Genomic DNA, 121,896 nt, shown 5'->3' on the forward strand with positions numbered 1-121,896 from the left:
ATCTCCAGATGGGGAATACTTTGGGAGGAGATCCTTCCTTTGGTGCGGTCGAGTGTGACCTGTGCAGGTCCTCCCGCAGTGCTGGTGGTACAGCTGGGCGAGAATGTTTGCTGTCTTCCTCCAGCATAAGTTTGCATTCCTGCATGCAAGAGGGCTTGGATTGAGTTGGTGGCAGCTCTCCCTGGACTCAAAATAATTTAAGGCATTGGTTCAAGGTGGTATGGAGGGGGGGTTGGAGCACCTGTCCCCTCCAATGCGCAAAGATGTTCCATTAAGGGAATTCAAGGATTCACCATGCTTTTGTCGACCCCTTTCGAGGGGTAGGGCCATGCCAGAGTCCTTGGGAGCATTTGGGGTGAGCTTGAGTCTGATCCTGGTTCATTGCTCCCCCATGCTATTTACTGGAACTGACGATATGGTGGGGCCCAGTCGTCAGTGCTGCCCTGCTGAGGTCAGGTGCAGCTAGTCTGGAACCAATGCCTAGACAAACTACCACCGAGCAGGCCAGGAATCATGTTAATAAGGCGGTGGATAATAGAATAAAATAAATAAAGTAAATAAAATAACAAATAAAATAAAATAGGTCCTTGCTTTAGGTGGTTCTGTAATATTGCACCCTGCTAATTTTCTTCAAGGCTGTTGCCCTCTTTAGGGCAGATGGGGTGCATCTTTCCCCTATGGGGAGCGACACCTGGCGGGATGTGATTGTTTTGGGATTCATTCCTCCCCCACAATGTTTGCTGGTACTGACGATATGGTGGGGCCCAGTCGTCAGTGCTGCCCTGCTGAGGTCAGGTGCAGCTAGTCTGGAACCTATGCCTAGACAAACTACCACCGAGAAGGCCGGAAAGCGTGTTAATAAGGCAGTGGAAATAAAATGCAGGTCGTTGGAAATCGAATGCATTCAAAGGTTATGTTCGTTAACATTATTGGTGTCTTACAAATTTTGCTTGTTTTATCTTAGGTTTAGCAGCTGTCCGCATCTGGATGGTGGGGGACAGCATCATCCACTGGGCTGGTGTAGCAGCACGACAGTCACAGTCGGAAAAGGGTCCAGGTCTTGGCCTTCCTCCACATATTCAGTTGTCTTGGCTGTCCAGACGGGGAATGCGCTGGCCGGAGCTCCTGCCTCGGATCCGGAGGCAGTTGCTAAGGGAAGGACCCCCATCGGCCATTGTGGTGCAGCTGGGTGAGAACGACCTGGTTTCTACGGACTGTTTTTCCCTGCGTGCTGCAATTTTGTCGGACTTGGAGGCGCTGCGGGCAATGGTGCCAACAGCGAAAATATTTTGGTCAAGGCTGCTACAAAGGCGTGCTTGGAGGGGCAGTCGTTGCCCAGCCGCCACTGAGAGAGCCAGAAAACGCATCAACTCCGCAATGTCAAAAAAAAGATCTTGGAGCTGGGCGGAGATGTGATTTTTCATCCTGAGATTTCCTCTCAGAGGCCATCATTCTTTCGAGATGATGGCGTGCACCTTTCTGCTTCGGGTAATGAGGCTTGGTTAGGTGCAGTGGTGGCCAAGCTGAGGTCTTGGCTGGGGCTGTGAGTGGTTTGGCGGTGAGCTGTGGGCTCCATGGCGGTTAGGCATTGGTTAAATTGGTGCTTGGAGGGGTAAGGTGCCTATCCCTCCAAATGATGCGAATGGGAATTCCGTTAAAGGAATCCAGGGGCTTGCCATCCTTTCGTCCTTGTCCGTGGAGCCGGACTTGGGCCGGGCAAGACCCCACCGGAACATGAGGGTGAGAGGTGTTGGACTGCATTTACCCAGCCTCATTTCTCCCCAATACTTGTTTCCCACGCTGGCTTCCGGTGGTGTCTGGAAGTGCCAGCACTGTCCTTGGGGGGGCAAGGACAGATAGTCATAACCAATGCCTAAGCAACCACTCACATTTTCTGTATTTAAATAAAGTTGTGGCCAAAATTATGCCAAAAACCTTAAACAAAAATTAACGTGTGCTGTGTGAATTTTTTTGGGGGTGGCACTGCGGAACTCAACACGCAAAGCGTGTTCTCACTAGCAGAGAGCACGTGTTGCGGTTGGGGAGCAGGCCACCATCATGACTAGGCAAATTTGGGAACCCAAGATGAAAAAGGGTTAATTGGGTCGCTGGGGAATTTTGGGTGTTGCAAAATTGGAGGAGGGGTTTAGAGTCTATAAATTGAGGAGCTAGACTAGGGGACTTCCTCTTGGCCGTTTTGCATCGGATCACCCGCCCCCCCTCCCTTTTATAGGATGGTTCTTGGGTTCATTTGACCTTGCTATGCCTGTCATGGGGTCGTTCGCCTTTGAGCGGGGGCCTGGTAGGAATTTTGCCATTTGGCTGATTGGCTCTTGCCACTTGGTTTTTGCCTACTGCGTAGCAAATCGTCACAACTTGTAAGGTTGGCGGTTAGGCATTGGTTAAATTGGTGCTTGGAGGGGTAAGGTGCCTATCCCTCCAAATGATGCGAATGGGAATTCCGTTAAAGGAATCCAGGGGCTTGCCATCCTTTCGTCCTTGTCCGTGGAGCCGGACTTGGGCCGGGCAAGACCCCACCGGAACATGAGGGTGAGAGGTGTTGGACTGCATTTACCCAGCCTCATTTCTCCCCAATACTTGTTTCCCACGCTGGCTTCCGGTGGTGTCTGGAAGTGCCAGCACTGTCCTTGGGGGGGCAAGGACAGATAGTCATAACCAATGCCTAAGCAACCACTCACATTTTCTGTATTTAAATAAAGTTGTGGCCAAAATTATGCCAAAAACCTTAAACAAAAATTAACGTGTGCTGTGTGAATTTTTTGGGGGGTGGCACTGCGGAACTCAACACGCAAGCACAGGATAGAGTCCTGGGAGAAAAGTATGTTTCGTTTTCAGCCAGAGGCCTTAAAGCGCTGTTGCCTGGTTTATAATTTTGAAAACAACCCCTGTATTGCTCCTTAAATATTACAAATGTATCGCATTTTTTTCCTATGCTACAGTAATAAAAATCATATTTAAATAAGTGTGGGGAAAGCCAAGCTAAAAGTCAGTCTACGGTTCATCCATATTAGCACCCAGAAGCTAGCTCAACTAAGGCATTTGTAGTGCAAAAACGTACTTTTTCTCAGTCATTGGTGCTCAGTCTCACAGGACCAGCACTTCCATGAGACAGTGAGGCGGGGGGGGGGGGGTGCTCCACAGACATACCACCACCAGAGAAGCAAGGATTAGTGGCCGTATTCCTGTGAGATTTCCCAAGAACCCCACAAAATCTTGTGAGAGCACCTTGCTTACCTGGGTCTTGTGAGGGTCATACGAGAGTTCTGGAAGATTCCATGCGCTCTTGCAGAACTCTTGCATGCTCTCACAGGGCTCTTGTGAGATCTCACCAGAACCTGGAAGCCACAGCTGCACGATCCTGGTGAGTGAGGCTTTGGCGGGGGTGACAGGGGGGGGCACATGCCAGAACCCCGGCCCAGTATACCTGAAGGAGCATCTCCACCCCCATCGTTCTGCCCGGACGCTGAGGTCCAGCGCCGAGGGCCTTTTGGCTGTTCCCTCACTGCGAGAAGCAAAGCTACAGGGAACCAGGCAGAGGGCCTTCTCGGTGGTGGCACCCACCCTGTGGAACTCCCTCCCATCAGATGTCAAAGACATAAACAACTACCTGACATTTAGAAGACATCTTAAGGCAGCCCTGTTCAGGGAAGTTTTTAATGTGTGACATTTTGATGTATTTTTAATCTTTGTTGGAAGCTGCCCAGAGTGGGCGGGGTACAAATAATAAATTATTCTTATTCTTATTCTTATTTCACTTCAGCTGCAGGAGCAGGAGGATTCTCAACGGATTGCTTTCAGTATTGATGGATTCTACATCCTTCTGTCCACAAAGGGTGGGTGTGGTTGCCTGTTAGCCATTTGTTGAAAGGTGGGCATACTTGTAGAGATTCTTCTTAGGGACAGCTTAGAAATTTGATCTTTGTTAATATTGATATGAACAAAATAATTGCAACTTCATTATCCACCCACTTCCACATGTCCTGAATGTTCCAATGCAGTTACAAGTTGTGATGTATCCTATCCAGTGCCGAATTTACGTATAAGCTAAACAAGCTCTAGCTCAGGGCCCCACTCTCTTGGGGGCTTCCAAAAAATTTAAAGGAAAAAAAGAACTGGATGTAAATTTCCAAAATATAAGTTAAAACACAAATAAAATAAAACCTACATACAGCAACAGTGTTTTGTGTTGTATAGGCTCCTGTGATGTAAGTCATGGGCCCCACCTGCTAGTCTGCTCCCTAAAATATCACTGGTTTGCTCCTTTCTATATATAGGGTGCCTACATTCTGTATGTGCAAATGGCTTTAGATACCTATTAGGTCCATAAATGACCATATAGCATATGTTCAACAGCGATAATTTGTTGTTGACAAAGGACGGCTGGACATATAAAGGGCCCAGTGGCGTAGCGTGGGTTGTCACCACCCGGGGCAAGGCAAGTAATTTGCGCCCCCTAACCCTAACCCCCAGATGTTGTGCCCGGTGCGGCCGGCTCCCCCTGCACCCCCCACGCTACGCCGCTGCCCATTCCGCCAGTGGTGTGGCGTGGGTTGTCAGCACCCGGGGCAAGTAATTTGCGCCCCCTAACCCGTGGATTTGCACCCCCTAACCCTAGCCCCCAGATGTTGCGCCCGGTGCGGCAGGCCCCCCCTGCACCGCCCACACTACGCCACTGAAAGGGCCCCAATACCTTCAGTAGCTGAGGGCCTCATCAAACCTGACTCTGACCCTGATACTATCCCAAGGGCTCAGGGAAGACTTTAGCATAGCTATAAAGCACAATTGATTAAAAGTTTATTGAATTAAGACCTGATTTTCCCATGATGATTTAGCACTGCTGGTGCAGGCCCTTATTGTACGCTGCTTGCAAGTGCGTTTTAGAAAAAGTCTCACAAGATCTTTGCAGGCAGGAAGTATTTATCAGCATAATGCAAAGATAAGCTCTCATACAATGGCAGAATCATGGCAAAGCCCCCAGTCAATAATGTATTAGGATCAATAATTACAATACATTAACTAAAATAACTACAGTAATTCTATTCTGAAGCCCCTTTCCCCCATTTTCCTGGCTAGCTGTCCTTCTTTGTTTGAGAGAAACAATGAGACAAAGGAGTATTCACCTCTTATCTCCTAACTTGAACTTACACAGGATGCGAAATTTGCACTAAATGCAAAAGGGTTTGGTGTTTACTTAGGCTTTACGCATACAATATTTTATTCTAGAATCGATGGAGAAGGAGTATTTGGTTCCCCGCCCCATATAGTTCATCCACAATCTAGGTTTGCTGCATATTTTTTGTAGTAGTAATAAAATAATAATAATAATAATAATAATAATAATAATAATAATAATAATAATAATAATAATAATAATTTATTTATTTATACCCCGCCCATCTGGCTGGGTTTCCCCAGCCGCTCTGGGCAGCTTCCAACAAAAGATTAAAAATACATTAAAACACCAGTCATTAAAAACTTCCCTAAACAGGGCTGCCTTCAGCATATGTCCTTGAAAAGTACTTCTTTAGGAACTGGTTTCAATCTACATTTTATTGTAGACCAAGTCTACATTACACCGCAGTGTGACTATTTGAAAACAGATGAAAACTGATGTAGGTGATCCCAAAAATGGGCAAGTATATCCACACCTGACCAACAGCATTGTGGTTGGGCATATACAATGGTACCTCGGTTTACGAACTTAATCCGTTCTGGAAGTCCGTTCTTAAACCAAAACCATTCTTCAACCAAGGCGCGCTTTCCCTAATAAGGCCTCCCGCTGCTGGTGCCCTTCCACCGTTCAGCTTCCGTTCATAGACAGAGGTAAAGTTTGCAAACGGAACACTACTTCCGGATTTGCGGAGTTCGTAAACCAAATAGTTCATTAACAGGACAGTTTGTAAACTGAGATACCACAGTATCGCAATCACCACCGCCTTTTTCATTCACCTGGAGCATGTGCAGAAAGGAAAGGGCAAGGCAGTCTGAAGTGGAATAGTTCAGAATCCTATTTTCTTTGTCGATCCCTCTGTAGATCCCTCCACATGCATTTCAATCTCTTCTGCCCACTGGTACAATTTATTCTGGCAGTAAGCAGAGTGACCAGAGTTGTTAGGAGATCCCTATTTGCTAAATGGAGCTACAGTTCTCTGAGTGGTTAAACAGTCAAGTTCCTCTTCCAATGGAACTCTGAGAGGGATAGGGGTCTCCAAACATCTCTCAGCACCCTTAAGGAGAACCCAGGATTCTTTGGGGGAAGCCATGACTGATAACGTGATATGGTACTGCTTTAAATTTGGGTGCAGGTGTGGTCTTAGATCATTTGCAGAAAAGTGTTTTGTTTTGGTTTTTTGGACACAGCAGCGCTCTAAAACCTGATGTCACCAACTTGGAGCCTGAAGTGGTACAGACCGCTTCATCTCCATTACAATGTGTTTAGACAATGTGTTTAGACTAAGTGAGAATCAGGGCCGTCTTTGCTCAGGGGTGCAAAGGGTGCAGGGCACCCGGGCGCTGAATTCGGGGGGGGGGGGGGCGCCAGGCTGAAGCCGCCTAAGCTCTTAACTATCTACCTGTTATGTAATAATAAATAATTTTGATCAAGCTAGAAAAACAAAATACAGTGGTACCTCGGGTTAAGTACTTAATTCGTTCTGGAGGTCCGTACTTAACCTGAAACTGTTCTTAACCTGAAGCACCACTTTAGCTAATGGGGCCTCCTGCTGCCGCCGCGCCGCCGGAGCACGATTTCTGTTCTCATCCTGAAGCAAAGTTCTTAACCTGAAGCACTATTTCTGGGTTAGCGGAGTCTGTAACCTGAAGCGTATGTAACCCGAGGTACCACTGTACATATATACCTAGGTATTACCGAAATGTATACCTATGTTTCACTAAATGACTTTCGACTTTGTGCACTCAATTACCAAAGATGCGCCACGCCAGCGGCAGCGCTTGTCATTCACAATGGCGCCGTGCACTCGAAATTAACTCTTACATCAAAATATTACGTTATGTATTGTATTGAGCTGCTATGAGGCAGTGGGGTCAGTGGCACCTTTGACACGACTGATGTTTCTCCTATGCAGGTGCCTAAACAATACTTATAGGTTTAAGTGTGGTGGTGTTGTATTCTTAAGTATAAGTGTATTGTAAATAAATGAGCAAATAAAAGAGTTTGTTTCTTTTTCCTCCCTTCTTTCGTAAACAAGAGATAAGGCGTAAACGAGGTGTCTGACATAAGCGTAATAAAAGTTAATTTGGGTGCTAAACTAAATTTGGAGGCGCTGGGTGGATCTTTGCACCCCGGCGGCACATATGCTACAGAGAATCATCTTACAAGATGCACCATTACTTTCAAATACCCGCCTGCTCATTCCAAAAGCAGTTTCAGCCACCCAACCTCTACATAATTGGCATTCCCACACGTTGACTGTTTTTAAGTAATCATGAATGCAGCTCCAGGATCGCAAGATCTGAAGAAGCGTTTATGATCTATGACATTGCCAGGCACAAACAAGATGCTTTGAACAGACAAGTGTTATTTATTATGTCTGTACAGCTAAAGTAATCGGGGGCCCGGTAAATGTGGGAGGTGCCACTCAGAACAAGAGCAGTGTTCTCTGCAAATCTCTAAATGTTTATTTTTTTAAAGGCCTTGGTTGCATCAATTGCAAAAGGTGTGCCCAGGCAACAAAGGTGGGGGGGGGAGGGAAAGGTAACAATGCTTCTTTAGCTTTTCCAGGCTTCCCTTTTAATAACTGAGATTCTTCAGAGACAGTCTGTCCAAATGGCATCTGCAAGTACCTGCTTTCATTCCCCCCTCCTGCCACAGTCCCCCCGATCTGGCGCCAGGATATCACAGCTGTCAAGAAATCTAGTTTAGTATAGTAATAGGCTAAACCCCCCCTCAATAACCCACCTATTCACTGTTCCTTGTCCTTATCTTGTTTTTTCTTATTTTTGATCTGAGCAGACATTACTGGACATATGTGTCATTTTTTTATTATTATCACCTTGCTTACAGTCACCTTGAAAATGCAAGGTGTTCCTTAAGCATGTACTTCCTCTTCTCTTTCTCTCTCTCGGTCGATGCAAGAGAGGGGCTCCCCACCCTCGCCACAACAGTAGAGCCAAGACAAAGGAGCTTCTTTTGTAAAAAAAAGAAAAGAAAAGTATGTGAAGAATTTGGAAAGTTTGCTTTTGCTCCTTGAGCTACAAATGCTTTCTGTACAAGAAAATTAGGCTGAGTGCATGCACACAAGCTCACATGAAATGTGAAAGGTGAGAACACCAGTGTTGTTCATTTTGGGGTGGGGTCTATAAATTCATTTCAGCAGAGCTGTTAACTTACTGCCTTGGCTAGGATAAAACACCGCCTTCTTGCTGCCTACACCACTTCTCTAAATCTTACATTTTTGCCATTAGGCAGGCTCAGTGGCGTAGCGTGGGGGGTGCAGGGGGGGCTGGCCACACCGGGCGCAACATCTGGGGGTTAGGGTTAGGGGGCGCAAATCCACGGGTTAGGGGGCACAAATCCACGGGTTAGGGGGCGCAAATTACTTGCCTTGCCCCGGGTGCTGACAACCCACGCTACGCCACTGGGCAGGCTTGCAAGGCTCTTCCACTGAGCTGCTGAAGCCCATTGTCACTTGTCTGGGGAGATCTCCATCTCTTGCTGAACCTGCTTCCTGCTACATGACCTTGCAGCCTGCTTATGTCCAAATCCTTCCAAGTTTTCACCCAAAACCTAAGCCCCAAGTGTATTTCTGGATGCAGAGCATTGGGATTTAATGTTGGCAGGCCCGAGCCTCCTACAGCGTCATCAGCTTTCCCTTTAGCATGGCTCTGATACGGACTTCTGCACTCTTATTGTGGCACATTATGCAAAACAAACATCATAGCTGGCCTGGATGAGATTCTGCCAACGCTCTGACACCAGCAGCAATCGGAGTCAGAAAGGTGGTCACACGGGGCTGCAGAAAGGCACAACCTGAAAGACTCTTGCCTAGGTAAGAACAGAAGAACACATCTGACTGATGTCAAAGGCCAATTTAGTCTGACATTTTCTTTCTCACCCAGTGTCCAAGCCTATAGGCATCTCCCACTGCTGTTTGCCAGCAACTGATTTTGCTGCCTCTGAAGCTGTACTGGCCACAGGTAGTTTGATCCTCCGTAAGTTTGTCTAATCCCCCTTTAAAGTTTACTTTTATTGTATTGGATCGTACTTGTTGTTTTACTGGAGCATTTACACCTGAAAACTAAGGGGAGCTTACAGCATATACAATCTAATCTGATGGCCATCGTCATAAACTTGCGGCAGAAACCTTTGCCATTACACTGTGGGAAAGTTTCTATGCCTTTAGTGGGTTATGGGGTGGGGCTTAGCCAAATTGGGTCCTCCCTTAAAGAGGTCACGTATTGCGGTGAGACCTGGAAACCGACACCCTGTGTTGTGGGTGGGTATGACTGGACAGCCACAACACCCAATTGGTAGGTCCCTCGAAGCTGGGTGCAATCTGGCCAATGGGACACAGTCCAAATGGTTCAAGGGACCTATTTATGCCCATGCCCATGACCCAGAGCTTCCTCTTTCGTCGCGTTCATCAGAACACCCACCCACCTCTCCCTACTTTTAGGGCTTTGCGCTTGACCTTGCTGTGCCGTCGTATGTCGTCTGTCGTTGGGACAGGGGCACGGCAGGAATTTTCCCCACTTGGCTGATTGGCTGTTGCCATTTGGGTTTCGCCTGCCGTGTAGCAAATTGTCACAACTTGTAAGGTTGTGGATAGGCTCTGGTAATAGGGATGGGAGAATTAAAGGAATCCAGGGACTCGATGGTTTGGTCAACTCCCGAGAGGGGGTTGTGCCCGTGCCTGAGTCCAGGGGGCATTTGGGTGGCAGAGATAGCCTGTTCCCGGCTTTCCGCTTATCCAGGTGTTCACCCTTGGCTGACCTATGCTGGTGCCCTGGGTCAGCGCTACCTGCTATGGTGCAGGGAGCTAGTCAAACCAGAGCCTATGCAACCAGTCACTTTCTGTAATCAACAAAGTTGTGGCCTAAATTCTGCCAAAAACCAAACCTAAATTTTAGTCAAGTGTGAATTTATTTAAGGGGGAGGTTTCTGGGTCTGAACACGCGAAATCTAAGTAACCTCTATAACAGAGTCATTCTGTTTAAAACGGGGGGGGGGGAGAGAGAGAGAGATTTACATTTGCAGATTAGAAACTTCAAAAGAAATGTAAAAGAAGAACAACTTGCTCAAAGAGTACAGAATATTTTTTCTCTCTGTGTGTGTAAGCAGTTGCATGCTGCCTTTAAGGCTCAGGTGTACTGTGACATTTTGGGAATTGGGAGTTAAAAATTTGTCAAGGAACAGCCTGCACAGAGACAACTCCCAGGCTGATGCTGGCAAACATCGCAGAAAAGCTTTCTTTTCTCCCCGAGGCAGGAAGACACACCCTAACTTCCTGCCAGAGTCACTTCCTGAGCTTTCAGGTCCATCCCCTATGAACGAGCCACACCTTTGGGGAGCTGTCTGTTTTCGTGCCAGGACATATCAGTCAGCCAACATTATTAACTGTGTCAGTGCCTTTTAATTCAGAGTTGTCCCCCTCCCCCACCTCAAACATATAGACTCTTTTTCCTTTTCAAAGCCTTGACATTTCTGGAAGAAAAAATTTTTCCAGAAAGGAATATTTCTTAAACCAGTCTACTACTTGATTTAAAGCGTAAAAGAAAATCATTGAAATGCGCCCCACAAAACACTGCACTAGATCTTTTAATTTAATTTCAAAGGAAGAGTAGAGGGTGCACTATATCTGCTAAGGGAATGTAAGATGAAGTGTGTGTTTGTGTTGTTGTTGTTGCTGTTGTTGTGGTGTGTATTTATGCACACCACCCCAATCTCTGAGGATTGCAGGATTCCAGGGATTTCAGACTCTTACCCAGGGTTCAGTTTCCTCAGAATGAAGGACAGCAGCGTCTTAAGGATATATGGTTTATTTACACATATATACAACCTGCACCCATGAGGGAGGGGCTTATAGCATTAACACCCCAATAAACTCTTGCTTCTCTCATAGCCACACCCCTGGCTCCCAGCAGAGATCAGGCATGGCTCTGTCACTCAGCTGCCCAGCCTGCTTCTAGCTCCTACACACAACTTTGTCTTTTGTCTTTCCAACAAACAGTAAATTGAGAGAGGGGGACCCGTCCATTTGCCCTCTCGCGCAGAGACACTTCCTTTGTTACCTTAAAAAACCCATACTTAGGCCGTTACCAAGAAACATGCCTGGCTATTCCAGCATTTGAATCCTTTTTGGATTCATGAATTAGAAGGATTCTTACCCCCTTAACTGTTTTTTTTAATTTTTTAATTTATATATAATTTATTTGTTTTAATTTTTATATTGGTAGGTATACATCCAACCCCAGAACCTTACTTTGTTTATGATGGCGATGGTGCTACTGCTACTAATAAAATATGGTTTCACAATGGAGCCAAATATCCGAAGACACTGTACAACACAATGCAAATCTCTCATGAACAACTTATCTCTCCTGAGCCAACAGTCCCCTCCAGGGCTGCCAAGTTGAATAAAATATTGGGGGGACCCAGGCTCCTATGGACACCCCCCTGCTCTCACTACTTTGCCTCTTTCTCTCTATAACTAATCCAGAATGCGGTAGCTAGACTGGTGACTGGGAGCAGCTGCTGAGACCACATAACACCGGTCTTGAAAGACCTACATTGGCTCCCAGTACATTTCTGAGTACAATTCAAAGTGTTGGTTCTGACCTTTAAAGCCCTAAACGGCCTCGGCCCAGTATACCTGAATAAGCGTCTCCACCCCCACCCCCATCGTTCTGCCTGGACACTTCGAGGGCCTTCTGGAGTTCCTTCACTGCAAGAAGAGAAGTTACAGGGAACCAGGCAGAGGGCCTTCTTGGTAGTGGCACCCACCCTGTGGAACTCCCTCCCACCAGATGTCAAAGAGAAAAACAACTACCAGACTTTTGAGAACATCTGAAGGCAGCTCTGTTTAGGGAAGCTTTTAATGTTTGATGAATTACTGTATTTTAATATTTTGTTGGAAGCTGCAGAGAGTGGCTGGGGAAACCCAGCCAGATGGGCGGGGTATAAATAATAAATTATTATTATTATTAAACCTCAGATCATCTTCTTCTTCTTCTTTGGCGATCACTCATAGCCGAGTAAGATTGTCTTCCATGAACACTGTTTTAACAGTGGGCCCATAAGTGACTGTGGAGGCCAGTTCTGGATCCACACCTCCTTCCACAGTGGGGACATAGGTTTCTGGGATGGTGTTCATCACAGCGTGGATTTGCCAAGCGTGCCTTCCTCTTAGCACGTTTCTCCCTTTCATCCTCAGTTCAAGTGTCTTCAAAGCCCATGACACCTTTGGTCAAAGCTGTTCTCCAATTGGAGCACCCGCAGGCCAGTGTTTCCTAGTTGTCAGTGTTTATACTACTTTTTTTAAAGATTTGCCTTGAGAGAGTCTTTAAACCGCTTTTGTTGACCACCAGAATTACACTTTCCATTTTAAAGTTCGGAATAGGGTAGTTGCTTTGGAAGATGATAATCAGGCATCCGCACAACATGACCTGTCCAACAAAGTTGATGTTGAAGAATCATTTCTTTGACACTGTTGAAGAATCATTTCTTTGCTTCTTCCAGTACATTGGTATTAGTTCACCTGTCTTCCCAAGTGATGTGTAAAATTTTTGGGAGACACCATGGATGGAATCATTCGAGGAGTTGGAGACTGCATTTATGAGTGGTCCATGTTTCACAAGCACACAGTAAAGTTGATAGTAGCTCCTATGGTCCCCTCCCTTCTCTCACCACTTTCCCTCATTTTCTTCATCCTCACATACCATTCATCTCATTCTGGAGCTCCCACATCTGTAGCCTATAAATGTGTTCTGCACACATGAAATGGCTTTCCTTGTGGAGTTCTAATATGGTGTTCCTGCCTCCTGGTTTCCATATCAGTGCCCAAAGAAAAGTGCTGTGGCCATTCTGGAGCTATCCAGAGCTAAACCCGGAAGGATTTGAGATTGTGGTCACATTTGCACAATACACTTAAAGTGCTATGCCACCACAAACAGCCATGGTTTCCCCCAAAGAATTATGGGAACTGTAGTTTGTTAAGGGTACTGAAAATCATTAGGAGACCCCTATTCCCCTGCCAGAACTATGATTTGCGGAGTTCCCTGCAGAGAGGGATTGGTTGTTAAACCACACTGTGAATTGTGAGGGGAATAGGGGTCTCCTAACAACTCCCACCACCCTTAACAAAATACAATGCCTTGGGGGGAGGCGTGCCTGTTTAAAGTGGTATCATAGTGCTTTAAATGGGTGGTGTGAATGTGGCCTATGACATATGAGCAATGCTAGTAAAGAATTAGCACAGTTCTGAATGGAAAACGTTTGCCATTCAGCTATCACTAACAGGCTCTGCCGTGCTCTCGGGACATTCTTTCCCATCAGCGAGCACCTTTGAGCTTGACTGAAGGAAGGCTCAATTCCTTCCTTGTGCTCTTCAAAATTACAAAAATGTTCCCCAGAGGGCATCTGAGATCATCGCGCTCCGGTTAATGAAAATCAAGCACATCAAGTTTCCGCCGAACAATTTGGGAGAGAGCTCATAGAAAAAGCAGGAACCTGTCTATTACAGCAGCTTTTGTGTTGGGGTTTTGCAACGGTGGACTTGCGAGAAAGCAGCTTCCTTGCTGGCAGCAGATTGATGGAAATAAGGAAATACAATGACATTGCTCTCAACTCATGGCACGTACCTGGGCGTAGGACATATTTCATACTGTGGGGCTTACTTATGAGTAAACATGTGTAGGATTGCACTGTTAGAACGCAAAGGCTCCGTTTGCACTAAACATTTAAATCCGCATCATACTGCTTTAAACTGTAATGGCTTTCCCCAAAGGAGCCTGGGAGCTGTAGTTTGTGAAGGTGTTGAGAATTGTTAGGAAACTCCTATTCCACTGCCAGAGCTACGGTTCCCAGAGTTTCCTGTGAAGAGGGGTCGATTGCTAAAGCAATCTGGGAACTGTAGTTCTGCAAGGGGAACAGGAGTGTTCTAGCAAGTCACAGCACCCTTAATGAACTACAGTTCCCAAAATTCTTCAGAGGAAGCTGTTGTATCACAGTGCATTAACTATATGGAGTGAAGCAGCCTTAGGAGTCCTTTAGCCTGACATTCAGCAGTCCTTTTCTGAATGAACATTGTCACAAATGAGAAACTTGGTGAGAAATACTAAAACTGCAAATCTGCAGAGCACTGGCTCACTCACTCACTCCAGAAAAGCTGGAGAGAAACCCATATTTTGGAAATCAACTTAAAACACACACAACCTTCTTAATTGCTTGCATTCTGCTTAAATCTTCACTTTCCTGTGACTCACTTAACCATGTGCACAGAATAAAGACAGTCGCCTCTAAAAGCTAGCGCTAATGTTTGTTAATCTTGTAAGGCCCTCATATTAAAGGTATGTAAAACTGGGTTGACCTGTGATGAAAAGCAAGCTGTAAGTATGCCAAATATTGTTAGACCACTTTATCTGCAGGTTTGTATAGGGAAGGGGAAAAAACCACAAGTCTCCTTATGGCTAGGGGAAGCAGGTTTGTTTTTTTAAAAGATGATTAATTGTTTGAGCTTCATTGAACAGTTTCAGAATACATTCCTTTTTTTAAAAAAAAGATGAGCATCTGCACATCAATGATTACAAGAAGGGGGAAAGAAGTCTAAACGTGTGCAGCATTCCTGCATGTAATCGTAAAGCCACACTGAACATTATCAATTTTCTGGATTAACTACTATGCTAAAACTGCTATAGAAGAAGGAAGGAAGGCCTGGTCCAAGCAGGTGCCTTTGCTGCAGGGTAATTTTGAACAAAGTTTGTACTGAACTGGGACGCGGGTGGCACTGTGGGTTAAACCACAAAGCCTAGGACTTGCCGATCAGAAGGTTGGCAGTTCGAATCCCCGCGACGGGGTGAGCTCCCGTTGCTCGGTCCCTGCTCCTGCCAACCTAGCAGTTCGAAAGCATGTCAAAGTGCAAGTAGATAAATAGGTACCACTCTGGTGGGAAGGTAAACGGCATTTCCGTGCGCTGCTGTGGTTCGCCAGAAGCGGCTTAGTCCTGCTGGCCACATGACCCGGAAGCTGTACGCTGGCTCCCTCGGCCAATAAAGCGAGATGAGCGCCGCAACCCCAGAGTCATTCACAACTGGACCTAATGGTCAAGGGTCTCTTTACCTTTACCTTTGTACTGAACTGCAGCTCACTCAGTGGTAGAACACATCCTTTGAGAGCTGTAGTCTAGCTATACCTGGAAGGCAACGGCTTCTCCAATCCTTCACTACAGCCAACTGCTTCAAAGCTGCACTATTCTGCTAGCAATTCTTGACTTTCACCTATGTCCTGTGGTGCCAACCTTGTCACGGTCCAGTTCACGGGCAATCGAAGTCCTGGCTGGGGACGTGGGGACCGGGGGCAAGATGGCAGGGTGGGGGCAGGAACGGTGGTCCAGAAGCCAGGAGTCAGGAAACCAAGAGTCCGAGGGTCAGGAAGCCAAGAGTCCGAGGATCAAGAAGCAAGGAGTCACGAAGTCAAGGGTCCGAGGATCAAGAAGCAAGGAGTCACAAAGTCAAGGGTCCGAGGATCAAGAAGCAAGGAGTCACGAAGTCAAGGGCCCAAGGATCAAGAAGCAAGGAGTCACAAAGTCAAGGGTCCGAGGATCAAGAAGCAAGGAGTCACAAAGTCAAGGGTCCATGGATCAAGAAGCAAGGAGTCACGAAGTCAGGGGTTCGGGGGTCAGGAAGCAAGGAGTCAAGAAGTCAGGGGTCTGAGGATCAAGAAGCAAAGAGTTACAAAGTCAAGGGTCCGAGGGTCAGGAAGCAAGGAGTCACGAAGTCAGGGGTTCAGGGGTCAGGAAGCAAGGAGTCAAGAAGTCAGGGGTCCGAGGATCAAGAAGCAAAGAGTTACAAAGTCAAGGGTCCGAGGGTCAGGAAGCAAGGAGTCAAGGGGCCAAACATAGCAAAGCAGGGAGCGTGTTGCTGTGGCAAAGAGCCAAAGGGAAAATGCTGACCTTATATCCCTTCCCAGCTCTTGCCACCAATCGGCCTCACCTGTGCAGCTGCACCTTGCCTCTTCAGAACAAACTTAGGAAGGCCCCAGTCCTGCAAAGTCCTACTGGTCACAAAATCCAGCTTTTACCCAACACCTAAAGGTGCAAGAGGCCTGTCCTGTCCTGTCCTGTATGTCGCTGCCCTAAGCAAGGGAAGGAAAAGACGGGAGACTATTCCTTATGTCTGGAATTTCCCAGACATAGCCAGGAATCGACTGTAGGAAACAGTGTCCGGGCAGCAATCGCTGAAATGTCCGGGGAAATCCAGATGTATGGCGAGCCAAAAACTTCAATATTTTTTGAGATTTTGCACGCACACACACACACACGCACACACACACGCTCATCAACTTTGGGCAAAACTAAAAAAAAAGTTCAACAACTCCCCCGCACCAGCTCAAATTTTCTGTCCGAATTTTCACTTTTTGGAAGACAGCATTCAAGCCTAGGATCCATGCCACTGCAGATAAACCCCAACAACTTCGGAAATGTCTGCTTTATTCACAGCAGTACTGGTGGGCACCCTGTTATGGGTCTGTTAACATTTTAGCATGTTGACATTTACTTGCATAAGGCATTTACATCCATAAACATCGAGTCCAAGGCAGTTTATGCACCCCAACTCTAATGAGCAACATTGCATTGCGTATTTAGCATTTCCCAGTTTTCCCTGTGACTTAGGTTCTTAATTTCCAGATGACAAAATGCAACAGACAGATTCGGTTAGCCCGCATTTGGTATTGTGCTGCAAACTGGAGCATGAATGTCAGCCCAAACCTGTTCTTTTTGTAAGCAATCTATTGGGTAAACTTGCCAAAATGAAATTGCATCCTCTTTGGAGTCTGTTAGCTATCTTAAAATGCCTGAGTGCCCTCTACTGGATATTAGCATCCACTCACCCTAACAATATTGTTTACTTCAAGGAATCTGCAAAGGAACCCAAATATCAAACACTACTAGGTCACAGCTCTGCTTTACTTAAAGGTTTAATATTAGATTTAAATATTATAATGGACAATGGATGTAGTTAAACGCAGACACACACTAGCGCCCCAGTCTTAACAGATGTGAGAAGGTGAAAGCAAGCATCTATGCAGGATTTCAACTTTTATTTTTAAAACTTTGATGACTACAGTCATTTTTAAATAACAGCTAATGAGTGAAAAAAGCATGGCAACCATTTTATGTTGACTTGGAAATAATGGCCTTGATTTCTTCATCACAGTTAACTCCGTGTTGTGTTCTGGCCGCTAATTAAAGAGCTTTCTGTGCCTTCACCAATTTCATGTAAGATTGTTATATATTATGATCATCATCACTATCTCAATATCTATGACATCTTCACTATCTTGTACTCAATATCTATGACATCTTGTCATTAATACCAATCCAATTTATAAATTGGGATCAGCACTGACCAAACAACACATGCTAATTTCCCACAAGAGGTAGCAGCCATTGCTCTCACACTGATCCTACTTTTACTCCCAAGTGGGGGCATCATAAATAAATAAAACACCTGCCAGTCTGCTGGACTTTCTTGGCCTTGTTCCCATCCTTTTCTGCGGCACAATGCACTATTCCCTTATGTTTCAAGGATATACACAATATTTGCCACAAGCTACAATTAAAGAAAGACTTGCTTTTTGTCCCCAAATATCGCAACCGGGCCATGAACATAAATATTCAGATAAGACCCCGAACAACTCCTTACCTTGCCATCCTGGAAAGAAGGCCTTCTCTTCTCTGTAGTGTGGCTCAGTGGGCTTCAGAGCTTGGGAGAAAGGCTGGCTGGCTTCTTGCTGCTAACCTCAGGTGGTGCCTATCTCTTTGCAAATTATCATTTATTCAGATTGGATGCAGCTGCCTCCCCCAAGACTGCCTTCTCCATTCAATATACCCACTGCAGGGCAAAATTAAAATCTTGCCTGCAGCACAGAAGGGCAGGCTGCTGCATATAGCCCTTCAGGTTTTTTAAAGAGATAGGTGTGTTCAGATTGACAGCTATCAACACCACCTGAAGCCTGTTTTCAGATTGATAAGCTGTCAAGCTCACCTGGACAACACACACCGTTCAACTGTCATCAACCCACTATGACTGAAGATTAAAGCTATAAATATATACAGAACCATGAACTACTTTGTTTTTTTGGAAGGTGAATCCTTCAGAGGCTTTGCTTGTATAAATGGATTTTGTGTGCCTCTGTGTTCAGAGCATTGTTATTTATTTCTGTGCAGAAATCTTGTGGGGGGGATGAAAATTCAGTGTTAAAGTTTACTTGGCTTTACTGCACTCAATAGCTCCAGAGAAATATATATATATATATATATATATATATATATATATATATATATATATATATATATGAAATGAATCTTCCCTGTTTATTGCATATCAACTATTCTTTATACCTGAAAGAAACCCCTTTGTGAAAGAAGATAACTAATAAATGTCCTTGCCATAGAAAAATATTCAGTCCTCTCTGTATGCGTGCCCAGATCCTGTGTTAATTCAATATGTTACTACAAGGCTTCAACACACAAAACAGCCCCAAAATATATCTTACCCCTAAGACCCACAAAACACAGCAAGACTTGTTGTTGTTTAGTTGTTTAGTCGTGTTCGACTCTTCGTGACCCCATGGACCAGAGCACGCCAGGCACTCCTGTCTTGCACTGCCTCCCACAGTTTGGTCAAACTCATGCTGGTAGCTTTGAGAACACTGTCCAACCATCTCGTCCTCTGTCATCCCCTTCTCCTTGTGCCCTCCATCTTTCCCAACATCTGGGTCTTTTCCAATGAGTCTTCGCTTCTCATGAGTTGGCCAAAGTATTGGAGCCTCAGCTTTACGATCTGTCCTTCCAGTGAGCACTCAGGGCTGATTTCCTTAAGAATGGATAGATTTGATCTTCTTGCAGTCCATGGGACTCTCAAGAGTCTCCTCCAGCACCATAATTCAAAAGCATCAATTCTTCGGCGATCACCCTTCTTTATGGTCCAGCTCTCACTTCCATGCATCACTACTGGGAAATCAAAATCAAAGTTGTATAGGAGTGCTTTAAATGACATGGATGGGGCAGGTGGGGTTTTTTTTAGGCAAGCTTCCTCCAAAATTTTAAATCTACACTCTGAACACAGTTTTGCTTGGCGCAGATTCCTGGGACACTCAAAAAAGCCTGCAAATGGGTTTGATCAGGAAGCTATACAATCTCATAAATTATTTCTGTGTATGGTTTTTGGAGTGGGAATAAAAGTGTTTCACCGCTAGAGGGCAACCTATTTTCCTCCATAAAATAGGATTTCCCTGAGTCATTGGAATGTAGGCTCTGGATGAATTTAAATCCATTTCCAGGTAAGGATGTGCACATGTGCAACCTCATCTGCAATCATTAGATGCACTTGGAAACGTTAAGGAACACTGCCAGAATTTATTTATTTTTAATGGCCTAAGAGTACAGTGAGCACAGCCCTGTCCCTGCCACAGAATGACTACCACCTTTGTTTCTTAGACGTGCTTTTATGCAGCGGACAGAAATTCAAGATGCAAATGCTCTCACTGTCTCCATGCAGGGGAATGAATCCTTTCTTGGGTTTTACCCCTGTCATCATAGAGCAGTTAGAGAAACAAAGCCCTTTGGGCAGAAATGCTAATACAGAATAATATCTCACAGGCTTCCTGCACAGATACATCCCCATTAACAAGTGCCCTGGTTTTCTTTAATGGGGATGTTGCTGGACTCCAACTACAGCTGATCTTAAAAGGCAGTGTGCTTTAACCACTGCAAAATCAGAGAAAGAAAGAAAGAAAGAAAGAAAGAAAGAAAGAAAGAAAGAAAGAAAATCCACTATCCAGATGTGTATTCTGGTTTTTTAAAAAACAAAAATGCTGGTTTTGTTTGCAAATTATTGATAATTACTTTATACACACCGCTCAGAGCTTTTTATATATTCTTCTAAAAAGATAAATTTTGCAACTTTTCTTCATGCTACTATTTCCACAGCTGCTGCTAACAGATGCAAAGCTGACTTATTAGATCAAACATTCAAAAAACATTTGCTTCACTGTCATGAGTGAATAAAAGTTGAATCCTTGATTCACCATCCACATAAAGATGATGATGATGATGATTAAAGATTGTTTTGATTAAGAATGGAAAGAAGGGGAATTGTGGTGGTGACGGGTTGGGTTTAATTAAAGAGGAGCATTTATGCTCACGCATTAGCTCCATTCACATGTAGCGCTCAGGATGCTTTCAGACACGGGGTTTATTGTATTAGTTTTCCTGGTTATAACGCTAGCGTTTGGTGGCCTCATTCCTCATCCTCCTTTCACATTGCATTAGCTGCTGTGTAATGGCGCTGTGGCTTTTTGACAGATATGCTATATTTCAACCACACTGGTAGCTTTGATGTGACACTACAGTGGTAAAGGGATGTGGGTAGCGCTGTGGTGTAAACCACTGAAGCTCTTGGCCTTGCTGGTCAAAAGGTCAGCGGTTCGAATCTCCATGATGGAGTGAGCTCCCGTTGCTTTGTCCCAGCTCCTGCCAACCTAACAGTTCGAAACAACACTGGCACAAGTAGATAAACAGGTACCACTCCCGCGGGAAGGTAAACAATGTTTCTGGTTTCCGTCACGGTGTCCCGTTGTGCCAGAAGCGGTTTAGTCCTGCTGGCCACATGACCTGGAAAGCTGTCTGTGGACAAACGCCAGCTCCCTCAGCCTGAAAGCGAGATGAGCGCCTCCCCCCATAGTTGCCTTTGACTGGACTTAACAGTCCAGGGGTCCTTTACCTTTTTTTTTTTTTTACTACAGTGGACATATTTGGATGTGGTGTCATGCTTCTGTTCCCCGATAGTTCTCTCATGAAAATTGCACGAAAGAACTGTATGCCCACACCGTCACATGGTTGTGTGAACCAGACGACTGCATGTGAGTCCTTTGCTAAAACTGCAAAGAACTTTGAAGAAAATTCAGCAAAAAATTCTCACTGGCTGCATCTAGGCTGTTCCATGACGTATGTAACTCCATCCCTTACTGGTTGCTAAAGATCTTTTTTATTCTGCAAGACTTTCATTATATGCAGCAGGTAATGTTCTTATGCGTGTATTTTATTGCTGATCCTGCCTCATGAGTTCATTGCTTGGTATTTACTGCTTTTATGCCATTATAGTTTTCAAACGATAGCTGCCCCAGGCAGCTCCTTTGCACCAAAAGAGTGAAATGGAAATGTTTTAATGAATAAATAAGTAAGTTTCTGGTGTGCATGCACCAGAAAGACAGAATAGAAAGCTCTTCATATGCATAAATAAAATAAAATAAAATCATAAAATAAAAGCATCATCTTGTAACTGATCCTTCAGCTCCCACTGACTTTTTGGACTTGTGGCCAGAATGAAATTTTAGTTCTTGAAGCCTCAGGTTATAAGCATCCTTTTTTCCCCTCCAAAAGCCTCTCCCTTATTTTAATTTCCTCAATGGAACGAACATGCTTCCCACAGCAACACAAAACCCAGGAAGCTAAAAAATGAAACTGGGCAAACCATAATTTCTTAAGCGCATGGCAGAGCCAAAGGAAACCCAGGCAGCAAACCAACAAGCCACCTAAATGCTGCTTTATTATTAACGCGTGGAGGTTTTGAGACATTTCTGCAAATGCCAGACAATAACACTGAAATAATCTCCCGGACTTTCCCTTGCATAGGCACATGCGCTGCCAGACTCCTGTCAGTCAGACTCTGGACCGGAGCGCAGCTGGCTTGCCCACCTCTGCAAACAAGGAACAGCTGGGTGTGCAAAGAAAGGATCTTACAAGCCACAGCCATTCACGAACTCGATAGGCAGGAGGATAAGTCCCTTGTAGTTTGCATCGGACAGCTAGCTTGCCATGCTGTTTGCCATAGGCAGTGATCATCCAGCTCTGGGCTGTTCACCCTGGCACATTTTGCAAGGAGACACTGGGGACTGAACCTGGGGCATGCAAGGAAGATTATCTGTCACTGAGTTCCTGCCTTCCCCAAATCCTACGATCCATTCATTGCCACCGTAACAAAGCTGCAGAGGTTCTGTTATTTAAAGGTGCTGGTTTTAACCTTTAAAGCCCTATACGGCCTAGGACCCTCGTACCTACGGGACCACCTCTCCTGGTATGTCCCACAGAGGAACTTACGGTCTTCAAACAAAAACATCCTGAAGGTCCCATGCCACAGAGAGGTCAGGCTGGCCTCAACTAGAGCCAGGGCTTTTTCGGCTGTGGCTCCAATCTGGTGGAGTGCTCTGTCACAAGAGACTAGGGCCCTGCGGGACTTGACATCTTTCCGCAGGGCCTGCAAGACAGAGCTGTTCCAACGGGCCTTTGGTCAGGGCACAGCCTGACTCCCTCCTTAGGCAATCTTCACAGAACTTTAGCCTAATGGTTGCCATCATTTTGAGTTGAATTAATTTTATAATGAAATGATTTTAGAATGTTGTACTATTTTATTGTTGTTAGTCGCCCTGAGCCCGGCTTCGGCTGGGGAGGGCGGGATATAAATAAAATGTATTATTATTATTATTATTATTATTATTATTATTATTATTATTAAGACAAGCTACTGCAGGGGCTGCCTCCTTTGGTTTTTCTTCCTAAACATCTCTTGCAACTTCCAAATGGATAACATGGGACTGGTCCACCCATGAGGCAAAGTGAGAGGACCGCCTCAGGTGGTAGCATCTGTGGGATGTGAAACACAAGAGCAGTCAAGTACAACATTCCTAGAGTGAACATGCTTACACATAGGGAGGAATGTTTGTCCAGCCAGCAGGTAAACTTCCTGTTTCCTTCTGGGCTGGGACAGACTTCCTCTGCATGTGACTAGAGGTGGGCATGGCCTCACCTGTGCAGGTAATGACAAAAGCACAGGGCAGGGCAGCCATCTCTCTCTCTCTCTCTGACTACTTTCGTCGAAGAAGAAACATCTGCTCAGCCAAAGATGCTCTCTTGGCTTCCAGACAAGAGAGGACAAAGGGACTGTCTCTTTATGAGATAGTTTCCAAGTGTATGTTACTTTTCTAAGATAAGTCTGCCTTCTGGCAGACTGTGAACAGAATGTGAGTGAGTAAACTCTTTTTATACTTTTATAGAAGACTGTGCCATGTCTTATCTTTTCTGAGGGAATAAGGGGGAAATACCAGAACAGTTGTTATAGAGGCTTTAGCGAGCCTGAGCAAAAGCATCTGCTGTGAGTTTAAAAAGGGGAATGTTACTTTGCTAAATTATGAACTTGTTTACCCAAGTTGGAAAGGCTGTAATCAAACAATATATCCTCTCCTGCATCCCTGACCATTCCCACAGCATCTACCGAAGCAGCATAGCCAGCCTCCGAGGAATGCGTCGCCCAGTGCTGCTGCCGCAGTGGCAATGACAGCTGTGCCACACTCTTCAGAGGCTGGATCTGCTTCCTTCTTCACAGCCCATGCCACAATGCTGCCTCGATAGCAGCCTCTTTGTGAATAGGAGTCATTGTGGGTCTCCTCCCCCCCCCCTGTTCCCAGTGGAGACCTTTATCCCCGCCCCCTTGTTGTTGATGTAGATCTTCACACATTCCTTTTCCCCTGGCAGGAGGCGGCCGCCATTTTGTGTCAAAATGTATTGAGCTGGCCCTGGAATACTATACTGGGCGGAGGCAAAGGATGAGCTTCTTTCCGACGCAGAAGTGACTCGCCTGGAGTTGGAAGAAATAGTCAATATTCACTTCGGCATTCATTCCTTCTCGGTAACTCCCTCTACAGGTTACCAGAGTGGTATATAAACAATAATAATAATAATAATAATAATAATAATAATAATAATAATAATAATAATAATAATAATAATTTATTATTTATACCCCGCCCATCTGGTTGGGTTTCCCCAGCCACTCAGGGCGGCTTCCAACAGAACACTAAAATACAATAACCTATTAAACATTAAAAGCTTCCCTAAACAGGGCTGCCTTCAGATGTCTTCTAAAAGTCTGGTAGTTGTTTTTCTCTTTGACATCTGGTGAGAGGGCGTTCCACAGGGTGGGCGCCACTACCGAGAAGGCCCTCTGCCTGGTTCCCTGTAGCTTTGCTTCTCGCAGCAAGGGAACCACCAGAAGGAACTACAGAAACCTATGGCCCTAGCCAGTCTGTCTGAATATTTAATATAAGTATTGAGTTTATGGAGAAATTCCCTCCTTGCAGGCGAAGTGGGAAAGGAATAATCATACCAAAAAAAAACCTCCCCCCCATCAGATTTGCATCAAAAATTATGCAATGTAAAATTATCAAGGCAATCGTGATTTGCACCAATTCAAAGTGTATTTAGTTGGACCTTTTTGTCAATGATGCCACAGAGAACCCAGACGTGACATACCTCTTGAAATACTGCCTGCCGCCGTCAGAGGAGACCAGGTGTGGTGGAGTCAAAAGGAAAACAAAGTCAGTGCTCCATCCTGTGGACTGCCGGAGAAAAGGTAATACAGCTACAAGCAGCTATTCCTCCCCCTTTAAAAATGTAAGATTGTTAAAGTGTTTTGTTTTATCCCAATATAAATTACGCAGAGAACTTTTAAAAATAAGAAATGCAACAAAACACACTTGGAAGGCTCTGCATTAATCAGCAGGCCACATCAGGCTTATGAGGATTTTAAGGGTCACATATTAACAAATATAATAATAATAATAATAATAATAATAATAATAATAATAATAATAATATTTATACCCTGCCCATCTGGCTGGGTTTCCCCAGCCACTCTGGGCGGCTTCCAGCAAAATATCAAAATACAATAATTCATCAAATATTAAAAGTTTCCCTAAACAGGGCTGCCTTCAGATGTCTTCTAAAAGTCTGATAGTCGTTTATTTCCTTGCCATCTGATGGGAGGGCGTTCCACAGGGCAGGCACCACCACTGAGAAGGCCCCCTGCCTGATTGCCTGTAACTTCGCTTCTCGCAGTGAGGGAACCTGTATGAAGCTTTCTTCAATTGTATCAAACCATTCATTATGGTTCCCAGGATTGTCTGCAGCTGACAGCCATTCGCTCAGATCTTTTCCCAGTCCAACTACCTGATATCCTTTTCAGTACCTTATTCGCATGAAGTGTGTGCTCTACCAAGGCGCTACACAAACCCTTTTCTAAACACTTTCATAGCTTGCTCCAAGATTCTCCATACAGAATGCAAAGTCAGCTCCAAATAGCATCACTTAGATTACCAAGTCACTTTGGGCAGATGTACCCCTTGGTTAGAAAACAGCATTACATTGTTTGCAATCTGTTTCCAGTCGACATTTCAGTATTAGGATTCCCCACCCCCAACCTGTTTATCTTGATTGAAAACATTCATAAATCAAACTACTTCTGACTGGTATAGCAGCTAAGCAAGAGTTTTGCATTTTAAAAATGTTCTGGAAGGCTGCACAAAAACTTAGAGGAGTCGAAAATGATTGAAGGCAGCAGAACCTGTCGATGACAGCACAACATCGCCTCCCTTCAGAAAGGATAATATATGGCTTGCTTAGCTAACAGTGCTGTAGTCCCACAGGCTCAGCGGCTTCAAAGTGCCTGGGATTTGATACTTGCTAGCCAACCTAATTTGTTAGAAGCCACCCAGAGGGGTTTGGGTAACCCAGTCAGATGGGAGGCATATAAATAATTATTAAATAATTATTATAACTTAAAACTGGGGCACATTTGTGTGTGTGTGTGTGTGTGTGTGTGTGTGTGTGTGTGTGCACGCCTGGAACTCAGTTCAATTGTGAAATTTCATGTAAACATTTCTGTCTTGTTTTAATCATCATTATGTGGAATGTATTCAAAGCACACAAACTAATGAACTAATTGCAAAGGAAGTAATTGCAAGATACTTCCTTGGTCATCCCTGCAATCACAGGAGTATATGCAGCCTCGTTTTGAGCACACAATTAGTGCCCTTCACACACTTACACAATGGCATGAGAGCCATTTCTCCATGCTTCCACTTCACATCACTACAGTATATATGTGAAAAGTACATCACATCTCTTTCCCACATGAACATTGCCCTAATGAGACAGATTTTAATGATGAGGTGCGAGAGACGCATACAACCGGCCCAATAGTTCGCAAACTGGAGCAGTCACTTCCAGGTTTGCAGCGGTTCAGGAGCCAAAATGTTTGAGAACTAAGCTGTTCAAAAACTAAGGTACGACTGTGTGTGTGTGTGTGTGTGCGCGCGCGCGCGCCCTAAGCATTTCTGTTAGGGATTATAGGGGTAGAAATCCCTTCCTCTAAAATGTCAAAGTTTTTTATGTATGTAACAGCAGCAGCTAGGATTCTATATGCACAGAAACAGAAGGAAGAAGAAGCTCCAGTCAAAGAAGAATGGATAAGTAAGATAATGGAATCTGCAGAACTGGGAAAATGAAGAGAATCTAATGATGAATGTTTTATGAAAGAAAGGATGCCCTTTTCAGACTATTTAAAGAAATATCGTAGTATGATGAACTTGAAAGCAGGATTTGAGCTATGAGCAACAGAAGTAATTAGACTATACTACAGTGGTACCTCGAGTTACAAACGCCTCAGGTTACATACACTTCAGGTTACAAACACTTCAGGTTACAAACGCTTCAGGTTACAAATGTTTCAGGTTACAAACTCTGCTAACCTGGAAGAGTTACCAGTACCTCAAGTTGAGAACTTTGCCCCAAGATAAGAACCGAAATTGTGTGCTGGTGGCGCAGCAGCAGCAAGAGGCCCCATTAGCGAAAGCACACCTCTAGTTAAGAATAGTTTCAGGTTAAGAACGGACCTCCGGAACGAATTAAGTTCATAACTAGAGGTACCACCGTATTATGGTTATGATTTGAGAGATAGAAGATAGTTAGCATCAGAAGGGGAGAAACAACAACTCCATGGAAAAAAGGGAAGGCGACAAAAATAAGAGAAAAGATGAAATTGTGTTTTGACGGTATATGCTAAAAATATTGAAACGTAATAAAACAGAATTGGATGAAGCTGCTGATATTGACTTGTGAAGACTTAACAGCTTGGGACTGAGCTCCTTTACGTCCCATAGCATCTTGATGCCTGCATCTTGGGTTAGCCAAAGACCTTTTCCTCTGTTACTTCCTTGTCAAAGGTGAAGCAGGCAACAATCAGAGACAGGGCTTTTTGGTGGTGGCACCCCATTTATAAAAGCCCTTCCTAGGGAGCCTCAAATGACCAGCACTTGTTTTGTTTTGGTTTTTTTCAGGCACCAGGCAAAACCATTTTGTGTTATCCCATGTTAGGCATTTGCCAATGGTTCTGTTTTATGTAGCGGTTGTTTTATTCTGTGTTCGTATCGCCGTGGCATTTTTAACGACGAAAACTACATCAGAGCCAGTTTTGGCAAAAGGTGGCGCATAAGTATTTCGAAAAAACAAATAAAATAATGATTCTGGGAGGGTAAGGAAACTGGGGTGGGTGGGTTGTTAGTTGTTGCTGTAGCTAGACAAGTCGGAAACAGGTGTTGATCTCATGCAAATCCCCCAGATTTTTACTAGAGTTCTCCCAAGCCCCCTCTACAAGCCCCCCTGCCCTGACCTACAGAATGCGATTGTGCTGGCACAACAAGAGAAACAGCAAATCAATGATATGTGGGGGAAAGCACACACACTCATTCACTAGTCAATCCGCATTTTTATTTGAAATAACAATGCTCTCCATGGTATAAGTTTATACATTAAAAGCAGGAGGATTGCCGTCATTTCACACGGTCCAATACTGAAGCGGCACGTCCAAAGCAGTGCAGGAGGAAGAGTCTGTACATATAGAAATATATATGTACGTAGATAGATAAATAGAACTCTGGGCAACTCAAATTAAAACAAACTCTTACAGCAGTTACCAAAAATAGGAACAGTGAATCAGCTAGAGACATCACTATGCACACACAAAATGTAGGACACGGAACGGTGTGTGTGTGTATATATATATATATATATATATATATATATATATATATATATATATATAACTCTGGAGAGGAAAAATCAACTTGAATGTTTTTGCATATATAGCCACATGTCGCTTTAATTGCTCAGCACAAAGATTCTTCTGTTTTGTTTGTTTTTTAGTCCTCATTGAGGGCAGAATATACACAAATGATGTTCGAAGAACACAAGGTAGATGAAAATAAAAATTACATAACGTGAGTTGCTTTTCATTATTATTTTTCAGTGAAGATGTAGAATAATATTGGGGTTGTTGTTTTTTGTGCCTAGACTTTACACAAAGTGAAAACAGTTGTGTTTGTTTGTTTCTTTAGGTTTTTCTTCTAGCATCATCTATTTGCTGCTGGCATTAGGTTGCTGTTGTTGCTGTTGTTGTTGTTGTTGTTGTTGTTGTTGTTATGTCCAACATTTCTGAGGAAAGCCACATTGGCTTGTGGCGCTTTACTTTCCTGGCCTGGCCTTTGGATGGTTTCAAAAGGTAACCTGGATACTGCACAGGCCTCTATTTAACTATTGCGTATATAAAAGCTGGTTCTACGCCAACAGCGGGTATAGAATAGTGGCGATTCATCTGTGGAGAAACTGAAATATACGCTATGCTGTTTCTCCAAGGACGGGACTCTGTCTTTCCCCTCCCCCTTTATTTTTTCCTTTTTAAGAGAAGAACGACATGGGAAGCTGGTTAGCGATATTAGGCCCGCATAAACCGCAACATTTGGGAAGGGAAAGATGGAACAATCAGGGGCGCTACCCAGCTCCCCGCTTTCGATGGGAGAACTAAAATGGCAGTAGACTGGTGAAAGGCTTTTCTTCCCAGATAACTCAACTGCATCCCCCATTCCCAACACTATGACTGACTCAAATCGCCTACCGCCACTTTCTCCCCCCATCATTCTGCAGACATTGCTCTGTGGCAACCGTGCGTGTGTGAACGTGAAAATCCCACGTGCCTGGGCACACAGCCTGGAGACGATAACACGCATCACCACGATGTAGCATGACAACACGAAAACCAAGGATTGTCTGTGGGGGCCCAATGACTGGTTTTTTGTTTTTGTTTTAAGAAAAAAACACCACCGCAGCTTGTATTTGTGATGTGGAGTAAGCAGCCATATTATGTATTCATTGCTTTGTTTTTTAAAAGCAGTGGTGTCGACACATGACCTGTTTTATTTATTTCTCGAGGGAGGGGGGGAGATTAAGACATGGTGATTCAGCCCTCCTAATGAGGCAAAGCAACGAGAATATCCACGTAATTAATAGGGAAAAAGCCCGACTGGCCATGAAGCATCCCTTCATACCAGTTTTCGTCAATCTGGTTAGTGAGGGTAATGATATCACCCTCTTTAAAACCCAGCTCCCCTTCGTTTTCAGGATCGAAGTCATACAGAGCTCGACAGCACGGCTGGTCCATGGGAACATCTGCAGAGGAAGCGGAGGGAAGAGAGGGGAACAGAAAAAAAGGCGCTTAGAGACAGAGAAATAAATCAATACTGGCAGAAGTCAGGGGTAGGCAACGTGCTGCCCTCCAGCCCTCATCAGCCCCAGCCAGCATGGCAAGGGATGGTGGGCACTGTAGGCAGTGACAACTGGGGGGAACCAGGTACCCTACACATGGCAAAAATAAATAAATCTGGTCCAGCATAAAAAAAATGATGGACTAGATGGGCCCTTGGACTGGCTGAGGAGAGTAGTCATACTAGCTGATAAATGTCTGGTTATAGCACAGGTTTGGGACATGGGAGGACATATCCCCCTCCATATCCCTGTGCTGCCATCCCAATTTGGCTGCTATTTACACATGCACACACAATTTGCACAACTTTTTTTTTATTCTCGAGTGTGGACCTTGTGCAACTTTCGACTCCCTAGGCTGAACGCAGCCCAGGAATGATGCTCAGAAGCCCACGGAGGGTTCAACAAACCTCAGTAAAAGGACAGCCGTCCACAATGCCATCGGAGACTTCTGCTCACCTTCAAAACCTTCATTGACAGAACACATGGCCAAGGACATCGTAGCTGCTGGCAACACGCTTGACTCCCCTACATTCAGTGGGGTGGACACATGTAGTTTTTCTAAGCATGACCAGGAAACCTGAGAGCCCAGGGTTCCCAGTGTGTGGAAGCATTTGTGCCAGGAGTAAGGTAAAGGTAAAGGGACCCCTGACCATTAGTTCCAGTCGTGGCCAACTCTGGGGTTGCGGCACTCATCTTGCTTTATTGGCCAAGGGAGCCGGTGTACAGCTTCTGGATCGTGTGGCCAGCATGACTAAGCCGCTTCTGGCAAACCAGAGTAGCGCACGGAAACACCGTTTACCTTCCCGCCAGAGCGGTAGCTATTTATCTACTTGCACTTTGACATGCTTTCAAAGTGCTAGGTTGACAGGAGCTGGGATAGAGCAACGGGATCTCACCCCGTCACAGGGATTCGAACCGCTGACCTTCTGATCGGCAAGCCCTAGGCTCTGTGGTTTAGACCACAGCGCCACCCACGTCCCTTGTGCCAGGAGTAGCTAACTTTATTTGGTGGCCCTCTGAGGGTCCCATACCAGAAATGGGTGTAGACAAAATCAAGTGGGGCAACCCACACAGAGATCCACACCTCACAGGAAGCATGCACAAATGCACCCCAACACTGTGCCAACTGAGTTTTTAATTTTTGCTTCATAGGAACACTTGATTTTTAAAAATTATTTATTTAAAAGGAGCATGGTGGGCATCTTGAGGGAAACTGGCCTGTGGTCTAGATCATGTCCTCAGACCAAGAATTGCATACTTCAGCCTAGACATATTCAATGGTTTGCACCCAGTAGCAGGACCACATTTTATACTGAATGAGCTGGGGTGGAGTCAGGAGGTCTTTGGTCAACACAGATTATGAAGGTAAGCATGGGCCCCTCTTTGGGGAGCCGCCACCATTTTCTGCCTTTGCTGCCAGTTGGGTTGGTAAATCTACCAATGGCATTGGATCAGCAACACATGGAGGAATGCTTTAGGAATTGCAACCTCACAACCTGTCAGCGCCTAAATGATATTGAGCATCAGAATAACTTGGCCACAATAAGGAAATTTTGCCCATGGTATAACTATTTCCCACCTTCCCATCTCGACTCTCTGGCACTCTAAACAATCTAAATAACCTAGCAATTCTAAAATATAGACGTGCCTTTACTCTCGCAAGATTGAATGTATTGACCTTGGCTGTATTTGAGGGATGATTCCAACAGATTCCACATGAAAAACGCTTACGTCCCTGTGGAGATGGCAGCACTGAATCGGTGGTGCATGCCCTTCTGGCTTGCACCCTTTATAAAGACTTGAGGAATGAGATTATCACCCCTCTTTTATTGTCCATTCCGGGTCGCCCAGCCACTGCCCCAGTGTCCTTTCTCTTGGCAGATCAAGATGAGCAGGTGACAGCAAAGGCTGCAAGGTTTTCAGCTGGGACAATTAGAATAAGATCCACTATTTGACTATTGATTAAAAACCCTAATATGTATTTTATAAAATTGACTTTTTTAATTCTTTGTATATCGTATTGTTGTTTTATTGCTATGGCCGATGGCTGGCGCAAATAAATATTCATTCATTCATTCATTCGTACTGTGAGAATAAAAGGAGATAATGTCATGTGCGCCAGCTTTGACTTTTTGGAGGAACAGTAGGAAAAATATAAATGTATGACAGATCAACCAATGAATTACGCTGACAGATGCCCCTGCTTTTCAATGCTCCTTGTCTCATATCCAAGGGCGAAAGTCTGTGCATTTCTTCCATGGTGAATTATGTTAGGTGTGCCCACATCTGATACTGCCCATGCATCTTTCTACAGAATTCATCCTTTGGGCATTCCTAGCCAGAAACTGAAAATGCTATTGCAGGAGTCGCTCATGCCAGCGTTTGTCCTTGTTTAGTATAATTTTCGGAGCAACCCCCAGAGAGACTTTACTATCATATGTTCCCCACCCCTCCTTTCCACCTTCTCTTACTTGAGGGCTTGGGAGTGGTGGCATTAGAGAGCCCTCCGTTGTGCTGATTGTTTTCAGAGAAGTCCAAACTCATGCGGGGCTTTGGCTGATACTCTCTTCTGGGCTGAACTGAGGCATCTTTTATCCTGCCAGAAGATAAGCAAATCCGGAGCAAGCAATTCATCAGCAAATCGTAAGCACCAAGACTAATGAAAGACAAAAAGTTTCCCTTGCATTCTGAATAAACTAGAGAATCTTAGATATTTTGTTTTGTTTTGTTTTGTTTTGGTATATTTATAACCAGGGCTTTTTTCAGCCGGAGCTCACCAGAGCTCAGCTCTGGCACCTCTCAGGTGAGCACCATTGCCATTCTAAAAGAACAAGAGAGAAGTTCATGATGAGCTCTGGTATCTCTTTTTCTAGAAAAATAGCACTGATTATAACCCTTCATCATAGTAGATCCTTTTGTACTTTTTCCTGGAAGGTCTGATTGCAAAAGACCTCAGGAAAGCTGTGTTTCTGCAAAGCTGTCATGTTCTGCGGTTTGAGGTCACATTTGCAGTGGAACTGAAGCTATGCAGATTCCCCGGCTCACTGAATATATTGAACTCTCCGTTGATAGAATGCAACAGACTGGACTTGTCCAAGGTGCTTAAAGTCAACAGTAGAAAGACTATATATAGTTGAGTAAAAGTGTATTAGGTAGCTCCAAAATCTTCCTGTCAACAACTTACAGAATTTAAAACAAGCAAAGAAGCCAGCTCCAAGCTTTGCAACACCTGAAATCGGTACGCATGACTTCAGAATGAAAAAAGGGAACTAACCCCACCACCAGTCTTTAGAAGTAACATTTCAATCCATCTGTATCTGTTCTTTTACTGGCATGGGAGCAACTGTGTGAATACTAGTAAGGCTAGGGATGGGGGTGGTGGTAGAGACCTCATCACAATGAGGATGTTTTTGATTGAGTGCCTGCTGCAAAATATAACATGCTCCACCCCTAAGTTACACTTACGCATCTTACTTCCTGGTGGCTGCAACCAATGGGATTTAAGTTATGTGTTAAAAGACTGAACAGATCAACAATACAATTTCAAGCCTGTTTTTTCTGGTTCAGCACTGCTGACATGTTTGCACAGACAATATACACAAATTGAAACATATATTAAGCCTCAGATCCCCACCCCCTTTTTTTAAGAACATCAGAAATATTTAGCTACCTCTCTTCCAACTTGGAACTAACTTGCTGGAGGATCTGTGTGGCTTGCCTGTGGTACTCCAGTTGGGCTTGTACAAGGGCAGATAGCTGGCTCACTTGCTCGATCTGAAAAAGGGAGATATTGAAAACGTGTGTTGATTATTGTCGTGCGGCTTATTCAAAGAGCTTTCGTAAAGGCACTAACACTCCAACATGCAAGAAACAGTGAATAAAGTATTATCTGTATTGGACTGGAGAGCCAAAGTGAACATAAATGTATGTAGACTTGTGTTAGGAGCTCACTTCAGCAGGAAATGGGCAGAACCATTGGTATACCAGTGGCAGACTGGTCAATCAGTATTGGGCATTTTCTGAGAAAGAATCATTCAATTCCAGCTGGGTTCTGGAATGAGGGCTAGATAGACGTTGGCCCGGGGCAGAAATGTGCTTCTTATGTTAAGAGTCCATACACAGACTAGCTTGCACACAAATAAAACATTATTATTGTGCATGCTTGCTCTGTTGATTTAAGAAATACGATGATGCATATTCATGGAAGAGAGTCTAGGAAACATGAACACAAAACTCAGTTCTTTTATTTTGTTTTTCTACTTGTTTAAAAAGTCGTTAAACTGCCAACAAACATGTCAATACTACAACACATTCCAAGGAGATAAGAGATTTGCTCACATCCATTTCTAGCAGATTAAACATGCTCAACTCAGCAACTTCCTTTGACTCATCAAACTTCTCCAGAGCCGCACGGAGTTCTTCATCTGGGATTTTGCCTTGCCTTTTCTTCTTGTAATCGAAATCCAGGCGTCTGCCCTCCAATTTTTTAAGGTGATGCTGAAGAGGGGGAAAGGGTGGAGAGAGATTCTGCAAGTCCTCGCCTCTGCCTTACAAACACAGTGGACTAAATAAAGACTATACATTCAAACTTATATGGAATGAGTTGACTAAGTACCCACAGATTCTGCTGTAGAATCAAGACCGTATGCTACTTGTATTGCAGATAAAGGGCAGAAGTCATAGTTGGTAGCTGTTTAGATGTGAAACTAGCCTATCAGAGTGAGTGAAGGCTGAAATACACAGAATAGGAGAACCACACAGTCATATTTTTAATATAACATTATTTGCCTAAATATGCAACTTTAAAAAAAAAAAACAAGCAATTTTAGCTTGCAACCTAATTTTTGTCTCACTGTATGAAATACCGGTATACTCAGAGAAAGCCCATCAGTTCTTCCAGTTTATTCCAGAGTAGTCAGATAAAAACAGTCAGGGTGTAGCCTGGCTTGTAGTCCCTCCCAGACCCAGGCTATATATCCTGTAACCTAGATCACACCTGATAGGTTAGTTCAAACTTCCCTTCTGGAGCCGGATTGGATGGCTCCACTGCCAATCAGATGCTGCCCTCTAGAATCCTCCCTGCCTATTATTCTAGAATCCCAACTCCAGACATAACACTGTAGTGGATAGGAAAGCTTCACAGTGAATTCAAGACCAGCTGTGCATCTTAATTACATCCTTATTTATTCAAGGACCACACACTGCTTCCTTGAATTTTGACAACTACCAACTACATCAGAAACTATGTTTATCACAAGAATGTGGCCTTTCCAGGCTCTAGAGATCATCAGGAAAAGTGGTACTCCGAGATCACTCTAGTTTTATTTTGTTGATTGTACAGCATTTCAGTGGCTACCCTCCTATCACAATTAAAACAATAAGTAGGTGTTTATACTGACAGGAAATTCCATCAAATTTGCAGTCCTTGAAGAAAGCAGTACTGCACAAGACTTCACTGCAGAGGGAGCTGAGAGTGCATCCAATGTAGCACAAAGTTAAAGTTGATTAGTGATGTTCTTGTTGCGCTGGCGAAACATTGTTGGACAAGGGAAAACATAAGTACTTTACCAGGCATTGCTGTGAAACAAATTGCACAATAAACATTGGCTGTTGCACAACAAACTTCCACTAGCGCAACTGCTGCATTGAATTTCTTTGCTGCGCAACCTTTAAACCCTGCCATCTGCTAGCAAAAATGGTGGATATGGGCCACAATTATGGAGGCAATCCTGCCAAGCTACTTCACTGCCCAGTTCTAGGGAGCTTATTAGCCTTTTAAAAAAATAAAAATTGGCAGAAAGTTAAGAGATGGTAACATGACTGGCATCTTCTGCTGCTGTTGCTTTCCTATTGCTCTTTGGGTTTATTTGTTTTTAATCTGTGGATGGTTGTGGGTTTTTTGGCGTTTTTTTTTTGAAAGCTGTGATATAAACAACCTTTCATTTGCCTAAGGTGTACTTACAGCCCACTAAATTAAAGGACAGTTTAGGCAAAGGGACCCCTGACCGCTAGGTCCAGTCGCGGACGACTCTGGGGTTGCGGCACTCATCTCGCTTTATTGGCCGAGGGAGCTGCCGTACAGCTTCCGGGTCATGTGGCCAGCATGACTAAGCCGCTTCTGGTGAACCAGAGCAGCACAAGGAAACACCATTTACCTTTCCGCCAGAGTGGTACCTATTTATCTACTTGCACTTTGATGTGCTTTCGAACTGCTAGGTTGGCAGGAGCAGGGACAGAGCAATGGGAGCTCACCCTGTCGCGGGGATTCGAACCACCGACCTTCTGATCGACAAGTCCTAGGCTCTGTGGTTTAACCCACAGTGCCACCCGCATCCCAAAGGACAGTTTAGGAATATTTTAAATTAAAATTAATAATTTTACAAATAAAACATTTTTTCAAGTGCTCTTCAGTCATTAGAGCTGGAGCTCTGAGTGAGCTTGCAGATGCCTGTATCCAAACACCAGTGTCTGAACAGAACTACAATTCTCAGGCTGCTGGGGAAGATGCTATCGTGTAGATGAGGACCGCAACACTGGCCACCAGGGAATGTTCTCTTAGTTTTGACTTTGGAGTAGGAACTTGCCACTGGGAGTGATTTCTATTCTTGGAATCCTTGCTTCCACTTTTAAGTACATTCTCCCTGTGTTGCACTGCATAAAGGGTTGGATCCAGTGCTATGCACTTACCTGGGGGTCATCCCGTTGAAGATTCACTTCTGAATAAACATACATAGGATTGCAGAGTTAAAATTAGCTGAGCAATGTTATATATTGGTATGACCACCATTTAACTACTCCTTCTTCTAAGATAGAGATAGGTGATGATAGATAGATTATAGATATTATTATTATTATTATTATTATTATTATTATTATTATTACCCCGCCCTCCCCAGCCAAGGCCGGGCTCAGGGCGGCTAACAAGCAATATAAAAACAAGCTGAATGAATACAACTTAAAAACAAGATTAAAATACAACATTAAAATATAGAAACATTAAAATATTAAAATGCAGCCTCATCACAGGAGGAGAAAGAAAAAAGAAAGAGGGTGAGGGAATCAAATTGGCTCCAAGCCAAAGGCCAGGCAGAACAACTCTGTCTTACAGGCCCTGCGGAAAGAAATCAGATCCTGCAGTGCCCTGGTCTCAGGAGACAGAGCGTTCCACCAGGCCGGAGCCAGTGTTGAAAAAGCCCTGACTCTGGTTGAGGCTAATCTAACTTCCTTAGGGCCCGGGACCACTAGGGTGTTGCTATTTATGGACCTTGAGGCTCTCTGTGGGGCATACTGGGAGAGGCGGTCCCGTAGGTACGAGGGTCCTAGGCCATAGATGATAGATGATAGATGATACATGATAGATAGATAGATAGATACATAGGATAGATAGATAGAAAATATTGTGCGTGTGTGTGTACGTGCACACACACACAATTAAATTACAGATATGGAGCAGGGCAGAGGTAAGGTGAATACAGTGCAAGCATACCAACAGATCCAATCAGGTCTCCCGCCAGTGCATGTGCACCGCACTGACCTCACCCCTTGGTTTCTCTATCCTGGTATCCTGTATTATGTGGAATAGAAAGGAGGAGCTACAGAGCAATGGTTCTGCTGTGTATCTTGCAACGGCCAGTTAATTTCTCAGCAAATTACCTGTATTTCTCTCAGATCTTTGTCATGAAGGTTTTGAAGGGGATCAATAAAATTCTGTTTCACATCAATGTCCAAAGAATCTTTCACCTCAGAAAGTTCCCTCATTGCTTCCCCAACGTCACCGAGAGCTGGGCCTGAAGAAATGGAAGAAGAGTCTACTTAATCTTGATGAAGAAATAAAGACTGTGCTTCCACATCAGCATAGAGCAGGGCAAGTATTGAGAAGTTCATTACAGAAATAAAATTCTAAGCACGGTTCCTAAGCGCAGTAATTTCTCAGGAATCAAAAACACAGGTGAAAACCAGCATTAATCATACACAAATAGACCCACTGAAACCGCTGGATTTAATCCACTGATTTCAATCATTCTAATGTACAACTAATGTTGAATATCACTAAAGGCATTCTAGGCAACAGAACTTCTGTTGCAACTAGATCATGCAACTCCCTCCCAGATGACCTTTGGTTGTCTGCTATTTTGGCCTCATTCAGACCCAGCCTGGGGAATACCAGCCATTAATTTGTTTATTTGTAAAAACCAATAGTTTTCCACACTTCTAGTGTGGAAATCAGGCTCTAGTGCAGCTGAGAAGATTAGAAACAAAAGCTTATAAGCATGGCAGGATGTGAAAAAGCCTATCTATCTATCTATCTATCTATCTATCTATCATCTATCTATCTATCTATCTATCTATCTATCTATCTATCATCTATCAATCTATCTATCATCTATCTATCTCTAGCAAGCTAGCTATTATCTATCTGTCTCTCTGTCTATCTATCTACATCTATCTATCTATGCTTAGGTGAGTAGACAATGCTCATAGGATCAGGGCATCCCTTTTCAGTAGACATCTCATGAAAGCAAGATAGTAGATTAAAAAGTAGATATTAAAAGCACTTGTGCCTATAAGCCGTAGTTCAGACTGAAGGTTATCTGTGCATGCTAGAGAAAATTACATGAGCCCAAGGGTTGCTACTATGCCCAGCAGTGTATATTCTGTATAATTAGGCTTTGTGTGAAACAGCCCCAAATGTTTAACTGTCAGAAAATAAGCGGTATTGACGTCCAGGAGGAATATCCGCTTTGTCCTGGATCTTAGGCAAGTCAATTGAAAATGGCATGTTTTGGCTCAACAACTTTAGGCTTTTCTTTTAAAAAGCTCAAAAACATTTGGGGTGTCCTGGTTTTTACTTTTTGAAATATGGCAACCCTACATATGGTGTGTTGTTGAATTTTTGTACTGGGAGCTTGCGTCTGATACAAACTATTCTCCAAAGGTCCAGTTATGAACATTTAATTCATAAAAGAACAATTTGGCAAAACAGATGCAGAGATTCAAAGCAAATTGTGGCTGCAGCTCCACATTTTGCATGAGGGTTCTCTGCATGTGCTTAGTCCTGGCCCTCCCACATGGGAAAAATCTGCCCGAATAAATGTGTGGTATGTTGTGGTTTTAAATCTTGTTGTGAGCCACTTTGTGGGGAACTTCTCTCAAAAATCAGGACATAAATTTGTTTAAATAAATAAAATATGGCATAATCAGGTTTTGCCATTTTTGTGCCACCTCTGGAGGCCTAACCCCGAGAAGGTCTAGCCAGAGGTATCTTACAGTGCGGATTTGAAAAATCGCATTACCAAAGTTGCATTCGTCTCCAAGTTCTTTTCCAAACTTCAGCATTGCATCTGCTAACAGGGCCTCCGCCTGTTGGTAACCTGGTCCTTTCTCCTGGCCTCTGATTTTGGACATAGTGTTGAGCATGTTGAGTCTAGCTCTGGAAGCTGCAAGCAAGCAAACCAGCTAATTAGCCCAAGAGAAGGTGACAACACAGGACCAAAGACAGAATAATAATTTTAAAAAGAGTTTTCCCGGTGAGTTCTTCAGCCATTGTGAAACTCCATTTACTCCAAGATTTGCCATTGAAAAGGCATGCATAGTGTGGGATGTAATCCACTGGGAGCAGTCAAACACAACATTCCTTGTTTTCCTAGAGTTGGACATGCAAGGGGATGTTTGGTTCAGCCAGTCAAAACTTCCTGTTTCCTCATGGGCTGGAACATTCTTCCTTTTGCATGTGACTAGAGGTGGGTGTGACCTTACCTGCCCAGGTAACAAAAGGACAAGGCATGCTGCCACACTCTCTTTTTCACTTCCTTCTTCATCGGACCAGCTTCTTAGCTGGAAATGCTCTGCTAGCTTCTCAGCTAGCAGAAAGCACTGGGATTATTCCCCCACTATGGGGTAGGTCCACATATACATATTTATAACTAAGTCGGCCTTTAGGGATCCAACTGTGATGTGAGTAAACTTCTTTTATTGACTTTGAGTAAGATTGTTGTGTCTTTATTCTTTTAAGAGGGATAAAAGGGAACTTACCAGGAACATACAATTCAATACTGAGAGAGGCCTACACAAGCCTGCAACAATATATCTTCTCCTGCCTCCCAGAACATTCCCACACATAGCAGCCAATCAAAGCCCCATTAAGTAAATTTCCTCATCTTTCGGGTGAGGTAGCTAGCAATGGCTACTAACCACAATGGTTATGTTCTTTCTCCGCTGTTAGAGGCAGCATACCTCTGAAGAGCAGTTGCTGGGAACTCCAATGTAGTAATAATGGAGATGACAGGAGGTAAGATGCAGGTTAGCTGTGCAGAAGCACGCTGGCAAGCATGCTCCAAGCAAGCTGCTGGCTAGCTCTGCCGAGGCTCCTTTTATTAGCAGAAGTCAACCGCTCGAAACAGTAGTGAAACCATCCTGAACTTAACGTATTTCCATCTAAGGACATTTCCAGTATTAGTAAATACACGTGTCAGCAGGTGTTTCCCTCAGATGTTCCCCCCGATACGTCTGTGTCCCCGGTCATGCTCCAGCCAAGCGATATGTCTAACAAACAAATTGTGAGAGGACAAAAGGGCAGGGAAAACCCGTTTTCTAGCTGTGATGGGATGATTAGCTGCTTGTGCGTAAAATCGTGGTCCCTCAGAGTTTGTGCAACTCCACAAACCTCTGTGTGTGACAGAGCTCCTCAAACATGTCTGCCCTAGTCACTTGTAGATTCCGACAGTGGTTGTCTGCGGAAGCGTTTCCAGCATAGAAGCTCCTTAACGGAAACGCGTCTTCTGGACTCACGACGTGGCAGCTTCCGGCGAAGCATGGGTCTCCCTATGGGAGCTTCTGACACCTCCCCGCTGTTCTCGCTGGACGTGTCCCTGATCCCTCCCTCTTCCCTGCTAGTTCCTGCTTTAGCTGCTGCGTCTCTCTCCGCATTCATGAGACCTTCCTCCAGAGACCCCTCTCTCCCCCTGCTGGTCCCTGCTTTCGCTGCTGACTCCCTCCCAGCCTCTGTGAGCCCTTCCACCTCCCGTTCCTCCGATGGCAGTTCCCTGACACTAGTCAAGAAGGCAAAAGGTCAGGGAAATCAGGCACAGCACTCCTTGACATACTGTTGCATGTCTGGTGCGAGGTTTGTCTTTACAAAGCGGAGCGTTACCTCCAACTCCAAATGGGTAGAGTTGCTCTTGAACGCAGTTCCAGCTTGTATGCTTCCCATAGGGATCTGGCTGGCTACTTTGAGAGCAGAATGTTGAATTTGATGGGCCACTGGCTGACCCAGCATGGCTTTTCTTGAGTTCTTATGTGGTGGGAAAGTGTGGGTGCAGCACAGGCAGACTGGGTTGGCTGGTGCACCCACAAAGGCTCATCCTCGCTGCCACCCCACCCTACTGGCATACCCTTGTCCAGGTAAACAGGAGTGATGCCAGTGTCAGGAGGGCAGTTTGCTCTACCGCAGGTGTTGCTACTGGAAAAAAGGAGAGCAAGAAGAAATATGTTGGCCATCTTCAAATATCTCAAGATTTATCCCATGGAAGATGGAGCAAGATTGTTTTATCCTGCTCTGGAGGGTAGGACCTGAACCAATTGACTTCAAGTTACAAGAAAGTAAGAGCTGTTTGACAATGGAACAATCTTCTTCAGAAGGTGGCGAACTCTCCTTCCTGGGAGGTTTTTAAGGAGAGGTTGGATGGTCATCTGTCATGGATGCTTCAGTGGAGATTCCTGCATTGCAGGGGGTTGGACTAGATGACCCTTGGATCCCTTCCAACTCTACAATTCTATTATTCTTCTTTTTTAAATTTTCTATTAAAGATTTTCCTCGTACCTACAGGACCGCCTCTCCTGGTATGTCCCATGGAGAACCGTACAGTCTTCAAACAACATCCTGAAGGTCCTGGGCCACAAGGAGGTTAGGCTGGCCTCAACCAGAGCCAGGGCTTTTTCGGCTGTGGCCCTGATCTGGTGGAACGCTCTGCCACAAGAGACTAGGGCCCTGCAGGACTTGACATCTTTCCGCAGGGCCTGCAAGACAGAGCTGTTCCACCAGGCCTTTGGCCAAGGCACAGTCTGACCCCCTCCTTCAGTAATCCTCATAGAACTCTAGCCCAATGGTTGCCATTAATTTGACTCTGAATTGATTTTAGAATTGAATTGATTTTAGATTGTATTTCAATTAATTGACTGTGATTTTAAGTAAACTGTGTTACATTTACTGTTGTTAGCCACTCTGAGCCCGGCTTCAGCTGGGGAGGGCGGGATATAAAGAAATTTATTATTATTATTATTATTATTATTATTATTATTATTATTATTATTATTTACAAAAGCACATGCATTTAGGGTTGGTAAGAAGAGAGGAGGGGGCAGAAGAGAGAGGGGTGGTGGGGCGGTGAAGCTTATGTTCTTTTACTTAGTGCATGTGTGCGGTTTTTGTGCCAGCGTCACTTGGGTAGGTTCATCATCATCATCATCATTTTTTATTTGTATGCCACCTTTCCACAGTTAAAACAATGCTCAAGGCGGCTTACAATATGAAGAAGAAGAAGAAGAGTTTGGATTTGATATCCCGCCTTTCACTCCCCTTCAGGAGTCTCAAAGCGGCTAACATTCTCCTTTCCCTTCCTCCCCCACAACTCTGTGAGGTGAGTGGGGCTGAGAGACTTCAGAGAAGTGTGACTAGACCAAAGTCACCCAGCAGCTGCATGTGGAGGAGCGGAGACGCGAACCCGGTTTCCCAGATTACGTGACTACCGCTCTTAACCACTACACCACACTGGCTCTCGATCATGAAAAGATTTACATGATCACAAACATAGCAAAGCAGTCATAAAAAAAAAAATACGTTAAGAACTACACAACCAAACTGAACAACTTCCACACAAAAATAAAGATACAAAAAATTAATATCAGTACAATGGTACCTCAGGTTAAGAACTTAATTCATTCTGGAGGTCCGTTCTTAACCTGAAACTGTTCTTAACCTGAGGTACCACTTTAGCTTATGGGGCCTCCCGCTGCCGCTGCGCGATTTCTGTTCTCATCCTGAAGCAAAGTTCTTAACCCAAGGTACTATTTCTGGGTTAGCCAAGTCTGTAACCTGAAGCATCTGTAACCTGAAGAGTCTGTAACCCAAGGTACCACTGTAATATCAGTTAATCTCAACAGCAAAAACTGATATCACAGAAAGGTTCTCTTTCTATGATTCTTCTGCCTACATTGGTGCCTTGGGCAGAAGGGAAGAGAGACAGAACTGTTTGCTTCCTTCTTTCCTCTAAAGCTCTGTATCAAGTGAGCAGACTGCCTGCTTTCCCACCCCCAATGCCTGGCACTACAACTATCAGCACACTGGACAGCAGACAGTCATAATAAGCTGAACCCACTCACTCTTTCTACATGGTTCCAAGGAAGCTGTAGCTCAAGAGACTTTCTGAGTGCACAAAAGATCCTCATAGCACATCAGTAATGAGAGGAGCATGGATATGTGTTTCCCCGCCTTAAAATATATGCCAGCTGCAACCGGGAAAGATATGAAGCCACACTCACATGGACTGTAAAGGGACCTGGAGTAATTTATGCATGCACACAACTCCTCCGTTGTGGATGCATGACGCATACATTTTGTAGCTGGGTATCTGTCTCAGAGTACAAAACCTATCCTAGGAAGCAAACCTTATTATCTTGGTGACTCATCTATGAAAATGTGTTTTGGCTGTGGTGCCTCTGCAGCACAAATTGCTCACTAACACATAATGTATATATCGCAACCAAACCCACGAGATGGCAGGGGAAATCATCAGAATTCTGTTGCTCAAAGTGGGAAACAGAACACTATAATGATACCGGTGGAGTGCAGGATGGCAAGTAATGGTTTGCGCCATTGCACTCTGTTTGTTCCGCTGCAAATCCTTTCCGGGCTCACTAAATCTTTTCCAGTCCTCTTGAAACCTTGAACCCCGCGGGGAACAACGAAACAGTCAAACTGTTGCACAACCCCCTTGCAGTCTTCAGATGAAGGCTGGATTGGAAATGGTGTCTATTTTCATAAAGAAGTTTGTCCCAAACCAGACATTGCCCCTCCCCAGTGCCCCTGCCTCTTTCCGCAGGTGCTTAATCTGACTGGAACTCTGCACCATGAGAGATCCAGAATACACGAAGTTCCTATATGCATACACTGTATGTGCCCAGGATCCCCTTTTCAGACACCCCACTGTCTGAAACTCAATGCATGTTGGTAACAACTGAAAAGAACCAACATCACTTGCATAGCCAAGAAATATTTCAAAGTTTGATTTCCATCCATTCCATTTTTACCAAACGCTCTGATATGGAACCAGATGTCAACACCTTGCAAATAAGCAATCTTTTAATTCAATACACATCAGAGTTCTGGGTCAATACCAGGATGTGAGGAGACTATGCTGCTTAAGATTTTCAACCTGCGGTTTGCCCTTTGAATCTAAAGTGTTTTCAACAGGACGTCAGAGCTTCTTGCCTCATTTAGCAGCTGGCACAATTCAAGAGCACTGACTGGAACAGAAGTGGGTGTATTCAGTAGCCTAGGGACACGATGCAGTTAGGCTTCACCTGTAACCACAGCTATTACGCACAGAATGACTCTGCAGACTATAACTAGTGAGACCATACTTTCCCAGGGTTCTTCCACCATGAAGGACAAAAACCATTACCTATTTCTGAGAAGTATTTCCCATCTTCTAAATGCATGTGTACGAACACAGCGTACAATCCACAAACACACCAAGAAACCAGACTCAGCATTGTCTCCCTACCACATCTGCACATAGTGATAAACATGCAGTGAGAGATACAGGCAGACCAACAGCACACACAAGACCCCAGATTCCATCCCTGACATTTTATCCATGGCTACTAGTCACAGTGGCTCTACCGATGCTGTCAGAGGCATTATAGCTCCAAATGCCCATTTTCTGGGAATCGCAGGTGGGCAGAGTGCTGTTGAGCTCATGACCAGCTTGCAGGCATTTCGTCTGCCATTGTGGGAACAGGAGGATGGACTAGACTGGCATGATGAGAAGGTGGACAGGCATTGACAGTCAGAGTAATATTAATAATAAATAATACATTTTTATTTATACCCCGCCCTTTCCAGTTCAGAAAAATGGGCTCAGGGTGGCTAACAACAAATTTAAAACACTTACCGTATTTTTCGCTCTATAAGACGCACTTTTCCCCTCTTGCTCTTCTGGCTTCAGGGATAGCCACGCAAAGCCTCTTGAGCACAGCAGGAGTGCTCCTCCCTCTTCGCTCAAGAGGCTTTGCGTTGCTTCCTTGTTTCTTGTTTTTCTCCTCTAAAAACTATGTGCGTCTTATGGTCGGGTGCGTCTTATAGAGCGAAAAATACACTGATTGATAAAACAAAAAACAGCTTAGAATACAGTATAAAACGTGAATAATAAATTCAGAATTCAAAAATCAATTTAGGAGAAAAACCATCCAATAAACATTAGATGATCACCAGGGCTAGCGGGATAAATTAGTCCTATTTGGGCCAGCGAGGAGACCAGGGGAGAATTAGCTGTGGGATCCCAGAGCGGGTAATCTTCATAAAAAGGGGAAGGGGAGGGAAGGAAGGGGAATAAAAGATCAGGCTAAGTTCAAATTGAAAGCCAGGCAGAATAGCTCTGTCTTACAGGCCCTGCAGAAGGAAGTTCAATCCTGCAGGGCCCTGGTCTCATGGGACAGAGCATTCCACCAGGCTGGAGCCATCACTGAGAAGGCCCTGGCCCTGGTGGAGTAGGCAATGGCTTGGTTCCTAACATCCACTCTCCTTATGGAACAGAATTTTGCTGAAATGGCAGGGCTCTACCGCCTCCTCTGTAGCCCTCAAAATCCATTCCCAAGTCTTGGGGAACAGGAAGGCATTGGGCACAAGGCACTTAAGGAGGAAGAGAGAACTGACAAATACCAGGCTCCTCTTGTCCTAGCTGAAGCACCTTCCACTCATACAAGAGCACCTTAAGAACTAAGGCAAAGGGGGTTCAGGATGACAGTGTCGGGTGTCTTTTCTTTTCACTGTACAAAGGAGCCCTGAATGTTGAGATTCTGGTCAACGTGTGGAAGTGAGACTATGCTGAAAAGGGGAAAGCAGAACAGCCTTCTGTGTAGATTAGGATGTTCCTTGCGCTGATGTACATTCAAGAAGTATGGCAACAAAGGCTAGTGAATTCCTCACCTTAGATTCAGTGTCCATGCATCAGTAATGACAAAGCTCTTAAAACCATCTATATACGTCATACTTTGCACAGAGAATATCTCCCCTACACATCATTTCCTACTCTGCTGTTGTTTTTTGATAAAAGCCCATCTGAAGCAGCACTGGAAAAAAGTGAGTGAGCTTTTAATCAACATGCACTCTGATTCCCAAAGAAGGACAATTACCTGGGTTAGGTTGAAGGTATTCTGTTGTCCTGGCCATTATTTCCATCACAGCCCTGCTGGTGACATCCACTTTCTGCAATTAGAAGAAGAAGATATAAAAGGGAGAGAGGAAACACCCAATGAGGATGGATAATCCAATACTTTTTGTTTTCTGTACTTATTTTTCCATCATTCTTCATTATATGTGGTAGATGACACAAATGTGCTAGTTGTGTCAATAGCAACTACACATTAACAGACCCAACACACTGCTGTTCTCCCCTAACATGTTACTGGGTATGTGGCAAAATCCTATGCCTGCCATGATAGAAAATCTATAATGCTGCAGACTCTGCCTCATGCAACAACCTCCTTAATGAGCCAGGACAGGGACAGAAACCTTCAAGAGCCTATAGCAACCACTGGTTCCAACAGCCACTACAGACACCTGGCACAGGTGAGCCCGCTTCTAGATTTCACCTGCCCCCAGTTTCTGGGAGGGCGAGAGCTGCTACTCACTCATCCTCTGGCAGTACCTTGCTTTTTCTTGCAGAGAAGATCAAGGAAGTCACTCCCTGACTGTTTTCCTTCCTTGTTCTCTCTTTTGTTGACATCTCCTGCCTGCAGTTGGGAAGGAGAAGAGTAGGGAAAAGCAACCAATGTCAGATAGAACAAGAAAGGAAAACTGGGGAGCAATTGTCTACTTCCATCCTTAAAAATAAAAGCAAGGCACCTATTAGTTGGTCAGTAAGCAGCTGAAGCCCTTTACTCACCAAGACCACAAGGGGGATCTCCGACTTTGAGTGTCAGGCATCAAAGATGTCAAGACAGAGAGTCATCTACAGGCTCTGGGAGGCTTCTAGGTATGTCATGCCTCATTGAGAGGTGAACATATGACTCAAGCCTTCCTTTCAGAGAAGCTAAGGCTCAATAAGCTATTACCAGTCTTCTGGGCTCTAGATATTCTCAATATTCTACTCTGGATATTTTACAGTGTGTCTCCTAAAATGGAACCATTATGGTAAACAATGCTGTAGCTGGGAAACTGAGTCACATTTTGAAGAAGGGGGAGAGTTCTGGAGATTATTCAGCCCCATTCACTGGTATTAAAACACTTGATAAGGTTCAGTGTGAATACATTGAAGACATGTGGCACCTTGAGGTGAAGGCCAAAATGGCATCCCTTCCCCATTCCACAAATGGAAGCTCATCAGACATGCAATGGAATCTTAATTGGAAGCACGAGCAATGAGACAGTGCCTCCACTGCACCCAATAGTAGGAGGCTGGCTTAGAGGCTGCAGAGCAGGCCGCGTGGAACACACAAAGATCTGTCTTTCAGCACCTCTGCCTAACTATTGCATGAGGTGGCCACATCACTCTGCAGAACGGTAGGACCGGCCGTGCTCCCAAACCCAGCAGAACACGGCCAACTTTCAATAGCTTATACAGAAACCTGAAAATAGTCCTCTTGCACTTGCTCAGCTACCATCCTTGACCAAATATCTACCCCATTCTTTTCACGTACATCTGCATTGTTATGTACACAACAGATACCTGCTTATATTGTTAATCTCCTTTCCATGCCCTCATTTCATTTGTTCACCCACCTGCTTTGTTGTTTATACGACAGTAAGCGCTTGAGGGCCGGGGAATAATTAAAGTTTATTATGTGTCATTACAATGCTTAGCACAGTGAAGTACTGGCCTAATTGAGGTCTCAGAGCAACATAAAATCAAAAGGCTGGAATAATAAAGGCAGTGAAGGAAGCCTAGGAAGTAGCAGATCTAATAAGACCAGGTCTGAAATGCAGATTCTTGAATGCAGTGGCCTTTCCATTGATTTATTGCAATTATATCCTATCCTTCCTCCGCACAGCTCAGAGCGGTCTGCATGTGGTTCTGTGTCACCCATTTTATCCTTACAACAATTTGGCGAGGTGGGTTAGGCTGAGAGACAATAACTGATCCCTGGTTCATGGCTGAGTGGAGAATTGAATAAAGGTCTTCACAGTCTCATACTCTTAACCACATTGGCTCTACAAAGAATGAATGGGAGCAAGGAGGAAATTTTTGGCTTGCTGCATATTCTTGGCCACTTACCTGTTTCAATCAGGACAAGAACTGCGCTTAATTTAAGAAGTTCAACATTTTCAACATTACTATGAAGCTTCCCAATGGGGCCTTTCCTCCCGATTCAAGGAGCAATTTCCAACAGGAGCACAGCAGGGGTGGAAAGGATTAAACTCCTCTTCCCTGCCTGCTGAAATTCTGTCAATTATCAGTCATTTGTCCCTCCCCACCTGAAGCTGCTATTTGCATTCTGAAAATGTGGGCCTGGAGTAACCATTGCATTTAGGGTTTCCAGAGCCTCCTCTGTTCTCCTCTATCATACGTGCAAATCTGTTATGTAAAGGTAAAGGGACCCCTGACCATAGGTCCAGTCGTGGCCGACTCTGGGGTTGCGGCGCTCATCTCACTTTATTGGCCGAGGGAGCTGGCGTACAGCTTCCGGGTCATGTGGCCAGCATGACTAAGCTGCTTCTGGAGAAACCGGAGCAGCGCATGGAAATGCTTCCATCGCTCCACCTACCTTTCCCAGTCAACCCGGTAAAGTTAAAGGGACCCCTGACCATTAGGTCCAGTTGCAGATGACTCGGATTGCAGTGCTCATCTCGCTTTACTGGCCAAAGGAGCCGGCGTACAGCTTCCGGGTCATGTGGCCAGCATGACTAAGCCACTTCTGGCAAACCAGAGCAGCGCACGGAAAAGCCGTTTACCTTCCTGCTAGAGTGGTACCTATTTATCTACTTGCACTTTGATGTGCTTTCAAACTGCTAGATTGGCAGGAGCAGGGACCGAGCAATGGGAGCTCACCCCGTGGTGGGGATTCGAACTGCCGACCTTCTGATCAGCAAGCCCTAGGCTCTGTGGTTTAACCCACAGTGCCACCCGCATCCCTAATCTGTTATGTAATTTTAAGGAAATAGGTATATATATATATTTAACAAACTATTGAATATTTTCATTCTTTTTTTAAGTGGGACCTAGATGGGGAGATCCAGTATCACACCAAGGGACATGAAATTATCCCTCTTCCACCCCTCTCCCCGGAATATTTTCCTTGCCTTCTGTTCCAGAATTTCTTCACTGCTACTGTGATGCCACCCTCCCACAATGCTTTGAATGATTGGATGGGGCTAATGACAGGCCCTGGAAGCAGGTCTCCAAAATCACCACTGCAAGACACAGGCAAAACCTGCCTCCTAGTGATCATGAACGAGCAACCCTTTTATTAGGAACAGTTGGTGTCATTCTGCTAGAATATTGGGACAACCCACTGGTACAGCCCGAGTGCACCTGGCCTGCTTGTTCCTTTGCAGGAGGAAGCATTTATAGATGTCTCACTGCCTTTGCCACTTCCTCCTCCCTTCCATGTTTCTGGCACAGGTGTTCATCAGAGCAAACACAGACCTAGTAATCTTCCTTCACTGCAGTGAACACTCAACAGCCCACCAATCATTAAAACGGCATGAAGATGTCCAAAGAAAATACAGCAAGCATATGCAAGGATCTAGCTTTCGTCTGGCTGCCCATCTTCCGCTTTTAGGTTATCATTCAATTCTCTGCCTTTATCCATTTTCCCTAATGAGTCATGGGCTTAAAGCACAAAGCGAAAGTAGATCAACACAAATTTCATTGGAAGGCAAAATAAAGTGGACGTTGTTGAAGCTGCTGAAAATTGGGCTCCAATCCAAACGTTGCCTGTTCACATCAAAAGTAGCATCCAGCCCTTTCAACAGGGCTCAGATCAGCATCATGTTGTGGATGGGAATGTGTGCCAAGAGGCACATTTATATTGGCAACTGCAATGGGTATGAAAGAAAGACCAGAGGCCATGCGAAATATTCAATCTCTCCTGCCAGATTGGGGCACTGGAGCTTTCTTTCTTAATCCTTTTATTCACCTGTGATATGGCGGCATATGACAAGATAAAAGTAATACTATCTTCCAAATTCAGCGGTAAGAAGACACTGGGTGTCATTTGAATACCTGACACAGTGTGCCAATTGTTTTATCATAACTAGGTCCAACATTTGATTAAAGCCATCAACGTCAATTAGTAGTAGGGGTTTAAAACCTCTATATATGTCCCATTCATTTCAATGGGACTTAGGAAGGTACGAGATTGCCGCCTGAATTACTAGCAATGCAGTCCTATGCATGCCTGTTCCGAGGTTAAGTCCTTTTGAATTCAGTGGGGTTAAGTCCCAGCTTAAGTAGGTCTTGGTTTTCCTCCTTGCAATGGATGAAATCCATACTCTGCAATGCAGCTCACTGGACTAAGCACAGTCTCTCAGTCTGACCTCTCTCACGGGTTTGTTGTGAGGAGGTGGGGAAAACATGGGGGGGGTGTATAAATGTTAATAACAAAAAAAAAATATGAAGTCAACTATCATTCTGAAGTCAACTATCATTGGTTTCCAGTATGTTTCCAAGCACAATTCAAAGTGTTGGTGTTGACCTTTAAAGCCCTATATGGCCACAGCCCAGTAGACCTGAAGGAGCGTCTCCACCCCCATCGTTCTGCCCGGACACTGAGGTCCAGTGCCAAGGGCCTTCTGGCAGTTCCCTCACTGCAAGAAGCAAAGCTACAGGGAACCAGGCAGAGGGCCTTCTCGGTAGTGGCGCCCGCCCTGTGGAATGCCCTCCCACCAGATGTCAAAGAGATAAACAACTACCTGACATTTAGAAGACATCTGAAGGCAGCCCTGTTCTGGGTAGTTTTTAATGTGTGACATTTTAATGTATTTTTAATCTTTGTTGGAAGCTGCCCAGAGTGGCTGGGGAAACCCAGCCAGATGGGCAGGGTACAAATATATTATTATTATTATTATTATTATTATTATTAAGCAGAGTTGGTTTCCAGATGGAGCACGCACAAATCACAACAAGCACCATCTTAAAAGAGACACCCTCCCCCGCTAAAATGGTGCCTGTCATTTGTGGCTTTGTAAAAGCTTGTTCTTAAAAAAACTTTCCCAAAAATGAAATTTGCCCCTTGAAATCTGCTGCCTGTGCAATCAATTAATCAGAGGCACATTTTAAAAATAACATTCAAAAGGTTTTTAATCAATTGTTCCAAATGATTAATCAACTATACATTTTGGCCCTAATTGCAACGGTGCTTTAATAATTTTTTTTCAAGTAAAACATGTCAGTGTCTGTGCATATGGTTTGGGCTACTTTAGATCTACAACCACAGGCCTGTTGATAAAGAGAGCTTCCTAAACATCATTTCAAACAGATATGAACCGGGATAAGCTTTGAATTGCAGCATTGCCATGCAAGCTTACTCTTCTGGTTCTTGTGTCAAGAGAATTCTTTGGATTCCTTTTATGGTGAAGCATAAACCAGATTTCCTTTCCTCTGTCCAAATGATTTTAATTTCTCCTTGCACATGCTCAAGTTCACACAATGTGTGTACAGGTTTGCAATGGCAGTTTGTCCTACTTGATGACTGCATTACTCCTTACTTGTAAAGAGAGCATCAAAACCACATGGTCTTGGTGGGCTGCTACCAAACACTCGTCTTGTAAGCAGTAGCCAGTCTAGCAGCATTTTTTGTTTTGTGTTAAGTAAGAACACTTGCCAGAAAAAGATGTCATGGGAAATCTCCAAATGTGTAAACGCTGCCCAGCCATACATGAAGAACCCTACATTAATTGAATTAGGATCCGCCCACCCGTTATTTTTATTTCTTGGTTGAAAATAGAGGCACATTTTTAAAATAACATTCAAAAGGTTTTTAATCAATTGTTCCAAATGATTAATCAACTATACATTTTGACCCTAATTGCAACAGTGTTTTAATATCAGGCATTGCTGAAATAATATGAAATATGTAATAGCAGTCTTTCAGACTTACCCTTTCCATTTCCTTGAAATCCTCATCTAGCTTGGTTCCTTCTGCTCCACCAACCTTCTCACTCACTTTCTGCAGACAAAGAAAAGCAAAACAAGATAAATCCAGGTGGAACTGGTAAGCCAGAAGGAGCTCTGATATGAGACTTTAATTCCCAGCGTAGAATGCCTTTCCTTGAAGGAAGCAAGGATGGAGTGATTTTTAAAATTATTATTAATTCCATTTATATGCCACCATTTATCAAAAGCTCCCAGGGTGGTGTACAACTTTAAAAACACATTACAGAACATGACAGAAACATAATAAAAAGCATACTGACAGCACAGCCTAATAATAAAGTAATTATTATAACAGCAGTCCTCTCCCCCACACTTTCACAGGCCGTAGGTTATTTAATAGCCATAGGCCTGGGTAAAGAGGAATGTTTTTGCCTGGCACCTAAAGACATGTAATGATGGGGCCAGGCGAGCCTCTCTGGGGTGAGCATTCCACAATTGGAGAGCCACCATAGAAAAGGCCCCGTTCTCTTGTTGCCACCCTCCAAACCTCTCTAGGAGGGAGGGACATAGAGAAGTGCTTCAGGTGACAAGTCAGTTCAGGTCCAGGTCAGTTCATATGAGGAGAGGCAATCCTTAAGGTATTGAGGTCCTGAGCCATGTAAGGCTTTATAAGTCCACACCAGCACTTTAAATTGCACCTGGAAACTAAGCCAGTACAGTTGTGCCAGGACTGGTGACGGTGATTGTTCTTAAGCATCATGATTTTGTTTGCAAGCCAGAAATACACTTTTGTCACCATCAGGCTTAATAATCAACAGAATCAGGATATCTTCCTGTAAAGGATTTATGCAAGGCAAGGAAAAAAGCACAAGACCATAGCTTTAGAGGTTTCAAAAGGCATTGTATGCATGAAATCCACACTCACAATGGATTTCAAGGAAGACTTCCAAAGCGGGCGATAGTGTATACTGGGCTTCTTTAGACAATCTAATTATATCACTTGATGACATGGAGCTGGACCAGAACAGCTCTAAAAGCAGAGCATCAAGGTGATCTGAATCTGACCATTTTAGCTGAAGAAGTTGATGCTGAATTTTTCCCAAAAACAACAACCCCCACACACCTTAAAATGGTAAAATGCTGAGTAATGATGGTCTAACTTAAGAGTTTACGGACGTTTAGCAGATATCTAAGTCCCTCATCTTTCACTTCTGCTTAATTCTATCCTGGATGGAAGTGTTATTCCTGCTTCTTGGAAGCAATCCAGACACGTTGTTGCGCCCAAACCAGATAAGGACCCTCAATCAATGAACTTGTGCAGCCTGTTTATGTTGATAAATCATGATGTATAGAACTTTTTTGGCAGCAACGTTAAGTGAGAAAACCATTTTCTTGATAATGATGACTAACAAGATTTAATCAGTTCATTCTGAAATGCGTAAATAATGGTCTTTATGCCCATCCAGCAATTCAGTCAGGAATGTGGCCTATCATGGTGCCCCCAAACTAAATCCTAAATGCTTCTAATCCAATTAGACATCTTCAAGCTTTTGGGCTCCATGATCACTGCAGGTGGTGACAGCAGTCACGAAATTAAAAGACGACTGCTCCGTGGGAGAAAGGCAATGGCAAACCTAGACAGCATCTTAAAAAGCAGAGACATCACCTTGCCAACAAAGGTCCGTATAGTTAAAGCCATGGTTTTCCCAGTAGTGATGTGTGGAAGTGAGAGCTGGACCATAAAGAAGACTGATCGCTGAAGAATTGATGCTTTTGAATTATGGTGCTGGAGGAGACTCTTGAGAGTCCCATGGACTGCAAGAAGATTAAACCTATCCATTCTTAAGGAAATCAGTCCTGAGTGCTCACTGGAAGGACAGATCGTGAAGCTGAGGCTCCAATACTTTGGCTACCTCATGAGAAGAGAAGACTCCCTGGAAAAGACCCTGATGTTGGGAAAGATGGAGGGCACAAGAAGAAGGGGACGACAGAGGACAAGATGGTTGGACAGTGTTCTCAAAGCTACCAGCATGAGTTTGACCAAACTGTGGGAGGCAGTGGAAGACAGGAGTGCCTGGCGTGCTCTGGTGCATGGGGTCACGAAGAGTCGGACACGAGTAAACGACTAAACAACAACAACAAAGCTTTTGAACAGTTTGAATGGAACTTCCTTCTAAGATTACTTTGGAGACAGTTTTTTTTTTAGCAGTTATTGCCCAGCTATATTCACCTCAAGTCTGCCTGCACAGGAGAATAAATCAAGGGTGTTCACTATCAGCTCTTCTTTCCAGAATAGTTATAGAAACATTTGCAGAATCAGGACGTACTAATCTGAAAGTGAGACATGTTACAGTCAATGGTAAATCTTGTTGGAGTTGGTCTGCTGCTTCCTTCAGTAATTTGAGAGATGCCCTGCCAGAAACATACTGAATTGGCTAGTGGCTTAGAGATTTATTTGCCAAGTCAGAAACATTTTGCCTAAGCATCTCTCTTAAAACACAGAGAGAGCAACAGGAATGATCAAACCTTAAATTGCAGCTAAAAATGTTTAGAACTGATTATTATGATTTGAAACAATTTAAGAGGCAAAACTTTGACCCCCCCCCAATAAAACAGGATATTCAAAATTGGAGACTCTTAAAACTTTTCTTGGTTAAGAAAGATTGCAGTGCTTAAAATGATGGCTATTCCCATGTTTTCTTTCCTGTTTCAAGTGCTACCGATTTAGTTTGCAGAATGCTTTGCACATGGAAACCGAAAGTCAAGATTAAGAGCAGGATTTAGCATCATTATAATGCATCTCAGTCGAAACAACTATTTGCAATAGCTAGAAATGAAAAATTAATCCTGTGGGTGTCGATTCCAGATTCCAGCTACTTTCCCATGTAATCTATTCTTTTTGTCAATGAAATGGATTATATTTAACAATATACATAACCCCTTCCCCTGATGTCTATTATTATTATTATTATCATCACCATCACTACTACTACTCAGCCTTGTTCCCTGACATGGACTCAGTGCAGGTTACAGATAAAATAATAACAGCTAAAAATGTAGAAAAAATGCAATGATTTTAAAAAATGATTCTAATAAATCTCTGCCTCCTCCTCCTCATCCCCCCCCCTCAAATAATTATAATAAAAACCAGCATGGCATCAGCCCTTTCACTGAAAGCAGCCAGTTCTCCAAAGTCTGTTGGAATAAGAAGGTCTTCACCTGCCAGTGGAAGGACAGCAAGGAGGGAGCCAGTCTGGCTTCTCCAGGGAGAGAGTTCCAAAGTCTGGGAGCAGCTACCAAGAAGGTCCTGTCCTGCATCCCTACCAAGCGTATCTGTGAAGGTGGCAGGGTAAGAGAAGTGCCTCCCACAAAGATCTCAGAACCTGGGCAGGTTCATAAGGTCTTTCAGATAGCTTGGACCTAAACCTATAAAGGGCTTTATAAGTCATAACCAGCGCTTTGAATTGTGCCTGGAAACAGGCCTGAATGGAGATGGAGAGATCTCTGTTGTAGAAACGTCTGATTTTTGCACAGTTCGCGTAAACCCTACTGTATAAAGCAGCGGCGTAGCGTGAGTTGTCAGCACCCAGGGCAACGCAAGTAATTTGCGCCCCCTAACCCGGGGCAAGGCAAGTAATTTGCGCCCCCCAACCCCTAACCTGCGAGTTGCCGCTGGCGCTGCCGCGCAAACAACGCTGCTTGCCCGGAGGAGGATGGAGGCAGAAGCAGCCGCCGCCTGTGGCTGGGCCGAGGGGATGGCGGCGGCGGCAGGGTGCAGAGGCTGCCCGTGCCCGGCCAGGCGTCGGTGGCGGCGTCGGCGCTGCTGCAGCGGCTGCTCCTCCTGCGAGCAGTGAGCGGAGCGCAGCCACAGCGACGGCGGGAGGCGCGCGCACTAGGGCGCAAGGCTGGCGGTGGCGGCGGGGAGCCCGGCGGAGGAAGGAACTTGTCCCTTCCCTCTGGACTCGCACCCCCCCAGATGTTGCGCCCGGTGCGGTCGGCACCCCTGGCACCCCCCACGCTACGCCACTGGTATAAAGGTAAGAGCTCCTCTATTGTTCCACCCACCTTTGTGGTCTTTCTGACCACAAAAGGTTTTCCCATCCCTGTACCAACCCATATCCATATCCATACACACCTGTCCATTCAGCATCATGTTTTTTCTCACTCTTGCAAATAGAAATACATACAGACAGAACAGTGTTAATCCTCTATGCTAATGGGTGACATTTGCCACGCAATTACCTAGAAGGAATACAAATAATTTCTTATTGCTTGGGCTTTATCTCTCATATTGAAATTGAAAAGCTAAATGAGACTACCACCAGGTGACAAAAGCTCTGCTTGAAATCGGAGTGTGAGAAATTAAGACGCCGTGAGAATGGGTTATTACAGTCAGGGTTGGCTGGCTGGTGCTTGATGTTAAGCATAATAGTTGCATAAATATATGGCTTTATTAAGTGCCAATCCACATCTTCGCTTTTCTTTGCGACTGTGGCAAGGCCTGTTGCAAAGAAGAAGGTGCTTTCAATTCCTTCAGCCCTGAAGAGCTGTCTTGCTAAGGGTGAGCAATATGTGGCAGATGGAAAGAATTCTGCAGTTCTAGATACCAGCACCAGTTTCCCTGGGATGAATTTAAGGCTGTTTGGATCTGGAGTGCCCCATGTCTGAATAAACATAAACTTCACGAAATAAAAAAATTCCTTCCAGTAGCACCTTAAAGACCAACTAAGTTAGTTCTTGGTATGAGCTTTCGTGTGCATGCACACTTCTTCAGATACACTGAAACAGAAGTTGCCAGATCCTTCTACATAGTGAGAAGGTGGGGAGGGGTATTACTCAGAAGGGTGGTGGGAATGGGAGATTGGCAGATAGCTGAGATGAGCCTGTTGACGACTCTTAACGACTGTAATAGGTCTTACAGGAAAAGGCAAGGGGTGAGAAGGTGAGAAATGGCTTAGTCATGTATAATGAGATAAGAATCCAATGTCTTTGTTCAGACCAGGTCTCTCCATGGTTTTAAGTTTGGTAATGAGTTGCAATTCAGCAGCTTCTCTTTCGAGTCTATTTCTGAAATTCCTTTGTAGTAAAACAGAAATAAAATAAATAAATAAATAAAAAAATAAATAAGAAAATAAGAAAATTGTCCAGTAACACCTTAGAGACCAACTAAGTTTGTTCTGAGCATAAGCTTTTGTGTGCATGCACACCTCTTCAGATACACTGAAACAGAAGTCACCAGACCATTATATATAGTGGGAGGGTGGGGTGGGGTTTTTCTCAGGAGGGTAGTTGGAGATGGGTAATTGACTCAATGGGTATGGTAAACCTGTTGACGACTGTTAACGACTGCAATTAGTCCTACAGGAAAAACAGTCGCCAACAGGTTTACCGTACCCATTGAGTCAATCACCCATCTCCTACAGTGGTACCTCGGGTTACAGACACTTCAGGTTACAGACTCCGCTAACCCAGAAATAATACCTCAGGTTAAGAACTTTGCTTCAGGATGAGAACAGAAATCGTGCTCCAGTGACACAGTGGCAGTGGGAGGCCCCATTAGCTAAAGTGGTACCTCAGATTAAGAACAGTTTCAGGTTAAGAATGGACCTCCAAAACAAATTAAGTTCTTAACCCGAGATACCACTGTACTACCCTCCTGAGAAAAACCCCACCCCACCCTCCCACTATATATAATGGTCTGGTGACTTCTGTTTCAGTGTATCTGAAGAGGTGTGCATGCACACAAAAGCTTATGCCCAGAGCAAACTTAGTTGGTCTCTAAGGTGCTACTGAACAATTTTTTTATTTATTTTGACTGTGTCAGACCAACGCGGCTACCTACCTGAATCTATAAACCTCGCGGTCATCTGTAGTACTGCAGGAGGAAGAAAGGGCAGCTTCTTGTGGGCAGAACAGTGTAGAGGTTGTCTACCTAGCATCTTTGCATCCCAAGTGGCAGAAAAATAGCTGCCCAGCCCCACTGCAGGCCACCCCCAGCTGACCAGCATCTTGTTCCTTCTCTTTCCCATGCTAACCAAGAACAAACCAGGCAAGAATTGTAATGGTTGGCAATCTACTGAAGGGAGAATCAGAGGGCAGGGAGAGAGAAGAGTCCTGCAGTATCGTACAGGAGAATAACCTGAAAACTAAATGTTCTTTATTAAACTTGGAGCACAGCCAGAGTAACCAACGCTTGATCACATCAACCCTGAAGCAACATCCTTGACAACTTCAGTGGTTTATCATTTATTTACTTATTTTAAAACACAGTGTTGGTCTAAGTACCTCGGCAACTAAAGAGGAGACCGATGAAGGGAATGGCATTGCAAGGACTTTTAACACATGAAGGTGACCGTAACTAATCTATCGCTACTCCTATGACAAAAGAGGGGATCAAATATAACATGGCTTCAGTATCATCCTCTCACCCTAGTTAGAGTACCTGTCCCCAAAGAGCAGTTTAAGTGAACATTTTCATGCTTCTTCTTTTAATAATTCCAGGATAGTGCGTAATTGCAAGTTGCTTTTTAAAAATAAATACAGAAATCTGCCTTGTGTTTTGTAAAGATCTTAACTGCACATATTCTCTTTTGAATAATTCAGGGTTCTCACATTTATTTGCTGCCTTCTTTTTTGAAGCCATTTCAAATGCTGTTGTTTTTTTAAGTTGTCATTCTAGAATTTTTTGCCTGTGCACCTTGAAAATGTAATTTTTAAATAATATTTATTAAATTTTCTCTTTTTTTAAGCACAATCAAAATGAAATTTTATCATCACATACATTTTTGTTCAATCAGAGCATCGACTCTCCCCCCTCCCATTCCCCGGCTTCCATAAATACTAACATTCATATTAGCATTTCTCTATTACCTTATTTGGCTTCTTTCTATGCTTATAAATCAACTCAAATATTTGTAAAGAGGTATCTAATCATAACATTACAAAATATTTTAAATCAATCCTGCAAACGTTTTCAAATGTTTACAATGTTCCTTCATATATTGTAAGAATTTACTCCAGTCCTTTTCAAACAGTTCATCACACTGCTTTTGGATTTTCCCTGTCAGCTTTGCCAATTCTGCATATTCAATCATATTGGTCTGCCATTCTTCCAACGTTGGAAGTTCCTGCTGCTGCCATTTCTGGGCTAAAAGTGTCCTCGCCGCAGTGGTAGCATACATAAATATATTTAAGTCCTTTTGGGGAATTTCATCTCCTATTATACCCGATAGAAAAGCCTCTGGTTGTTTTTTTTAACTAAAAGTGTTTTTAAATACCTTTTTCAATTCATTATATATCATATCCCAGTAGACTTTGATCTTAGTACAAGTCCACCACATGTGATAGAAATTCCCTTCCTTTTCCTTACATTTCCAGCAAACCTTATCTTGGGTCCTATACATTTTAGCAAGTTTGGTCGGTGTCAAATACCACCTATAGATCATCTTCATTAAATTTTCCTTAAGTGCCATACATGCAGTAAAATTAATAGTTTTTGTACATAATCTTTCCCACACTTCTAATTGAATACTAGCATAGAATCATAGAATCATAGAATCATAGAGTTGGAAGAGACCACAAGGGCCATCGAGTCCAACCCCCTGCCAAGCAGGAAACACCATCAGAGCACTCCTGACATATGGTTGTCAAGCCTCTGCTTAAAGACCTCCAAAGTAGGAGACTCCACCACACTCCTTGGCAGCAAATTCCACTGTCGAACAGCTCTTACTGTCAGGAAGTTCTTCCTAATGTTTAGGTGGAATCTTCTTTCTTGTAGTTTGGATCCATTGCTCCGTGTCCGCTTCTCTGGAGCAGCAGAAAACAACCTTTCTCCCTCCTCTATGTGACATCCTTTTATATATTTGAACATGGCTATCATATCACCCCTTAACCTCCTCTTCTCCAGGCTAAACATGCCCAGCTCCCTTAGCCGTTCCTCATAAGGCATCGTTTCCAGGCCTTTGACCATTTTGGTTGCCCTCCTCTGGACATGCTCCAGTTTGTCAGTGTCCTTCTTGAACTGTGGTGCCCAGAACTGGACAAAGTACTCCAGGTGAGGTCTGACCAGAGCAGAATACAGTGGCACTATTACTTCTCTTGATCTAGATGCTATACTCCTATTGATGCAGCCCAGAATTGCATTGGCTTTTTTAGCTGCCGCGTCACACTGTTGGCTCATGTCAAGTTTGTGGTCAACCAAGACTCCTAGATCCTTTTCACATGTACTGCTCTCAAGCCAGGTGTCACCCATCTTGTATTTGTGCCTCTCATTTTTTTTGCCCAAGTGCAATACTTTACATTTCTCCCTGTTAAAATTCATCTTGTTTGTTTTTGCCCAGTTCTCTAATCTGTCAAGGTCGTTTTGAAGTATGATCCTGTCCTCTGGGGTGTTAGCCACCCCTCTCAGTTTGGTGTCATCTGCAAATTTGATCAGGATGCCCTTGACCAAAATCTTTAGCCCATTTAATCATAAACGTCTTAACTTCTTCATTTTTAGTATGCCATTCTAGTTTGTACATTTTAGTGCAGCAATAATATCTGCATACACCATGCAGGTACACCCGCAAAAAGAAAAACCAAAACAAGAAAGAAAACCAGGATGGACTATTGCTCCCAGTTACTGCAAGTGTCATGACATTTCCAAGACTGCTATAAAGTACAGTCATACCTCTTGTTACATTTGGTTCAGGTTACGTCTTTTCAGGTTGCGTCCTGTGGCGACCCGGAAGTACTGGAAAGGGTTACTTCTGGGTTTCACAGCTCGCGCATGCGCAGATGCTCAAAATGACGCCACGCGCATGCACAGAAGCAGCGAATTGTGACCCACACACACGCAGACACGCAAATGTAGGTTGCGTTCTGCTCATGTTGCGAACAGGGCTCTGGAATGGAACCCGTTTGCAACCAGAGGTACCACTGTAACGTAGGAAACAGGCCCCCACACAATAAGTCTTACTTGAGTACCCCACCACCACCAGTAACTAAAGAAATGGAAAACTTCTTATCTGCTCTAGATCTGGAGGAGCTTGTGATTTTCCTCCACCACAGCCAGCACAGATCCACACCAAACATGTAAAGCAGATCCAACGCACATTTAAAAGACATCAGTTTCCCCAAAGAATCGTGGGAACTGTAGTTTTACTCTCACGGAACTACCCTCACAGAGCTGCTCTGGAGGGCAGGATTCAGACCAATGGCTTGAAGTTACAAGAAAAGAGATTCCGACTAAACTTCACTTCAGGAAGAACTTTCTGACAGTAAGAGACAGTGGAACGGTCTCCCTTGGGAAGTTGTGGACTCTTCCTTCCTTGGCCATCTGCCAGGGATACTTTTGTTGAGATTCCTGCATTGCCAGGATTCGACTAGGTGACCCTCAAGGTCCCTTCTAACTCTACAGTTCTGTGATTCTATCATTATCAGCATTTTTGACAAACTACAGCTCCCAGGATTCTGAGGAAGTCATGTTTTAAACTGTGCCTTAGATGTGCTTCAAAGATGTGGTATAGATCTGCCCATACCCTCACACATTAAGTTTCTCTGGTTCAGGACCCCCTGAAGTTAACGCTGGCCCCAAGGAATTCGAGGTTTGTCTCAATGGACACCCAGCAATAAAGAACATCCATTGTTTAACTTGTGAAGGTTTCCACTTTTAAACCACGTAGAGGGCAAGTCTGATAAAGCAGCACGTAGGAAGGGAACTTTTGGTCTTTGAGATGTTGCCAAATTACAACTCTAACCATCACTGGCCACTGGTCATGCTTCTGGGCTGATGTAATTCAGCAACATCAGGAAGACCCAAGGTACCTAACTGTGTCCCCAACTCCATACTTCTGTTAGAAGCTGGTAAATGCCCAATTTCAACTAAAGCATGGTGGGCTGCCCTAAAACATTGGCTCAGGATTTCAGTATTTGATCTAGGGAAGGGTTTGTACCAACACCTGACCAATGAGGAGTTTGTCAGCAAATGGCAGAAAACCATGGCTAGAAAAGCCACCTCTGTTGGTCTGTCATCCCCCCCCCCCAACTTTATTACCTGGGTTATGAAGGCGCCTTAAAGACATTAAAGCAAAGATTATGGGATAATACACACAGTGACTTGCGATCTCGATCACACGCAGTCTGTAGTCCGCTTGCAGTAGGAGTACAATATGGGTATGTCTTTAAGTTAGCATCTTACATTAAAAACCTGATAGTACCAAATTATCGAAGGTTATTCACCAAAGCCAGACTACACGTCTTTCCTTCTGCAGTGTTGGATGGCAGGTTGAGAGGAGTTCCCTACCAGGACAGACTTTGCTCGTGTGCTCAAGACATCAATTCTATAAAACATATTTTGCTGCACTGTGCGAAATATGAGCAAGCCAGGGCTGAACTGATATTACCCTTGCTAGTACCTTTCCCGGGGAAATCAGAGGCTCACTATGTCAGGTTCCTATTGGAAGACCGAACAAACGCTAGAACATTAGCAGTGGCAAAGTTTTTATCAGTGGTTGCAAGAACCAATGATCCCTATCTTTAAGTCTGAACAAAATGCTTGTTTAACCTGGAGGCAGGCTGTCTGAATTGTGCATTGCTTTGTAACGATTTGTTGGGTCTCTGGACCGTAATAAAGATAGATAGATGATAGATAGATAGATAGATAGATAGATAGATAGATAGATGATAGATAGATAGATAGATAGATAGATAGATAGATAGATGATAGATAGATAGATAGATGATAGATAGATAGATAGATAGATAGATAGATAGATAGATAGATAGATGATAGATAGATAGATAGATAGATAGATAGATAGATAGATAGATAGATCTGGAAGACCCAAGTTCCCCTTGTTTCTAATTAGCATTTGATTTCAGTTTATCTGGTGGCGATTTCTTTTAAAAAAAACCAAAACTTTTAACATAAGATTCCTTCTAGCCTTGCTCAGCAGTTTAAGGCTGCACGATCTAGTACATTCCTGTGACTCAGGCAGCACGAAACAAGAGCAAAGGATTTGAGCCATAGCCGGTACCTAGTTTGGCAGCAACGGCCCTGCTGCGTATTCTTCCAGCCCATCGCTGCAGAGCCTCTGCTGCAGTGCTATTGCATTCCACCTAAAAGCTACACATCCACCGGGGACCAAAAGGCAACGTCTGCGTGGGAGGACAGAAAGAGCAGCGGCGTGAAAGTCCCTCACGATACAGCAGATCTGCCTTGCACAAGGTCAGCAACGCCGCAGGACAAATGATGTCAGCCGGGGACACACGGCACATCCTAAAAGTAAATCAATGTTGCTAATTTCAGGGGGAAGAGATTTGCATAGCGTAGCATAATGCCAAGTCAGCAACAGTTCAAGTGATAACGCAGAAAGGGAACATTCGGGATAACAAGGCTGCTTCGTTTTCATTATGGAAGTATTTGTTTTATGCGGACCTTAGGAGCAGCTTTTGTTTTTGTGCGCCCCCCCCCCCCCCGCTGCCAAATTTCTGCTCAGAAAGCCGGCTTTAGCTTCCTGATCATCCGGCTGACAAGTTATCACTTGCTCTCACCAGCTGGTAGCAGATATCCTGATAGCTGAACTTAACCAGAACGCACCATTCCACGCATGCAAGCACACTCTCTCTGGGCATGAACTGCTGTGGAGGCTGGTCAAGTCATCTTAGGTGGTAAAGCTAACAGAGAATTATGAGCAGTTTCTCAGCCTGTGTCTCCACCTATATTTCAGGGCTACAAGGCTTGGTGAGATCATTCTGAGCATGCAGAACTTTCTTGTTGCTGCTGTTGCAATTTAGGTAGGTGAAGGTTTCTACATACAGTGGTACCTCAGGTTACAGACGCTTCAGGTTACAGACGCTTCAGGTTTCAGATTCCACTAACCCAGAAATAGTACCTTGGATTAAGAACTTTGCTTCAGGATGAGAACAGAAATTGCGCAGCGGCGGCACAGCGGCAGTGGGAGGCCCCATTAGCTAAAGTTGTGCTTCAGATTAAGAACAGTTTCAGGTTAAGAACGGACCTCCGGAACAAATTAAGTTCTTAACCAAAGGTTCCATTGTACAGGCTTCCAGGGGAAGGAGGAAGAGCAGACACAGTCACTTCTGAAGTTTCAAATGTTGCCACGCTCTCTGCTTTGATGTGACACTGATGTCTACAAAAATGCACATTCAGTGGTACCTCGGGTTAAGTACTTAATTCGTACCGGAGGTCCATACTTAACCTGAAACCGTTTTTAACCTGAAGCACCACTTTAGCTAACGGGGCCTCCTGCTGCCACCGTGCCGCCGGAGCCCGATTTCTGTTCTTATCCTGAAGCAAAGTTCTTAACCTGAAGCACTATTTCTGGCTTAGTGGAGTGTGTAACCTGAAGCGTATGTAACCTGAAGCGTATGTAACCCGAGGTACCACTGTATTTAGTCAAGCAATCACAGTAATACATGTGTGGCTTCAATGTAACACCTTTGAGGAAAGGCAGTTGTCTTTTTATGAATAACTGAGATCTACCACCTGCATTTAGGCTCTCACCTAGGTTGCATATACATCATGAATTTAAGCATCATTATCCCCCCCCGCCCCGAATCTTGGGAATGGTAGTTTGTTAAGGGTGCTAGAAATTGTAGTTCTGTGATGAGCTGGATTCCTGGCAAGGAGGAAAATGCTTTAAATGCATGGAGTGTACACAGTCTTACTATTTAAAAAGGAAGCTGTGTTTTATTTTGAAACAGGCACGTAAAATTAGGTTGTGCATTATCTCCAAGCATCTTCAGGGAGAGAGCATGTCTAGGAAATACAATAGATTAAATGCTCAAGGGCAGAACTGAACAGGAGAGCACTTGAAGCCATTGCAGATTGCATAAGGTGTTCAAGAATAGCCTGTTTGTTTGTTTGTTTGTTTGTTTGTTTGTTTGTTTGTTTGTTTGTTTTAGTTAGTAGTTGCAGTCAACTACTCTATCCTGGTAGGTAGTTGGAGAATCCTTTAGCATTTACCTTAATATAGAGATACTCATTTTTTTCATTCCTAGTATATTTAAAGCTACTGCAAAAGCCCAGTCCTAGGATCCTAGCCTTCACATCTTTAAGGTAAATGACAGATTTTATTCCAGTCTTAAAGTCCATTGTCAGATCCTAGGTAGCTGCAGAATCAACACACATGGACCATTTATAAGCAGCAAATACGCAGGATACCCTCCCCACCGCCCCCAATACTGTGATGTGCCTTTGTTGTATTGCTGGAGAAATCGCTATCATGAACTTCTCACTAATATGAATAATTTCAGCACAGTACAGTAGTCTAAACAAAGTTTGGTTTGTCTCTATCAAAGGCAGCCGAGAAGATTCAAAGTTACAACAGTTAACGCAAGGAGACAGGCAGATGGAATAAATACATTTTTATTCATTTATCTTGCCGTTTAATGCTATTTATTTGCACACACAAAAACCCAATCAATCAACAAACCACGGGAAGCCAATAAACACCTTCCTTCAAATATCCCTAAGCTATCAGAATTATGCCGAGCACACACAGCATTCCAGCTTCGCCTTGAATCATGAGTCATTCCATCTCCACGTGCATAATGTTGGGTGGTTTTATTTTTTGTTTTCGTAATGTGACATCTCAGCCTATCCAGAAGGATTGCTGACAAACCAGTACACTACTCATCGTGAGTAGAAAAGATGCATCGTGCTCTGGCCAAAATTTATTTGCTAGCGAAATGCCTATCATTATGACAGGCAGGTCATGTTCACTGATTTCAATGGGTCTACTCTAAATAAAACCTAGCTGAATACCATATATAATCATCGGGGGGGGGGGACAACCCCAATATATAGGCACAATGTAGGAGAAAGTTTGTGCAAATTAACATCATATTCTCTAAGTGATATTATCACTGTGATTTTGGTTTATCCCATTTTCTTGATGAATGTTGCTATGTTCTTAACCAGATATTAACGATGTTCTGAGCAGCCAATTTCACAAGTATTTCCTGTTCCAAAGTCACTGATTAGACCTGATTAGAGAAGCCCAAACTAGGGAAGCTCATGCTATTAGCTCCTGAAATTGGTCTGGGAATATTTTAGAGCCTTTCTTCAAATATTTAAAATTGTAAACCACCCTGGATACCTTGGGAGGAAGGTAATATATAGATGTAATATATAAAGACATAAAAATGGAGCTTGTCATCCTATGGCCCTCCTATAATTCCCATCAGTCTCAGCCAACATGGCCAATGGTCAGGAATGATGGAAGTTATAGTTCAGCCCCATGTGGAGTTCCACAGCTTGGCTACAACTGGGTTAAAAACCAATAAGCCGCAACTGAAAGAGATCCCACATGAATTTCTTGAGTCACAATCTGTGTTCTCTTTATCTGCAATTCTCAGCTTCAGTTCTGAAATTTCATGTTTATCTGACATAGACGGGAACTAAATACTGTTTGCTAATATCAACAAATCAGCATCTTTATTTTATTCCTATTATAAAGGAATAAAACTCTACTGAGCCGAGGAGTTAGATAACTCTTTGCAGAATTGCTTCTGTGATTGAGAATTTTTTTCATGACCACATTTGGGAGATCCTTTAAATTGCAAGATAGATTAAAACTAGTTTGCATCCCACAGTTCATTTAATTTTCTTCTAATACTAACTCTGTGTGATGCTTCTTTCCTAATAAGCCACAGCTCTACAAATTAAAGGTTTCATTTTTCTTGAGCAAGCTAGCTGTCTCAATGGCATCGTGCTTAATTCAGTACCCTTGACTAGCAAAGCTATATCTACAGCTGGAACATTACAGCTGGGAAAACAGTATGTCTTGTGCTATGTTTGATCTGTGACCATTATTCATTTGGTTGATGCTTCCAAGGCAAATTAATTTGGTAAACGATGCCAACGATGGTATATATTGTGTTTGGAGTAGCCATGCACAGTTGTGATTCCATTTCAGATAAAATATGCAATGTAGTGTGAAACACAACACAAGATGTATTAACCCAAAGTTCAGAATTGTGTGCCCAATGTCTCCTTTCACACTGACTCTGCATTGTGAAAGCTGACCTATAGATACCCTTGTTTACATTTTGAGATGGATTGCCAGATGTCATGGGCTGGATGGATTCAGAGGAATGGTGGCAGGGACCAGCTGGGGAACCACCAAAGGAGGAGGCTCAGAGCCCGGGGATTGGTGGTAGGACAACAATAAGAGGCAGAAGACCAGGAAAGAAGTAACAGGGCTTAGTGAGCTGGGAGAGTCTGCGGCAGAGTCCAGAATCAGAGGCAGAAGCTGAAGCAGGGGAGGAAGGCCAAGAGACAGAGTTAAGTCAGGCTGGTAACGAGGCACGGGTATCTCTCTCCCTCCTGCTATGACTAGCTCCCCTCTCCCCTGGTCTCCCAGAACCAGAAGAGGCGTGAAAAGGGAGGAGGAGATGTTGGTTTCACACAGGCGTAGTCTCTGATTGCTTGGGGAAAACTCTGGAGAGGAGGAATCCTTTTGCCCAATGTGGGGCTTGAACCAACAGCCCTGAGATTAAGACTCTTATGTTCTTACCAACATTGAAATGGTTTGTTTTGCATTTAGATCTGTGCCTTTAACTATGCAAGTAAATGGAGAACTCCTCTTGCTCCCAAGCGGAAACTTACCCCAACAACAACCCTTGGGGCAGCAGGGCTCTTGCTGGGGTTTGTTTATAACACGTCCCTCATCCCAGTCTTTCCTGTTTTCCCACCACCAGAAATGTGGGCCTAATTTTATGAAACTCCCTTGGAGGTGAGGTCAGACAAGCCCTCTCCCCATTGAACTTCCATTGCCTACTGAATCCTTAAAAAAAAAAAATCTAGCAGGAATTTTAACTGGATTCTAATTTTATAATTTTACCTGACTTTTATTTTAATTGAAGTTATATTTTTTTCTACACTGCTAAGAGATCAACATAATTAAGCAGTACAGTCGTACCTTGGATTCTGAATGCCCTGGAACTCGGACGTTTTGCTCCCGAACGCCACAAATCCAGGAGTGAGTGTTCTGGTTTGCAAACGTTCTTTTGGAACCCGAACGTCTGACGGGGCTTCCGCAGCTTCTGATAGGCTGCAGGAGCTTCCTGCAGCTGATCAGAAGTCGCGATTTGGTTTTTGAACATTTTGGAAGTCAAACGGACTTCCGGAATGGATTCCGTTCAACTTCCAAAGTATGACTGTATATAAAATGTCTAAATGAAAAAAATGAAAAAATGAAAAAAGAGTGTATCCCACCTTACCAACAAATACTATTAGTTGGCATATGTGCTTCTCCCTTTCCTCCATATTTTATCCAGAGAGATGTTACAGTGACAGTAAGTGATGCAGCTGAAGCTTCTGCCAACAGTTCAATATCCTCGGCTAGGATCAGACATATCACAAGCACTCTTATATTCTTGCTTCTGATCTGGATTTTTGGTCCCCCAAATAACAGGGAGTAAAGGTCACTGCTACTCACAGAACTCTGGCGCTCTTTGCAGAGATGGCTGGAGGCTGCTGATGTACTGTGACTCACAGAATCTCCAGCATTGTTACTGATCACTGCCAGGCATTTGTAGTCTGCAGTGCTATCATCTAAACAGAAGCGAGCGAACAACAAGCTTGCTGTTATAGAAGCGGGGAGAGGTCATATACAGAAGACTTTTTGGGGAGATTCGTGTCCCACCTTTCCTTCAAGGAGCTCAAGGCGGCACACACAGATCTCTTCTCCCTATTTAATCCTTACAACAGCTCTCTGAGGTAGATTAAGCTGAGGGAGCACAAGAAAAGCAAGGTCACCCAGTGGGTCTCCAAGTCTAGGCCTACACCACATTGGTTCTCGTAACATAACTTTAGAAAAGCAATGACAAGCCTAAAACAGCATCTTAAAAGCAGAGACATTACCTTGCCGACAAAGGTCCGTATAGTTAAAGCTATGGTTTTCCCAGTAGTGATGTATGGAAGTGAGAGTTGGACCATAAAGAAGACTGATCACCGAAGAACTGATGCTTTTGAATTATGGTGCTGGAGGAGACTCTTGAGAGTCCCATGGACTGCAAGAAGATCAAACCTATCCATTCTGAGGGAAATCAGCCCTGAGTGCTCACTGGAAGGACAGATCCTAAAGCTGAGGCTCCAAGACTTTGGCCACCTCATGAGAAGAGAAGACTCCCTGGAAAAGACCCTGATGTTGGGAAAGATGGAGGGCACAAGGAGAAGGGGACAACAGAGGATGAGATGGCTGGACAGTGTTCTCAAAGCTACCAACACGAGTTTGACCAAACTGTGGGAGGCAGTGGAAGACAGGAGTGCCTGGTGTGCTCTGGTCCATGGGGTCACGAAGAGTCGGAGGCGACTAAACGACTAAACAATCATGTCTATACCTGTCCATCAGATCCTCATTCCTTTGCCACAGGAAGCTTAGCATTTGAACCAGACTTCAAGATCAGTTCCACCGAAAAATGGTGCCACCCAAACCTGTAACACTTAGGACAAAATTGTCCCATTAGTGCAGTCTTCCACCTGTACAATGGGGCTTCCACTTCTTCTCATGACTCTCCCCAAGCAAATCTTTTCTGTCCAAAGCATATTTGGGGAGAAGAAGTCCTATTGTGCAGAAGGAAATCCTTGAACTAACGGGATGACGTTGGGCTCCTCCATACCTCCCTATACCCCACTGGTTTCCCCCGGGGAAATTCACCATATACTGCTGAATAGGACCAAATGGCAATGGGGTTTTCCATGAACTATTTGTTCCGATTCAGAAGTAAAGAGCTTATATTTCAGGGGAAAGTTACAGAGCAAACATACAACTGCTCAGACCTCTTCCTAGAAAGCATGAAACTGGTGGAGAATGGCTCAGAGCCATGCTTTCTAGGCATGGGAGAAGCGGAAGCCTGGCTGAGCCCTTGGGGGGGGGGTTGTGTGTTTTTTAACATATTTTTTTATTAAGGATTTCTTGGTTTACAAAAGTACAGTATGTGCAATGTCTCTATTTTCAAGTTGCGTTTTCTACAGATCAGTTTCATTTTCTGTGAGACATTAGTGTTACATTAGGAATAAAAGGGGAAAGAGGTGGAGGGGGCCATGGTGAGTGGGGTTGGGGTTGGGTGGCAATCCTTCTATTCTTCTTATTGTATGTGTGGGGTTTTGTGTCAGCATTTCTTGTGTGGGTTCTCTTTACTATTGTATTCCTTGTATTCCTTTGGTGGTGAGTGGGTTGGCCAAGGGTGTGGTTGGTTGGTTGGGATTGGCTGTGGTGAACTTTGTTTTCATGTGTAAGTGGGGTGGGTGGGTTTTTTTGAGTCAGGTTAGCCAGATTGATTTGATTGCTGTTGGCGGGTTCTTGTCGTTGTCGGCCGAGCCCTTTGTTGAAGCAGAAGTGTGGCTGAGCCCTTAGAAACAACCTGTCACACGGTTATGACAGATTTCATGGTGGGCCCCGTACACGGCACTGCTCATCTGCCTGCGGCTGTGGCACATTCCAGATGTTCAGCCTCAACTACAGAATTAGTTCATTTGCAAATAATGCAGCTTCTGCATAGAACAGTAATAATAATAACTCTGTTCCCATATAGTAAGGGAAATGTGTCTCTATGCATAAAGAAGGGAATGACATATGCATTCACACTACCTCCCAAATGGTCTCTACATTTGTTAAACAGTGTGTGCATGGCAGTGCTATTACATATAGGGACAGGGGTGGCGCTGCGGTCTAAACCACTGAACCTCTTGGGCTTGCCGATCGGAAAGGTCGGCAGTTTGAATCCCCATTGCTGAGTGAGCTCCCATTGCTCTGTCCCAGCTACTGCCAACCTAGCAAGCAGTTTGAAAGCACGTCAGTTCAAGTAGATAAATAGGTACCACTGGGGCAGGAAGGTAAACAGCATTTCCGTGTGCTCTGGTTTCTGTCACGGTGTCCCGTTGCGCCACAAGCGGTTTAGTCATGCTGGCCACATGACCCAGAAAACTGCCTGTGGACCAACACCGGCTCCCTCAGCCTGAAAGTGAGATGAGCGCCACAACCCCATAGTCGCCTTTGACTGGACTTAACCGTCCAGGGGTCCTTTACCTTTTTACCTTTTACCTGCTATTACATATGCACAGTCAGAAGATTGAGGGTGGGGGAATCCATCCCAACAGCATGTGCAAAGCCTATGTGTCCACAAATTACATGCAGAACAGATGTGTGTGGTTAATCAGACATAGCAGTTTTGTACCATATCCCCTGCCCTACTCCCTCCAGTCCTTCAGATGTTTTCTTTTCTATGGCAACCATGCCACTAGCAGAACTCCCTGGGCACAGAACCACATAGACATTTGCATAATGTCATGTGGTTTGCAATTATGTTCACCTTAAAGACCATTTCTTCCCTTGATGGCTTCAAATTATGTATGAATCCACCCTTACAGCTTCTACTAGCTCTCTGTGAAGGCAGAGCTATTTGCTAACTTCAGGCTCATTAATCTGACTCCCTGCATTAAGCCAATTCTAAACTGGAATTTCGCTGAGAAGTAGCTCCTAAAATTAGCCCAGATTAAATATGCAAAGAACAGAAGCTATTAAGGAAGTATGACATCATACCAAAGCTCTGCTAGGCATCACCATAAAAAAAGAAGAGAGCCAATTGGAAATGTGGGAAGGAGGGGCTAGTTTTGAATAAAAGAAGCCTGCTGGATTCAGGGCAGAATTGAGAGGCTAGTGGCACTCCTCCCATCAGGAATCCAATGGATCTTTCTGTGTGGTCAGCCTCAAGTGGTTTGCATGGCCATCTGCTGCAGCTTTTAAATCACTTGTTTAAATGACAATCAAAACAAATGTCTTGCTACATTTAAATGACAAATTATGAGATTTGCTTCTAATTTAAACCAGACTTACTACACTGAACATGGCTGGGCTTGCTTCAGAGCAAACATGGAAAGAATTGTACTGTCAGGGACATTGTGGGCCATTATCTCACTTAGCTAGGAGGACTACAGCATTATTCTTGTGACAATATGTAGATGTCTGCATACCTGGGACTAGATACAGTAGCAAGACCAACCCACCAGAGACCAGTGATAACCGTGGGTACTTTTTCTGCATGTTTCCCCAGTTTGCTCGCTCTTCCCATACACATTCACTATTTTTTATTTAATACACATAAGAAGTTAGGCCTTACGTACATATACAGAAGATCACTTCCTCCTATGTTTCTTTTGTGATTTTTAAAAACTAATACCTTTACTCCTTTTCATGCTCGGCCCTGCATATCACCTAGCTAACAACATGCAAGCAGTCTGTGTTACCCAGCTCAAGAGTAGCACATGGGGTGGCTGTCCACATTTGCCAGAGTGAGATCAGCTTACCATGTTAATGCCATCTAGCTGGAGTGTGTTACAATTAACCACATAACTATGCTTTGCATTTAAACCATTGCATAGCATTTCTTCAAAAAACAAACAAGCACATAAACACAATGCTTGCTTAAGGTCCATGAATAACCATAGTTTAGAGGTCCCGGGCCCTAAGGAAGTCAGACTATCTCCACCAGGGCCAGGGCCTTCTCAGTGATGGCTGATGGCTCCAACCTGGTGGAATGCTCTGTCCCATGAGACTAGGGCCCTTCAGGATTTAACCGCCTTCCGTCAGGCCTGTAAGACAGAGCTATTCCGCCTGGCCTTTAATTTGAATTCAGCCTGATCTCCCTTCTCTTGATTTCCCTTCCCTTCAGCCTGATTTCCCGTCTCTTCCCTCCCCCTCCCCTTTATGAAGATCACCCGCTCTGAGACCCCACAGCTAATTCTCCCCTGGCCTCCTCGCTGGCCCAAGTATCACCAATTCAGCCAGCTAGCCCTGGGGATTATCTAATGCTTATTTCGCCTAAACTGATTTTTGAATTGTGTTGTTATTCATGTTTTTATACTGTTTTTTATGCTGCTTTTACAATTAAGTGTTTAAATTTGTTGTTAGCCGTCCTGAGCCCGGTTTCTGAACTGGGAAGGGTGGGGTATAAATAAAAATTTATTATTATTTATTATTGTTTTGGTTAATTGTCTCCAATTCTGTGACTTGCATTCTGGAAAGCGTGTTATTCTGGAAAGCTTGCAAACTCAAGGAGTTAGATTTCACTCTAAGGGTCAATGTTGCCATCTCCGCGGGTCGGGAGAGCCCTCGCAAGTGCCAACAACATGCTGGTGCCATTTCCTTAAAATGACTTACATGTGAGGCAACTTCAACCTGCACACAACTGGAGAGCTCAGAGTCTTTTCAGTTTGGTGTCCAATTAAAGCCAAATGCAGCAGAGACATCTCTGAGCTCCTTTGGACTTGAAATTCTCAAAACACGCCACATTGTCATTTATTTAAGAATGCTGTCAGAGCATTAGGTAAGTTCTACTGCACTGAGCCTCAGTGGAGATGAAGCTGTAACTATTTCAAGGTGCAGGAAGAAGCAGTGGTTGAAATCACTTCACAGCAAAATCCAGGATTAGTTGGGTTGTGTGGTGTTTTTTTCTAAGGATAAGCAAAATGGCAAAGTAATCCCAATCTTCTCAGTTCAAACATAGGGGGGGGGGGGAGAGGAAGGCAAGGAAGAAGAGCAGTCATGTCCAGGCAATTTTAGTGCTAATTTTAAATGCCGCTTTCCAGAAGTAAAGAGACGTACACAAACACACAAAGAACTGTTAGTGTGATAAGGGAATCAGTTATCAGCTGTTGGGAGAAGCCTGCCCCATAGCAGCTGTAGCCAACCTGCCTGATGTTTTGGACTACAATTCCCATCAGCCACAAGCAAGATGGCAAATAGCCAGGAATGATGGGAGTTGTAGTCCGAATCACGGGAGGGCACCAGGTTGAGGAAGGCTGCCCTAGAGTGCATTACCTGGCCACTGCCAAACTAGAGCTTTTCTGGATATGTCAATGTTCTCCTCCCCCAGAGCTTTTTAGCTCCTATCTCTTCTCATTCCCCACCTGCTTTCCACCCACCCATCCTTATTATTTTTGCAACATAATATTTAATTAGGGCATAAAAACACTAAAAATGGCAGCAAACAACACTTTTGGTCTGGACAGAAAAGTGTCCTGGGCCAAAGTCTGCATTTCTTAACAGAGATTTTCTGTCAAGCACTCTCAAAGGTTTAAAAAAATAAAAAAATAGACTGTAGGTAATTCAGGATCCAGAGTGATGTGAGTTCTGCTTGTGCTTGTTCTGGATTAATCCTTCCAAATACAGGCTTACTGCTTGATATGAATGTAATCGCAAAACATGTCAGGGAGAATGAAATTGTAGTAATTCTATGCCTCTTTCCGCAAGGCACAATATATTTTATTTTGATAAACAGATGTCCCAAGCTAGCAAATAAGCTCTCGTGGCAAACTGCCTCTCCTGAAACATGTGCTGGTTACTTTTTACGGTTATGAGATCTCCAGAGAGACCACAAAGCCACCAGCCTCTGTTAAGCAAACTCCTCTGGCAGAAACTAAGTGCTGGATGGCTAATAATAATAATAATAATAATAATAATAATTTATTATTTATACCCCGCCCATCTGGCTGGGCCTCCCCAGCCACTCTGGGCGGCTTCCATAAAAACCCAAAATACAATAAAATATCACATGTTAAAAACTTCCCTGAACAGGGCTGCCTTAAGATGTCTCCTGAATGTCAGGTAGTTGTTTATCGCTTTTACATCTGCTGGAAGGGCGTTCCACAGGGCGGGCGCCACTACCTGTTTTTCTTCTTGTTCTTTCACCACTGAGAGCTAAGAATTGAAAAGTGGTGAACTTTTAATAACCTCCAGCCCAATTATGTCCCAATGCACATACAATGATTAAAGAAAGGTGATACATACCTTTTTTGTGTGTGTGTCTAATTCTAAGGGCTCTGATCTGAGAGAATAATCCCCAGTTCTGTGGTTATAGCTATTCTGGGCTGACCATGAGTGTTCTTGAACCAAATGAAAAGACTTAATTAACCTACAGACAATTTTTGCGCACCCATGGTTTTCCTCCCCACAGTGTGACTAACACAAAAGTTCCATATTGTAACACTCGGCAGGAACTCACGACTGGCTGTCACTGCCTGTTGATTGCCTCTGCACACTGTGCGAAAGGGCCTGGTGCAATTATTAAGTTGAACTTCTTAAAGTGGGGAAGGAATAGAGAATTGAGTCTTTTGCACCTGTACAATCCTGCAACTCAGGTTAGATCAGGCAGGTGTTGAAGTGCAGAACTCTGTTTGAATGTGGCTGCTATGACATTTTCAGTGCCATGATTATACGACCTTTCACTGCTGAATAGGAACTAAAGGAAAATCCAGCCAGGGTGGAAAATGCAGGAGACATGGACTACAGATATATTGATTCCTTGATTTATAAATGTGTTGTTTGGTAGTGCTCATGGCCATTAATTAATCCTTAAATGTGATTTCAGTTATTCTAGGTTGACTCCACACAAACACATTTTTAGGTTGTCTTTAACTGTTCTCACGGGGGCAACAGTCAATGCTTCACTGACCAAGGAATATTTACTTAATGGGGGAAAATATTGAATTGTATTGACATTTTAATATTGCTCCCTAAAAGTGGGACAACAATGGCAGTAAAGAGGTTAAAGACAGGAGAAAGCGTTATAATGTGGAAGGGTAGGAGCAAGGATTCATGAATATTTCCGAAGAAGAATAGCAACTTTTGCAGCAAAGTTTTGGCCCTCACAAAAATTCAGCATGGTACTAGCATGTGCTGCTAGTAATGGTGTGAATAATTGTTTGCCTTATTAATCATTATACACCGGCGTGTTTAGTAAATTGGGGCCCAACGGAATGGTGTCTGCGAAAAATTGCCTGTATAAATACACAGAAGATATTTGTGCAAACATCCATCCCATAATACCTTGCCCATCATCAGGATTTGCTCCCAGTCCTCCTCATTCAAATAAGCCTACCAGTCAAGAAGATGGAAATTGTTTACAAGCCTGATAATGCAATGCAAATGACTTGACAGATTTACTCACAATGTGTTCTAATAGGCTTGGCCATGATCTCTCTCCCAGTGAGCCAGGCATAATTCTTGCAGTCACAAAGCATCAGATGTCAGCCTGGCTTCTTCAAATGGTTCCACCAGGTGCTTGAAACTGTATCTAATCAACCTAAAACCATAGATCATAGAACTGGAAGGGAACCAAACTCCAACCTCCTGAAATGCAGGAACCCTGCCCTTCGCCACCCCTGCATGGCCTTAGACCACCAACCTTCTGGTTAGCAGCCAGACGCACTGACCCACTGAACCAGTAGGACACCATCAAAATGCAGGCAATCTATTTTGGTGTTAGAGTACTTTAAAAGAAAGCCATGCTATACATCTGCACCAAGCATAGCATCCCTTATGGAACAGCACACTCTTTGGCAATTCAGAGGGTGTTATCCAGTGATACCCACAGGGACACGGGTGGCTCTGTGGTCTAAACCAACTTGGGCATGCCATTAAGAAGTTCAAATCCCTGCGACGGGGTGAGCTCCCGTTGCTTTGGCCCAGCTCCTGCCAACCTAGCACTTCGAAAGCACGCAATTGCAAGTAGATAAATAGGGACCACTGCGGCGGGAAGGTAAACTGTGTTTCTGTCGACATGCAGAGGGGCCGGGAGGCCAGCTGGCAAGCCCAGCTCAGACGTCTCCTTCTATCGGCCCGTGCTCCGACGTAAATCAGCGACCCAAACTTCAAAAGCCAGGGCATGCAATTAGCAGAGTGTGGTTCACACACAGACGTAGGCGTGAGGCATAAGTCATGCTACAGCTACAGATTTATTAAACATAAATCAGAACAAAGAAACATGTCATCACTCTCTCATGTCATCTCAGAGAGAAATGCAAAAGCTGTACACAAACAGAAGCTCCCAGCGTACTGTGCTGGAATGTAAACAGACACGTGACATGCAACAATTCCACACATCTGTTCCTTAAGGTGGAAAGGAATTCTCAACAGTTTCTGTACACTCCGGCTTCCATCACAGTGTCCTGCTGCACCAAAAGCGGTTTAGTCTTGCTGGTCACGTGACCCAGAAAGCTGTCTGTGGACAAACGCTACCCCCCTCGGCCTGAAAGCAAGATGAGCGCTGCACCCCCATAGTCGCCTTTGACTGAACTTAACCATCCAGGGTACCTTTGCCTTTACCTTTTCCCCCCCACAGGATTGTGTGACCCATTTCTGCTTGCAAAGCTGAACTTCTCCTTCCTTTCATTCCCTCTTCATACCCCCAAAATGTGCTCCAGACAAGATTTTGGAGGCATACAGGGAGCAGCAGAGGAGGAGGAGGAATGGAAGGGATAGTCTGTTCATCCAACCCTGGGCATCACCCAGAGTTGAGGAAAACCTTAGGGAGTGTGTGGAAGGAGAGCGTTACATTGTGCAAGCAAACATCCTGGCATTGATGGGCCAATTGCCTTAGCACTACATTGTATTCCACCCAGTGGCTTGACATTTTACTAAATCAAAAATATTCAGAATCAGGCAATAGCCACACAATATTTATGAGGGAAAGAATTACTGTCAGAGGATTTCTTTGAAAGGAGGTTGTCAGCAACATACAATGAGTGTAATCTGCCACATGATATTCCTGTGCACACCTAAAAAAATGCAAAATGTGAATGTGTCCAAGGCGCAAAATCGTTTTCACATTGCCTGTCATCCAATCTTGAAATATCTGCCTGGAAATTTCTGTTTTACGTACTAAGAATGCAAACACTTTATTTTAAAAAAACCAACACGAGTGCATATTTCAATTGTTAAAAACTGGGGGGAACAAAACCCCTGAGCGCAGTTTGGCTTTGTAAATCTTGATATGTGGAAAAGAGCATCTGACATTATGCCACAGCTAGCTTCCTCAGTTTAAAAAGGGAGGAGAGAGAGAGGAGAGAGGAAGAATCAAGCAAAACAGCAGTTGGTATTCACTGTCACAACCAGGAAAGTCAAGGTTGCCTAGCAACAAAACAGAAGAAAAGTGAGGTGTGAGCAGTCTAAAAATTAAACTGAGGAAACTCTTCCTGGAAGTCCAGTTACTATTCAGTTTTGTCCAGTGTTGGTTAGAGCTAGAAAATAAGGTGGCATATACACAGCCATTAAGAGCCAGGAGCTGGGAGACGCGGGTTCAGATCCCCACTGGACCCTGGTCAAAGTTCACAGAGTGACCTTGAACCAGTCTCTGCATCTTGGGGTTGCAGTGGGGACTAAGTGAGGCGAGTCAAGTATACCACCTTGAACTCATGGGAGGAAGATAGTGGTATATAAATGCAACAATGAATGAATGAATAAAACTTGGTGAACCAGCATTACCAGTTCTGGGCACCACAATTCAAGAAGGACACTGACAAACTGGGATGTGTCCAGGGGAGGGCAACCAAAATGGTCAAAGGCCTGGAAATGATGCCTTATGAGGAACGGCTAAGGGAGATGGGCATGTTTAGCCTGGAGAAGAGGAGGTTAAGGGGTGATATGATAGCCATGTTCAAATATATAAAAGGATGTCACATAGAGGAGGGAGAAAGGTTGTTTTCTGCTGCTCCAGAGAAGCGGACACGGAGCAATGGATCCAAACTACAAGAAAGAAGATTCCACCTAAACATTAGGAAGAACTTCCTGACAGTAAGAGCTGTTCGACAGTGGAATTTGCTGCCAAGGAGTGTGGTGGAGTCTCCTACTTTGGAGGTCTTTAAGCAGAGGCTTGACAACCATATGTCAGGAGTGCTCTGACGGTGTTTCCTGCTTGGCAGGGGGTTGGACTCGATGGCCCTTGTGGTCTCTTCCAACTCTATGATTCTATGATTATACTTCCCAGTGAATCAGAGGGTGCTCACAAGTTGGGCTGGGCTGAAATTCCCGACAGAACGTTGGGGGCACATTGTGTAGGGGTTGGGAGCAGATCAGAAGGAAAAGGAAACCACAGTCCTTGGAGGACTGGTGAAATCTTTCAACCTTTCAACGTCCATGATGGGGGGGGGGGGATAAATGAGACAGGACTTAAGTTTTTAATAGTCTGCCATGTTTGTGGGGCAGCCAGATTTCCCCTACAACCATTTATTTATATTAGATTTCTGAACCTCCCTTTACCAGAAAGTCCCAGTGTGAGTTGCAACAACAGAACACACATTCTCAAACTGATGAAATAGTGACAACTATAAAACAAGTGTAAAAACTATTTTTTTAAAAAAAAGTTCCATATAGAAAACAATTCCATATATAAAAACAATATAAGCATTTTAAAAGAATTCCACCTATAAAACAGTTAAATATAGTAGTAGTGGTAGTAGCAGTAGTAGAAATAGAATAGAAGATATATTATTAAATATTATAATAAATATATGATACTATTAAATATAATAATAAATATAGTTCAATACAGATGCAGACTTGGATACGATGCCCATGGAAGTATGCTAATCAAGCCAGCATAATAAATGACCTGAAAAGTTTTTTAAGCCTTATAGCCAGTTAAACACTTAAAGCACACACAGGAAGAAATTTCCAAACTGCTGCCAGAAAGGCTCTCTTGTGCCTGCTAACCAGCACTCAGAACTCTAAATAAACTGACTGACAGTATATTTGGAAAAAAATAAATCTCTTTCGCTCTTATCTTTCACATGCCATACAAATTGTGCACAATTTCTGAAGCCCTGCTTACAAGCAAAACTGCATGCTGTGAAAGGATCTGTCACCTGCAGAAGCATGATAGATTTTTCAGAAGAAGACAAACCATCTCTAAAAGCCTACACTTTCAGCCTCGTTCTCCCCCGCCCCCCGCACAAACACTGTATTTTTACATGTTGAGGATATGTAGGCTAATTTGCTTTCCATGCTTGCCTTTGAGAGAGTCTGGAGATGTGAGGAATTGCTTATTCACCAAGCAAAGATGGTCCAATTAGGAGGACAGTGTTGCAAAGAGCAAGATGCCCGGGTCTGGGTCCTAGAGTCTCGGCTGTCTTACATTATGTGGGCATGTGGCCTCTAGGCCTTTATCAAACTGGGGTTTGGAGCTACGGCTGCTGTTTTGCCATAACAACTGCTGTGCCGCCCACACAGATCCTGCTAGCCTCCCTGGAGCAGCAGCAATAAATATGGAGATTCGTTATGCAAGGCATCTTCTGCTATTGCCACCACAGCACTGTATTGTTTTATTACTGCTTGTATATGCCATCTTTTCTCCAAGAAGCTCAAGGAGTCATACTGGGTTCTCCTTTCTGCATAATATCTTTACAACAACCTGTGAGGGAAGCTGGCCTGAGAAGAGGTCCAAGGGCACCCAGTGAGTTTCATGGCTAAGTGAGGATTTCAGTCCTGGTCTCCCAGCTTCTAGTCCAACATGGTGACCACGAGATCACAAGGGATCTCTCACCAACCCTGCAAGCAAGTTTTTTTTAATGTTTTGGGGTTGTTGTTTTTAGCAGGAAGCAGGAGATCCAGAGTCCAATGTCCTTGGGTGTTTGTGTCTGAACTGTTCCTAATGAGGGAATACACCAAAATAAAAATCGCCATTTGGCTTACAGATATTCATGCTACAAAGATGGAAGCTCAGAGTGACATCCTTTAGAGCAAGGGCAGTCAACATGGTGTCCCAGACCCTCCAAGTGTCCTTATTTTGCAGGGACAGTCCTGGATTTACAGAAGCCGTCCCGGTTTCTGATTTGATCCCAGAATGCCCCATTTTTCCTTAGGATGTCCCTATTTTCATTAATAATATTTTGTTTATATTCCGCCCTCCCCAGCCAAAGCTGGGCTCAGAGTGACTAACAACAGTAAAAATAGCACAGTTTACATAAAATCACAGCCAATTAATTGAAATACATTCTAAAATCAGTTCAGAATCAAATTAATGGCAACCATTGGGCTAGAGTTCTATGAGGATTACAGAAGGAGAGGGGAGGTCAGACTGTGCCTTGGCCAAAGGCCTGGTGGAACAGCTCTGTCTTGCAGGCCCTGCGGAAAGATCCCACAGGGCCCTAGTCTCTTGTGACAGAGTGTTCCACCAGATCGGATCCATGGCCGAAAAAGCCCTGGCTCTGATTGAGGCCAGCCTAACTTCCCTGTGGCCCAGGATCTCCAAGATGTTTTTATTTGAAGACTGTAAGGTCCTCCATGGGACATACCAGGAGAGGCGGTCCCATAGGTACGAGCATCCTAGGCCATATAAGGCTTTAAAGGTTAGAGAAACGTTGGAGGGTATGCAATGTTATTGGTACGTTGTAAGCCACAGAGAGGATAACACTGTTTTAGATGATGGCCAATGCAATTATTAAATGAAATTAAAATACAAAAGTTCTCCATACCTCGTCCCCACATAGGCCCTGGCTTGAGCAGGTGCTAAACATAGCAAGACTGACTTTGTGTGCAGTGGAGGCAGCAACAGGCATCAATTCTGTAATCAATGCAGAAGAGTTTTTCCCAGCAAGATGCTGCTCGGTTTTGTTGGACTCAAACTCCCATCAGCCCCAGCCAGCTTGGCCAGAGGTCAAGGATGGCGAGAGCTGTGGTCCAAGACATTTGGAGGACATTATGTTGCGGAAGGCTGCTATGCAATGAGTGGCGGGCGTGCATGAGGTAAGAAGGAATAACTTTCACATGCCTTCCAGAACAGTAAGTCTACTGTACTGATCTGTTGCACCAAAACATCTGGAGCATTCTAGGCTGGGGATGTAGAGACTGGAAAGCTGCTACCTCAGAGAGCTGTATAGTCAGCATCTGCACATATCACTTGTCTTGAAAGATCTACATTGGCTCCCAGTGCATTTCTGGGCACAATTCAAAGTGTTGGGGCTGACCTTTAAAGCCCCAAACGGCCTCAGTCCAGTAGACCTGAAGGAGCGTCTCCACCCCCATCGTTCCTCCTGGACATTGAGGTCTGGCTCCAAGGGCCTTCTGGCGGTTCCCTTGCTGCGAGAAGCCAAGTTACAGGGAATCAGGCAGAGGGCCTCCTCAGTAATGGCACCAGCCCTGTGGAACGCCCTCCCAGCAGATGTCAAAGAAAAAAACAACTACCAGACTTTCAGAAGACATCTGAAGGCAGCCCTGTTTAGGGAAGCTTTTAATGTTTGACGTATTACAGTATTTTAATATTTTGTTGGAAGCCGCCCAGAGTGGCTGGAGAAACCCAGCCAGATGGGCGGGGTATAAATAATAAATTATTATTATTATTGTTGTTGTTGTTGTTGTTGTTGTACAGCAAACCCTGCCCCTTAACTTCCATGCAATGCAGAAACCATCCAGTTGTTGCAGAAATGGAGTTCGCTTCACTTCTGCCACCTAAAAACAGAGCCTTCTACCCTGCTCTGTACAGACAACAGATCTTACCCTACATTTTCCATAGAATTGTAGAATTGGAAGGGACACCTAGTCCAATGCTCTGCAACACACACAAATTGCCATATGTATGCAGTAGCAGCCATACTTTGGACATAATCTTTTTAAGGTTTGCCAGAAAGCCTGCCGGGCACCAGCCAGTGGCGTAGTGTGGGTTGTCAGCACCCGGGGCAAGGCAAGTAATTTGCGCCCCCTAACAGGTGGATTTGCGCCCCCTAACCCCCAGATGTTGCGCCCGGTGTGGCCGGCCCCCCCTGCACCCCCCACGCTACACCACTGGCACCAGCCTAAGAATTTGGGTACAGGACCCAACAGGATATAACTCTTGTTTCCCTATGTAATGCATCCTGTGCCTTATATATCCTACCATCTCCCTGATAGCCCCAATCATTAATTGTCTCATTAATTGCATCTTTAAACCACTTTACTCCAATTCATTCCAGAGTAATCCCATAAGTGTAGTGTGTAACTTGGTTCAGTTCAGTAGAAGACACCAAAGGGCTTTAATGTTTGTTTTTTACTAGAGCTGCAAAATTTAGTCAATTAAAATTAATTTAAAACCTTTTGATCAATTAAAAAAATATTGCCTCTGTTTTAAAATACAAATCCTTGCTAGTAGCATCTTAGAAGAAGCTTCTGTCTTTGGTCTCATTGACACACAAGAGGCTCGTCACATGGATCATCTATTAAAACAAATAAACTATTTTATTTGCATATATTTAACGAATGTGCATCTTTAATTGGAGAACAAATCAAATTGCAGTTAGCCACCAAGCTCATATAGTAAAAACCCGTTGCATTAAATTCATGAACAGAGATATCTCTTCCCCTCTCCTCACCTCTTTTCTGGTTGTGGTAGGAGTGTTAATATGCAGTTTTATTTGCTTGGCAGATACAACCTTCTGTTGTATAACAACATGCTGGATTTGTTGTAAATGTTAACTGTGATGCAGGTCAAGCTCCCTTTTTCATTTTGATTGTCAGTTCTATGTGGTAGCATTCATCTGTAAGATTTCATTTCATGGAAGTTAGTTCTCTGCCTACAAATCTACTTCTAGGCCTGTTATGTGTGACTGTGATCGTTTTGATCTCGGCTGACCTTTGAACTCAACCTGAATAGGTCATGTATTTATTTATTTTAACAGTCCTACTTCATTCTTACAAAGGGCACACACAACAGCTAAAATGTGGCTCTGTCAGTCACTCCCCTCTCTAGGCAGTTTACAAGGCCAATCGAGCCTGTTCAGCTTTTGAATCAAAACCAATTCCTATATATTGACACCATTTGCAGGACAAAACGGCTGTCAGCATCATACAATCCCTAAACAAGCAATAACTAAGCCCCAAAGGAAGGAGGCTTAACTTAAGCACATTGTGACCATAATACATAAAACACAGCTGTCATGCTGTGTTTAGCATGGGAATTTCACGATAAGCAGAACTGGTTTTAGCCCATTTCTTTGTACCTGCAGGAATGGGAATTTAATGAATGAGGATGCTGATTTGGGACTACCAGACTGTCTGAACCAGCAATAATACCATGGGAACCAGCAATGATACCGTGGGTGGGTCCCCAGATCCTGTCCCCACTGATGCTTCAGCTTTGTCAATCATGGTTCAACTTTGTTACTCCCCCTTCCTCAACGGTCTCTTCCAACTCCACAATTCTGTGATGGGTGTCCCACTCTGATAGCTAGCTACAGGGCAGTTATCATGCGGGGTCTGCGACACCAGAGCAGAAGTACAGGTTGCTGTTGTTTACTCGTTTACTCATGTCCGACTTTTCGTGACTCCATGGACCACAGCATGCCAGGCACTCCTGTCTTCCACTGCCTCCTGCAGTTTGGTCAAACTCATGCTGGTAGCTTCAAGAACACTGTCCAACCATCTTGTCCTCTGTTGTCCCCTTCTCCTTGTGCCCTCAATCCTTCCCAACATCAGGGTCTTTTCCAGGGAGTCTTCTCTTCTCATGAGGTGGCCAAAGTACTGGAGCCACAGCTTCAGGATCTGTCCTTCCAGTGAGCACTCAGGGCTGATTTCCTTCAGAATGGATAGGTTTGATCTTCTTGCAGACTCAAGAGTCTCCTCCAGCACCATAATTCAAAAGCATCAATTCTTCGGCAATCAGCCTTCTTTATGGTCGAGGTCTCACTTCCATACATCACTACTGGGAAAACCATGGCTTTAACTATACGGACCTTTGTCGGCAAGGTGATGTCTCTGCTTTTTAAGATGCTGTCTAGGTTTGTCATTGCTTTTCTCCCAAGAAGCAAGCATCTTTTAATTTCATGCACCATCTGTAGTGATCATGGAGCCCAAGAAAGTAATATCTCTCACTGCCTCAATTTCTTCCCCTTCTATTTTCCAGAAGTACAGGTACTATCTGTTAAATAAACTTCAGGTTTTCTGGGAAGCTACGAGTAAAGACAAAGTCAACACTACGATATGGCAGCAGTAATAACATTGGTCTCTATTCATGGATTACTTGTTCAAGCAATACCAGGATTCCATACATAGGAACACACAGGGGGAGATACATTGTTCGACCTGCACATATTCCCCTCTTACTGTTCTTTTTTTCCTGTGATTCACATCATCCTTTAGCATTTCCACAGCGCTCAAAACAGAGGCATTTAATAAACATGTTTTGGTACACTGCACCTTCCTTTATATTTAACACATTTTTCATTATGCCAACAATTAATTTGACTTTCTGCAAAGCTTCAGTGGGAATTCAATTATAGAGCATTAGAAAATTATAAAGCATAAAAGCACCCCTGTGTAATTAACTACCTTGGGGTGGGGAGACATATATTTGGACAAAAAGTATAGTGGCTATTGGAAATCAGATAGCTGAACATAGGATAAGTCAAGCTTTTCTTTCTTTGTTTTGGAAAAAAAAATATGCAAGCCACAAAATAGAGCTATGATTCTGTAAAAGTTACTTGGTAGGAGCAAATGCAAAAATGTGTTCGAATTTGTATAGATGTTGTTGATTGGATTTCCTTGTTTAAAATTAATGTTTTATTGCCGCAGTATTTCTGTCACAAGTGAATTGCCGGCAAACGTTAAAACAGGCGAGGGCCCCTGAACAGCCTCGGCCCAGTATTCCTGAAGGATCGTCTCCACCCCCATTGTTCTACCCGGACACTGAGGTCCTCCTCTGAGGGCCTTCTGGCGGTTCCCTCATTGCGAGAAGTGAGGTTACAGGGAACCAGACAGAGGGCCTTCTCAGTAGTGGCGCCCACCCTGTGGAATGCCCTCCCACCAGATGTCAAGGAAATAAACACCTATACTATTTTTAAAAGACATCTGAAGGCAGCCCCATTTAGGGAGGCTTTTAATATTTAATGCTGTATTGTTTTTAACACTCAATTGGGAGCCGCCAAGAGTGGCTGGGGGAAATTCAGCCAGATGGGCAGGGTATAATTAATAAATTATTATTATTATTATTATTATTATTATTATTATTATTATTATTATTATTGCAGTCCCCACACACAATCAAGATAGCATCACCCCCACCGGAATAGCATGTGGGAAACTCAACAGGGAGCAAAGCACAACCAGAGCTTGTACTTTCTATTGGCACCGGTATTGCAAAGCAGTCCAGATTTACAGGGTGCCAAAATGAGTGTAAATGGGATAATGATGCACAATGCAAGAAGCATTGTGCAAATTCTAGTTTAAGCACAGAAACCACTGGCTAAGAGGAACACCTCTCCCTTGCCGCATAGCCTGCAGGTTGGGCAGCAACTGTGGGAGAAGGAAGGAGGTGGCACTTTCTGGTGCTTCATTTCTGGGCTCAGGGCCAGGCTGGCTTGAGGCTCTCATGACTGCAAGTGTAGCTTAGTAGGCATTGTAAGATTTCAAGCAAGAAATCAGCCTCTATAAGGGTTGACTTGGGGTCGGGGTAGCACTGTGGTCTAAACCACAGATCAGAAGGTCGGCGGTTCGAATCCCTCCGACGGGGTGAGCTCCCGTTGCTCGGTCCCAGCTCCTGCCCACCTAGCAGTTCGAAAGCACGTCAAAGTGCAAGTAGATAAATAGGTACCGCTCCAGCGGGAAGGTAAACGGCGTTTCCGTGCGCTGCTCTGGTTCTCCAGAAGCGGCTTAGTCATGCTGGCCACATGACCCGGAAGCTGTACGCCGGCTCCCTCGGCCAGTAAAGCGAGATGAGCGCCGCAACCCCGGAGTCGGTCACGACTGGATCTAATGGTCAGCGAACCAGAGCAGTGCACGGAAACGCCGTTTACCTTCCCGCCGGAGCGGTACCTATTTATCTACTTGCACTTTGACGTGCTTTCGAACTGCTAGGTTTGCAGGAGCAGGGACCGAGCAACGGGAGCTCACCCCGTAACGGGGATTCGAACCACCGACCTTCTGATCAGCAAGTCCTAGGCTCTGTGGTTTAACCCACAGCGCCACTTGCATCCCTTCAAACAACAGGGTATAAATAATAAAATTATTATCTGTCTTGAAATTGGAGAGGGGGCTTTGTGGCTATTGAGCCAGGCTGGTTTTTCTGTGCAATTCTACTTTGGGGTATTGAACTTCTGTACATGCACACCCTCCGTTCTTTTTCTCTGTGTTAATTATATTTAGTAAAGCTCTTGCCTACTTTTACACCTAACAGCCAAAAGTGAGACTCATCCAGAGCCATCAGCAAACTTGGCCAAAAGGCTGGGACTGCTGAAAGTTGGAGGCCAACAGCTGTAGCGATCCCCCATTTCCATTTCATATACCAGGCTGATGCCTCTGAGAAAGGACTAAGCCTTTAAATATTGAAGGAACATCATTTCCCCCTCCCAATAGGACACATTAGCAGAAAATAATAAAAATAAAAGAGCTTCATTTGCAGAAGAATAGCAGGCTCTGATCTCCCAAGCGAATGTTGGACGCTGTCCATTGGCAGCTGGTGCTGATCTAATCAAGCACCATAGCAGCAGCGTATAGTTCTCTTCATGACTAACTATTCTACCCATGCTACATTCCAAAACAAACATTGCTATCACTGCTGTGCAACCGGCTGGAAAAGAGGAAAATGACCATGCAACTCTTTCTGAATTCACGTAGCTCACTAATGAACAGGTAGTTGTTATGGAACATCTCACTGGACACCATTTGAGAAGTGGAGACCAACACTAGCTAAACATAAATTACACTAGAACACATTTCTTGCTCATTAATTTTTTTAGCTGCTCCTCATACTGTCAATGGTGGTTTGACATTCTGCACAGGCTTTACCAAGCAATTCCACTTGTGACCCCTGATCCCTTGACATCCAAACACTTCTATTAAACTAATTATCAGCTGGGATCTTAAAGGTAACAAGTGAGTGAATCACCAAAGCTTCAGGGATTATTATTTTTACTAGTGGAAAATGCTAATAAGAGCTGAGTCCTACTTGATGTAACAAAGGCTGGCAGCAGAATGATTCCTTCTAAATAATTTGTGGCTCAGAGAGTAGCAGCAACGGCACAGAATAAAGTTTGGGTATCTTGAGCGGCAATGAGAATAGCACAGCTCCTGAAATGCTCCTTATACGGATGACAGTCAAATGGCGAGAGCTTAATGAAACTGTTCTATAGAGGAGACAGGAGCAAGCCATCATTTCTTGGAACTGTTTGCAACTGTTTGAAAGCTCAGCTTCGAAAAACTCTGGCAAACTACTCTAAACTCAGAAGCTCTCAGGAACATATAATGGGAACATGGACCACTGCCATTATGGTTCATTATGGAATAATGGACGGCACTGCAATGCAAACACATTCTAGTAGGTCTTCCAGGAGGTTCAAGATTCTTAGTTCCATAGCAAGTGCTCTCTAATGCCAAACTCCAGCTGTAAGAACTTCTAAAATTCTTCTTCATAAAATGCAATACTGCATTGACTTGCACCAAGGCCGGACCCAAAAACCTACCATTTGTTGAATCCCAAAATACCGCAATGTGATAAATTATATCTGAGCATGCACAAGAATTAAGAAGTGGAAGTTAGATGGTGCTCTTTCAGGGGTGTCATAACCCCTGGAGATCCCAGATCCCCTTCTCCATCTCCATGTGCAACCCACTCCTTCATAACACTTACTTTGTGGAGCAGCAGGTACCTTTCTGAAGAGGATTCCTCCAGAGGGGACATAGCAGTTGCAATATCTTCAGATGTGCCAAAAACAGTGTAGTTTTGGAAAATGTCTGGTGTGAAATTGTAATTGTAATGGGATTCAATGGCACCCAAACATACATGCTCCTCAATCTTTGGAACTTTTGTGCCAAATTTTGTGCCAGTATCTTAAGAGATGTCTGAATTCAAAGAGAACAGGTGAATGGCCAAACAACTTTCCAAAATATAGAACAGTTTGCATTCTTGTGGGAGGTTTAATAATTTAGCAATATATCTCTTATAGAAAAGGGATGCATGAAATCCTGAAACAATAAATATATAGGGCCAAACATGATATAACATTAAAATGCTTCTCTGCATTTAACATGCATCTTTGCTTTTAAACAGAGAGGGGCAGAGAGAAAACATGCCACTGCAGAAGGCCTGGAGGGGAAGTTCAACCATTTCCTCTTCTGCAGTGGTCCTGAGGAAAATCTCCTGCACACATGATGGGCTCCTTCTGTTCTGCAGGTGGATCAGTCATAGACCTCTCAGGTTCTGTATACATAACATGGCCTCCTAAGGTGGTTTCAGAGACTGTTACCGGTAATTTGGTGTGATGTAAGTCAGCAATTTCACCTTGGGGTTATTCACATAGGCAAACAGTCCTATTCTCACTTCAACTGGAGGAAATGTCCATACAACAAATGATCAAAGGATCTGTGGCATGTTAAGAGGTTGGCTTCAATCATATCCAAGTACTTCTATACTTGGGAAGTTGCTTTGTAGTCTCTCCTGTTGTCCTTTTACTGCATCTGCATCAATTCCTTCAAGTCTGTATCAGTGGCCTTTGCTTGATTAAAAATACACTCACCCTTTCGAGTCTATTGCAGTTGACATTACAACTGATAAACTCAGCTGAAGGCTGAAGAGGATATAGGTCTAGAATGCTGTCCTTTGAAGCAGAGTGTGATTCTGATCTTGGTTACATGACGAATAAATGAGATGGTGATGATGATGAGCTAGCCCTTTTAAGAGCTATGCGTGCTTTGTATACAGCACAACAAATCTAACCATCTGTGTCTCAGTTGAATTAAATAAGCATAAAGTGTGCTTTGCACACTTCTCTGGCAGTATCTTCTGTATCCAGTTAATCTTTTGCACTACTGGAGAGTTAATTCCACTGTAACTCACAGGACCAGAAAGGAAAGCATGAACTTTCAGTCATCTGCGCCCATAGTTAAGTGCAATTTTGTAAACAATTCTATACGATTCTCATTGGTAGCCTTTTTATATGTAGAGATTGCGGATCAAAAGGGAGGTTTACAGTCCTGAACCAGAAAGTATATAGAACAAGTGAGATAAAAGATTAAAATGCTCCTTCCCTTTTGACATGCAGGTTTTAAACAATGCAAATAGCATCTGGTAAGGGTGGGAATTGATGGTTATGATGCGGTGAGTGAGTTACTTTAACCATAACACGGATCCTGAGGAAAACCCTTCCTCTAAAGTTGCTATTTGCAATAAGGGGAAATCCCCCATTGCACCCAGTAGGGAATTCGTTTCATTGCCAAAAGCAGCTTCAGAGAATATGCAAACCCAATTTCCATCTCATGCCATGGGGCAGCTTAACCTCATCTACTTGAGTCTGGGAGCCTGAAATAAAGAAGCCTTGGAGAGGTGGGCAGGCCCACAAATTATGCTGCAAAATATACAGCTGGAATTTACTCCATAAATTATCAGCGAGTGAGAGAAAAAGCAAAACTTGCATTGTTCCACAAGTCAAACACATTACCTAAAACATCACCTGTTTCAAAAGCGAATGGTCAAACATTAAGATGGAGAAATTGAAACCACAGCGTTCTGGCTCCTCTCCTTCCTCATTTTAAAGGTTTGTCTTTTGCTATTAAGCTTTCTTCATAAATCATATGAATGTGGACAAAATCGTATTGAATGTGTGCATGCAGTATACATTTTCCAAGTTTAATATATCTGACAATATGGCAACGTAAATGCAGCATTTCAATGAATGACAATAGCTTTCTAATCATTTCATGCTACTAAGATTAAGCACAGGAAGAGATGGCTGCAAGCGTTTAAGAGGCAGCCACGGACTTAAATGGATGCGATTGAGGTTGAGGAGCTTGAAAACTCTGACCTGTTTCTGACCTTTAGATCTTTACGCTGAGCTACCAGTTCACTATGTATCAGAGGTCATAATACTGCATTTAGGAACAGACAACGCACGCAGTTGGAAGCCAGCTTGTGCAAACAGAAACAAAATAAACCATATGTATTTTCAGGAAAATACATTTCGCTTGCAAGCTTCCTAGCGGTGGAAATTGTTTTAAAAGGGAAACAGAATCTGACTGACTCTTTCAAGTTTCTACCAAGACTCCTCTTCCCTCACTGAGAAAAGAACTGCACGTTTGAACATTCCATTTCTGAAAAATGTTTTGCAAAATCTACATGGAAAGAAAATTAGCATCATGAGCAACATGTGAACCCACTAAATTGCTTCCTGGTTATCATGTACTGTTACATATTGTCTGCTTTTATTTTTGACATTGGAGCATTTACTGCTTAGGGGCTACCTTCAGTTAAGAAAAGCAAGTTGTAAATATATATATATTTAAAAAATGAAATTAAAATTGACCCTTAAATCCCTAGGGTTTACCTACATGTATATTTTAAGAGCTCTTAATCTATCTCCTGCCTGGATAATCATGTCAGGTCACCGGAGTCGGGAACTAGGAGATGGGAAATGCCAGCAGTCAAGAACATGGAGCCAGAACCACAGAGTACAGCAGAGCAAGCCAGAAATCAGGACAGAATGCAGGAATGCGTCAAGAGTTCAGAAATTCCTTCTCAGGTGGATCAAATACTGAACTCTGGGGGCTCAGCTACATTAGTTTTTTTTAAACAAAAACAAAAACACAATTTAAATTGTGCCATAAGGTGCCATAGGAAGGCACTGGACATAGTAAAAGATCCATTGCATCCTGGTCACTGTCTCTTCGAGCTCTTGCCGTCGGGACAGAGATACAGGACAATGAAGACAAGAACGAGTTGTCTTAAGAACAGCTTCTTCTCCAGAGCGATCTCGGCCCTGAATGGGAAGCCCGGACTTTTAAAGTCATCTAATCTCCCTTGCTGTATTATACTGTATTGTTTAATTAGTGTTTTTATGGAGCAGTCAAGTAATTTCGTTCTCCCCGAAGGGGGCAATGACAATAAAGATATTATTATTATTATTATTATTATTATTATTATTATTATTAAATGTGTTATAAAACTGTGACACCAGATGGCACTGTGGAGTTTCGTCTTTGGGCAACATGATTTCCCATGATGAGGTTTACAACGTCTTTTCCTGAAAGGGTTTTTTGATGCATCTAGATCCAGCCGCAGTGCACCATGTAAGTGCAGGGCTTGACGGATAGACTGTTTTTAGACTTGGATTTTATAAATATTAAGCAAAAGGTACACAGACTGACTCTTATGGCCAACTTTTATAGAATGTGTGCATCACGTGAAGTCCTTATGCAACTGAAATTAACTAAAATAACGGCAACTAATTAGCCGCAGAGCTGCTAGAATGCTTTCCAAATTGAGTGAGAACAGTCTGTCATATTTCATTGATTTTGTGACCCATTTTCCTGGGTTTCTCATAGATCACATACACAGTGACACTGTTTTATTTATACCCTCTGGAAGGTTGGTGTATCTTAATTATTTATAGAAGGGCAAACCGAGCGAGCAGCTCATGCGTTCTCTTCAAGCCTTTTCCTCTTCCCCAGCAACCCGACTCAAGACAGACAATATCTTCTTACACAGCAATGCCTTATTTTTCTTCCTAGACAGCTTTATAAACAAGACGAGTCAGCCCACGATTTACCTCAAACAGCTTTCCTGCTGGCATTTTGAAATCATCGTGATTATGACTTTTAAAAAGAGCCAGGTGGTTCTATTTCCTCCCAATCCCACAGCATCTTCCTGGCGTGTCCCCAGAAAAGTGTGCCAGGTAGCGCCATTTCCATGGGTGTGTTCTAGGAAATATAGCATAGCTGAGGCCAGCAAGGGCACAAAATGGGAGCGAATCCCCTCACCCACCTCTTACAATCAGCAAAGCTAAGACAGCTGCAAACGGCCAAGAAAGATGGGGTTAAAATTTCCACCCAGATCCTCCTGACAGCCCTATAAATCTGGGGAAAGCCAGAGAGTCAGAAAGAACAGGCAGTCTTTTGGGGCTGATGTGATGCTGCTGCTACAGGTGAATGGAAGATATACAAAGAGACCCTGGAGAGTGCAAGGACCGAGGAGGAGGAGAATGTTGACAGAATAGGTCTGATACTGTGCCGTATGCAAGACTTCTCCTCCTCACAGAGGGGAGGTGTTGTGAGTGGGAACCAGTCCCACGTCAGCAGGGAGGCATAGTCGGCCCCCTGCATCACTGTCCTGGCTGCTGCACCCCGCCCATCAGGCCAGCCAATAGTAGGGCTGGTCTGTGGGCAGGGTTGAGCTGCATTCAAGCGGACGCCACAGCCTCGTGTCTTCACTCTGCTGCCCAGTACCTTCAGATCACCTGCCCGCCCTCCCCTAGGTCATAATTCTTGCCTTTTGACCTTGCTATGTGTCAGGGAACTGACATCGGAGGGAGAGGCGAAGGGGAGGCTCCCAGATGATGCTGGCGAAGGACCCAGCAGCAGGGGGAGAAACAGCTCAGTAGAGGGGGAAGCCAATCAGCGCAACACCAGGAATAAAGGGGGGCAGACGGGGGAATTGGAGAGAGGGCTCCAGGACTCTTCACTGGACATCAGTGAGGAGAGCCCAGGTCCTCCGCTACCCACGCCTTCCCTGCGCAGAAGACTCCCGCGCAGTGAGAGGAGGAGGAGACTGGGTGTCAAACAACTTTTATGCTGGAAGAGGTTCAAGAAACGCCCACTGACGGATTCTGCCAGTGACTGAGGCAGCCACGATGAGAAGGGGCTGCGCAGTCAGAAAGGTTTAACAAGGCAAATTAACTGAGAAAGGCACCAGTTTACGCACGAGTAACTCATACCTATTACACTATGGAACAGGGTTGGTTGCCCTGGTTGATCAGGGGGCCTGGTAGGAATTTTTATCCATTTGGCAAATTGGCACAAGCCTCTTGGTTTTTCGCCTACCTCGTAACAAATCGTCACAACTTTTCAGGTATTGGTGGTTAGGCATTGGAATATCTGTCGTGTGTTGGAGGGCAGGTGGTGGCCATCACCTACTCCTCCCCTTGTTGGGTATTCCATTAAAGGAATCTGGAGGTCGTGGATCCTGTCCGATGCCCTGATGGCGGCTAGAGCCCCAGTGACATCAGGGGAAGCTTCCAGTTGTATTTGTATCAACAAGCTCCTCCCACTGGGTGTTAACCTTCAAATGACTCCCCGCTGCACAGGGTGGGGTCATATGTTGATTGTTGATCCAATGCATAAGCCAATACCTCTCACATGCTGTAATCAATAAAGTTGTGGCCTTATTTAGCCCATTAACCTAAAATACATGTGTCTTGTGTCTTATTTATCCTAAGCAGGTGGAGGGTCCTTGACTCACAACTGCCTTGCTGAAACTTCTGGTTTCCAAACCTTAAGACAATGTAGTGTATCACTGTGCATCAGCATGTATACACACAAGAAAGAAGAAAACGGTCCCTTGGTTCCTCAGTAGAATCTAGATCTGCAAAACAGGGACAGATAAGCTCTCGCTGTAATCTGTTCTGCAGGTTTAAGGGCTATTGGAGAAGAAAGGAAGAGTGATGTGGAACTTCCAAGTTTACGCTCCCTGTGTAGCTTTGACCACTCTGTATTTGAGCATGCATAGCTCTATGAGCAGCAACAAATGGCCACGGCTGCGGAATTGGCGTAGGCATAATGTTGGTAGCATCTTGGGACTCTACACAGGTGCACAAGTTGTGCGCAGCTGATGCACATGCATCACACACCTCCCAGATGTAGAGAGGCTCCTGAATCCATCTGCTGTCACTCCCTTCTCTCCATCGCATCTGACTCTCTGCTATTCCTTCATCTCAAGCAGCACATGCAAGTTCACAAAAGCGGCATTTTTCATCTGCAGCTCAAATACTGTCCCAGGCGGCTTATTCATGCAACTGGACCAGAATAGCAAACTTTAGGCCCAGGATAGGCAAAGAGAAAATTATAAACCTATCACCTTTGAACATTCAGGCATGTGGAAGTCTCATGTAATACCAGGAGAAGGTGAACCTGCGTAACTTATTCCTAATATGGATCATGCACATGCTCCCAATTTCTAATGTACGTGTAGGGAATACTATTAGCTCGTTTTTCTTCAAACTTTTTCTTAGTCAGATAGTCTTACTAGAATGTTTCAGATTCTCTAAATTCATACAAGTGAGCTGTTCATGGTCGTTCCTACTGCCATTACTTTAGAATGGCATAGAAACAGAATGGGATAAAGAAACAATAGACGGCCTTCATTTTGGAAAATAAATTCTGCTTTCAGCCAACCAGGATAGAAAGCTGACTTATACCATGGCCCCATTTAAAAGAAAAACAACACTTATCCATTGGGTATAGAAACATAGAAGCAATCCTGTGCTGTATACATGGTTTTGCAATGCTGATGCAGAATAGAATTTATTTTTGAAGAAGAAGAAGAAAAAAGCCAGGCATTTTACTGATAATACCTCAGAAAGAACAAGGCATCAATGTTTCAATGCCATTTATCTCAGTTGTCAAGCAAGGAGAGGTTAGAGATTGCACACAAGCTGTTTTTTTAATGTTCAGATTAACACTGCCTTGGGATAATCTGAACAAAGGGTTTCACAGTGAGTTTGCAGCAAGATGGTAACTGGCACCACTAAAACAAAAGAAGTTGTCTTTAAAAACCTCACTTTTTAGCCGAGAACCCTCTCTCACTGCCAGCGAGCTTTGTATGTGTCAGAAAACAAACTTGAGATCTTCCCACCCACAGGATCTCAATTGTGCCAGGATTCAGCTTCCAATTCTTGCCTCCCTTTCAGCCCACCACTTCATCCAGGCACTGGGCTCAGAACCGGCACGTACCTCAATTGGCACAGAGAGATGTCGTCAGCATACTGATGACGCCTTGCTCCAAATCCCCAACTGGCCCCAATGGCTTCAATGTAGCTGTTGAACAGCACTGGAACCTTCCTGAATCTCACAGTCAAAAAGCCATGGGGTTGACCAAGCATTGCCAAATGCTCTGGTTCCCTGAAGATAGGAGCAGAACCACAGCAACACAGGGCCTGCAACTCCCATGCCACTGACCCACTCCAGGAGAAAGCCATGATCAACGGTATCAAAACAGAATCAGCACACTCACTCTTTCCCTCTCCCAATAAAAGCTATACATCAGGACTAAAGCCAGTGTGGTGTAGTGGTTAAGAGTGGTAGTCACGTAATCTGGGAAACCAGATTCGTGTCTCCGCTCCTCCACATGCAGCTGCTGGGTGACCTTGGGCCAGTCACACTTCTCTGAAGTCTCTCAGCCCACTCACCTCACAGAGTGTTTGTTGTGGGGGAGGAAGGGAAAGGAGAATGTTAGCCGCTTTGAGACTCCTGAAGGGGAGTGAAAGGCGGGATATCAAATCCAAACTCTTCTTCTTCTTCTTCTTCTTCTTCTTCTTCTTCTTCTTCTTCTTCTTCTTCTTCTAAAGCTACCCAAGGCCTGAATTCTTACTGGAACTGGACTGAATAATATTTATTCCAAGGGGCGTGCATCAACATGACCCTCCCAACTTCCTACAGTGCCCATTATTCTTGGCTTTTGACCATTTGGGCTGGGCTGATGGGCACTGGAGTCCAACAACACCCATGGAACTGGCCATCTCTGCCCAAAGATAACGCAAAAGACTTACTCCATGTCTCATAGCAGTAACCACACAAGTTCTTTGATGGCATACTATTGCTATATGAAGACCTTCTGTCACCATCACCAGGCAACTGCACTGTTGAGCTGTTGAGTTTCAACCTCACAGCAAGTTTTGGTTCCTCCATCTATCTGTGCATTAGGTTTTATCGGTATTTTTAAAATAAATGTTTAATTGTGTTGTAAGTTGCCTTGAGCATTTTTAACAGAAATCCAGGGTTAATGTACTTTGAATATTACCTGCGCTTCCTAGAATTTTTATGGTGTGTTTATGAAAACCCTTGATTTCTAGGAAGTGCCCTTTTGAGAACTTCTATTCTTGGCTAGATACATTTATTGCAGTGTTGTCTTGTAACATTGTCTATAGGTATCAAGACTGAACATGTATGGGAAAATGAAGTAAGCTTCTATTTTAAATCACACAATACCATAATGCACGCACCTACGTGTCTATGGGCAAATTAAAGCACCGCACATCTTAAAAGTATGTGAGAATGCCGGCCCAGTTAAGTTCCTCCCATACAAGCACTTTATCAAAATAGAATATGGAACACAGACAAAGTGACAGACATTCGAAATTCTTCCATTGTTTGGAAACGGTTCTTTTTCTCCAGTTCTCTAACTCACATACCCACTGTTGCCGATTAAGTAGGAAATGAAGACTAGGAATCTGAGTGTACAGTACGTGCATTTGTAAAAGAAGAAGAAGTTCAAGAACAGCAATGAAGTTTATATGAGTATTTATATAACCATGTTGTTTGTATTAAGCAGAAGGGACTGGAGGAGGGGGAACTAGCAACTGTGCTAGATGAAAGTAAATAGACTACAACTGAGAAGGCCTTGGGTACAAAGCACGAAATCCTAGCCAAATCTTTGTAATTCCATATGGAATAGGCTCAATGCAGCCAAACTTTAGCATCTGAGTCATATACAAAATGAAATGCTTGGAACTTGTGTTTAACTACTCCACTGAAATCAGTGATGTGCTTAGCTTTGGTTGGGTCATTCCTGTGTTGCTAATGCATGGTTTCTGCAACAGCTAAAGAATTGGACTTCATGCAGGTCACAGCATGTATCAGGCATCATCTATGCAAGAAGGTGCATCCAATCTATTTTCCATGTCTGTGATATTTTGGAGAATCCCGTTATCTATCCTGTGTCTGCAGGGTTGCAGTACAGGAAAAGCAAAGTAAAATCCTTCATCACTGTTGCCTCTAATTTCATAACTGCTTTATTAATGAGCAAAGATTGCTGTGATGTGCCACATTCAATCTTATAGTTAACTGCAAAGATACACATCTTAAGGTTATCACATGTACTAATTTGATTATACTGTGGTTCCACCCCCTCATTCCAAGCTGGAGGGTTTTTCCTCCTATAATTTCTCTGCAAACAGCACAGATCTGGCCCAAAGGAGAAAGAGATGGAAGACAGTTCAAGAGCACAACTGCTCCTAGAAATGCAATTGCTGTCAGCAACTCAAACGCAGAGTCCTTGGGAGGGGAAAAAATCCATACAGCTGGCTTTTTGTCACCCAAGCAGCTAAAATAAACCATTGCTTAAACTGAACAGAAGCACACCTATGATAAATAAGTAATCAATAGTACTTGTTTTCTTCTACAGATTGCAATTCTGCATGCATGTCCTGCCCAGCAGTATGAAGTCACAATAAATCAAGCTATTGCACAGTGAATCATTAGGGCTACTCCTCCAATGAGTGAAAACTGAGTGCCTGAGGAATAGGTTCAGAGGACACACACCATCATCAGAGCCAAGCACACAGGGACATGGGTATCATTTTAGGTTTCAGGCAGCCTGGGGAAAGGAGGCAAGGCTCAAAGGCCCCCTGATGGAGACATTCAGAATTAGATTGTGAAACAGCAGTATTGTAAGAGTGTTTTGGTATTTCAGATGCCATAAAAATAGTAAGAGATTTACCTCTTTTATCTAGCACACAGGCATTTTTAAAGCATTTATAAATTGCCATTAAGTTTGTCATAGGAACATCCGATGTTGCCTTATACCACTGACCCATCTGGTTCACAATGGGCTACATCAAACTTTCTACCCTCAAGACCCTCTTGAGGGGGCTAAAAATCAACACATCCCACCAGCCATAACATACGAGAAGCAAAGCCAATCACAAAGTGGTGGTGGATGGGAGGAGCAATTAGGTATGGCTATCTAATTCCCTGTGGCAAGGAGTCCCATAGCTCAGCTTCAAGTACAGACATTGGTTCTGTCAGTATCGTGACTCATCCTCTCCATTTTAGGCAGAATTTTCTGATCCAGAGGCATTACGTGCAGAAACTTCTTTTATTTTCTATTTCCCGCTCTCCCACGTGCCTCTTCATGTATTTTTATTCAGTTTGTATCATTTCTTCTCTCCTTCCACTGACATTTAAATAGCACCATGAAGGACTAGCAGGTTGCTACCAACATATTGGTAGCACTGACAAAACCTTCATACAATGCATCAGATTCACAAGTTAGTTTCATCAACGCTGATAAATGAAGTCAGTGCCTTAAGATGGTCATTTGAAAATTCCTTCTCATATACTTTCATACTGAGCTATGTTACTGCTCGTTTGAGAAACACCAGTGTTTCCAGATGCAAGCACATGGCTGGTTGGTTTTGATAAAGATGCGCACATCACCACCACAATTTACCCTTTTGTTATGGCAAACACTGGCATCTCCTTTACTAGTCATAATATGTAGTCTTCCCCTTCATCTCCAGATTTAGTGTATTCATTCAGGCATCAGTCATAGAGCTTCAGTATGCTGATGACAACGTAATGTGTGAATTCTCAGAGGATGACCTCCAAACCACCCTAAATATATTCGCAGAAGCTTACGAACAGCTTGGCCTATTGCTCAACACCCAAAAAACCAAAGTGCTGCACCAACAAGTACAAAATAACCCCTCTGCAGTGCCACAAATCCAACTCAATGGTGTAACTTTGGAAAATGTCAATCACTTCTACCTGGGCAATTATCTTTCCACAAGGGCCGAAATCCAGCATCGCCTGAGCTCTGCGAGTATGGCTTTCTCCCGACTGAAGTTCAGAGTGTTTGAGGACCGGGACATTTGCAGGGAAACCAAAATGCTTGTTTACAAAGCTATTGTACTACCAACCTTACTATATGCTTGTGAAACATGGACCACTTATAAACGCCATCTCCAACTCCTTGAAAGATTCCACCAACAGTGTCTCCAGAAAATTTTACACATCACTTGGAAAGACAGGTGAACTAATACCAATGTACTGGAAGAAGCAAAGATCAGCAGTGTTGAAGCAATGATTCTTCAACATCAACTTCACTGGACTGATCATGCTGTGCGGATGCCTGATGATCGTCTTCCAAAGCAACTACTCTATTCTGAACTTAAAAATGGAAAGCATAATGCTGGTGGTCAGCAAAAGAGGTTTAAGGACTGCCTCAAGGCAAATCTTTAAAAATGTAGTATAAACACCAACAACTGGGAAACACTTGCCTGCGAGAGTTCCAATTGGAGAACAGCCTTTAACCAAAGGTGTCATGGACTTTGAAGACCCTCAGACTCAGGACAAAAGGGAGAAATGTGCTAAGAGGAAGGCACGCTTGGCAAACCCCCCAATGTGATCAACTCCCACCCAGAAACCAATGTTCCGACTGTGGAAGGACGTGTGGATCCAGAATTGGCCTCCTCAGTCACTTACGGACTGATGGCTAAAACCGTGTTTATGGAAAACAATCATACTCGGCTACAAGGGATCGCCAAAGAAGAAGATCCATTCAGGCATCATGAACTTTTGTATAAGGGCATTGCTGTATATCATCGAGTGGCCGTTGCCACAAGAAGGGAGGGTGGTCACAAACATTGGCAATAAGAAACATCCTAGGCAACTGCTTAACTCATTACAGCCAAGAAGTTCATTCACTCTGGGAAAGATATGGGCTCCTATTGCCATTTCCAAAATCCATTTTAAGATTGCAGTTCAAAAATGGAAAGCTGGAAGGAGCGACGGCAGAGAGCACTGTCCATGGTTCTGATCCACCCAGGCTGACTCTCTAGAGTCTACACTGTGCCCTACAGCATACATGCATCATCAACAACCACAAGTTCACTTCCAAAACTGGGCAGCACAGAGCAGCTGCCACTGGGGAGTGGCACACCGGGCAAAATATTCCTGCCGAAATGGTCATTGCCTGATTTTATTCGTTATTTATATAGCAACATCGATGTGCATAACACTTTAAACAGTACAAGAGAACCAACACTAAGAACCTTACAATTTGAAATTCAACATGCTCAGTTTGCACACACTTCTACAGACAGAATGACTCCCCCCAAAAAACCCCCAAACTTATAGAGAAATGGGATGCACACTCTGTATAATCCGATTAAGTAAGTCAACATTCAGCTAGCTTCACTCATAGAATCAGAGAAATGTAGAGTTGGAAAAGACCCTGAGGGTCTACTGCATGTGGGAGTTTCACTGGCCCCAAACCCCTTTCTATTGAACACAATTGTCCAAAATGAAGGGCGGGGGGACTACTAAGCATGCATTAGGTTAAGCATGCTTCAAGCTATGTGGATTTATTGAGTAACATAATTGCCTCCGTACCAGAATTTTATTTTTAGGGAGAAACTGAGACCACCAGCAAACAACACCTCTGCAAAAATAGCTGTTACTCTAGAGACTCTTTTCCTCCGACGTCTTACTGCTTGTTATAAGAGTCAACACTAAATTGGACATATGTAAAAACAATTCTTTTTTGTTTGTTTGTTTCAGTCTCTTGGCAACTGCAGCTGCTGCGGCTTCTGACATTATGAGCAGAGTTGTTTCCCAACATTTCAGAAATAATGCACTCTTCTGGGCTACGCTGTCAGCTTCATGGAGTTCAGTTAAACTGCAGTGGCTTGGAACGAGCTGGAACGCTAATTGTGCAGAGTCCCGTGGTTCTCTATAGAGTTCTGAAGTGCTGGGTCTCGAGAGCAGGAAATAGCAGTCATTATTTTGACACCATCTATCAGAATGTGAGCTGGTCTTTGCAAAACAGACCAGACGTTAGGGCTTCCGGCAAATTATCAAACAGAATTGCGTCTGCCTTGCAATCATGAGCTGAAAGCCCCTGAAGTGGAGGCATGCGGTTTTGGAAGAAATGAAGTTCTGAACCCGGCCCCATGCTATCAAGGAATAGAGGACATAGAATTTCAGAGAGAAAAGGTGTTGGATGCCTTTGATGTAAGCAGGTGAGGGCTTGTTGCATATCCACTTACAGAAAATATTGAAAAGCAATAGGAGGAAGGATAATGGTTTTTCCATTGCTGTGACTTGCTTTACCAAGAGAATTCGGTTGAGGATCATCTTTCTATTATGTCAGGTGCCCTTCACCAAAAGCCTTGTAGCTGAAACTGTCTGGTCATCTTTGATGCACCTTAACATACACCATGTAATGTACATGTGTGTGCGACCCAGTGGAACTCTGGGGTCAAAAGAGGTGCCAGGTATCTCTTGCCATGGGCCACTGGTACTTGGCTACAGCTTTCATCATATGCAATTCTATATCCAGACATTCAAAATTGAGCCAGAAAGCTCACTGGGCACCCTTGCGCCAGTCACAGTCTCTCAGCCTGACCACAGGGTTGTTGTAAGGACAAAATCAGGAAAAGGAGAACCACGTATACCCACTTGCATTCTTTGAAGGAAAGGTGGGCTATAAAAGTGCTCAATAAAATGAAAATAACATAGAATAGTTGTATTTCATCACTGTGTTTCAGTTTTATTTGTCTCAGGTGACAACAATTTTAAAATACATTTAGGACAGCTTTAAAACGCTGCCTCTCTACATTCTCCCCTTTGCTTCTCTGTGAAAGGTGTTCCACACATGAATGAGCACGTACTGATTTGTTAGGATTCGGTGCCTGGCAACTGAATGGCTAAACTATCCTCAATACGAAGGACTGTGTATAAGATGACAGTGGATCCTTAGGATTTGCTTTGTGAAAGCTCATTGTCATATGCAGGACATCCATGATCTTAGGAGATAATCAAGAAATGAGCACACATATTGAACAACCCCCAAGTATTTTTTTTGCCTAGGCAAGGGACAGGCAACATGGTACCCCCCAAAGGCTGCTGGACTCCAAATCCCATCAGGCCTAGCCAGCATGGCCTATGGTCACAGGGTGATGGGAAATACAATCTGAAAGAAGGCGCCAGGTTAGCCACCCCTGACCTAGCTTGTTGGGTGATCACCCTCTTAAGAAAAAGGTATCCCAGAGACCTTTACGGATCTAGTAAGGAATTCACGGGGCTAATCAGCCACATTTCCAACATACCCACCTACCAGGAATATTGATATGATAAGCACAGTAACACTACCCATACAAGTCTGAATGAGCCAAGAAAACACTATGGGTGAAGTTCAACATGACACTCTTCCAATCTTCCCATCTGTGCAAGCCTTTCAGATGGGGATCGTTAGGCAAATCCCGCCCTGTGTGTCTCAACTGATCTAAAATTCTATTATGTTGATCAAATACTAGCATCTTCAGTAATTCTTACTTTGAGAACATTGCAATAAAATCTCTTGGGGTCTGATGTTTATGGTGAGGGACCACTGCAGCCATGTTAGTCTGCTATTAAGAAAGCAAGTCAGTATCATGGCAAAATATACATTTTCAATTACCCGATCTTCTTTGTCAGAGAGTAATATATTCATCTTGCTGGCTGGAAGCACTTAATAAATAATCATATTCTGAGCTGTGGGAGCAGCCATTCTGCTGCTTGTTACACTACAGGCATGCAACAAAAGAGAAACAGAGAAGGCGAGAGGCCTGCCGGCCTGCAGGGAGGTCTTAATTGGATTCCGGGATTCAAAGCCTGCTTCCACCCACATGGGAGGAAAAGGAAAGTCGCCCTGAGTGGCAGAGGAAAGAGCAAACACACACAAACACACACAAACACACACACAAGCGTATCGTGGGGGACGGAAACCCTCAGAGCCGTAACATTTAGGCACCGAGTTAATTCAAGAGAAGCGCAAGCGTTGATAATTGACCACTGGTTGCAAGGAGGCATTATAATGCAAAACTCAAATAGGAGTAATTATGCATCTGCCAAGATGGAGAAGCAGCCGGAATTCCCATGCACAGCTCCCGCTTTGAAAGAAGCAGGCTGCTGAGACAGGCAGAAAGACCCTCTGGGCAACAAAGATTCCGCAAAGCAGCTATTTGGTTCCAAATGGCATGGAAACGAGACTTCATAACCAGCTTAACCTGCCTCCGATAGGGCTGTCATCATGCATCAAAGGTGCCTGCAAAGAATGGTACTGAGCCAGCCAAGGCCATATGCAGGCAGGCTGTTGGGGATGGGGGCAAAGAAGAGAAGGGACTTGGTATGTATGCATTATATCTGCTAGTACTTGTATTTCGTAACCATTACGCAGCCCGTGTTAAGGTACAGGGGAGACTGTTAGTTGCATGCTGTAAGCTACAAGGACCCATAAGATGGTAGGGGTCTCCTAGGCCAGATGGGAAGCCAGTGTGGTGTAGTGGTTAGAGCAAGCATAGGCAACCTCAGCCCTCCAGATGTTTTGGGACTACAACTCCCATGATCCCTAGCTAACAGTGGTCGGGGTGATGGGAATTGTAGTCCCTAAACATCTGCAGGGCAGAGGTTGCCTATGCCTGGGTTAGAGTGTCCAACCAGGACCTGGGAGACCAGGGTTCAAATCACTGGGTGACCTTGGGCCTGTCACTGTTTCTCAGCCACTATGAGTTCCTTAGAGGAGAAGGTAGAATAAAAATGCAATAAAATGAAGCAAATTAGATATCTAGACAGGAGTTGCCACCCATTTTTGCTTAATGTAAAGTTATTCTGACATTTCTGCTCATTCTAAGTCTTGGAGGAATTGAAGGAATATATATACATATGTATTGATTGCAGTGGACCTTTTCCATGTGGAAGGTCCCAATTTCTATTTCTGGATCTTGAGTGCACATCTGCCCATGTCTAGAGGCTTCAGCCATTCTGAATATTCAGCATTAGGGCTGGCCAATATATTGATATAGGGTCCAAAACTAGTTTGAAGTCCATATCATGATATCGGCTGCAAAATTTTTGAACTGGCAATATATCGCAAATCATGACATATGTGTATGTGTGCTGTGCAAAAATCACAGTGTGGGGAAAAACGTGAAGCCAGCCAACGCTTCTCTCAATTCCTGCAGCCCCTGGTAACTCTGTGGCTCAGCTCTCCCCTGTCTCCTGCAGGGAAAAGTGAATCACAAGAGAAGGTGCCCGCAAAAACCACAATACGGGGAAAACCGTCAAGCCAGCCAGTGCCTCTACACAGCTCCATCTTTATTTCAGACATCATGTTATATTGGGATGTTTAGGTGGTGATGTACTGCAATGTTGAAAACTAGATATTGCCTAGCCCTAATATACATACATGGGATGTGGGTGGCACTGTGGGTTAAACCACAGAGCCGAGGACTTGCCGATCAGAAGGTTGGCAGTTCGAATCCCCGCAACAGGGTGAGCTCCCGTTGCTCGGTCCCTGCTCCTGCCAACCTAGCAGTTCAGAAGCACGTCAAAGTGCAAGTAGATAAATAGGTACCACTCTGGCGGGAAGGTAAACAGTGTTTCCGTGCACTGCTCTGGTTCGCCAGAAGTGGCTTTGTCATGCTGGCCACACGGCCAATAAAGCGAGATGAGCGCTGCAACCCCAGAGTCGGCCACGACTGGACCTAATGGTCAGGGGTCCCTTTACCTTTAATATACATACACACACACACACACACACACACACAAAATGGGGGGGGAGTCATGCAATGATGGTCTATATGCATTATCTACTGTACAGTCAACATGGAAGTTGGGTGCCTCAAAGTTGCCCAGCTGGCACGATCAACCCACACATGTGTACACGTGGAATGTCAGCTCAGGCTAAAAAGTTTCATGGATAACCCAAAAGACAACTTCACACTCAGCAGTTATACACAGTGATGACAGAGGTGGATTTCTGCCAACAGCGCAATGAAGTAAGAGAGAACTGTCACTCATTTTCGCGGGCAGGTAAGAGGGGGTGTGGGAAGATGCAAATACAGGAGCTGAGATTGCAAATATCCCACTTCCAGGAAAATGCTTGTGTTGTTTGGGACACCTACAGATAAACTGATACAACACATGACAAAACAGATTACAGAGACTGTGATTAGCTTGTTAGGAAAATGCACCAGCTGTGGCTATGAGGCCCTTCAGGTGTGCATAAAAATGGAAATCTCCTTTGATATGTTACATAGAACAGAATGACACAATCTTTCTGTAATTTCCCCTTTTGAAGTTTTTGTTGGGGGGGGAGGGTAACAGTGGAACTTGGCTTAGCTGTCTGATTTGCTTAGATAGGTGTTGCAGCCAATGACTGAGTCCTGGGCAAAGGGCACAACTAAACAATCATTACAGGCTAAACAACGACACGGCCAGTTATTGTAGGAAATTCCCTACCAACTTATTGGCGTTACATCATTGTTCTGTTCAATTACTGTAAGCAGGAAGATTAACATTATTATATGTAAACAGCGAATGGATGAGAATCTATAGAAAGTACCTGTGTGAACCTAGCAATACCCAAAGGGTCACTGTGGAATGAAACAGGTAGTTACAGAATGTGTGTTGGCATCTGTCTGTCTCGAGAGACAACAGGAGAATACACCTTCGCGGGTTAAACCAAACCATTGGAGAATTACAGCACCTAGTCTGGCAGCAGAGACTGGTACGGGAGAGATATGTTTTATTGCAGGTGAAGCAGATGAAGGTGTCTGGTAATTATGTATGCCTTACTTACAGAATTCTGTCTCTCCCCTCTGCCCCAACTAGCCATTAAAAAAAACCTAAGGTCCTTTTTAAAATACTGAACACACAATCACTTTTAATTTTAAATTAACCATGTCTCTAAATCAGGTGTGGGAACCTTTGACCCTCCATGTATTGCTGAACTACAACTCTCATAATCATTGGCTATGCTTTCTGAGGCTAATGGGAGTTGTAGTTCAGCAACATTGGCTCTAGAGGAAGTCCAAACAAGAAGCAAAGTGACTCTCCTCTGAATATCAATTAATTATTTCTAATAAGAAGAATGCTTGACCAATAGAGCACTGAGGTGAGTGAGTGTCTGACATTTCTTTCTGCTGTGAGACCTCACAGAGCAACCCAGGATGACCTCATGAGATCTACCCGATAGGCAGAACAGTAGCCATTGCAAAACAGTTACTCATAACTGCACCCAGCTAAGAGCCCTGGCATCCCAGGATCAACGTTATCAAAAGCTACTGAGTGTTCCAAGAGAACTAAAAAGGCTTCACTTTCCTTTCCTACTTCTAGGCAAAAGTAATCAACCAGGACAACTAAGGCACTTGCAATCCCCAAACCAGATCAAATTTTAAATCAGAACGGATTGCAATCATCATCCAAGAAAATAACTAATCCACAGAAGGATCACTAACCAGCAAGTCACTGTATTAGTTAATTTTGGCACATCTAATGCACACAAGCCGAGGAGCAAGGGTCTTCCAATGTACAATAGTTCCCTAGAGGTCAGTCTTGTTTGTCACAGGACGCCAGGTGAGAAACCATTTCCAGGCCTGAAACTGCAATCCTATGCACACTTGCCTGAGAGTAAGCTCTAGTGAACACAGCAGAACGTGATTCTTAAATAAATAGGCATAGGGTTGCACTGTGAGCTACCTCATCATGAGCTTAATTCTTTATTGGCAGTGGAAGCTTTTAATTAGAACTTTCTTCTGGACTATAAACATAACTTCTCTTTTATTGTCTGTCAATTCAAAGCACACTACATTTGGATCTTAGCTTGTAAAAGGTTCCCCATAAATATTTACCTGGCACAGAGCAGGCAGCTGGCTTCACAATAGTTCCGTGCAAATCCAGCAGAGTAATTTGTTTCATTATATTGATTGCCAAGGTGAGTAAATTTTGTGAAGTGTGCAGAACAGAACCTTACGGTTTTTGAGTGGGAGGGCTATAGGCCCAAAATAGTTTCAGATTAGCAATTCAATTTGTCAGTTCCATTTGGTCATCATTAAACCTGAAGCAACTTAGTATACTGAATGAATTAATTAAAGTGAGAGAGAGGGAGAGGAAGAGGGAGAGAACACAATGAATGCTCTTTGTCAGGACATATTATGCTGTTGTAGAAAATTTGGGGTTGGCTTTTGCTGCCCAACTCCCCAAGGGACTCTGAGTCCCCTAAGTCCATGATCAGTCAGAGAAGAATGGATGGAACCAGTGGAAAGCAAGGCAGATCTTTATTTTTCTGTTGCAACAAAGTTCCCTTGCAAGGAAGTAAGAGACACCTCTTTTTGAGGGTTAGCATTTTGGCATGAAGATGAAGGACATCCCCTTTACAGTAAGAAATACATCACACATAAAGTGGGGTTACAGTGGCTCGGGCAGGTCAAGCGGTGACATTCCTGGGGATTAGTAAATTTTACATAGTTCCAGACACAGTTTACACAAAGCATCAGCATTGATGAAACAAAAAAGGTAAAAGTAAAGGATCCCTGGATGGTTAAGGTAAAGGTAAAGGGACTCCTGACCATTAGGTCCAGTCGTGACCGACTCTGGGGTTGCGGCGCTCATCTCGCTTTATTCGCTGAGGAAGCCAGCATACAGCTTCTGGGTCATGTGGCCAGCATGACTAAGCCGCTTCTGGCGAACCAGAGCTGCACGGAAACACCATTTACCTTCCCGCCAGAGCGGTACCTACCAGTATTTATCTACTTGCACTTTGATGTGCTTTCGGACTGCTAGGTTGGCAGAAGCAAGGACTGAGCAATGGGAGCTCATCCCGTTGGGGGGATTCGAACCGCCGACCTTCTGATCGGCAAGTCCTAGGCTCTGTGGTTTAACCCACAGCACTACCTGCATCCCTTCCCTGGATGGTTAAGTCCAGTCAAAGGCAACTATGAAGTTGTGGCACTCATCTCACTTTCAGGTTGAGAGAGCCAGCGTTCGTTGACAGACAGCTTTCTGGGTCATGTGGCCAGCAAGACTAAACCGCTTCTGGCACAACGGGACACTGTGACAGAAACCAGAGCGCACGGAAATGCCATTTACCTTCCCGCTGCTGTGTCCTGCTGGTACACATGACCAATAAGGTCCAAAAGCAAGAATTATACATTTATTCTATATTTGAGACCTTAGAATTTTTACAACACCCTTCAGACGGTCTCAGTTCCATTGGAATCACTTTGTCCTGGAATCGGGGCCAGATCGCAACCCAATAATACCTGCATGAAACATTAAAAGCACAACTGTAGATCGAAAGCATGGCAGAGCCATCGGCTTACGGAGATCATCATTCCTCACAACAATCATTTCTTGGCAGAATTAGACTGATCCTGTATTGTATAAATATAAGTTCGTAGGGAGGTAAAAATAAATTATATAAGAAATATGTAACTGTGCAGTATAAAGTAATGGATAGACAAAGTACAGTGAGATTAATTGGAAGTCAGTTTTAAATTTCTTCTCTTTAAGTTTTATAATTGTGTTCAGTATCAAGAGTATATATGATGATAATTATATTAATCTTCTTATATCTTATAGTGTGGTGGTTTGTTTGATTTTTCTGTTAGTTGTTCGTTTGATTGTATGTTTGTTTACTTGTATGTACATCTGTTTTCTCATAAATGTATTTATTTTAAATTAATAAAGATATATTTTTTAAAAAACAAAACAAAACAATCATTTATGAGGAAAAAATAATATGAGGCAATTAAAATAAAATTGGTAGTCTATCCCAGTCACTTCCCACCAGCTGTTACGCCCCACTGCTTTGCTGTGGCAAATAACAGCATGGAGTTTTAGGTCGGTGTGAATGCTGAGATGGCAGCCCTTTGATGTGAACCAATTATCCCCCCTCCCCATGGTAAATATTGCAGTCAATACAGCAGCTGCGGGGGACGAACAAACATGGAGCTTATATTGAAGCTGGTTAGCAGGGTCAGTTTGGTAACCAAGAACTATAAAAAATTAAGGTCAGCCATCAACACAAGCAATGTGCTCCTTACTGCACAGAACTCTGCAAGATCCTGCCATGCTTACATTTTCCATTCGCCTTGTACAACATAATGTGGTTCGTAACACCCTCAAACCCGTACAATTTCACAAAGTTGGCTAGGTTTCTGAAACGCTTGTCTTTCCAAAGATGGAAAGGGGAATTGGCTTCACAATCCGAGTTTAACTCTGGGACTGAACAAGCAGGAGAAAGGTTAAGTAACCACAGTACATGTGATAATAAATGATACACACACAGTAGGTTTCTCCAAGACAAAGGTGGAAGAGGATCATGCAAAAGCTGATGGACACTAGCATGGAAACGGTTCATCTGAGGAGGTTTGGGGCAGCCTTATAGATATTTTGAGCTACAACTCCCATCTGTCCCAAAAAGCACAAGCTGGTTGGGGCTGGGGGCTAAACTATCCAAAGAGTATTAGCTTGAAAAGGCTGGCTTAGACACAAAGCCTTCAGCAGGATCTTGGCAAATGCTACTCTCAGCCATGCTGCAAGGAGAGGTTGCTGCCAGAATCCCAGCACGTCCCAACTTCCATGTTAGGAGAAGCTAAGTAGGGGTTTCTTGAAAGAGTACACTATAAGGCCACACAGAAAGAGAGAAAGAGACAGAGGCAGACAAAGAGAGGTCTCTGGCCATTGGCTCCATACCAATTTTAGTGATGAGGCCAAGTTGGCTCCAGCTCACCCCATAAGGAAATCAGTTTCTCCAATGAGTTCTTGGTCAAAGCTCAGGTCTTCGGCACCAAGCCCCTGCCTCCCTGCTGAGTGGCTCACCAAAGCACATTTATAGCATTAGTCTGCTAGGCTTCTCGGTTGGTATAGGAAGAAATCACTGTGCAGAATTCCATCTACTTGCCTTGTCGGAAACACGTTAATTAGGTGAATTTTTATCCCCAGAGGAAATTACGCATCAGCTAATTTGGCTGGTGCTATATTCACTTCTGACATGGAGCCCAACCCTCCAGCTCCCATTAGGTGAGTGTCACCAGGTCCAGACTCCTTCTCCTCTAGCAAAGCTTTTGTAAGAAAGCCCCTCTTTGTGTGCTGGCTTTTAGATGTATGCCAGGGGAAACTAATTATCAATGCAATATTGAGACGTATTTCCCCCTAGGCTTAATGGCCTTTTTGTAACATTTTAAACGGATCAAAATACTAAATTTAACTCCCTTCTCTCCAGCCAAATAACTGTATTTCCACAATTACCTTCCCTGGCATCTCACTCCTATTTTGGTTCATGTAGCATTAAAGGAAACCAGCACAATTATCTTTCAGCAATTACTGCAAACAAATTCTTACTAGGGTTGCTTCAGTTTACAAATATGTGGTTACTGGCCACCAAAGTCTCCCATGAAGTGCACCAGCTGTAGTTTCTTCCTTTCTTAATTTTAATTAAACTTTTCCAAAGTTTCACAAATTAACTTCAAATCAAATTATTACATTAAACAATAAAATAATGCACCAGCTGAAGTCTACGAACCATCTTCAGAGGCAGCCCCGCATATAAAGCGTTGCAGTCATCTAACCTAGAGGTTATCAAAGCATAGATGAAAGACATAATCCCAGAGTGTTATTTCCTCCTGGGGTTCATGGGACTTGTAGCTTTCTGTGCCCTTCGGTTCAGTGCTTCCTGGGTCAGGAAGCATTGAAAACACAATGCAATCTAGTAAAAAATGATGTTCCAGCTTGAGTTGTGGGGAGATAACTCAGCAATACAGTGGTACCTCGGGTTACATACGCTTCAGGTTACATACGCTTCAGGTTACAGACTCCGCTAACCCAGAAATATTACCTCAGGTTAAGAACTTTGCTTCAGGATAAGAACAGAAATCATGCTCCAGCGGCACGGCAGCAGCGGGAGGCACCATTAGCTAAAGTGGTGCTTCAGGTTAAGAACAGTTTCAGGTTAAGAACGGACCTCTGGAACGAATTAAATACTTAACCCGAGATACCACTGTATTTGCTTCTGGAGAAACATGCCTAGAATTGCAGTGTTGAAGACTGTTGGTTGCTTTCTGCCCAAGAGAGTGACCCTAACCCTAGACAGAATGAGAGGGCTGCCTCAGACAGGCAACTGAAGGTGTCGTGAAAGGGCAGCAAATTAAATAGCTAACCAGCCATTTATTATTATTATTGTATTTTTACTGCTAGGAAGGAGGAAGGTGTGCTTGGTTTCCTGCCTTAAGTGCCAAAAAGTCCTTGACGGGACTGGGTAGGGCACCGTTTACTGCTCCGGCAATATCTTACTGCCGTAGCCCCATCCAGGTCCCTTCGTCAAGCAAGCAGGGGCTAGGAGCCTCTGAGAAACCCTTGCCTGAGAGCAGAATCCACATATGAAGTCAGACAGTCCAGAGGTTAGGGAATCCAGGTGATCACAGAGCCAAGGGTCCAGGTGGAGAGCAGGAAGCAGCAAGGTAGGGCCAGGAACTACAGGTGCTATTTCCAGCATCTAACTGCTGCTGAGAGCTCTGTTTAAGAAGACCAGAACCAGCTGGCTCTCATCAGTGCCTTCTCCTCTGTGGAGGCTGATCAACCGCAGGTGAAGTCACTCTGCCTTCTCCCCCCTTCAAGCTGCTGTTCAGCAGGCAAAGCTGACTCCTAGCCCATGGCATGGACTAGCCCAGTCAAAAGAACAGAAGACTCATCAGGCCAAATTTGTGTGCATTTGCCAATGCACCAACCCAACTTCCACCTCTCAAAGAGGCTGGAAGTTGGGTTGGTCAGAGGTGGGTGCTTGGGTTTTGCTTTTTTAGGGATCCCCAGAGACACAGCCGTGTCAGCTTGTTGCAACACAAACATAAACAAATATTGCGGCACCATAAAGACTAACCATTTTATTATGGAAGAAGCTTCTGTAGGCTACAGTCTACTCTAGATGCATCAAGTGACTGACACTCCATGAAAGCTGCTGACAAAGGTTCAGGTCTTTACCCTGCTGCAAGTGTCTTTGCCGTTTTTATTTTATAATGGACTCGCTGATCATTTGTGGAGGGCAAGAAGATATGTTGCAGCTGGTCAGCCTAGCTGAAGCTCTGAAAGTTCCTCCATCCTTCTCCAGGTGCAACTTATAAGCCAAACCAATTGCTTGAAAACACCTGGAACCAGGCATTTTGCAGGCTCACTTGGACATGCCATGTGTCCCATTACTTGCCCTACTTGTGATATACCATATAGTCTGGATTACATGATACAGTCTGCTAGGTTTAAAGGAGGATCAATCCTGTACAAGGGGTTGGACTTGGTCTATGGAGTGCCTTCTAGCCCCATGGATTTCTTTTCAGAACTGATCCACTTTCTCCAGCGATCACTATAGGAAGACAGAAGCCATTCCAAAGCAGCACTTACTTGGGCGCCTTTTAAAGCTCAAATGCCTATTTCTTCCCAACTGTAAACTTCCACACTTGCCAAATTGGTTTATGCCCGTTCAGTTTTACTCAGCAGGGATGCTATTAGCAGGGTTCCCAGTGGGGATATTTTAAGCCTCTCTACACAATTGCCCATGATTGACCTGAAGTAGTTTATGGCTTGCTTGCATTACTACGCAAAAAATAAATACAAAGAATAAATTGAAGTAGGTTCACAAAACTACGCAATTTGGCTTCAATAGATTCTTACGAATTCATGCCCACACACCCAGTAGCTAGACCGTGGAAGTTGTTTGCCCTCAAAGAGATAAAGAATACTCAACAGTTAAACGTCAATTAGTATTATTAATTGAATTTATTAGTTTTATGCAAAATGAAACTCAAAGCTACTTACAAAACCAAATGCATATATTAAAACCAGCATAAAACTAAAATGGAGTAAAACCTAAACATACATTCATATTTATAAAATGGCACATTCTCCCCTCTGAACGAAGCTACAGATAATTAAGGGCCAAAGGCCTGGTGCAAATGAAATGATTTTGCCTGGTACCTAAATATAAGTAGTGATGGTGCCAGGGTAGAAGATGATGATGGGGAAACCTGCCAAATAGAGCCTAACCTGATTATTATAGCATCTGGGAAGTGGGGCAGAGGAGTAGGTGCATTGGACCCTAACTTCTCCCATCCACAGTCAGAATGCTATCTACTTTTAGGAGACCCAACCCGTTTACTGTTGAAAGAGCCCTAGGAGTGATTTACGAAGGTTGGAAGAAAAACATTTCCTCCAGTCCTGATCGCACACACACAACTCTTTCCTCTAAGGCAAACGTGGGAAGTTTGTGGCCCTCCAAACATTGTTGAACTCCACCATCCCCAACCACTGACCATATTTGCAGTGATTAATGGAAGGTGGAGTTCAACATCTAGAGAGGTCCCCTATCCTTGTTTTAAGAAGAGGTCAGAGCATCCAACAGCTTAACAAATATTGGAATTCACAGCTAGCACAAAACCCATCTCCAGTTCTTCCCAGAATATTGTGTGTGTGTGTGAGAGAGAGAGAGAGAGAGAGAGAGAGAGACTGTCTCCAGACTGAGCTACACAGTTTTTGGGAACACTGAGTAGATTTCTGTTCATCTAGCTCTAAACCACAGAACTAGAGCTATAAGGCAATAGTGCTAGGCTGCTGGGATTTAGGGCTAGGGCCCTGAGTCACTAATCTACCCTATACTTAGAAGAATAGAGATGGAAGGACCCAGAATAACATCTACTCCAACTCCCTGCAATGCAGGAATATGCAGCTGCCCCATACAGGGATCAAACCTGCAACCTTGGCATTATTGGCACCACACTCTAACCAACTGAACTACAGTGGTACCTCAGGTCACATACGCTTCAGTTTACAGACTCCGCTAACCCAGAAATAGTGCTTCAGGTTAAGAACTTTGCTTCAGGATGAGAACAGAAATTGTGCTCTGGCGGCTAGGCGGCAGCAGGATGCCCCATTAGCTAAAGTGGTGCTTCAGGTTAGGAACAGTTTCAGGTTAAGAACAGACCTCCGGAACGAATTAAGTACTTAACCCGGGGTACCACTGTATCTTGTGCTAATGCTACTGGAGAGGGAAAGCGATTCCAATTATTTATCACCCTTCCCTGCGATTCCTCATTTGCCTCCCCTCCCAACTTCTTGTCTCGAACACTCCATTTTTGAATATACTATTTCAATCTTTAAATGTACACCTAAAAGTGCAATATGTGAGCAGCAACTTGCAGACGTCCACACAAGGCTAAACCAGGAACAGGTGCCATGTTGAAAAAGGACTCAAGAGGTTTAATAAAATAAAATAAAAATTCACATGGAATGCAAAAGAGTGCACAGCCTATTTTTACCGTGTGCAGTAGGAGGCTAAAAGGGATTTGCAGGTGTTAAGGTAATTGTAGGTATTATGCTAACTGGATGGCAGAATAGGTTAAAAAGGTGAGCAGAGGACAAGGAGGCACGAAATTCATTTCCTCAACTCCAGCCATACACAATTCATGGAGACCAAACTAATTTAAATGCAAATCTCTGAGAAAACTACAATTAATAACAGAAGTTTAATTCAGTTTTCAGCAGCGGTTTTTGAGATTTCTGCAGCACTGAGATTTACCTGCTTATTCAGTCTTCTTTAAAACAACAACACAATATTAAAAACTGAATTTTTAAAAGGAGTTATATCAAATGTGATTCGCCTTCAGAACTATATCTCACAGTTTATTGCTCAGAAATAGGCCTTAAAATTATGACACATGCAGTATTAATTTTTACCTACTTTATTTAACCGGCATTAAAGTTTCAGAAGTGTAACCCCATAAGAATATAGTAAGCGGGGTGGGTTGTTGAACCATTCACAGGATTTGTTGACACCTTTTACAATTGGAGTCAGAATGCTGAAAATATTGATCAAAACCAGCGTTTAAAATGCCATCCTCTGCCTGGCAAATCTATTTAATGATCAAGTTCAATGGGACTTACTCTGTTGTGCATATAGAACAACAGCCCTCATATCGTTGCGCCATCTTTCTAATATATCCCATTTTTAAAGCCTGCTTAGTTCAAGACTTTTGGCACTCCTGTTAATACTAACAAAATTCAAAATTCTTATTGCTGGTTATAGGATAATCGTCTCCAGATCACTTTACTCTAACCCTAAATGTTCCTGACTAGCAACAGAGTGCCAACATGTATATGCTACTGTCAGGGACTCAGGGACAGAGGCACAGGGGAGAGAGGAAATGGAGAGCGAAGGGGAAGAATCTGAGGGCAGCGTAGGGGAGTATAGCAGTGACCCGAGAGATTCCATCCTCCAGCGAATCGGAAGATTCCCAGAAGGAGGCGCCGATGGTCAGGGCGAGGGGGGTCCCAGAAACAAGGGGCCAGCGGGGACTCCCAAAGCAGCAGCTGGAAATCAGGACCAGCTTCACCACCAGAGCGTAGTGGGGGGGAAGAGTCCCATGCGTCAGGGCCAGCGTCTCCTCCAGCAGGGGGAGAAGATGAGTCAGGGCTGACCACGCCTCTATCGGAGAGTGGAGGAACGAGCAGTGTAACGGTCAGGAGGAAGGTTGCCGGCTGGGCGCGCGCGCCAAGTTCAAATGTACAGGCGCGCGGGACAGCGGAAAATCCGGATTGGGAACCGGGTCCCAAAGCCCGCCGGAAGCAGGGGGAAGACTCAGGGGACTCAGCGTCAGAAGAGTCTAGGAAGGGCGAGACCCCAGCTGACAGGCGGGGCCAGAGAAGGAAAGAGCAAAGAAAGAGGTGGAGCAAGGCTAGAGTCTTAAACTGGTGTCTGGGGGGAGGAGACTCAGACGGAGCTTCAGCGGTCTAGAGTTCAGACGTAGAGCTGCACGCCGCGGCTGTGAAAGTGAAAATGAACTTCAATAAAGACTTTTGTATATAACAACGGACTGGCGTTGGTCCTTTGGGACCTCGGGCAGCTCTGACAGCTACTCTCCCAAACAGATTCAACTGCATTCTCAATGCGACCGAAGACTGACAGAAAGGAACTAAAATCTTAAGGCGATGAAGGCAACATCTGAAGCCCACTGATCCCATAACATGGTGATAATTAGCCATGTCATGTTCATATCAATGCTACTCAGTCCAGTATATCTGAAGAAGTGTCTCCACCCCCATCATTCTGCTCAGACACTGAGGTCCAGTTCCAAGACCTTTATTATTTGGGGTTTATTTATAAGGCAAGCAACCTAGTTGCACAGGCTTCCTGACCCACAGTTTGGGAAATGCATCTCCACCCCCATCATTCAGCCCGGACACAGAGATCCAGCACCAAGGGCCTTCTGGCAGTTCCCTCCCTGTGAGAAGTGAGGTTACAGGGAACCACGCAGAGGGCCTTCTCAGTGGTGGCACCTGCCCTGTGGAACGCCCTCCCATCAGATGTCAAGGAAATAAACAACTATCTGGTTCTTAGAAGACATCTGAAGGCAACCCTACTTAGAGAAGTTTTTAATTACTGATGTTTTAATGTGTTCTTAATCTTAGAATGCTTGATCGTGTTTTTAATATTCTGTTGGAGGCCACCCAGAGTGGCTGGGGAAACCCAGACAAATGGGTGGGGTATAAATAATAATAATGATAATAATAATAATAATAATAATAATTTAGTATTTATACCCCGCCCATCTGGCTGGGCTTCCCCAGCCACTCTGGGCGGCTTCCAAAAAAAAAATTAAAATACTGTAATACATCAAACATCAAAAGCTTCCTTAAACAGGGCTGCCTTCAGATATCTTCTAAAAGTCTAGTAGTTGTTTGTTCTCTTTGACATCTGGTGGGAGGGCATTCCACAGGGAGGGCGCCACTACCGAGAAGGCCCTCTGCCTGGTTCCCTGTAACTTGGCTTCTCGTATTATTATTATTATTATTATTATTACTGAAGAACGGTTGCAACACAAGTGTTGCATCCCTCTAATGAAGTATTTGCATTGCTCACTTTGGCCATGAAAGAAATTTAAAGTAAATGATGACGGAAGAATCAGAATGAAGGCATGTGCCAGTAGAACTGCTCCATCGTGAATTCCTAATTCTGGAAGGTCTGCATTTCCTAGAGGATAAGACAATGTGCTAGAGCCGGTCCCGAAAGGTCTGATGCTGCACTGCATTCTGCAGAGGAGATTCACTAGGGTGATATTTTTAAACAGCTTGACGTTATCTTGAAGATACTTCATAGGCGGCATTATATAACACGTGGCCTTCAAAAAAGGAAGACAGAAGGTTTTCTGTGACCCGACAGATATTGGGGATTCGATTCCCCTCCCTGTCCCAGGTTTGCACCAACGTGAATTAACCCGAATCAGAATCTAATCCTTGGTTATAGAAATACAGCATGAGGCCATTAACCCATCAGACTTCACTCTCCAAATCAGTTACTCACATAAGCGCATTGCCACTGGTCACAACACAAGATTAAACTGAAAAAAACACTGCAGCCTGACAGACGGACACACTAGATTATATTTTTAAGGAACTTCCCCTCCGTGGTGGCAAGGCTCTTTACCACCAAACAGATTTAACCAACAAAATACCAAAACAAACCAGTTTGGCAATATCCAACTCGAGCGTCAAAATACCCCACACGAAAAACCCCCAAAATTCATTGGGATTTTAAAGACTAAAGTTTAATATAGATCGACTTCCATTCATGAAGTCGAAAACCCGATGGAAGGAAAGGATGGTTTTCCGTTGATGAGACGGGGAAAGGCGCGGAGGGAGGGGAGGGGACGCGCGCACGGTTAGGGACACCGTGTGATGGAGCAGCGGGGGGGGGGGGGAGAATCAAAGCTCAGTAACTACATCACTGCAAGGTCACTGGAGGAGGATTTTTACATAATCCGAGTCCCGGCCGGATAGTCCACTGGAAGGGTATGGAAATAGTACAACTGGCCAGCCCTCCTCCTCCGCCAACAGCCGCTTGCACGCTGCAAGCTCCGCCAGCCTCCCGCGCCCGGTGCCCCCTCCTTCCCCCCACCCCCAGCCACGTCCCAGAAAGGCTGCAGGAGCAGCAGCAGCAGCGCGGCGGATAAAAGCAGCCACAAATCCTCGCCGGGCTCTGCAGCGGCTGAGCTGCTCCAATGCGGGGGAAGCGCGGAGATGGAGGGCGGGAGGAGAGAGAAGCGCAAGATCCCGCGTCTGCGGCGAGCCAGTTGTGGGCGCCCAGCACGGAACGAGGCCGGGCAGAGAAATAAAGCGGGGGGGGGGAGAGAGAGAGAGAGAGAGAAAACCGGGTGTCTGATCCCCGTCTCCCTGGAAAGCACAATGCGGTACCCATCGCGCCCCCTGCATTGGCCAGACCTGGTCCGGCCAAGCGCCCCTCCGCCAGGACCCTTTCCAGCTTCTGCTGCAGTCACACAGAACAGGTGCGCTATTTAGTGCAAAAACACCACTTAATTGGGAAGACCTGGCAATGGCACAGGGCCAAGCAGGGAGCCTCGTCGATCTCGGATGTGTTCCCCCACCCCACCCTCTCCCCGCCTCGCTTTTTTTGCCCCGGGTTAAGCCTCCAGAGGGGCGCCAGAGAGGCTCCCAGCCCGGGTGTGTGCGCGCACGCAAATGCGCTTTGGGAAGGGTGCCAAACTGGGTCTTTGCCCTGGGTGAAATAAAGCCTAGTTTCGCCCTCTGCCCCCCACCCTCTCCGGCTGGCTTCCCAGCTGCCCCCGGTCCTCCCTTTTGCCCAGCGCCCCCTCCCCAACGCAGCGCCCCCTGGAGGCCTCCTCCGGCGCCTCGCTCCCTCCCGCGCGCGCCCAGAGGTTCCTAACTCGGAGGGTTAGACCCGCGCTTCCCGCCGCCCCCGCGCGCCTCCCTCCTTGCCCGGGGCTCCTCGGCCTCCTCCGCGCGCGCCCCCGGCCCCCTCACCTGGGTGGCTTTGTGAAACTGCTTCTTCAAACCGGCCACAGACATGGCTGCAGGAGACGCGCTTTCCGCGGGAGGATGCTGAGGACGAGCCGGAGGGGCTGCGGGACGCTTCCCGGGGGAGCTGGGCTTCGCTTCCTTCTCCCTCCCTGGCCGGCCGCGCTCGCTGCCTCTCTCGCCCCTCCTGCCCGAATGGGGGCTCGCGGGTGCCGGCGATGGTGCAGAAACAGCCTGACGTCAAATGGAGGCAAGCCGGCCTCTTAAAGGGAAAGCTCTGCGCTTCCCTCTCCGCCTTGCGCTCTCTCGAGAAAGGAGCGGCGCGCTCCGGTTCTCTCCAGCGTGTGGACGCTCCTGGCCTGCGCCCGCTTGCTCCGAATTAAGCGCCGGTCACCGGTGCCAGCGAGCCTCGTAGCCCCACGCTGTATACCATTTTGCCAGTGAAAATAGGGATGTCCAATTCCATAACAATAGCAACAACAAAACAACAACAATTTTATTATTTATACCCCACCCATCTAACTGGATCGGCCCAGCCACTCTTGCGGGTTCCAACATATACACAGACATAATAAAACATGTCAGCTTCTTCATGAATGGCTCCACATAATATGAGAGACCACCAGTCCTCCTCCTCCTTGCTTGTTGCATGTGTGACAGCATACCCCTCCAACATTTCTCCGATGAAAATAGGGATGTCCTATTCCATAATAAGGTTTTCCCAGTAGTGATGTATGGAAGTGAGAGCTGGACCATAAAGAAGGCTGATCGCCGAAGAATTGATGCTTTTGAATTATGGTGCTGGAGGAGACTCTTGAGAGTCCCATGGACTGCAAGAAGATCAAACCTCTCCATTCTGAAGGAAATCAGCCCTGAGTGCTCACTGGAAAGACAGATCCTGAAGCTGAGGCTCCAATACTTTGGCCACCTCATGAGAAGAGAAGACTCCCTGGAAAAGACCCTAATGTTGGGAAAGATGGAGGGCACAAGGAGAAGGGGACGACAGAGGACGAGATGGTTGGACAGTGTTCTCAAAGCTACCAGCATGAGTTTGACCAAACTGCGGGAGGCAGTGGAAGACAGGAGTGCCTGGCGTGCTCTGGTCCATGGGGTCACGGAGAGTCAGACATGACTAAACGACTAAACAACAACAATATTCCATAATAATACTAATGATAATAACAATAATTTTATTATTTATACCCTGCCCATCTGACTGTGTTGCCTCAGCCACTCTGGGCAGCTTCCAACATATATAACAACATAACAAACCCTTTAAAAACTTCCTTATACATTCCCTTCAGATGTCTTGACCTAAAGGTTGTATAGTTACTTATCTCCTTATCTCGGAGGTTAAATAACTGCATACCCTCCAACATTTCTCCAGTGAAAATTGGGACGTCCTAAGGAAGAGCAGGGCAATCTGAAATCAAATTAGAAACTGGGATGGCATCTGCAAACTGGGACTGTACCTGGAAAATAGGGATGTTTGGAGGGTCTGACCATGTGTGTTTTCGCTTGGATATACTGCATCCAACTTACCTGCTAACATTGAGGTGCATAAGACACAGGTTCACTTCAGCTCAGGAGAAACCCACCTGGGGATGCAATGACTGCAGATATTAATATTGTGCAGTTTGAAGTGACTGAAGCATAAGAACTGACTCCTTTTGGAAGAAATCATTGTCCAGGCCCATAAAAATATTATTCAAACTTTTACTGGCAGGATTCTTTACAAACAAAACATAAGCATCAAAAATACACCCAAAATATCCATATAATGTTGTGTGCTGTCCAGCACAGGTTCAGAATCTTAGAAATAAAAGATAACTCTCCCACATTCCAGCTTGCATAAGCCTACCCTACCTAAGGCTATGCAACTCTCTTTGGAGAGCCTTTATCACATCCTTTGTTGTATTAGCCACTACCCTTCCAAGATGGCGAATTTGCAACTCAGTACTTTTGTCAACAACCTCAGATATGCAGATGACACAACCTTGATGGCAGAAAGTGAGGAGGAATTAAAGAACCTTTTAGTGAGGGTGAAAGAGGAGAGCGCAAAATATGGTCTGAAGCTCAACATCAAAAAAACTAAGATCATGGCCACTGGTCCCATCACCTCCTGGCAAATAGAAGGGGAAGAAATGGAGGCAGTGAGAGATTTTACTTTCTTGGGCTCCATGATCACTGCAGATGGTGACAGCTGTCACGAAATTAAAAGACGCCTGCTTCTTGGGAGAAAGGCGATGACAATCCTAGACAGCATCTTAAAAAGCAGATACATCACCTTGCCGACAAAGGTTTTTATAGTTAAAGCTATGGTTTTCCCAGTAGTAATGTATGGAAGTGAGAGCTGGACCATAAAGAAGGCTGATCGCCGAAGAATTGATGCTTTTGAATTATGGTGCTGGAGGAGACTCTTGAGAGTCCCATGGACTGCAAGAAGATCAAACCTATCCATTCTTAAGGAAATCAGCCCTGAGTGCTCACTGGAAGGACAGATCCTGAAGCTGAGGCTCCAAGACTTTGGCCACCTCATGAGAAGAGAAGACTCCCTGGAAAAGACCCTGATGTTGGGAAAGATGGAGGGCACAAGAAGAAGGGGACGACAGAGGACGAGATGTTTGGACAGTGTTCTTGAAGCTACCAGCATGAGTTTGACCAAACTGCGGGAGGCAGTGGAAGACAGGAGTGCCTGGCGTGCTCTGTTCCATGGGGTCACAAAGAGTCAGACATGACTAAACGACT

General features: G+C 44.2%; 1 protein-coding gene across 4 annotated transcripts; it reads right to left on the bottom strand.

The window, feature by feature from the left end:
* Positions 1-27,838: 27,838 nt before the first annotated feature.
* SH3GL2 (SH3 domain containing GRB2 like 2, endophilin A1) lies at positions 27,839-119,397 on the bottom strand. 4 transcript variants are annotated; one of them, XM_081176840.1, is made up of 11 exons: positions 119,155-119,397; positions 83,130-83,294; positions 52,008-52,076; positions 46,616-46,700; positions 46,101-46,173; positions 38,984-39,127; positions 37,344-37,477; positions 34,029-34,187; positions 33,361-33,464; positions 32,162-32,286; positions 27,839-29,594 (listed from the first exon to the last, which is right to left on the bottom strand). In XM_081176840.1, the coding sequence occupies exons 3-11, from the start codon at positions 52,031-52,033 to the stop codon at positions 29,395-29,397; spliced, it is 1,050 nt and encodes a 349-aa protein (XP_081032966.1). In that variant the 5' UTR covers positions 52,034-52,076; positions 83,130-83,294; positions 119,155-119,397; the 3' UTR covers positions 27,839-29,394. The 4 variants fall into 4 exon arrangements, with proteins under 4 accessions (XP_081032966.1, XP_081032965.1, XP_081032964.1 ...); XM_081176839.1 differs by lacking the exon at positions 83,130-83,294 and having other exon boundaries at positions 119,155-119,396; XM_081176838.1 differs by lacking the exons at positions 46,616-46,700; positions 83,130-83,294 and having other exon boundaries at positions 119,155-119,391.
* Between the last annotated feature and the right edge of the window lie 2,499 nt (positions 119,398-121,896).

The sequence above is a fragment of the Podarcis bocagei genome, assembly GCF_964188305.1.
Source record: "Podarcis bocagei genome assembly, chromosome: 17".
NCBI classification, from domain to species: Eukaryota; Metazoa; Chordata; class Lepidosauria; order Squamata; family Lacertidae; genus Podarcis; species Podarcis bocagei.

What these genes read in the sequence shown, in the direction of transcription:
- SH3GL2 (XM_081176837.1), bottom strand. Translation starts at nt 46,893, where the DNA reads ATGCCTGACACTCAAAGTCGGAGATCCCCCTTGTGGTCTTG. An exon ending in TCTCTGCAAGAAAAAGCAAG is followed by an intron (nt 46,174 to 46,615) that starts GTACTGCCAGAG and finishes TTCTAATTGCAG; the next exon opens with AAAGTGGATGTCACCAGCAG. An exon ending in AAGATCTGAGAGAAATACAG is followed by an intron (nt 34,188 to 37,343) that starts GTAATTTGCTGA and finishes CCCCCTCTTCAG; the next exon opens with CATCACCTTAAAAAATTGGA.